Source organism: Calidris pugnax, unplaced genomic scaffold (genome assembly GCF_001431845.1).
Source record: "Calidris pugnax isolate Ruff unplaced genomic scaffold, ASM143184v1 scaffold132, whole genome shotgun sequence".
Taxonomy (NCBI): Eukaryota; Metazoa; Chordata; class Aves; order Charadriiformes; family Scolopacidae; genus Calidris; species Calidris pugnax.
The window spans coordinates 1,905,562-2,049,740 of NW_015090910.1; positions in this window are offsets into that span (position 1 = coordinate 1,905,562).

The window sequence follows — 144,179 nt, forward strand, 5'->3', positions numbered from 1 at the left end:
GAAAAAAAAATCCTGGCCTGGTATATTTTTTTGTTCCTATCAAAAGGGAATCAAATTCAGAAGATAAAAAGAGTGGCTTTGTTGGAGAGCTGGTCACGCAGCGGGTGGGGGACTTGGGCACAGCTACTCACGGCTCGGGACAAGGCTCTGCTTTGTCTGCTTGGGGGAAGGGTTTTTTTACTTGCCATGATTATATCGTCTTACTTTATTAAATAATGAAAGAACCCCTACCTGCCCCTTCAGTCTCCCATACTGTACTTGTTCTCAGATGGATGTTTTGACCAGATATTGTGTCCAGGGCCTGAAGACAGTGATTGCAACTGCGGTTGCTTTTGCCATCTCCACAGAGGCAAGTATAGCAGGAGTTCTGGTTTCTCTCAGTTCAGGGTCTCTGATACATCAAGTTTCATTTGAGAATTTCTGTTCCACTCCAGAAGTGGTGTAATATGCTCTTCCAGGTCTATTTCCACATCTTGTGACTATAGTGTAACACTAGAGTGTAATAGTCTGTTCTCATCCTTTGCTCAATAGTGAAAAGGTTTCCTTGCAGCTTAGATTAGTTGGGTAGGAAGGAGTGTCAGTCTCTGCCTCCACATCTTCCAAAGAAAATACAGTTTCTACAAGCTCTGAGTAACCAACTTTAAAAGTTTGCCTTCTGGAGAAGACATTAACTTCTGTGGAAATGTGATAACCAGCCTCTGAGGCTTGCGTGTCATGATTGCCGAGTTGTGTGCTTGTAACATGAGTGAAGAGAAATGATTCACGTGTCTGTGCTATAAAAGCACATAAGATCAATCAATCTTCTCAATTCATTGATTTTCGATATTAGTTTTCATGTTGCAATACTTAAGCTGGCTGATACTTTGATTTCTGAAAAAATAATTAAATGTCTGCCTCTTGTTAATCATGCTTAAATTCCTTCTGTGCTCAGTATGAAAAATATATTTTTATTTTGATCTTCGTTGTCTCACACCGGTTCAGAAACCTGTCCTCAATACAATGGTGACACATAGCCCTGTGTTGGTATTTCTATGGCCCCAAAGCACTTTGCAAACTATTGAGGTGCTGGATTGACTTAATTAGGATATAAAAGAGATATCATGAACACCACAGACGTAGATGGTGGCTGTAGTAATGGTTTACTCTTCGAAACAGGGAAGGAGCATCATGTGCAGCCATAACAAAAGCATCCTTCAGTACAAAGAAAGGTATCAACAACCACAACCAGGCAATCAGGGGTTTAGCTCACAGGAGAGCTGCTTGTTGGATCTGAAGCCAAAAAGATGACATTTTGCTACTGGAAATGTGAAAGAATTTGGGACCACCTGACAAGTTCCTTTTGTTGAACGTGCCCAGACCATAAATTCAGCACAGGGGTCTGCTGGCAGATGCTCCTCCCTTCTAGAGACATTTTACAAATAGTATTTTAATCCTTTCTTCAGCTTTTTTGCAGATTCCTTCCATGCCTGCCTATCTCAGTGAAACACGCCTTGGTTCCTTCTAGGCTGGCCTGCAGCGATGGGATGTATTTGGGCATGAAGCAGTCAGTATTTGGGAAACTCAGCCCAGGGACAAGGTCTTTTGGTAGGTCTCACCTGCAGATACACTGCAGCCATCTGCCATTTCCACCTGCAGCGGTCTCTTGGTTCCTAAATCAAATTCAAGATGAGCTGCATGTGTTGAACGACTCAGGGATTAATGGTAGGTTTAACATAGTATGAAAACTGAATGTAGTTTTCCTGACAGAGGGTAAAATAAAGCTAAGCCACTTAAGTACTTCTGATTTAATTAGGATCATCTTTCTATACGGTCACACAAAAGTGATAAAAGTTATGAAATATCATATGCTTGCACTGTGAAACCAAGAAGAAATAAACTTCACATTCTTATGAATGCTATACAATTATTCTAGCAAGTTGGCATGATCAGAATCCCAATAGCGAGGACAAAACAGGTGCTGAATATTTGAGATGTCTTCTTTTGAAAACAGTTAATTCTCTAACTAAAGCCTCAGACAGATTTATCTCCAAGCTATCTAATGCCTATATACCTTCTCTTCTAATGTTTTCACCCAAAATGTGGAAGAGTCTTCAGCGTCTCCTCAGGTAGCAGCTCTTTATCTCTAGATTACATACTAACATTGGCACAAACTAGGGTATAGATTTAAATACAAACTGAGATCAGAAGCTAATATAAAAAACAGAAAGTCTCTATACTTATGTCTATACTACTGTCTTTTCTCCCTGCTCTTCCTCTTTTTCTGTAGTGAAAAAAAAAAAGACTTTTTAATATGAGGCTCATGCAGTCAGCTAGTGTACTGTTAGTATAGCTTTACTGAAGCCAATGAAGCTAAATGGATCCAAACCAAATTATCTTCATTAATTTAATCTAGAAGAGGGTGTGAATCACCTGAAATTAAACATAGTTATGCATGACAAGGAGAAGCAATGAAAACTTATTTTAAAAGTTGTTTCTGTCTTTCTTTGGAAGAACAGTATTTTATGCATTATTCTTTGATCATAAATTTTATCAAAACAACGTCTCATTTGCTAAATGCCTGCTGTTCCAGCCTTGGTTATCCTCTTCACATAATTTTCAAAACATGTCAAACTGAAATTGTTTCTGATGGAGACAAATGTCCACTTGGGACAGCGATGAGATCACCGCAGTCATTTCTACTTGTGACCTAATCACAAAAACATATTAACTTGCCATTTTTATTACTGCAAGTTTCACTTCCTACCAGCAACATTTATATGGTCTTAGTGAGAGGGTATTAAAGTTTAGATGGAGTTAGGACCACAGCAATCCAATGTAAGTGACCTTCCACTCCCTATCAGCCAAAACAAGACCTTTTTGGAACAAAGCAGAAAAAAGTCAGAGACCATCAGTGTGTCCCGTGTAGAGTGCTTGTGGGCTTCGTGGTGGACACACCATGAATTCAATTTTATTTACAGTTATCATAGTTATGTTGTAAAATTTTGCACTTTTGTGTATTTTAGCATTTGTTCTTGATCTTAACTTTATCACAGAATCATACAATCACAGAATGAGATGGGGTTGGATGGAGATCATCTAGTCCAACCCCCAACCTCTTAACTTCTTAATCTTTTTTAATATCACAGCTATACAAAATATATGCCCAGTTCTGTGCTGTAGAAAACCTGAATTCTGTATGCCATAGAACTATCTTGTGTGCTTACTGTTCCCACATTCCCGTGGAGGAGCAAGTGTTCCTTCTGCCTGAAATACAGCTGAGAACAGTCAGAGATGTTCAGGACAACGTTTCATCAGTCACCAGAAACCAAACACTGTTCATTCGGGAAATAAATTAAATATAGCCATACCATGTCCATCTCACAAATCCCCTAATCCTGTGCACATCTGCACAAATCCACATCTACAAATTACCAATTCATGGCCACCGTGACCCCAGCGAGAGCCTCCAAAGTGGCTTTACTTCCGCGGTCTGGGCAGCACTCACATCTGAAATCCCCGTTCCTCTGCTCCGTTTCTCCTGCCCATTCACCTTTGAGAGTCTTCGTCTTTCAAGAGGTCCTCACTTAAAATGTCATTGGCTTGAATTTCCAGTCAAAGATCAAGGAAATTAAAGCATTTGGATGGTCAGTGAGGCACTGAATTGAACAGATTTCAACAATTAAGAGTTCATTTGGGCTACAGAGGGCAGAAAAGAAGAAAAAAAATGTAGTAACAGTTCATATGTGGTATATTACCATTAACCCCAACAAAGCTCTCTGGTAGTTGTCCAAAGCCAAGTCCTTCTCCGAAAGCTGTGTGACTGGGCAGCCGTTTGCTCCTGCCGTCCCCTCTGACAGTTCACCCACTGCTGGATGCCTTGAGGAAGGGAAGAGGCCGAGTTTTGGGGTCCCTCAGCAGCCTGGGATGGGGCTTTGGGGGCGTCAGGGAAGGGAGACCCTCACTGCATGGCTCCCAGGCGATAAACTATTCCCTGGTCCTGCTCAAAGCTGCTGCTGGTGGTTGTTCTCCTTTACCAATTCCCCACCAACCACTTCCAGCTGAGATCTCTGCTATTTCTGCAAAATGTATTTGCTTCTAATCATCCTCACTGGCCATGGGCTTTTTACAGTCATTTAAATTAGCCAGGTTCACCACATTAACCACTCTGGACTCTGCTGCTCCTGGGGCTTTGCTGAGCCATTTCTCTCACAGAAGCCTCTGGCACTATTTGAGCTCCTGAGAAAGGAGGCACCGATAGGCATGATCCATTCAGCATACACGCTGCAGCTGGACATGTTCAGTATGGAGTATTTTCTCTTTTTTTTTTTTTTTTTTTTTTTTTTTTTTTTTTTTTTTTTTTTTTTCGCAAAAAAATGAGTTCTCAGAATTCTTTGTGCTGTTTTCCTTCAGGCTGCAGCTGTGGATCACACTGCGCACCCTCACCCCAGGCTCCCTGGAAATTGTTTGCCTCTGCTTTTCACAACCTGACGCTGAATGACATCATATCATTCCCTCAACTTTATAACAAAATTGCTTTTAATAGAAGCATCACATGCCCTTGCCAAGCTGTGTGAAAGCTGGACTTGCTTCTGCCTGTGTGTTGGCCACCACCCGCCACTGGTTTTCACCATTGCACCCATGGGAAGGTTGTTTTTCTAGTCCTTGGGGAGCCACAGCTCTTCTAGCCTAGGCTTCAGTCCACCAGCCTGCAGAGTTACACAATATAACATCAGTAACTCCACTACTTTTGCTGCAATTAGTCCAGACTTTCACCAATGCATTAAAAAAAAATGAAAAAACTGGTCTGGAGAGAGTTGGAGACGCTGGGTTAGATGAGCATTGCCAGCCTAGGATAGAGCTGGAGGACAAAAAATTAAGACTGTGTCTGCTATGCTCCATTTTCAGAGTAGGAGAAAACCTGATCTAAGTTCTACTGCTGTTGTAAATCACACACAAGACCTTACTAACCCATGGATAGTGAATTTAATGGATTGCAGAACTGGTTCATAATGCCCGGTGTAGGCAATCTGTTATCCTGCTCCTGCTGTGAGTCAAAATGGTCAGAGAACTTCAGCAGCTTAAGGTTCAATTTCATAAAACCCACTCACCCACCCTTTACACTGCCCTCCCAGAAAAATCAGTTCGCCAATTTTCATTATTTCTAAGTTGTAAATATACAGAACATGCAGAAGGGAAAAAAAATGTCAGTGCCCTCTGCCTCTGTTTTTCTTCTGCCTTGTATTTGCAGGCATTTGTTCTTAAATTCCTTATATAGTAAAAGAAATGCCAAATAAGTTCCCAAACACACTACATGGAGCTGTTGAAACCTATATACATAAAAACAGTGATCTATGGTTTGACACTGTAGCAGACTTCTCTGAAAATGGTTTCTATTAAAAGAAAATTTGTGTTACCAAAAATAAGTCTCTTCTGAAATGAGTGAAGAAAAGGGTTGATGTGGGAGGGAAACCAAAAGCAAACAAAAGGAAATGAAAGCCTGGGAAAACAGAACAAATTAAACCAAAACAATCGGGTTCAAGTTTCCAGGGCTGCAGGCTGGATTATTGTTGTTATTGTTCTCGAATTTCGCTTTCAGGAATGTTTGACTGATTTAAGTGGTTCCTGCATTTCCCCTCATTGACTTGATTTTTAGAATGTCCATGAGAACATCTGTCTTCCTGCTCCATCCTGATTAGCTCCTGCTTCGTCTCTGTCCCAGACGTGATGTGCTAAACTACCTTTTGCTGGCCAAATAACAGCACCAAATTGAAAGTCCCAGCTCCAGGACAATGATCAATGTCTCAAATTATTTCACTATGGTATGAGTGTGAGGGTCTCTTCTGTATTTTTTGGCACTTCTCTTGTGTTGATTCCTCAATAACCCATTTCTAGAAGAAGAATAAATTTGTGTACATGGTATCTGAAACTGTGGGATGGAAAATTCTGGGTTTGTCTCCATTAGTCAGTTAACTTATCTCTACTAGGTATTCTGAAGCCATTTCACCAAAGGATAGAGCTCCTCACGTTGCAAATTCAGAAGGCAGAGCAGCCCTGTCCATCAGGTCTATCCCAAAACAAGTAAAACTAAACTCCAATATTGTGGCTTTTATTGTGGAATAATAGTAATATAAAATGAAATTGCGAGCCTCAGAGAATTTTAGTGTAGAATACTTATTGTTTTATAGGAATTACAGTTAAATTTTGAAGAAATAACTGATATTTTCTAAGGGAGATTTAAATAAGACAAGAGTGCTGTTTTCATTCTTACTTTTATACTCTCTCAGATGACTTTTATGCTCCTTTCACCAAGAAAAGTTCTTCCTTTATACTGAGATGAGAATTAACTCTGCCATGCGCATTCCTTCTCTTGGAATTTGCAAAAAAAAAAAAAAAAGAGAACATATTTACATTCCTCAGAGAGGTTACATTACACTATGATAGTGTCATGGCCACTCCATATATTTATACTCAGCTCCAATTTCTAGTGGCTTGGATGTTGCTGCTGCTGTTCTTTGTAGGCAAAATGAATGCATTCAGGGCTTGCATTACATGTCAGATGGATTTGTTCGCATTGGTCACAGAAACAAGAAATCAGGATTGGAGCAGAGGGAGATATTTAGGTAAAAAGGTGAAAAAGAGATGGGGAAAAGGAAAGTAACAGAAACTGTGTTGCAATACAGAATCACAGAATCACAGAGTTGTAGGGGTTCAAAGGGACCTCTGGAGATCATCTAGTCCAACCACCTGCCAAAGCAGGTTGCACTTCTCTTCAGGGACCTTCAACATTTTCTGAATCCATCGTTGGTAATGCTGCGTCTTTTAGGCCTGGGAAAACATGTGGAAAGCACTGAATAATAGTGATGAGACAGAAGACCGGACAGAAGACATCATTAGTGATGAGACAGACTTGTGCCCTCTCAAAAAAACCCAAAACAGACCAACAAAAAGCCAGAGTAGAAAAAAAACTGGGGGACAGGTAAAGAAACAGAAATGCAGTCAACATGAAACTGAAAGTCCCCTGTGAATCCTTTGCGGGGAAAAAGAGGCTTTTGTCAGCAAGAAAATAAGTTAAAAGGTTTCCACAGTGGTAGAGGTTAAGGCACCTTTCCAGCTGCCCCTCAGCAACTGTAGCAGCCAAAAAGAAGTGCTCAATAATACAAGAATGATAAGATGATTCTTTCTTTTCTTCTTCTTATGAAAAAGTTTTGAGAGTTAGAGTTTCAGCTCTTCCTTCCATGGAATGAGCTACAGGGGAAAAAGTATGGGTGAAAGTCTATTATACACCCAGGAAATGGTAGGCAAATAGAGATGATCTATTTTTAGTCAACACCTTTAAGAACAAGAAAGCATTGTACGTAAAATCTAGTTTCAATTTAATTTTGTTGAAAGATGCCACCTGAAAAATTTGAAATAGTAATTTGGAGAAAAATTCCGTTGAGAGGTTGAGGTTTTGAACTCAGACTTATCCAGATCATTTATCATCAAAGATTATTGCCTTAAAAGTATGAACTCTGCCTATTTCCACCTGGAGCCATCAGTTTGCAACATCCCCCTTGGTTGCCATGGAGCCATAGCAGGGAAAGAGATCTGAGCTTGTGATGGGCTCACTGGCAAGTTCCACCCTTCAGTTTGGATAAATATCAACATTCAGGTGTTAAATAATGCAAATTACTTCTCAAGTAACTAACTTTTTGGAAATTGCTGGCTCTCTCCCTTTGGACCTTCATTAATTTCTCCTTCCCCAAGGTCATTCATTCACTAAAGACCCCTGAGTGCAATGATTGCAAAAGAGCGTCTATGTCATTAAGAGGTCACTGCACTTCTAAGTCTATGATTCCAAAGAAAATGTGAACATTATGAGCCTGTTGTCTCTGAAAGGCTCAGTAGCCAAAGATATCGTTTTTAATATAATCCAAAATTGCTTTCTTACAAAAAGCCTCATGGTTTCAGGGTAATGTGCCCTGGTTATTTTTTTTTAGTCTCTGAGACTACTATTGTCAGATTTGTATCAGAAAGAGGTTAGTAGCAGCACCTCAACTTACATTTGATATCTCCAAGAATGTTACAAGAGAGGAAAATGCAGCCAACAGGAACACACCCAAAGTGAGCAGAGGACTGTCGTGGAATCAATCGTGAATCTGTGTGGTCTACCAGAAATTCAGAGAAAGGAAAGAGTTAAACAAAATTGGACTTTGTTGGAACCAGAAAAAGCAAGGAGCAGAAAGAGTCTGCTTCCACAAAGACTCATCGGATGTTTAATTCAGAGCTAAATTATGCTGAAGGTTTTATGTAAAGATGGATGACACCAACAGATGGATGCTGAAAACAATAAAGACCACATGAGCAGGTTCAAGTGGATGTTTGGCAGAAATTGTACAGAAATATTACCACAATATGCAGCAGCCTTAGGGACAACGGAGATCAATATAAATGGAAAGGAAAGAAAGAGTCGTAAATGTCAGTGCATTTCAGTGCCTCCAAACTCCCTACAGCCCCCTGTGGTTTTTTTCATGGATTTGGGTTTTTTTTCTTATTTCTTTTCTTAAAACCATCCTTCAACATTATAAAACTTCTGAAATAAAGCTTCAGTAAATGCTCCATAACAGATAATACAGAAATGAACCAGATGTTCCTTAGACACATGTTTTGCACTTTCAAAAAGTGTTACTATAATGCTTGTGTCAACAACCGAAGAACAGCATTATGGATAAAAGAAATGGCTTATAATATTTGCTTGCTGACTTTCATATGTATCTGATACACATCAAGGCAAAATAACTCTATGAAATATTTGGTGTTTTTTTTCTTTTCTTAATCCAGTCAAGATATATCTTCTCATTGAGTTTGCAACGTATGGGTGCTGTTCCAACACGTTTAGAGATACATTAATTATAAATCTTGCCCTCTGCCAATGGCAGTAAGACCAAGATAGACCTAAAGGACATGGGTAAAGAAAGTGGGTAAACCAAGAACTGTAAACATAAGGCTGTAACACATTCTGCTTAGCCCAAGCCAGAAATCTCAACCTTTTTTTCATCTTTTCAGGCAAACTATTATTCTCTTTAAAGAAAATTGACCAGAGTTCAACTCTGTACTCCACGTGGTGGATAATTGTGTCACTATAAGACAAGAATTTGGTTTCAAGACAATTATTTCCAGGACCTGGAATTATTCCCTGCAGTACTTTTTGAGATAAGATAATGTACAGAACAAGTCACAGTCATGAACAGCAGTTTGTTTCTTATTAAAATGACTTGGACTTAATTCCTCTGACTTTTTGTTTTCACTAGTATCTTTCACCAGATGAATGTTTTCCCAGCTTTTCATCCCCAGTGCTGACATCCGTCACATCTCTGAGGAGTCATTTTTGACCCATCTTCACTTCTTCTCATATATTACACTCATATTTTCCCAAAAGCTAGCTTGTGTCTGAATCGTGGTTTCTTTCCAAATAACTTGGCTTGCTTTTATACTTATAGATTCTATTCTTTTACTATTTTGGACCATACTTGTTACACTGAGAAAGGACAAATAAATGTATCTGCAGGTACAGAAGAATGACTTCAGTGAAATTCAGAGCTATTTTAAAATTTTTAATGAAATATGGGGAATACACACTTCTGCAGTTTCTTTAAAACTGGTTGTTAGATTTGGACTGTATCATCAAAGTCTCACGGTGTAGAATGAACTGCTCCAGGTCTGTCCATTACCATGTTATCCTAGGACATCTCTGAAAGGGTGTCCCTTCTTCTGAGATCTTAATTTGGATGACCCCTCCAAATCCCCCTGAAGGCTCCTGTGATGGCCCTGGGAGCAGCTCAGCAGGCTGTCGTTGCCTTTCTGTGCTCTTTAGTAGGTATGAAAAAGAGCTTTTATCACAAAACCTAAGAGTCTGTACTTCTCATGGTCTTTGAAGAGCACTACAGTTTGGAATTTGACTTTTGAACACCTCCCTGTTGCATCTCTGATGACAAAATAACAAAAGCAACTTGTTTGGTGTTAAAAAGTGAAGAGGAATTGAACTGAAAATTGGATTGGAAGAGATGTGAGCATGTTTTAATGTACTTTTTTATTTTTTCACCCAGCTTTTATTCCAGATTACAGTAACCAAAGCATTTCAGTATTTCTGGAATACTGTGTTAAATATACTGTCTAAACCCAGTGAAATCAACAGGTTGGCTATTATTTGGTCTTGTGGGTTTAGAGAGGAAAAAAAAAAAAAAGGCAATATCCAGAGGGCATTTTATAATTCAAGTAATGAAAAAAAATTGTTGTACTCCATTTTTTAAAAATAATATTTGCAGTGCCAACATACAACTGTTAAACTCTTGTGATGTGGAGTAAACTTTGGGTTTTCAACATAAATGTATATACACAGGATTTAGAACAGGGATTTCCAAAAGGGTTCCTAAAATGATAAAGGGCTAGTGTATACCAATAGATGACTTCTTTTTCCCTTCTCCTTCTCCATTCCTTAGTGTTTATCCTGATCATGTTTATAAAACCTAGCCTCTCAACCCTTATTTTGACCTGTTAAAGAACCCCAAATTATTTTCCTCAACTTGCTCTGTACTCTGCATTTGTTAAATCAACTCAGAATCCACTCTACAAACATGCAGTTTTTAGGCTAAATGTGTTTTCTGTATGTGTGAGGTCAGAATGGTTCATAATTTTGCAGTGTACAGGAATGCCAGGTATATGTAACATGATAATTTATGGAAATTAATTTGCTTTTGTTATCCTTACATCACATACTCAAAACTATTCAGTTCCTCCTGTATTTATTGTGTTCTCTCTCTTGCTGATAATATCTACCAATAGTTTATAATCAACTTTCTTTTTTTGCTAAGGTCATTTATGACAACATTAAATTAAAATCCACTCCAAACCTTCCTCCAGAACAGTACATCTTACCATCAAATCCACTATTATCTTCTGATTTCTTGTCCATATTAAATCAAATAATTATTTGTTTGTGTGAGTGCATTATGTCTTTGCTCATAGTTATCTTTTAAACTATGAATTTTATTTATCTTTTAAACTACAAGAATGTAAGTCTTATGCTTATGTCAAGTTATAACTCAATGTTTGAATGTTCTTAATTGTAGAAGTATGTACAACTTCAGGCTTGCTTGTAAAGCATTTTAAAAATCTTTTTAGTCTTTACAGTTGTTTCAGGGTTAATATAAATTTGTTGTTTCTTCAGGAGTGGTAGATGTCAGTATGCAAATATGGGATGAGAAAACTAACTGAAAGTGATCAAATTGATTTAGAGAAGGGTGACTACAAATTAAAAAAAGTTGATTGAAAGGGAAACACGAGACACAAAATGGTAGTGCAGTGGAACATGAAAGAATAATCAGAAATATTGAAGGTATCCATGGGTGACTGAGAGAAAAACAGAAATTTCACAAAGAATACATAAAAAAGTGCCTGCAAACCACAGGCAAAGAATTCTGACTGGATCCTTCCACCACATTAAATTTTTTGCAGACTAGTTGTCCTGGAATTCTAGAATGGAAATTAGCTTAAAAAAAAAAAAAAAAAAAAGAAGAAGAAAAAAATCTGCTGTCCCCAATTCCCCTTATACTTCCTTGGCATGGTTTGCTCTCTTCAGCCCATATCCATATTCTGTATTCCTTGGTGGCCTGTTTGCTCACTGGCAACTGGCAACTGCTTTGTTTATGCTCTTACCAAGAGCTATATCGCTTTGAAAACCTCAGCCCTGCTGGAGCAGTTGAACCCCAAAGTGGACCTTGCAAATTTTGAAGAAAAAACGTCAAGCAAGAGGGAAACCAAGCAGAAAATGTCAGCGTAATGGACAGAGAATGGTTAAGAGTAAGAAGGCCATCAGCTATGGATGGACTAAGTAGAATTTCAGGCAACCAGAGATGGTTTCTTCTCTACTTCTCTGGTTAGTATGGATCAAACAGACTTAAAATGCCCTCTTTATTACACAATTATGCAAGAGCAACCTGCACTTTCTGACCCTGCTTTGAGGAAGACATTAGACAAGGTGACCTCCAGAGGTCCCTTCCACTCTCAGATACTCTGTGATGCTGAGCCTGGCTCTGTCTTCTTTGCCTTCCCCCATCAGCTATTTATAAACATTGATGAATTCCCCCTGCCCCGAGCCTTCTCTTCAATCCTTCTCTCTCTCTCTCTGTGGGTAACAGAGAATTTGAAATGGAAATTCCTGCTGTGCTGGAGTTGTGAGTGATTTGTGAAACAGGCAAAATCAGCTGTTTCTGCTTCTTGTAAAATGTGCAACTTTACTTCTCACTTTTAGTATATTAATTTTTAAATTATATTGAAATATATTTAATTATATATACTATATAATATATATTTTATATATTATATTAAATTATATATAAATTATATAAAAATTATATTAAATTATACCTGCTGATTTCTGCCTATATGGCATACTCACAGAATAATATTGTCAGCTGAGTTGTGACCTCAACAATTTAGATGTCACTAATTTGTTTCATTGGAATGAAGGTCTTTGTTCCTACCTTTGTTTCCTCCTTTGTTGTGTGTTATTTAAACACACAACAGTGAGAAGGTTTCTGTCTCGGGAGACCTGCTGCTTCTCAAACAATATATGTCTCCTGGGGGACTTGTTCGTGTTTTTTATGTGCGTGTAACCTGTAACCTTTATAAAAAACACTGAAATGGAATAAAAAAAAAAATAATTAAAACCCCCACATTTTTGGAAATGTGGTATCCTCCAGGAGAATAGAAAGGATGCCAAGTCTGAGGAGCAGGAGAAGAGAGAGGAGCACTTTGTGAACCAAATGGGACTGGCTCGATCCTGGAAAAGTGGTGGGAGCAATGAGGACCAGGGCAAGAGGACCAGGACAAGGTATTCAAGAACCAGCTGGGATTTCAACATCCATTTTGAAAAATTGAAGCAAACTCTGTTGAGCACAGCCTGGGTCAAAAAAACCCCCACCTGTGGACAGGGTTTTTACCAGGCTAGTTCCCTTTTCCAATGAACCTTGTCATACCAAGCAGGAGGGCTTGGAAACCAGTGAAATCCTGTGTATTCTGGAGATTCTGTAAGAATAAATCACAGTACAAAGGCTGCAGTTCAGTTTAATTTCCAGTATCACCTTTAGCACACTGATTTTTAACAGATCTGCAGCTTTAAGTGAATCCTGGACAAAATTACAATTGTAAAATATTAAGCTAACATAATACACAAAACAAAACAAAAACGAATAAACAAACAAAAAAAAAACCAGCCAAAAATGCATTGAATCACAAAAATTAAACCCAACTTGAATAGATACCTCTGCTGTTAGCCAAAAATACATTGAATCACAAAAATGAAACCCAACTTGAATAGATACCTCTGCTGTTATTTCCATTCCAAGTTTTTTTTTGTTTTTTTATATAAAAAACTATTGAAGTACTTAGACTAGCACAGCTTCTATTTGGTTCAGAAGTAAATTTTTTCCTTTTCTTTCTGAAAATCTTCTGTCCACTCAATGTAAGTCAGGCACTGATTCCTGTTCTAGTACTTTTCAGTCATGTCTATTTGCAATGGCAAAGAACCAGACACTGGAACTCAACCAACTACGCTCTTAAAGTGCAATAATCTGTTGGATGACTTTTATTTTATTTTTTTATTTTATTTTTTTGCCAGGGACATATAATAACAATTCCCTAACACAGATCAGGAGTTACAATGGGCCACAGGCCATTCCCAAAAGGTAACTCAGGCATGATTTGGAAACCAAGGGGGTTTCATAGTATGGTCAAACTCTGCCAATTGGCCTTAATGCCAGAAGATGGGCCCTGGCACAGGTAAGCTAATTAGCAAGGAGACTGAACTAAGTGACAATAAAATACACAGGAGTGCATATAAAAACAATATTTCAAGATGCTAAATAGAGGAAAGCTCTCCGGCTGAATTTTTAATAGTAAGCAATTACCTTAAATGTTATTGTTCAAAAAAAGTGGTCTAACAGATCAGTTGGATGGAAGGATTGACTTTAGGAAGACCAAATGACTGAAGATATTGCAGTTTAAACACTGCCTTCTCTAGAATGCAGCCAGTCCTCTCATTGATGCCTAATGCAATACAGAGCCTTGGCACACCCTCATTGTTTCAACTGTGTGCTTGTTTTATTTTTGGTTGGGTTTGACTTGGGAAGATTTTTTTTATTATTATTTATTTTGTAATAAATTACTGAAGCCCACTTTGGGCAATATATCCTTTGTGTTCCATCTCTCCACTAACCCAAAATCAGGATGCCAATCTTGACCTAAGCCGGCTGCATCCTGAATGAAAATAGAAGTTTAATTCACTGGATATCACATTTTGTCCTCCAGCCTGACAACTTCAAATCTAATTCTTGAGTTATTTATCTTAGTACATCCAAATATATTTAAACGTGTGAATTCTGAGCCAAGAAAAGGTCTCCTTATGCTTCTTTTTAAGACTTCTTCCTTATACTTCAAGGAGACTTGTGCAATATAAATAAATTTTAGGCAATAAGTCTGCATAAATCAGATATAATCAGAATGCAAGTGGGGAATTCCACTGTTTAGGACCAAATTCAGTTATGTGGGGTGGTTTCAATTTGAAAAGACTTACTGCCTACATTCAGAAAAGAAGGAGGGTTTCAACAGCGCAGTGCATCCCTGTAGCACGTACATATCTAACTGCTGGCAATGAGGTGGGGTAGGAGGAGAAGAAATGTCTGTATCTGCCTGTGAATGTCTGTAGGTACCTCTGAAGCCTCAGATTTTATGGTATAAAATAGGATTATGAGATAAGGACCTTGGACTTGAAGGATGAGAGCAAGCTTTTAGAATGCAGCGTCTAAAGAAGAATTCATGGAGAAGACTCTACACTGGGGAAGCAGAGGGAACACGGAAAAGACAGGAGGAGGAGAGGCCTAAAGGCATGTCATGAAGCTTCAAGGAGACAAGAAAATGAGAAAAGGAAGGAGAAGCAAGTTGAATAAAGGTCTGCCAGAAAAATCCATGCCATTCACATCTTCATGTATTTATCAGGAAAAGCAATGTGTGAACAGCCCATACAAATTCTGTTTTCTCTTTCCCTTTTTAAAATTTGATTTTCTTTCTCCACCTTTAACTGGTGTTAGAATGATGTCATCTTTCTTCTTGCTTTCCAGCTTTCAGGCATTTCTCCCTCTGTAGATTTATCTGGGGGTTGCTTGTTCTGTGAATGTCAGTTAGAATTCCCTGTCCCTGAATCCTCCCACACAGCACCTTTATATCTATATGCCCTTTATATCTATATCTACATCTATCACGTTATGTCTATGGTCAGCAGGAACAGCCTCGAGGAGCAGCCCGTGCCTCTCCTCTGGCAACAGGCTTGGCACAAAGCTGCCAAAGAAGTCCCCTTATTCCAGAGCAGAACTATTTATCCCCATTCTGAGAGCTACTGGGTCATGTGTGACTCATAAAAAATTAGGAGTCTGACACGAGTTGGGAAACAGCTTATAAACATGTGTTTTTACTAACTGTATTTGAGCAAGTACCTGAGAACACGGTTATTTATTGCCTTAGCTCTAAGGTACTTTCTACTAAATAAAAATTTGAAAGTATTAGAGGGGAAAAAAATGACAGCCTATGGCATCTAATGCTTTTTCAATTAGATCACTGGACAATGGAAAATGAAAGCTGATTAAGCAATTGTTATTAGCTGCCAAACACACCATTACCGGTAACTGGCTTTCCAAACAGTTTTGACAGTTAATATGGGGTTGAGAAATGTCTGATCTGAAATGGACACGGTGCATTTAACCCAAGTAGCCAATGACTCATGGAATGTATCTTGGATGAACGAATATGAGCTTAGAGTAATTGGAGTAGGCTGTGCTTCAAATTTTACTAAAGATGTCCTAATTGGTGAAAACATAGGAGGAAAGTTATAATCTCGGGATCTCACAAACCTAAATGAAGATCTTTATATCTTTCCACAACTCAATCTTGTTTCAAGTTCAGGTTAGATGGATCCTATTATTACTAGTCTATACACAACCTTAAATTAAAGGATTAACTTAACTAGGCATTCATCTTTATTCAGCCTTCACTAAAACAACATTAGTTTCATCTTGGATCAGTTTCCTCAGCTTTCCGCACTCTTTAGTATGTACATAAACAGCTCAGTTTCCTCAGATTTCCGCACTCTTTAGTATGTACATAAACAGTTCTTTGCAGGAATAAACACGCCCAGGGGGAGAAATCATTCTCCCCCATGCACATACTTAGAAATATGTGTAATACAGTGGCCCATATAATGGGCTTCTACATAACCACATACTTGTATACATTTTTCACAAGTGAAAAAGACTGATAGGAAAACAATAAAAACCAGAATCCAATGGAGCGGGGAAATTGAGTGAAGTGTAGATTACAGTAATACTGTGAGTGATGTCAAGTACAGTAAACATCCAAAAAATATAATCGATTTTTAGTCAAAGTCAGAAAAATTAATGTGGAAGAGTGAACAGGAAACTCTTATAAAGACAAATTAATTTCCCAAAGTTCTTTTTTTAGTAGCAGGTTTTTTGCTAGTGAGTTTTTTATTATTTCACCTGACTTTTTCATTAAAAGAAAACAAAAACAAAACACAAACTGAAACCACTCTGTTGCCTCTTCTATTTTGTCAATTCCTTAGGCAATACACAGAATGCTCCAGGGTATTTCCTGATGAATCTGTGCTATAGTAGTAATACTATAACCAGTAACTGAAATGAAAACACAATACTATGAGAAGTGAGCAAAGTTCTTCCAATTACTATGAAAGTGTGACTAAAATAATTTTCTTGGGAAAATGACAATTTTTTTCTCTATACGTTTACCCTGGAATATTAAATATTTAATAAATAGCTATATTATTCAACTTCTTCTGTGACTCTGAATTAGGCTATGTCAAGAAATAATCCTAGAGTTCAGAAATTCTCCCCCAGCTTTCCAAAATCCTAATGCTGTTCTGAATTAAAATAGGTCAAAAAACATATGGTGTCACAGTATACATCTCAACCAAATATAAGCAGCTAAACACTACGAAGGGTCCAGATTATTTATTACCTCAAAACCAGAAGGACTTGCTATAAAATGAAGAGAAACCTATTCTTGACTTTTTTCCTGATCATCAGCATGTTCTTCTGTACCCTTTGCATGTACAGCCCATCAAGTTACACTCAGGCCGTTACGCTGGCTTTCAGGGAGCCTCTTATATCCTATACATACCCTGCCTGAATTTGGCTTACGCTCTCCTTAGCAAGCTACAGAACGAGGATGGAGAATGCCAAAATCAATATAGTTTTTTTCGGCACTAGTAGACAAGAATGAAGGAATAAATTAAATTCAATAAAGAATAGAAAGTCACTTCTGCCTAATAAGCACTAATAAATAAATAAATAAATAAATAAATATCACCTTTTATAAATGGATTTTTCTTTAAAACTAAGTTTCATCTTTTTCTCAGCCTGTTAGTGCAGGAACCGTTCCTAGAGTGATAGAGAAGGGGTGCCAATTCTTTCAGCAAACATGAACAATTTCTCTGTTTCAAAATTCATATCCAATTTTGGCAAGTGAATCAGAATGTTCTTTTAAAAGATATTTGGATAAAGATTAAGCTACCATACTCACTATGGAAAGAAAAAATATTAGGTGTAGATTTGGAAATCCAACTATATAATATGGAACACCTGTAAAACCTCTCGCTTCATAAATTGTATTAACAGAAATTCTTCATCTCTGTATCCCTTTTCTGTAGAAACCCTTCTTGATACAATCATTTGTCTTCCTAGATGGCCTTGGGAGGAACACAATTATTAGTAGCAATGGAACAAAGAATATAAAAATGACTGGATGTGCATTTGAATGACCATACTTGCTTTCTATAAGGCCTAATACACCTGTGTTTTCTGTATCTGTAGGAGAAGATGTTGGGCCCTAATTGCTGTAGTTTCTACCCCTTATTTTTAAGAGACTTTTAACTAGAAGAACTTTTCAAAATGAATTTTACTAGCAAAGTTCATGGAAGAACTTCTAAGGGTTTTTTTTTCCTAGCAAAGTTTTCCCTCTTAAGCCCTTGGTTCTTCTGGCCAAACTCATGATAGTACCACAGGGACCACAGAGAGTATTTTTGAGGGAAGTGCAGCAGCTCTAAAATACCTGCTTCATCACGCATGGGCCAAGGAAAGACCATCTTGCTGGCAGCCCTGGAGGCACCGAGCAGATTCCCAAGGGAGAAGAGCTGGGTCAAGTCTCCCATCCTTAAGCTGGGATCTACAAATGTTCCCTCAACATGCTGTACTGAGCTCCTTTGGGGTGCTCTCATTATCTCCCAATAAAGACAATTCAATTGCAAGATCATTTGCTGTCTTGAGAAGAAACATCACTGAAAAACACCTGAGGGCAGAGCTGAACAGTTTAACAACTGATTTCCCTAAAGGCAAACGTTTGTTTCGGGGTTTGGGTTTTTCCTTCCTCATAGATTTATCCTAACTTATTAATATTCTCTTTTTACCTCACTGTCAATTTTTGGTAAGACAGCAGTGTAACATTCCAAAGAAAAAGGAGCTGTGTAAAAAAACCTCTCTTTTCAGTGTTTCTGTGCTGCTTCAGAGTGGTTTTCTCTGAATCCCATGGACACAGAATTGGCTGCTTAGCCATTAAAATTAATTAACAACAAATTTAAATGTACAATAAAGAGCTTCAGGTGCTCAGGTCCGATGGAGAGATAAGCCAGTACCTCATTTTTGCACAATCCCCACCTTTTTATGAATGATCTATAACATCGATCGTACTCCAGAAGCATATGGGCGGGAAGCAGCCTTTACAACTGACACCAGTGGAATTGAAGCCATTTGGAGAAGAGTAATTTTATATTAATATTGATATTTCTGAATATTTATCGTGTATATTTCAGTCTCTAACATGAAACGGTAGTAGGTTTTGCTCTGTATTCTGCAACACAACAATATTTGGAGTAATTTAGGGGCCAGATGCAGAGAAAAAAAATATGTTTGGGTGCTATGCCAGGCCTCAACACCACGAGGAGTCAGCGCATGCAGGGTAAATTGTCATCACATATTTCACTGAAGTGGACTTCCTAGAAGCAGCTTTTCCATAGCTCTTTAAGGTCACATTTACTTTGATGATATTTTTTTTTCATGGAGCTTAATATCTATGCTCTTTTCATGTCCAAAATAGACAGGAAAAATTTCTAAAAAAAAAAAGCAGCAAGTTAAGTGCAGTATGATTATGAGGTGGAAGTATAGAGACACTATTTAAAATATCTCAGAAATAATTAACTAGAAGAAGGTTCAGTCCATTACACAACTGTATTAGTAGCATTTATATATTGTAAATGTTAATAACTAAGACTGAACTTGGCCTCTTCAAAAACATGTGTGATGACCGAGTTCTTCCCCTGGATGATGACAAGGTAACATTTTTTGTTCTGGAACCACTTTCCATCAAGTTTCGTAGGTGAGTAGTTCTGGTTTCAAATCTGCCCCTCCAGAGGTACCTCTTTATAGGGCTGCGTTCTGTAGTTTTGACTCGTGGAAGTCACGCACAAATTTATGAGAATCCCATTTGTACCTTTGGTCCTCATGTATACGTCAGTATAAATCAGAAACAACTCCAAGGAGCTCAACAGGGAAAAGCAACGTGAGAGAGAAGAGCCAGCCCCAGCTTGGTTCACTTTTGAGAGGAAAGGTTGCTAAATATTGTTCTGTTGGGAATATTAGAGAGGCACTGCTCCTCTGCTGAAGGCCAGAGGAATGCAGCAGGCTCCAACCTTTTCCTTGCCCAAAATACCTTCTGTGAGAGCAGTGAAGCACCACTGGCATAACAATGGCTTTCCTCTGGCTTAGGATTCCTTCACACTTGGGATCACCTCAATTTCTTCCCTCCTTCCCAGCTGGCTAAAGATTTCTTAATAATATTGGAATAAAGGGACAAGGGCAGTGCAGCTGTCCTGGGAAATCAATACCTCATTTTTCTTGCTTAATGATGCAAAAACTAAGCTGGCTTCGCATCACCGAAAATTTACAGTCAGCGCCTTTTTTATGTCTCTGTCATCTTTGTTAAAGACATAAAGCTCTGTTGAGGAAAACTGTTTTGCTCAGATGACAGCCCTACCAAGTATAGCCAGTACTATTCACAAAAACAGAACAACAAATAAGAATAAATACATTTCAAGTGAATCAGTGGATTTCTACTGTAGCATTATAGGGACTGAGGCCCAACAACACTTCATATAGCAAATGCTATACAGCATTTCCACAATTACACAGAATTATCGTATTAAATATTTGTCAATAAAGCTCTGTCAGTAACATTAAGACCAGAGGAGAGGAAAATAGAGAAGACAACACATCAGGCACAGACAGTGATTTGCCCAGGAGCTCAGGTACACGTTTATGAAGCAGTAAGTACAGATTTTGCAAAGTAAAAAAAAAAAAAGGTTATCATTTTAATAGATCCAAGTACAAAGTTCTAAATCAAGAAACCAGAAAAACAGAGCAAATGCATAGAATGGAGACAGAGGTGACTCCCAAAAGGATGGCAAAGTTAGACAAAATTAATCCACAGCTCCCAATTTGACACTGTGTCAGGAAGAGCTAATTGGCTTCCTGCTTATTTCATGTGAAAGGTGGAACTACTGTGTTCTTTAAGGGAAATAACCAAACACTATATGTCTTTTTAATCTAACAGAGAGAGGTAAAAAGGTGATGGAAGAGCTCTGATCTCAGATACTTCAGCTAAAAACACCAAACATTTTAGCAGTGAGGCTCACTGGATATTTCTAGTACCCTAAGAGAGGTCTGATGGGTTTCCCATCTTTTGTCTTCTCCAAATCAAGACAGGATGTCTTTCCTAAAGATTTTTTTCTCATAAAACAGAAGTTATTTGGCTCAAGCATGAGAGTGGCTGGAAGAAATTTAATAACTGGTTGTATGTTTAAACATAGCATGAAGGAAGGGATAGTCGGAATCCTAATCTCCCACTACAGTAAGGGGAGACAGAAAAAAATTCAGAAAGCTTAAAATTTGCCTCTGCCCTGAATTTTCATCCAGAGAAGAAAGAGAAGTTGCATTCCCAGGCAAAATTTAACATCTGTGATGCCTTCAGCTGGCAGGTGGCTCACAGAGCGTGCTACCAACTTCATTGAGCTTGGCATAACTCCCCAGTTACACTACAAGCCCCCGTGTCTCTGCTCTGATGAATTTGGTCTTGGAAAAACACTTCCAAACCCATTACCTCAGAGCATCACCCAGGGAAAAGGCAGTGTATTTTAGTGAAGAGTCACAGGAAGATTAGCAGTGAATGTCTCTTACCTACACTGTGCTGTTTACATTTCAGCTCTGTTTTATTAATTGCCAGGAGTCTGGGACCATTTTTGTGACTCCCACTCACTTTCTACAGACTTCTCCAAGCTTTAGAAACAATTTCATCACAACGATTAACCGAGGCAAAGAAAACCTTGTGCCCTTGATGGCTGTCACAGCTGTGGACGCTCGGCTATGTAAGGAACCCTGTCTACAAACCGCTGGTATAAACTCAGTGGCCTGTGTTGTTTGCACAGCATTTTTAGGAAGTCATTTCACTCAGAAAACAAGTGTCTACTCAAACAAATGCTGCAGCTGTGGGATGTTTCAGACCTTTCAGAGTCTTCCTGGAAAATCTTCCTGCTGAAGTGTTCCTGGATTCATTCTCACGACGGCGGTGTCAGAGCAGACTCTTTTCCACGCCTGGAACTGTTCCTCCGCAGCCAACACAGGGCAGTGCTTGTTCTAGGCTTTTATCACTCATTTTCTCCCTCGTGCACTATGTGCAAGGATGTAAACTGGTGGGATGTGTGTGTTTTCCCGTCAGTGTACAGCTGCATGTACTGAAATGCATTTCCCAAATAGCTTCCAAAGGCCTTTACTACAAATGCCGTGGAGCCATTCTACTTATTTCTTTTGGCCGTGCTCCTGTGTTCCTAAATCCATACAAATTATTAATTGTCCAAAAGGCTCTATGTACATGCACATCAATAGACTGCAAGTCCTAGAGCAGACCACTGCTCTAGCAATCACTGCAGAGTGACAAAGAGTCATGAATAATTATCAGTGGTCACACAGGTAACCGGGGGGAAGCTCCATCTTCAGCACAGTAGGATGTTGGTCTTTTGTGAATCCTAAAGAGACTCTGACACAATGATTCTGTAGAAACCTGGGGCTTGACACAAAAACCTACCTCTTAAACAGACCTTTGTAACAACCCACAACCAATTATCATTTTTGCAGATCACTTCCAGGAGGAATACATTTTATATTTCTTACATCAGGCTTTTTACCTTCAGAGAAGTAAATCCCTAATTAAGCTGATTGCAAGAAAAGTGAGGCCCCCTCCAAATTGTTGCTATGGGGATGAAACTAAAATCTTTAGCTCAGTCTTTAGGAATTCTTAGCAACCCAGAAGCTTACCACCACTTATTTTCTAAACTTTCTTTTGTAAATAATAGAAGTGCCCTCAGAAGGAAAATATTTGTGTGTTGCACACCATAAGCCTAGCATCTGTTAACTGTTTTTTTGTTTGGCTCATTTTTCTAGTTTTACTCTGTTTGCAAAATACATGAATCATGAAAAGGGTATTTTTTTCTAGTATTTCAGGCAATAAATCTGGATGTGACAGAATTTTGGATCTCCAGTTTGTTAAGGTGCCATAAGGAACTCTAACCAACTTCTAATTAGGAAATAGTTGTACTTTTTACACATATTTTGAAAAAAAAATATGAAAATAACCCCAACCTAATATAATCAAAGAAATTTGCAAGATGTCCTTGTTTATTGTGCACAAGAGAAGAAAGGCTGAAGTTTACCTGTGGTTAGGAGAGCTGGCAGAGGACATGCAGTTAAAATGACGTTACAGTGACACTGTTTCTTCTTGCAGCAATGGAAGGAGTAGATGGTATATGAGGAGAAACAGCACCATGATCTGTCAACCTGACTGCACATCACTCATGCAGGAACACGACAGAGATGTTGCTCTGGGAGGCTTGTGGCTTTACAATCTGACCATGAGGCTACTGGAGAGTCACCTTTCAGGAAGGGAGCGCAATGTTATGGAGCACGTGAAATCCATAGAATCGTAGAGTTGTTGAGGTTGGAAAGGGCCTTTCAGATCATCGAGTCCAACCATCAACTCAACAATGCCAAAACCATCCCAAAATCGTGTCACTCAGCACCACGTCTGCCTGGCTTTTAAGCCTTTCAGATCACCAACTCAATAATGCCAAAACCATGCCAAAATCGTGTCACTCAGCACCGCGTCTGCCTGGCTTTTAAATACCTCCAGGGATGGTGACTCTACCACTGCCCTGGGCAGCCTCTTCCAAGGCTTGATAACACTTTCAGTATAAAAATTTTTCCTAATATCCATCCCAAGCCTCCTCTGGCTGTTTGAGGAGCAACTTGAGGCCAACCTAGTGAGGAGGATTTAAAACTAGGTGCGAGGAGCAACTTGAGGCTAACCTAGTGAGGAGGATTTAAAACTAGGTGCATCGAGGACGGTGCCCAAAGTGAAGCGGGTGAAGGGAAAATAGAAACACTCAAAGGACAGGGCCATCAGTCTCACCCCACTTCATGAGATGGTGCAGCTGGAGCCTGTCTCAAGCGTTTGCACACAAATACATGCACATGAGAAATAAGTAGGAGGAATTAGACTCCAAGCACAGTCAGACGTCTGTGACATCACTGGAAATACTGAGACGTGGTGGCACTGCAGAATCCATGGGAATGCAGCATCAGTCACTGCTAAGGAAGATAACAACAAGGGGACAATTAAACTCTTTGGACATGAACAAGTCCACAGGATGAGACAAGAGGCATCCCTGTGGGTTCTTGTCGATAGCATCACAGAGCCACTCTCAATAGTCTTTGAAAGGTGATAGCAATCACAGACATTTCCTGACAACCATAAAGGAGGCAAATATCATACCCATCTTCAGGAAGGGCAATCAGGAGGATAGAGGCTTACTCAGCCTAACCCCATGAAGGCTGTGGACTGTGTCCTCTGGGAAGCCATTTTCAAACACATGTTTGGGAAGACTGAGCATGACTTTACCTGGGATAAATCAAGCCAGACTAATCTGGTAGGTTTTTATGATGACATGACTCATGCTTTAATAGACACTTTCACAGCATTTTTAACTTGCACAGAGGTAAGGGAGTCAGAATCTTTCAGTCACAAGGGGTTAATATCCTATATTCTGCTATATATTTGTAAGACAGGGGGTTTCTGTAATTATGAAAAGTTACTGAAGTGAATCTTAAACAAAAATATTAAAATAAAATCCCAAGACTGTGATACAACAAAAAATGGATCTTAGTCTAGAACTTCATTTGAGTCTTCTTCGAGTTTGGCTCCCATGACTTTGGGATCAGCTCACTGTTCAGAGGTGAATGTTGGAAATACCAATGTCTGTAGTTTAAAATTCAGTTCTCTCCTATACCCTGGTTCTGAATTTACATGTTTCTTCATGTCTTCAGAATTGCAGAACCTCAGGCACCCATCAAGTATCTGTCACAGCTCTCGAAGCCAGGCATAGTTTAACTATAACCCTGCACTGTCTTGAGTTTTACAGCAACATGCAAGTTTTTTGTTCAAGAACTTAGAAGCGTTTTTAAAAATCTATAAATGCAGGGGAAGAAATACATGGTTGAAAATCATAAACAGTTCACTGACAGACTGTGAAATAACCCAGAAACATCCTTGAAGTTTCTGCAATTATCTTACTAGCACTGATGCCTGAAAATAGAGCCATACTGGTTTAAGGACCCTCTGTCATCTCTTCCTGAAATAGTCCAGATGTACAAAGTCATTCTCCATTTAACACATTTTTTCTGGATTTCAACACTGCTCTCTTAGCATGTTATATGGACTCTTAGGCTATCTACGATGTGTCAGCAGGAGCTACACATGTTAATTCGCATATCACCAGGCATAGATATATTCCTGCCAGGAGCAGGACCACAGAGAAAAGCCATCTTCAAGACTCCTTCATACATAATGGGAATCTCTGAAGAGGTTTTCTTTCAGGAATTACTCATCTTGAATATTGTCCATTATTCTATTTCATCTAATTTTTACTTTGTTAGCTACACTTTCATGAAGGAAGACGCAGTCAGTTCTTGCTGTTTTTTTGCCCCACCCATAAAAAAAGAACTCTGAGACCCACTTCTCCAACACATGTCTTTGGATGTCTCCTAAGCCAGCGTGACCTGGACAGGCTGGAGAGCTGGGCAGAGAAGAAACTAATGAGGTTCAACAAGGGCAAATGTAAGGTCCTGCACCTGGGGAGGAAGAACCCCAGGCACCAGTATCAGTTAGGGGTGGATCTTCTGGGAAGTACTACTGAGGAAAAGGATCTGGGAGTCCTGGTGGATGGCAGGATCTCCATGAGCGAGCAATGTGTCCTTGTCACCAAAAGGGCCAATGGAATCCTGGGCTGCAAAGGGAGAAGTGTGGCCAGCAGGTCAAGAGAGGTCATTCTCCCCCTCTGCTCTGCACTGGTGAGGCCACAACTGGAATACTGCGTCCAGTTCTGGACTCCCCAGTTCAAGAGAGACAGGGAACTACTGGAGAGAGTCCAACATAGGGCAAACAAGATCATTAAGGGATTAAAGCACCTCCCTTAAGAGGAAAGGCTCAAAGAGCTGGGGCTCTTTAGCCTTGAGAAGAGAAGACTGAGGGGAGACCTCATCTATGTTCACAAGTTCCTAAAGGGTGGGTTGAAGGATGATGGAGCTGGACTCTTTTCAGTGGGTTCCAGCGATGGGACAAGGGGCAATGGGCATAAGCTGGAACATAGGAAGTGCCTCTCAAAAATGAGGAAGAACTTCTTTATGGTGAGGGTGGTGGAGCACTGGAACAGGCTGCCCAGGGAGGTCGTGGAGTCCTCTTCTCTGGAGATTTTAAAGACCCACCTGGATGCAGTCCTGAGTAATGTGCTCTGGGCAATCCTGCTTAGCAGGGGAGTTGGACTGGATGATCTCTAGAGGTCCCTTCCAACTCTGTCAAATCCATGAATATATATACCAAAACTATTGAACAGCAAATGCATTAAGTAAACAACATACTAACCCATGAGTGTCCCGTGGTTGGACACTTTCATCACTTTCTCTTCAGTTGAGCTTTTGTGGAATATAAAACATACTTCAGAACTTGTTCCTTTGGCCCAGTGTTCTCTTGGTTGAAAATCATCCCTTGTTACTGCCAAATGGGGACATTTCAAGTGTTATTTGTAGTTTAACTGAAATGGGTTTAACACCTGCAACGGTTGATTTTCAGTTAAACAGTTAATATACTGTATTTGGCAATCAATCCTGGCTGCTTATAATGCAGCCATAAATTTAAGAGGTTTTTTATGATGTAATGTTATCTACTTATTGACAGTTTATCTTGTTAAAAGTATTATTGCGAAGCAGGAATCCGACATCGCTGCTAGTATAATATTTTTTCCCCTTTTTGAAGTGCCACTGGATCTGGAATCCTTTGCTGATGACCACAATCAGGTGATTTTCCATGTGAGCATCTACATATTCCTCACCTGTGGACCATGAGTGATACTCAGTGCTGACTGGAAGATGGATTGCTGGTCATGATTTTGAACCGCTGGCCAGCTGTGCTACTCCTTAATATCAAAGATCCACTTGACTCGTATATTTTTTTTCCTAGAGGTAATTTCTTGAAATTGTCACAACAAAGGGCAGGGATCCAGGACGAATGTTTGACTCATCTGGGTCTTTGGTTTGAAGGTAAACCTGACTTGGAAATGCAGGTCAGAGTAGACAATTAGGAAAACAGGGGGAGGGTGTTTTCTGGTACTGAGCCCAAAAGAGACACTTTTGCTCCACAGAAGAACAGGCTTTAACTTCAAACCTCCTGAGACAGGAAAGTAATAAGGCCTCAGCAGAGACCAGATCAGGATAACAGGGACTGGAAAGAACCTACTTTAAAAAATCACACAGTTTATTACCAGGTGATGTTTCCAGAAGAAATGAACTTAATGAAACTACATCCCTTTCTTTTCTTCTTTTTCTTGCTGAGGTCAAGCACTTGTTGCAGTTATTTTCTATGAAGACCAGTAGGTAAATTTACTTTATGAGGAGAAAACGCAATTGAAATACTGTCTTCTCTTCTCACATGAGTGCTGAAAATAAAACATTGATTGCCACATTCGTGCAACAGTCAGACTGCAGTGTTCCAAAGGGAAGATGTTGACAGCGAACCAAGTTGTAAAGCACACTCAAACGTTAGGTCCTATCTGAGGTACACCATGCCAGAAGGCCCTAGATTGCTTTTCTGTATTTAGATAGAAGCGTAGTAGCTCTCCAGCTAATCTCTTCCCCAGTCATTGGCACAAAGCAGGTATGATCACCACCAGCCCTGGAACCTCGTCTACACCCTCCTGCTCGGCTCTAAATTGGCCACACTTGCCAGGATTTACTTCATGTATTTTAGGAGCAACTCTTTAAACTCACTGGACAGACAAGTCTTTGGGTTGGGAATACTATATCCAAATATCATCAGACAAAAGCCAAGAGATATTTTTTTCTTGTGGAAATCTTCACTGAGACAAGTATTGCTTTTCCTACAGTGCCTGTTCACAGATTTAGCAAATGGAGATGAGAAGCCAAAGCAGCCAACACAAAGATGTAGGATTTCCCTGAATCACGGTGAGGTGATTGTGAGTGGTTACCTCTCTTCTTCTGTTCACCATCACAGCACAAGTTACCAGAACAGTTTGTGTGAAAAGGGGAGACGATGTGCCCTGGTGTGCCAGCAAGTTTGATTTTCTCTATAAGGAGAAAAGCATGAGAAGCAGCAACATGTAAATAATGCAAACAACAAGAAATATTTCTGAAAGGAAGAAAAATGAGTTATCGTACTACTTGAAACAAAAGCACACCATACATTTTATCAGCGCAATCCTCCACACCTAATGTGATGCTTTCTTCTGCACCTGTCCATGTGTTTATTTTTCAATGGCTATTATTAAAAAGTCAATCCACTGGAGCTATTTGATGGATCTGCCTTTTGCAAAGCCACATGAATATTTCCTGCAAAGTCTGATTCTCTGGCCTGCATTCTTTTATATATGTCATCCAATTTAAGGGTTTAATTTCTGTGATTTTAAAATCCATGCATTATCCCAGTAGAATCCAACGGTACCTCCCAACAAATGCCTTTTTCACAGCATGCTCTTTTGTAACAAGCAAAGGCACACATTTTGTTATGTATCTTATATTGTATCCTTTTATAAATTAAGGGATTTTTTTTTCTATATGACTCATGGTATGGTATGAAGTCATCACAGTTGGAAAATGACTTTAGAGAAACCCTCCTCCTCCTTTCTTCTTCCCAGGTGCCCTGTTTTTTTAATGCAGATTTCACAAACAGCAATGCTTTCATAGCGGTGCTGCTGAGACAGATGTGCTCGTCAATAAGTCTGGTAAAAAGATCAGTCAGAAGAATATGTGGTACTTGTCTCAAAGCATCACTGCTTTCACAAAAATTATGTACAAAGAATACAGCAGCATTATAAATATAAAAACATAAGAACAAAAAAAGACCTCAATTTTTTTCTTATTTTTAGATCCTTATCCTATTTACTTTATAAAAAACAGCAATCTGAATCATTATCACCAAAGACTGGTTTAGCTTTGCTGACAGCAGCAGTTTGTTGTTGATTTACCTCAGATGGGGATGTGACACAGAAATGAAAATCAGAGATTACGTGCTTTATTTGAGCTTGCCTGTCTAAATAAGAGTAAAAATGGCAATTCAGTAAATGGATTGAGGGGAATGGAAGAAAGTGAAAATTGGAGAGAGGAGATACATTTCTTCTCTTCAGGGACAAGTTAGTGAGGCAACCTCAATCGAGGGCTGGCATTCTCATAATCAGCTGAAGAGCAGTCGTTTCCCCCTTGAGCTGCAGGTTATATTTCATACACTCTCCTGGGCAAAATGAGAGCAAAGCAAAGCAATTACGGCAGTGAAAGAGTTATGGTGGCTGGCAGAGTAATGGAAGGGAAAAAGTTCCAGGTTACACTTTAGCTTCTAGAGACTATGATTCTGTTTTGTTCAGTAAAGCATAAGTTTCCTTCCTGGCAAAGAGGTGTTTTGAAATATCACACTTGACTTCTGACCTAGCAAATAATGAAAGAAAGAGAAAAAGAGAGAAAGAGAAAGAAAGAAGGAGACACAATGAGAGAGAGAGAGAAAGAGACAAAGGACGGAAGGAAGGACGGAAGGAAGGAAGGACGGAAGGAAGGAAGGAAGGAAGGAAGGACGGAAGGAAGGAAGGAAGGAAGGAAGGAAAGGAAGAAAGGCGGAAAGGAAGGAAGAAAGGAAGAAAGAAAGTTATTTCTATTTCTGCACTGAGTAAAGTTCTGAATTTCAAAAAAAAACCTCAATGTATGGAACAGAAGCAATCAAGACTTGGTTGGGTTTGCAGAGAAAATAGTGGGTTTTGTGATGTATAAATAACATTTTGTTGACAGTCTTATAAGATCTTTCTTAGTTTAAGGAAGACCAGTTGTGAGGAATTTGTATTGATGAAAGGATGGATGACACATACTATTTGTCATTTTCCACATTTCCAAGGCTCTCACCATACAGAAATTCCCCTTGTCTCACCATTAATAAAAATTCCAACCCAAAGGGCTTCCAGTTCTACAAAAAATGAGCAGAGGTAGAGAAAAGGAATACAACTAAACAGAGCGATAGATGCAGACAAACAGGTCTTGTCCAACAGAAGTCCACCAGAAGCAAATCATGCTTCCTCTTGCTCTCTCGTTTTGCATTCATGCTTCTTGTGTTCTGGCCGCAGGGGTAAAAATATGCTCATTTTATTGTTTGGAAAGCAGCTATCACATATGGATCACATATTGTTTACCTTTTTTTTTCTATTAATTACCATCTGACATGAAAAATATCTTTGTCCAGTCATACAACATCTACTACTAATGCACTTCATAGTTGTCTTTATTTTAAGCTATCATTTGCTGTGACTGCATGTGCACTAAGAATGCCGTTCAACCATCAATTTCTTAAGCACAGTTATTATGAAGAAGAATTATGTTGGATTAAGTGCGTTTTTTGTAGTCCATCTACTTCTCTCCATAATTAGGGCTACAGCTTTTACAATATAAGAAGTCAGCAGTTGGGACTTGGAAATAGAAATACAGAAGCCTTGGGGACAACGGTACCGTGCAAATAGGGGAGGTCAGGCTGCTTTCTTGATTAATGGCTCATTTGTTCCAAGGACTGATGCAACAGCTACACTTCAGTGTTTGTTGCCCTGTAAATAAATATTCCAGCTAACAAGCAGTTTGTAACCCTGTAAATAAATATTCCAGCTAACAAGCACAGTACTCTCTAGTAACCCAGCATATTTGCAGGGATACTCAAAGGGATTACAAGGAAATAATCTAGGAATTACAGATGGAATTATATATCTATGCAATGTATATGGAAGCCATGTGTACCATTTGTTTTATGTAAGAGAAAGACAAAGAGCTGGTGATAAAGGAACAGGATGGAAAATGAACCGAAAAATGATTTGCATTTCCTTCTTCTCTTGAGAGCTGAAAAGTAGATTAGAAAGAAAAAATACAACAAAATGGAAGGAAAAACAACTACATAGTCTAAACAGTTGCAGAGCCCATCCTTTGACCACAGGGCACAAGCTGGCCACATCTACATGGTCGAACATCCTCCAAAGCACTGGGACGGTGCCCAAACTGCTGGTTGGGAAGAGCCCCAGCCTGTGCCAGCTCCCAGACCAGGGAATGGGTTGGGAGAGAGACACCTGCCACACTAGGCATCTGCTCCCAAGGTACATCTGGTTGAGCCTAAAAGACCAGGGTTGTCTCCCTTGCTTCTCTCTGTCCCGTGACAGTGGCAGCACCGGTGGGCTCAGACTGCACCCAGTGTCTCCAGTGGCAGCTATTTCAGTAGAAGTATTTATAACTTCTGTAACGATGAAAGAGACTCTTATTCCTTTTTGAAATGGAATTGTTTCCTGCCTACGACACTGGCACCAGCTATTCAGACTGGTTTGTGGGGTTACAGCTCACTGCCCACGTGAAGACACGGACAAGCACGTGCTGGTTTTTAAGCAGAGCTGAGCCCAGCTGCACGGAACAGCTCATTGGACAGGGGCATATTTCAATTTCCACGCTGATGGGAGAGGAAAAGGTCATTTGAATAGGATTAATAACATGCCAGTTAAAAACAAATGGTATTGCGTGAAGGAGAGTGAGAAATAGAGGGAACTGCGGGGTGGTTAAATGAAATGTGCTGTTTGCAGGGGGTGCAGGTTCCTGTCAGTAGCAAACACAGCAGGATGGAAACACACAGTGAACAGCGGAGGATGAGACATTTCCAACATTAGCACTATGGAGACAATAATGGTGTGGCCTGGGGCTCAAACCATTCCTTAGCCTCACTGTTCCAGCAGAAAAGAGGACAGTGTCCCAAGGAAAAGAGACCTGCTTCCATTTGCAAGAAGAAGAAAAGGCATATTTAGTGGCTTTTGTCAGTGGGTAAGAAAAGAGAAAAGAGCAGAATTAGAACTACGGAAAGCCAACAAAAGCCTAGAGCAATAATTTTGAAAGAGGTTCTGTACAGAAGATGATGGCACAGGATTAGGAACATATTTTTTCTAGTGGTTTATCATGAATAAAGGGCGTTTACAATTAGGGCAGAGACAGGAATACAAACTGTTTCCAAGTAGCAGTTTTCATGTGTTGGTAAGCTATGTGTTAAATAAGGTAGTTGAGTGGTAGCTGAAGCTATATACAGACAGGAAATTTCTGTAGGAGTGTCACTGGTATTTATTTCTAAGAGGGGCATGGAGGAGTCCCATCGATCCTACAGGCATATGCATGAAGTCCTACATACCTGCAGAGTCACAGACTTTCCTGTCTTCTGCACCCTGACAGAAAGACAGAGTATTAAGACACACGGAGAACAATGGTAAGATTTTCAAGAGAATGCGAGCACAACCGAGGCTGCCAAAAAGCTGTTTTCCAAAACTGAAATTTGGTGAATTGGAAATAGCCAGAATTTTAGGCAGAAACTTTAATAGGAACTCAGCAGAGAGCAGGAGAATATTTAAAAGGGCAGACAATGGAGAGAGGGGCTTCTCCTTTGGCAGGCCACTGAAGTCCAGTGTTTTCTCCAAACACACATCATGCAGACGCAGAGATCTTTGGAGCCACCCAGGTTTAAAAGGAACTTCTTTCAGTGTAGAGCTGATGGCAGAATATGGGCTTCAGGTTCAAAAAAACCTCAGTTAGTGCCACCTATTATTTCCTGGAGTGAAAGCACATCTACCTACTCTTTTGCCAGGTCACCTGGACAGTGTGTCCAGCACGTGGAGCCACTGCAGACCAGTAACTCCAAAGCTCCAGCCTGGCCAGGTCTGGGGCTGAGCCATCATTCCTACATGACGTCTGGCTACTATTCTCCTGAACCAGCTCACATCTGCCTAAAGCACACCACAGATGCATACCTGTGGTTTCATCTCTGACCTCAACTCTTCTGTGGTATTTTCTTATGCGAAAGAATTGAGGCTGACTGTCATATTGCTTTGCAGAAATATGCTTTTCTGCAAGTGTTGCTGTTTTCTTCTTATTGTCCCCATATATGGCTGATAAAGGCCCCCCAGACTTGACACTGCACCACAGCACAGAAGCCTGTTGTGCAAACAAAGCTGTTCCAGGGGCACAGCATCTCCCTTCCCTTGAATCTCAGCATTAGTCACAAAACTTCATTAAAGAAAGTTTTCCTTCATTGTCGATCAGGTCTTTCCAAAGACAAATTACTGTTTGCTTGCTTTAGCAATGTGTTAAAAGCAAACTAATGGGTGATTTCATGGATAAACAGAGAAAAACACAGAATCAATTTGGGCTCCTTGCAAATATAATTTTCTCCTTAAGCGGTTAATTCAAATCTTCTCTTTGCTTCCCTTCCCATTGGTAACACTTAACATAAATGAGAGAAAGCAAATGCCCCTGGGAGCAAAGCAGGGTGTATAGCAAAGGAAACACCCATGTGGCTGCCTCAGCAGCAAGAGACTGGCTCAGACACTAAGAGTTTCCAGAAGCTGCAGATGGAAATCACCCCTGTCCCACAAGGGGTGATATCTGCCCCCTCTCCTTGCCTTTGACTCCTTTTCCTCCTCCTCCTCCTCCTCCTCACCACCTGCAGCCTAGCAGCCAGAAGCTCCTCCTGGTCTTCCTGCCCAGAAGGGCACCTGGGAAATGGAAAATAATGCAAAAGAAGAGGAAGAAGCATCCCTTAGGTCAAGCTGTGCTGCGGGGGAGTCCTTTAACTAGAATTTAAACGGCTGCAGTGCAAGAAGTTGCACACTTTGAAAATATAAGTAGGATAAAAAGGAAAAACTTAAGACAGGTTTCTCTAATTATACAGCACTGCCTGTGATAAGCAGAACTGCAGTTCTTTCTCTCAGAAAAAGGAAGTCTGAGTCTCATATTTACCCTTTTTGCTGTTGCAGGCATCGTTCCAGCAGGGTGTTTGTCAGGCCCTGCAGAAGGAGGCTCCGTGGAGGTTGGAAGGGCATTTAATTCAGTGCCAGCACATCAGTATACGCAGATCTCCACAGCACAAAGAAAATGCCCTAGCCCCCGCCAGGGACACCGCAAGCGTAGTGTCTCCAGGCACCAGCACAAGGAGGCTCCAGACGTGTAGGACAGTCCAGTATCACAGACCTTTATTCATACATATTCAAATTTATTGTAAAACTTCAGCTTGTGTAAGGACTCCCAGGACTGTTTCTCAGGGAACCCTACATAATGCAAGATACTTGAAACAGATATTCAGAACGTTAAGAATTAACACCATCCTCATCTCCTCTCTGCTTTGCCTCCTCACCGGTTGTAGAAAGAACTCTTGGAAACAAACAGGAGGAGGATGCCTGTTTTTTGCCTGGCGTTTGGGTGTGATGTGCTCCTGAATATCCTAATTGCCACTTTATCCCGAAAGAGTCATTCCCTTCTGCCTACCAACAGCAGCCAAAATCATCCAATTTTATTTCTTCTCCAGCAGGGTCACACAAAAAGCAAACCACGAAGCTACATGTGTCATGAAAAATCACTTGCATAACTCAGAAATTCATAAAACTGGGGAACAGCTGTCTCTCATTTCCCAAGGCTCCGTCCTGTCCTCCCAACCTGTGCAGCCTCACGGTGCACATCAGCGGGGACACGGGCTGAGAAACAAAGTCCTCTGCATAGCATTAAATAGTATTAGCCATATTTAGAATGGGCATGTACAAAGCACAACACTTGGCATTGTGAAAAAAACAAGTAATCTTGATTCAGGTAAGATAGTGGCACTAGTGCCATTCTTAAACTTATACTTTAGAACAACAGAAATATAGACTCATATGAGCCACTGGTAAAGGCTCCAGTATATAGCATGGACATTTTAGCAGAATACACTGTACAATAAACCTAATCTCTGACTCGAATCAAGTGCTGAGATTTTGTTAGTTCAATGCACACGCTTTCTCATAAAATATCCTGCCTAACCTAAGTAGAGCTGGGTCAACATTTAGTGAAGCACAAAGGAATTCTAAATGTGGAGAAACTGAGAAATTCTGTTGGGAATACTGGCTCGCTGAGGACTATAAATGCTATATATAAGCTTTCACCAGAATCTGTTCACAATAGTTCTTTGGAGTAATATAGTGGTCACTGAAACATGCTATGTCTGAGAAGCTGAGGACAATGTTAGGCTTCAATAAAATCCAAGAATGCGCTACCCCACTGAGCCCTCTATAAAATCTAATATTGCATATTTCAGTAAAATTTCACGGCACAGTTATTCTATGTCATTGTATATTACACACACACATAACAAAAAAAATCAAAAACATACGCAGCTCTAGCTGTTTCTTTTTGGTGCTTGACACGTTCTGGTAATGGCTTTCAATCAACCAAAGTTGCCCTTGTTTGTATGACCCGATTACAACAATAAACACGAATTACCATGTGTCAGTATGTGTATTTTATAAAGCTTAAGAGGGAATTATGATTCATTAGAAGCAGCAGGAGGAGCTGCGTGCAGGAGGAAGTCATCTGCAGCCGTGAGGGACTTTCACCCCAGAGTCAATCACTGCTGTCCATGGACTCAGCTCCACACTTACACACCTTCACGTGGGGAATGGTTAAGCCACACTCTTAACATCAAAGTGCCCGGCCCTTTCTCAACCCTTTTCCATCAAGTTTGTTTCTAACCAGAACTAGTCAGCAGGTCTAACCACTTAGTTTTGATCAAAACAAGCAGTGGCATCAAAGCCAAGGTGTCTTGCAGAAAAGTATTGATTCTGACAATGTTTCCAGTGGGAGATTGCAAGCATTCTGGGTAGATTTTTGGATTGAATCCAGGGGCAAGAGACATGAATTTAAAAAATTGACCTTTCTAATCAGAAAACAGATGTTTCGCCACAATTTCCTTTCCTGAAAATATTTGAAAAATTTTGTGTTTGCTCTGATTCAGAAGAAAACCAAAATTTCAACAGTTGTCTCAAACAGGATTTTTCATTCCAGTCCAAATCTTCATCTTGTGAAAGTATTCTTGAAATGCAAACTTTCTGCTGGGGATGGGCTGCTGCCACAGTGGCCATTCTTTCTGGCCATGTTTCTGTTCATCTCAGGGTTGGAGCCTTTGACAGCTAATAATTAAGGGCAGGATATTCTTGAAGGTTATTTAAGCCTTGAATATTTTTCTAGATCTTGTTATAATATTACAGCCCTTACCCTATGTCACCTTTAGTGACAGAAAAAGGGCAAAACCGGAGACCCTTACCCTTATGTTGTCTTTAGTGACAGAAAAAGGGCAAAACCGGAGTCACTATTCGTATTTTTATAAATAATCATTTACAGGATCAGTCTCTCCTTTTGAAATAGTGGACTTAAATTGATATATTGTGTGTTTGCCTTTCCATGGAACAGGAACTACAAAGGAAGGTGCGTGACACCCTGTGAGGAGGGTGGCCTGAGTGGACATCATATTTTAAAACAAAAGACAAATACCGAACGCTGACCATAATGTAGAGATTTCAGAATTATCCAAAGGCTTCTGTTACAGTTCCTTATTAAAGCAAAGAAAAACTACACAAAAATTGCCTTGAACAATCAGCTTCTTTTAAGCAATCAAATTAGAATTTTATTGGGTTTGATTAGTTATAAGATTTTTTAGTGCTGTTTATAGTAAAACAACTGTTTTTAACAAACTAAATAAGATTCTTAAAGAACTTCACATTTTAGGCTTGGGTTTTTACCCCAGTTTCCTATAAAATTCACTTTGGTTACAACATAGTTTGGTTTTTATTGCTCTAGAAGACAAACCTCTAAACCAGGGCACAAGGAACATCTCCTACAAGGGTCTCCAAAGTTAACATTTGTTATGTGTCTGTTTTGCTTATCAAGAGCAGATACTACACTATTATACTATATTATTCTACTTTACAAGACCAAATACTTTAACTACAGTATGATCTTTGGGGGACCACATGCTAATGAATTTAAGAGGCTAAAATGAACAATTCTGCATGACACATGAAATTTAATCAATACAGCCCAAGACATTAAAGCTGAATTTAAAATTACATAAATATTCTCTGCATGAAAATCCTCACAGAGCACAAAACCAAGTGAAACTGTGTCCTAAAGGGATGATAAGGCTTTGGTGCACGTGTCTGGAGATGCTGCTGTAGAAACTTGAGATAACTTTCAGCATTTCATTTAATCCTAAACGTTTGCTAAATATCCTTAGTTTAGTGCAATAAATCATGTTTTCAGCATCCTCATATTTCGGGTAAACCTTGCCAAGCTTTGGAAGCATGAGCTACATAAAACAGAGAAACATTGGTGGGTGCTTCTTTGTAAGTCAAAGAACTATGTTTTCAGATCCATCACATGATAGTTACTGTCTATAACCTTCCACAGACCTTTTTGCCCACAAATAACCTCCCAAAGGTTCTCATCAGCAACACTAACAGGACTTTCCAGTCACAGCTTGTCCACAATATCTCAGTCTTCAGAAGCTATGAAACACCCCCCTCTTTCCAATTACAGACTGGAAATTACTCAGAAGGCATATTCCTCCCTCTGGTACTAAAACATTCTTTTTTACTTCTTTTTCCCAAAGTCTTCACCTGCTATTCCCAGTCTGTCTGTGAGTTGTGTAGAGCAGTTACAGCTGGTGTTTCAAGCTCAATGATGACCTTTTGCTAATGAGCTGTCAGACTGAATGAGCTCCATCAGACAAACCAAAGGGTTTACCTCCAGCTCCTCTTGCCAAGCCTTTCAAAGAATTTTGCTTGCTTTCAAGTAGAATCCTGTAGTAGAGGAATGCAGAGGTGGGTAGAAGAGCTCCTGACTGAGGTGGCCAGTAAGAATTTCAGAGAAAATGGCAGATCACAGTTTTCTGTCTCAAGCAGAGGAAAAAACCGTCTTGTCTTTATGGAAATATTCATTAGCAAATATTTGCTCACACAAGGACAGCAGGGCTTACAGTGGTCTTATATCAACAACTTCTCCATATGATCCCATTCCAGGGCATCTTCTCATGGTCCTTGAACAGTATGTTTTGGGACTTGCCAAATTTCCTCAGCTTCCTGTCCCTTCACCCAGGATTGTACCCCCAAATAGCCTTATTTTCCATAAGAGTCCTTAATAATTCACCACCTGACTTCATATTTCCATCGATGAGCTCCTTATGTCTCACCTCATGATTTATCATCTCAATTTTTTTTCAGTAACTTCTGCTACCGTGCACTCACTCTTACTGCCCTCTTTGTCTGTTATCATTTCTTCATGGGCTCACATGGACAGCTTACCTTGGATGAAGAACTATCTCCACTCTTGCTTTCCCCTCTCTCCCCTCATTTCTGGGAAATAAGCTCTGCCCCCTTCCTAAATTCCTTTTTCAAAGCCAGTATTAAGTCTTTCAGGTGTTTAAAAATAATAAACAAATATTCTCCAGCAGCCTTTTCCCAAGCTAAATTTTTCTGTCAATCAGATGAAGAAGATTCTTTTGAAGGGACACAGCAAGAGACACTCATATATAAAGGAAATTTTCATAATTTAATGAAGAATTACTAGCTCCTTGTAGGTTTTTCTGTAAGCAGGAACACAGAAAAAGAAAACTCCGATGCCCAGTATTTGAAAACACATTCATACTGCCCAAGATATGTAACTTCTTCTTCCCTGTCTACTTTTTGATTTTTTACCCTTTTGAGGTTGCAAGTACGTGAAATTTTCTACTTTTTGTTATATAAGAGTCTTACACAATCTTTCTTACTTTTAGAAGTAGCTACTTCTCCTGCTTACATCAAGGCAGTTTTGGATGCTCTGCTACCCTCTGGCAAGAACTAACAGGATACAATTTTAGGATTAACATCACCAATAACGAGGCAGATGGAAGGGAGTAGTTTGGAGAAAGTAATTCATGCATTAAATAGCTGATGTGTATTACTGGTATATTTTAGAGGATTACTATGAGAAGCTGATGATGTGTCACAGTCTGTGGCATAATCGAGCAGCTGTATAATTAATATCTTTCCCCCTGCATATTTTTCAAGGTCTTACCGAGCTGCAGGGAAACTGTACACACTGGACATCACATTGTTTGGGAAGGGAGGAGTTGGCTAGTGCTCTAATTCAATTGACTTCCTAAGCAAGAATGTAAAACAGATGAACAATTTTTGTTCCAAAAAGCTTTTTGCATATCGTAGGAAAACAATTAATCAAACTAAAAAGGTGTTTTATGAACCTTCTCATAAATATGACTCAATAATCAAAGTTACCTGACAATATGATTCCCTAAATCATAATATAAGGGGAAACACGGCTCCTGGGGTACACTGACATTCCAACAGTAATGAAATAATTATTAGACATGAAAAGGAGACAAAAGTTCAGAGTTAGGGCACTTCATGCTGAAAAATACCTCTCAAGAACAGAGTGATCCTTGCTCCATGATGACCAAGCCATACCTTGGAAAAATCCTAAGTGAAGGAGAAGTGTTGCAAGTATATTATTACCCACCATGATAATGATCTTGTTCCTGCGTTTTTCTGTAACTTTCCCCCCAGTTTTGCAATAGAAAACAAAGCCTTTGCTTGTTAACTCTTCATGATTTTTTTTTTTTCTGCTAAAAGCCAAACTGCAAAGTTTTACAAGTAAAGGGCAGCCTGTTTCTCCAGAAATTCCATGTTCAAAGAAGGCTTTATGTACACACAAGTGTCTGAAATGTGGACCACGTTTACGCTTCACAGAAGGTCATGTGTCTTTCCCACCAAATTTCTAGGCTCATTTTGAGCACCAGTAGGTGACAGGATTCAGGGAAAAATTCTTCCCGCAGGGGCAAAGGCTAGTGCTCGACTGGCAAGAAAGAATGAGTCATGAGACAATTTAGCATAACCCCATGTTGGCAGAGAAGGCATCTTTAAATTATTCATGTGCCACTGCCACAAGTGTACCAACCCTTTGGGAATGTAATTCTGATGTTCTTCATGCAGAGACAGCCTGTGACTGACACAGAGAAGATACACAGAAGAAAGTAGCAGATGCGTCAAAACCAGCCAAAATCTTTGCCTGAATTATTCCTATACATAAAAATAAAACCAGACCCCAAAAAAACCCGCACCTTGAACAAAATTTCAGCCTTACAGAGGTCTAAAACTAGCAGGATGCAAGGGCACATATGGGGAAAACATGATGTGTTTGGGAGGATAGTGTTTCAGTAATGTACATTTCCACCAACTGCAAGCAGAAAGGTTGAACGTATATTTATACAGCAGTAGTTAAAAACTGAATGATTTAGCAGAAAGTGAAAATGAAATACAAGAAGTAGGCCAAGAAAATAGAAGGAACAGTAGTTAGAAATTCTACACTGAACGCTACAGAGAGGAAAATGTTAATGAAAGAGGAAATGCCTGGGCTCTAGTCAAGCATTGCTGACTTTAAAGCAAACATTTCAATGGGATAAGTTTTTGTGAACTTTGGGAATTTTTTATGCTTAATTTAAGTTAAATAATTTGCTAAATACATTCTATTGGCTGTGAATTTCCTGAAATCCTAGGTAGGCACAAGTATATATGAGTGCTTGGATCTACAAAAAAAAGAATTAGAAAATCTCATTTTTTAAAGTTCAGTTTCAGAAGTTAATTCTATTTAAAGAGGTAGCATATGAAATTTTCTGGTTTGACACATGAGGTGAAGTTTCTTTATTGTATTTTATTTTCTGATCTGTGATCTGAGGATACTTTCCTGCTGTGGGCTTGACCATATATATTTTATATTGTCTAATACTTTAAAAAAATAAATCCATCTGGATTATATCAGATTATATCACAGATGTTGAAATCCAGCCTTGTTTCAGTTTAGCTACTTACAGAGCTCCTGTAAGAACTGGATTTTTGTAAAGAACCAAACTGTGTCGCTTTGCATTTGTGCCCAACTATTGCTCCTTGGCTTCTTTATAAACGTTTGCAACCAACATTGTGACAGGAGCACACGGCTGGGCACACATTTCAATTTGCCTTATTCAGTTGAAATATTAGCCTGACTTAAAACCTGCAACAGAAGCAATGTCTGTGAGGACTATGTTAATTTATTTTATTAGTTGGATATCAAAGACTGTCCACTGAAATAGCCCACCCCAGTAAAAAGACAGAGAGCAATCTTAATCTGTGTAATGACAATTTCTGCTTTTCCCTTCTGCCAGAAAAGACACAGAAGCTTTGTACTCTACAGGCATCTTTTGGATTGTTAGTTGATTATATGGTCTGCACAACACTCGTGTTTCTCTGTGCAATTACATCAACTAATTGTTTTAGGAGTGACTGGATTGTTGGTGTGTTTGTGTGTGTCTTTCCAGATTTTGGAAATCAGCTTTTAATTTTGTTTTATTTAAGGTTGTTAACCTAAACTCAGAATCAAGAGTGGAATTACCTGGCATTTCTAATATCTTTACTTATTCTACTCTTTCCTTAGATTTCCACTTTTCTTACTGCTGTCGAGATGCTTTTAGCTGAGACAGATGATCTTGGTTGATAGTCACATGTTATTGGCTTCCTTTACTGCACTAATATTAGGGATTTCTGTTACTCTCTGTATTTGCCAAGGTTTTTATTTTGGGTTTAAAACCTTGTTACAGTTAACTGATAAATGCACACCTCACCTATCAAAGTGTGCCTTTAAAAGTTTATGTTTGATATCCCTTGGAAGCTACACACTTGTTTATTCAGCATTCACCCTCATCTGCAAGGTATTGCTCTGAGATTTGGGGAGTACAATTTTTTAATTGCATGCTGGCTGCCATTTAAAGAATTACTATCAATCCAAAACTGGGATGAAACTTGTATTTCTCAGAAATTTCTTATTATCAGTGGAGCTGACTAAATATTTTGCCATAGGAAAATGGTAGTTTATTGAAAACGTATTGCAAGGAAAAGAGCATTTCATCTAGGAAAAAAAAAACATTTTCGCAAAAATGTTGTTCTATCACCCTCCTGGAATGGTATACTTCTCGTATTTGAGTTTAGTGCTATGTAAAATAAATAGTCAGCTTTATTTAAAAAAAAAAATAAAAAATCAGAATTTCTGGTTAATGTTGGAGTTTCCTAGTGGATGGAAATTCTGAATCGTGAGCAGGTGCCTTTAGGAGCCATCTTCATAACAGACACCCGGTGAGAGCCCCTTGGAGAGGCTGCAGATGTGTGCTCTTGTTCAACTGGAGAAAAGTAAGTGTCCAGGAGCAGAGATTGACCTGGCAGACTGCGAGCGGTGGATTTATCATTACTCAGACAAGTGGTTACATTCAATGCTTTCACTTTGCACAATAAGTCTAAAGTGGGTGTGAAATCCATTTATTTTCTCTTAAAAGGCATTTCCTACAGACTTGCTCAGTTCCTACTCTAACACCATTCTCCTTCAGCAGAGCAGAGAATTTTGAGTGTTCGCTTTGACAAATGGCTTTTGAAGTGTTATAAATCTTGTTCCAGATTTTACAGGCACCTCCAGTCTTGTAAGTAACTGCTAAGAATTCAAGACAATGGAAATACAGTTCTGCTGAATATGAAACAGCAATAAATCCCAATTCTCTTTGGTTTCATTAACACTGGAAGGTATGTAGCTAAGTTAAAAGCAAAGCATAGCTAAGAGGAGGACAAAGCATTATTATAGCAATGGTGGAATTTGGAATTCAACATTGGAATTGTATTGGAATTGAAATTGGAAATCGACACTCCAGGCAGTCGATGAGGATAGCACCAAATAAGAAGTCATGCAAAAACCAGACATATTTCTTGGAAGGATTTTTTTTAAAGGAACTCTCCAGTGCTAGACGTGTTTCTAGGTGTCTATCCCTGTGAGCACAGGCACCGAGGACATCAAAAAGTGCCCAGGAAGGGAAGAAGGAAATAGCGTGAGCCCTGTAGTGCAGATGAGGAGAACATATTTTTTTTTAAGAACAACAATGAGAATTTGTGTTTCAGGAACTGAAGCATTCAGGAGAAAATCTGAGGGGTATTTAGAACAGAAGGAGAAAAATCTGGCACAAGTTTACCCATATTATGTCTAACAAATTGAACAGATAAATGGCGAATTGTAGAGATACAGATCCTTTGGGCTGAGCTCTGTTCAGAGAGACATGATTAAAAAATGGGAACTGACAAAACACATATGTATTTATATTATATGAATATTAATGAACTAGTACCAAAAAACTGCCTTTTAATAATTTAGGGAACTAATCTCTACAGGTGAGAGAGGAAATAACACATGGACTTGCATGATATCAGTCTTCTCTTTAACTCCACATGTCCCGAGACAGGGAATTCATCTAGGGTCTATCCAGCTTTTATGCCTAACTCTAAACTAAACCAGGTGTAACTACAGCAAATGAAATAATGTTTTGATAATGACAGACACCGGCCCCTGAAGGTCCCAACTTATCTCATAAGCAATATAGCTTTTCATACTTTATGCTGTCTACCCTAGCTATAATTAGCCCATGGCTAGTATTTGCAGCTATTAAGACCACACAGTCTGAGCAGTATCTTCAAGCTTTCAGTTATCCAGTCTAAACCTAGTCTTGCCCTGGCTGTGAGCATTAACTGTAGACCAAAACATACAAACCCCAATCAAGCAAGCCACCTTCTGAATCCGAACTTCCCAAATCCTCCAGAAATAAAATGACATATGCAACGTGTAAATTCTCAAACGATACCAAACTTCAACCTGAGCCCAATCCAAGCCAGAAACTGAATATTCACCCTGAGCTACCCTTTCCTGAACCCAACTTACAATTGTTGCCCAGGAATGAAACCCAACAAGAAAAGACAGAAGAAAGACTGAAAAAAAAAAAAAAGATTAAAAAAAAGACAATAATATTATTCCCTGTAATACAATTCCCTATCATAATGCAGAAGAGCAGGCAGCTTCAAGCATTAAAAGGAGCTCCTCACTTTCCAACTCTTAAACCCTGAGCCCAGCTCTAATTCTAAACCCAGTAGAGGTCAGGGATTGCAACTCTCCCACAAACAGGACACAGAGCATCAGCTGTCCTTAACATCCTTCTTCTTAATCTTGAGATGTGTGGCATCCAGCATTTAACCACCTTCTGCAGTCTGTAGATTCCCAAACACGAGCCTAAACATAAGAGATGAACTTAACCAAGGTCATGGAAAAAATTATAAGAAAAAAAAGAGCACAAAGTATTGGCCTAAAACAACCCTTTTTTCCTTATTCTGAGGGCAAGGCACCAGATGTTGAAATGGGTTCTTCAGTCATTACATTCCCCTAAATAACCTTACCCTTAAAAATAACTCTAGCCAAGGGAACCACCCATCCAGTGAGGGGAACTTTAGCTGTTGACCACAATTGACTCCAGACGTCTCTGAAGTCTTCTCTCCAAAGGCTGCTCAGTCCCAAGGACAAACTTAGACTCCAATTTTAGATTTGCAAGCCCCCAACGTAAGAGTAATTATGACAAGAAGAAGATACACAAAGTCAAAAAAAAAAAAAAGAAAAAAAAATGTGTTGACAACAGACTTCTCCAAACTCTTGCTGGCACAAAAGAATTAACTGACTTTTCCAAGTTTTTATATTACCAAAATGTAATCCAAACCCAATTCTAATGCTAATGATTGCCACAGGACCCATCCTTCCAGTAAGAAAACATAAATTCCTCATCACAGTCAACACCAGCACAAGTTTAGGGTAAGGCTTATTTTTTGGAAATAAATTGTCTTACGCTGGAGAGACAGGTCAGCTGGACATACTTGAGCTAAAGTCCCGAGTTGGATTAGAACTCTAAACAGTTTTGCATGAAGGTGCTGTAAACAGAGATTCCTGAAATTGTATTGAATTACGCCTTAAACACCAAATGAATTTACAGAATCAGCGGGAGGCACTGTTACTCATACAGTAAGAAGGCCCTGAAGACCACTTGGAGTACTTAGTTTAAAAGTAAGGAGCTGAGAAAAAGTTGACCTAACCTTGCAATAAACAAAGCAGTCGCTTCCCAGGGGAACCTGGGCTGTAGTGTAGCGACAAATGATCTATTCAAGTCTCCCTTAACTGTAGCTTTGGTTATTTGCAGGAGATGAAACATTACTTTGATGCATCTTGTACCTATTGAACTATGTGGCACGGTGTGCAGTTCCGTGCTTGGAAGTGTCGTGATGTGATTGAACAGCTATTTGTCCTCACTGCAGGGAATTCAATTCCACCTCCTCTGGGAATCAAATAATAAGTTGGCTGAAAATATTTCCTCAACTGGCTCCCCTGCAAGGCAGGTGGTGATGATCCTCAACTGCTGGGCAGCTGCACCAGTTTCAGGCTGGCATTGTTGGGGAGATAGCTGTGTCACTGCTGGTCATCCCTTGGTGGGAAGAGCGTAGAGTTGGGATTACCACTAGGATGGTTTTGGAAAAGGAGATAGGACAGAGTCACTCATATGCAGTGTTTGCTGAGCCTTCTGCCAAGTCCAGGTGAGGGGTGTGAGGGATAAGGACCATCAGTAAAGGAATCTGTGTCCCCAGCCAAGGACAACAGAAGTCCACCCTTGAGTAATAATTCTTAATGGTTAAAGATCTGTGCAGTCTCAAAGGTTCTGGTGATTAAGGACCTATCACAGACACTTCACATGCACCTTTGACTTCTGCTCCTGGTGACGGCTTTTATTTTCTTTTCCAGGAACAACATGCTTTTGCAGCAAATTCAGCATGGATGTTGAGAGGTGGACATGGATATGGGTAGGGGTCCTTATTGAGAACATACTGGGAAATCCCAGGTGTATGGGGTATGTGTGAGTAAAGTGAGGTGATGATGTTAGAGGAACGGTGCGAAAGAAGGAGAGTGGACCCAACATGTGCCACGGGAATACTGAGACCTTGTGCAGGGAGCCACATCTGGTGCCCTCAGACAAGAGCTCAGACATGGTTAATTGTAGATGTTGCCTGTTATTATAAAAAGCTCTGATTCTCCACTATTGTTTTTCTGAGGAAACTTAAGGAGTAGTTTTTAACCTCACCTACCTTGGTGTAAATGTATTAGTGAGGTGTCATTTTACTAACAAAAAAGCTTAAATGACAGAATGAACAATGCCCTTGAATGAACCCTTAATAACTAGAATTATCTGTTAATTGGTGAGTTATGTACAAAGGGATAATTTGAAAATATCACTTAAGAGAATGAACATGGTAACATCACACCAGTGGAAATAACCATTCATTTGGGGGAAAATCTGATGGAATGTGGCTGAAATTAAGGTGTGAATTGTTCTCAGTGGGAAATAACGTAATGAAAAACATAAGACTGTATTTCTAGAGAGCTGTGGTTTCGTGTAAAAATACCATCATTAAAAGTTCATCATTCATTTTTCTCTTTTAGGCAGCCATATAGGAATCACGATTCAGCATTTCCAAAACCAAGTTGTTGTCCCATATAAATAATTTTGGCAAAGGAAAAATGTCCTGTACAGTAAAACTATAAGCTATGGGTGGAAAAAAATCACAGAATAAATATGCATTAAGTATTGTCTCTGTGTCATTGATGCTTCTTTAGAGAAAAGGAAAGAAAAAACCTATTCGAGACTTTTTAAAGAAATCTGTGAATGCAATAAAATTTATCCCAAACGAGTGATTCGTACTGAGCGGTGACCCCTAAGAGTTGCTGTGCCACCTTCTGCCTCCTGAGCACATGTAGTCTCTAGAAAGTGCTGTGGTAAAAACATTGCTATCACACGTTTGCAAAAGGATTGCACCAGAGACTGACTTTTTGGGGAGAAAAGACAAATTAGTGATAGCAAAAAAAAATATCCGAAAGATCACTTCCTTTATGAAAAATAAATAAACAAGTTAATAGATCTTTCTTTCCTCCTCAGTGTGCTGGTTTGGCTGGAATAAAGTTAATTTTCATTATAGTAGCTGGTATGGTCCTGGTCCTGGATTTATGCTGAAAATGGTGTTGATTAGACAGGGATGTTTTAGTTATTGCAGGGAAAAGTCTGTGGCACAGGGTCAAGTAGTGAGATGGAAACATCCATACTCTTTCATGACTAGCAATTTCTCTATGGAAATGGAATTATCACAGCTGAGGACCTGGACTAGAATTTTAATTAGCTTTTTCCACTGTTTATTAAGGATCTAGTTGTCAGATAAATTAGAACCCCTTGACAGACCTTTGGCCATGTGAAAACATCTCGATCTTCACCTTTTAGCTCATTTACAGTGCCAGAGAAATGTGCAGGGGCCTCCCCGCCAGGCAAAACTCTGATGTGGGGGGTGGAATCTCGGCTCCGTAAAAGTCAGGGGCATACATGAGTGTATTGGACCTGCAATTTTCCCCAGAGTAGTAGAACAAAACTCTGTGAACAAAATATGTGTTCCTAAATGTAGTTTATGAACAATGACAGTGCAGACAGGCACCTTTTTCTGGTTAGCTGTGGAGAAAAAAAAAAGCAAAGACTTTTACCTCTTAGAAAGTCTGGGAAAATCTGCTGATTATGTCACTTTCCTGACATAAACCCATCCTGAAACAAAGCCTTCAGTGGTAGCTAAAGGACTTCATAGGGAACCTCCAAGGGAATTGTGCTTTCCAGCAATGTTTTTTACATTACTATTCCTAGTCTGAGTATAAAAGCAAATTTGCTTGATAGAGTACATGTATTTACATTGGATTATTTTTTTGGCTGTGTGATCTCCCAGCTTTCTTCATAATCTGCAGGTTTACGAGGAAAAACCACATCTTAGAACAATTATGAGAGTTACTACAACACGGTTGAGACCAAGAAATTATTTCTTCTCATTTTTGGCTTTTCCCCAGCTAATGTCAATGACAATGGCTGGGCTCCTTCTGGAGAGAAAGTGTTTTGAAGGAAAAAGACAGTGCAGCTGAGAAAAGGAGGGGAAAAAAGTAAAAGAGAGTAACTTTGCTCTGTGTCGCAGCCATATGCCATCCAGTCAGGTCATAAACTCACTTTGGAAAAACACAGATGCAGAAAAAGCAGCTTCAAGGGCATCTAAACAAGAAGTCCACCGCCTTATTAATTAATTTGCGGAATTTTTCTTGTCTTTCTTTTTTTTATTTATTATTAAACAACAAAACGAGTTAATAGCAAAACCAGGCAGATCTTCCATTATTTTTCACTGCCTTCCCCAGTGGTTTGGGGATTTATGTGCTATTTCCTATACATAGATCACTAAGCTTTATGAAATACTGAAAATAATAAGTTGAACCAATTATGGAAAACAGGATTTTGATACTCCTGGAGAATCACTGAAGACCTGGTTTCAAGCCCTCCAAAGCCAATCAAAATATTGGTGTATATTAAGGATGTGATGAAAGTATGTACTTTAATGCTGAAAGTACAATGCCTTTATATTAATTGATATTACTATTTATTTGGGCATTCTGACTTGACTTTGATTCCTAATGTCAGAAGGATGTAAAAAAATTAGAGGAGGTTCACTGGTGATCATCAAAGAAAATTCATGAAGTTGAATATTGACAATAATAAATTCCTCTTTTTGGTCTAAAGGGGACAGAACCATAAAAACATAAATCAAATTTTCATTTTAAAAACAAAGAAGTAATCACAAAGTTATTAATATACAAAGAAAATACATTTGCAAATCATTAAAAGAAATACTTTGAAAGTTGTAACTGATTACAGAATTCATTAGTGAAAGTCAAGAATTTAATGAGATCCAAAAAACTGCTTTAAATACAGGTGTAGCAGGGTCCTTATTCAGGCCATAGCAGGATTTTATTTCACCAAGGACTTCCTTAGAGGATCCACAGCTCAAACAATGGGATTCACTCACAGGCACTGGCAACCTCGGACTCTTCATATAGTTTTGTCACTAGAAAACATCAGAAAAGCTGAAGATAAAATTTTAATCCTGGAAAAAAACTGGGAAAAGTGTTTTATTGAGTTCTGGGGTGTCACAGAAAAGTTCAAATGGCAGGACATACCACTGCCTAATCTTTTCCAGAAGGTGAACTGAGGCAATTTAATCCAAATTTTAACTTCCAACAAGGTGGAAGATCCTAAGTGGGGTATTCATGGGAGCAAGACTCTGTTTGTGAACACCCTCTCAATATTGTATCAAAGTGGGTGTTTTTAATATATTCCAGCACAATAAAACTACAAATCAAGGTAAAATTGAGATTCAACATCCTATTTATTGAAAAAACTTATAGAATGACTTAATTCTGATGTGAAGGAATATGCTGCTCTTGGCAGTTAAGAGAATCTTCTTTCCAAAATCTTTACCTAGCCCTCAAGAACAAAAAAGCTCTGCAAGGAGTGAGAAAATCACAGCAACTTTGCTTAATATGTTATATTAAATCAATGTCAATCCAGAGCAACAGCATACACTTTATTACAGCTGGTTTAAATGCTTGTGCACCACTGAGGATGAAGTAACTCCTTGCAGGTGGTGCAGGAATTGCCTCACATTCGAGGAGACTGAATAAGCCCGTGGACTTCCAGAGAGACTCTCAGAGCTGTCTGGGTAAAACAGAAAAGGGGATCTGGCAGAATCCAGCACAAGGCTGGACACTTAAATGTGAAATTTGCTATGTTTGTATTTTTGAAATAGTCTTAAAATCACAATGAAAACATATTTCTTATTTCCTAGGAGTACCAAGATTGGAGGCCTGGACAACATAAGAGCTAGGGGAGATTAATCTACAGCTTCAGTGAATGGCAGCTCAGGGATTTTCTCAATAGCATGTCTTCAAGCATGGGAAATGCTTGAGAGAGACATATCTGAGCTCTGGAATAGCTGCTCAGTGAGTTTATTTCAGTTTCCAAAGCAAAGTTGAGAAATTATATGATTAGTATAATCAAAATCACCTGAATGATGAAAATATTTCTGCACAGAAGAGCGTAGGATTGCATAATACATTATGTCACACAAAACTTTAGGTAAGATGATTCAATGGCCAAGAAAGGAGCACTGTGGTCACTGAAAATCAGTTACCAAATACAGATATCATCAGTCTGTGTGGAAACACCACCTCTTTTGTTTGCCAGGGAGGAGATTTCTCAGTCTGCCATAGATGTTACAGCAATGAAAGTGGCTTCTCGGGTCTGTTTTCTTGGACAAGGAGAAATCTATTAGTTACCATCACCAAAGCTCACCTGAATTTAGGAGACATCCCCCCTGCAACACAGTGGATATCACAATAGAATCCTGGGCTTATGAAATCACCAGGCAATGAATGAGTGCAAGAATGAAAAATATAGGTAGATGACTTTTGTGTGGAAAAGATCTTCATCTCATTATAATGTGGTATAAATATGATAATCTTAAACCAACAGCAGTGAGAATAGAATCTTTTTTTTAGTTTTCTGGTATCAACTGCATAAGTACAACCACCTTCTTTCCAGAGTAGCCGTGTAGTACAAGTTATAATGCACTGCTTAATGACGTGGGGTAACCTGTTTCATACGCTTTTTTTCAATACAAAACTATCATCACCTTTTTAACTAATCATATATTTTGCCTCCTGAAAACATGAGGATCATCTGCAAGGATGCTTAAAGCTGTGTATAGTATGTGCTTCCCTGTCCCTGGGGCTGGGTCACCACCACACCCATGGAAAATATTGCATTCTAATGATTCCAGTGTTTAGTTTTACTCTGATGGGACTTTGAAAGCCACGTTAAACTGACCAGCTGTGATTTACAGTTACTTTGTCTTCTGCCTGGAAAATGTACAAGTGAACTATTTGAAACGGTAGCTGTTTTCCTCAGTCATCTGTTTTGGATCACACTAATCCTAGGTTTGGATGAACGATAAGAAGTTAATGTTTATGATGTTCCCAAGTATTTATTAAGTATTACACAACAGTGGTGCCACAATGTCACAAAACATTCTGCCCACTAACAGGACTTGTCTTTACTGCATTCTGAATAGTAAATCACAAGAACACATTTTAAAATTTCTGTGTAGTGAGAGCCACTGCTTCAGAGACTTTTGATTCATTAGAGACATGATTAATTAACCTTCAGAAAGGAATAGATACAATACTTTCCAAATTACCATTTCAAAAGCAGCTTCAAGCTGGCTTGTATGTCTGTTTGTCTTTCTCCAGGATTTCCATGGAAAAGACAATAAGAAAAAGCTTTTTTGGTGTTTCCATGACTATTGTTTTACTGCAACCAGAGTAGAACTCATGAAAGCATTATGAAAAAATAATGCTGTGCTAGATAGTAAAACTGCAAAATATTTGAAGGCCCAGATCCAGTGTGGATGTGTGGGGAAACCAGCTTTCATCTGACTCTCCTTTGAAGCTCCTTTGCTCAAGCTGTGTTATACCAGAGTTAATTCTTTTTCCCTTACATGTTTACCAAGACGATAACCCCTGTGCTCTCACTAGGATATCCAGAAATTTCCTAGATCCTCCAAGCATTTCCCTACTTTTATCCAGTAACCGTTCTGAGTGGAAGTACAGTCCTTACACCCAAGGGCCTGTCTTCACTTCTCTGAGACTGAGGTGGCCTGTGTGTCTTCTCAGAAAAGAATTTTTGATTTTATGAAGAGAGGAGGTTGTTGGGATGAAAAATGTTGACATTATGCAAAATACAAACTGTGCTTTAAACTCTTAGGGCCTTTAGAGCATCAGCAATTGGCATTTGGTTATTTGTGCTCTGCTACCTAGAGATGTCTGAAACCAGTAAATCAGGATTTCACAGGTATTTTTCTGATCTCCTGCCTACTACTTTTCCTGAGGGAGTTATACTGAGAGTCAGGCAAGGTTTGGGATTGCAGCTAATTCAAAAGTAGGTTCAATATCAACAAGATTAGCTTCTTGCAAGACTCTACCCTAAGTAGTGAATACCAGGCACAGTCCTTGCACAGATGGAACCACCTTAGCTCAGAATTTGGGAATACAAATTCCCACACCTGAAGCAGAGCCAATGAATCTTATCTTTTGATCATCAGTCAGATTCCCAAATTCCAATGCTCAGCCAGACGTCGTATGATGTAAACTAAAGACTTTCTTTTTGTTGTTCTTATTCTCAAAAATTATCACAATCTATGGATTTCACAATCCCTAGAGAAAAGCATGTAGAAATCATTCTGGTGCGTTACTCACAAATGAAAAAATGTATGCATCCTTTTATGTGTATTCCTGATATTAAATGTAAATCAAAATAGATGACATTTAATTCAAACAGCTTTGAGACAATATAAAACTAGCACGTCCTTTTCTTACAAATTAATCATCTGGAACTAATTAACTACTTAAAAGGAGTAAAGCCATATATTCTTTAAAGTTCTTTGGGGTACTTGAATGAAGAAAAACTGGCTGTAGAACAGCTGAAATAAATGAACTCATTAAAATGTACATTTGCATCCAGTATAACACGCAGTCTGTGATACAAGCAGATGTCGTATCTAGGGAGGGTAGTGACATGGTTATATACATCCTGGAAAATGTTTAGAAATACATTTCCAAAAATACAGTGGTAAATTTCAGAAAGCTGAAGGATCTAAATTTTCATTTCTAAAAAAGACAGGTTCTAATCAAAGCCAAAATCAAAATGCTGCTGAGGATTTGTCTGACATCATTAAATTCATTCCTCACTGACTTAAGTACCCACATACTATCAAATTGAAGGAAGCTGCTTCTAGCACTCCCAAATGATGAAGTTCTGCTGCACACAAAGAGGGGTTCAGTGTTATAAAACAGTGTTGATTTGTCCATGTTGATTGGTAGGAGTTGGGGTTTTTTATCTTGCTGGGAGGACTAATTGTTGGAAAGGCACAGAAATGCCTTTCTTTTCACAAATCCCTGTTAGGACTCTGTCAAGGAAAATCCCCTAAAGGCAAACAGAGATGAGGAGTGTTGTAACTAGATTTTCTTCTTTGAGCACATACATTTTGATCATCACTAACCTGTTGCTTCCCACTTTTCACATTTGATGAAAAACTCCAGTTTTTGAGGCCACAGCCACTTGATAGCACGAGCTCTAGCAGAGACCTTAATGCATAATCCTCTTTGACAGACACTCATTTGTCAATGATAAATATTAAAGAAATTAAGTCTTTCTGAAATTATAGGGAAAGTAGAATAGAACCAATAATTCTTCTACAGTGGAAAGCAAAGTGCCACCTACAGGAGCTACATCAATATTAAAATATGAACTCAACTGGTTCGGACCTAATGAAAAAAATATTACAAAGGCTCTCCTCTCCAGAGCAGGTAATGAATAACTTCTCAATTCATTTGATAAATTATCAGAATTATAGTGAATAACATAATACCCTGCATGATAAGCATAATATTTTACAACTAAATCTGAAGCCACAGTAAATCATGGTCATGCACAATGACTGCAGCTTTACCAGCTCCTGTGCCTTTAGGCTTAATGTATCCCAGATTTAGTTGTTTTTATTGGCTCTTGCTGTCCAAGTATGTAACCAGCTCTGAACTTGAATGTCAAAATACAAAGAAAAGTGTATGGAGTCCCTTTACAATAATCTGGCACTGAAAGTATAGGAAAAAACCTCAAAAATCAATATTTTCCTTCTGTAAGGTCTCCTTAGAGTTATATTGAACTGAATAATAGCAGGGGTTTGCCATATGCACTAGGTGACTCCTTTCTTCATTGGGGTGAAACTTGATAAACATGGGGTAAAGTAAGATGGCAATCAATAATTAAGATTAAAAACCAATATACAGTGACCAAACATTGTCTGTTCTGTAGACAATTTTTGATCTTAAAAGGCAAAGTATATCTAAAATAAATTACTTTTAATACCGGTAATTTTTCAGCTGTCATTCTAAGTAGGCAGTATCTGAATCCTATGTTATACTAAAAGCTTTTTCTCATTAACTTTTGCCTGTTGTCTATCCTAAGCTCAATAGTATCTCACCTATGTGTGTCTCTCTGCTACTTCTCTTGGATGGTAGGAACAATCGTTGAAGACATTGTGGATCTACAATTTTTCCAGAGCTGATGTCACCTAAACACCACAAGTTTACAGCATTTTCAATAAAAAGCAAAACATATACATATAAGTTTAGATATAAAAATATATACACATTTATGTATACTTATTTGCATAAAGTATACATTTATAAATATATATATCCTCCATGATTGTCTTCCTGACTGTGTAAACATTGTTATCTTCTGTCATGTCTAGAGACTATCTAGTTTCAGCTTTTGACAAACACTAGTGTGTGCTAAATTTTGAAAATGGTAATAATTTTGTTTTCTGCAGGTGAAAGTTTGTTTAAATTGATATTATCTGCTGTGGCGTTTACTAACACTTGCTTACACAACAGCGCCAGTACAGCTTGGCTTTCCTTTTTCTCTCAGGTTCACGAGTCATGTATCATTTTTGCAAGAGATTCCTGCTGAACTTTTCACCGTTGCCCTGGATAAACTAAATATGTTGAATTTTTCTGCTCAGCCACTTTTTCAGTCAGGCTTTCAAAAACCTCTAAGACTTTTCTAAAAGTTGTCGATCTTAATAGACTTTTTTTGACAAAAGTGATTAAAGAATCTCAGTTTTCTCACTTACATCCAGAGATGAAAAAAACTCATATTGCTTCCCTATATCCCCCTGAATTTACGCCCAAGTTTTCTGGTCACTCTCATCTGTAACACTGAAATGCTTATTTCTGTGCAACATTAAGAATGAGTAGGTTTGGCACACTTCTTTTATCTTGTTGTAGACTGATGAGCAGGTTTGAAATTGCATGAGGGTCCCTGCTGAGGGTGAGGGCTGGGATCTCTCAGGTTCTCTAAGTTCCCGTAGACCTCAGAAGAAAATAACCAACAATGATCTTGTACATTCAGGCCCTTGAAACCTTAACGATCTGAATCAGTCTTGAGCAATTTCATAAACAAAGCAATAAAATGCTGGGCATAGTCATCTCCCCCTCCCTGCTGGCTCTCTCCATGGCATTTAATGAAAGAAGGAAAAGATCCAGTCCCAAATGACATTAGGAGAGGCACCAGATAAGATGTTTGACGATGAAAACAAAATTCATGGTTTCAGTCAGCCATCCAAGGCCAACAAGGTCAGCTTCTGCCCTTGGCTTTTAAAACAAAAGCTCGAGCATACAAATCCCCAGGTCAACGGAAATGATTACCATAACCAGACCTGGACAAACCTCCTCCTGCCCTTCGGAAGCCGCTGCAAATGGAACTTTTCATCGTCTGGGTCCCACTAACCCACACAAAAATATGCACGTTGTAAAACAGGTATAAACCATGACGCTTCTTCGATTATCCAATCAAAAGAGAATTAATATTTTTGTGAAAAACAAAATGCAAATTTCAGTCCTGCTTTCCATTTCGGTGGGGGGGAGGGGGGAGGAAGAAAGAAGGCAGAGTTATCTCTGAAAAATGCCTGCAGATTTTAAGGGGAGGGGAGTACAGTCCCCCAGTGGCAGAATGCTCCTTTTTAAAGGGTTGATGGACAACCTGGGCCGGTCTCCAAGCCTGTGTGACAGACCCCAACTCTTATGTGATGTTCTTGTCCCCTGGGCAGAGCAGCAGCAGCCTCTGATCCCCTGCCACCATCACAGCCCGGGGGGCTCCTCTCCACACCAGCGGCACCCACGTTTCACTGGCAGCACATCCCTCCCCAGCCCTGCACTGACAGTGCCTGGCACAGGTCCCTGCTTCTCCTTCCCTGGATTTTTTCCAGCAGTGCTTTTCCTGGTCATATTAGAGCTCTCCAGCAGATCCCCATTAGCAATACATTTTTTTACTTCCAAGATTTTTATTATTTTTTTTTTAACTTAACTTGTACATTTGCTGCCTCCTGCCTTATCACTGGACTAACTACAGACAAGACACTTTCTTTGAATCAAAATCCCATAGAAGTTAAATATGGAATGAACAAGACTAAAGACTCTAGTGGAAAAAAGACAAATAGTATTAAATAAAGAATGATCTTTAATCACACCGTTAGACACCTGTAGCTAAGATAAAATTTTAATGGGTAGTTCCAAGAAAAAAAGAAGTTTTTTTTCTAATAAATTGCCTATAGCTTTCCTCTAAGTACTTTCTGAGGAGTTCCTAATGCTCCTAGGTAGAACAGATTCAGTGGAATCAAAACTCTCTATTCCCGGAAAAAAGACAAATAATATTTAATAAAGAATGATCTTTAAACACACCGTTAGACACCTGTAGCTAAGATAAAATTTTAACGGGTAGTTCCAAGAAAAAAAGAAGGTTTATTTCTAATAAACTGTCTATAACTTTCCTCTAAGTACTTTCTGAGGAATTCCTAATGCTCCTAGGTAGAACAGATTCAGTGGAATCAAAACTCTCTATTCCCATGGGGGTTCAGAATCAAGGGCTTTATGAAGCCAGCAGAAGCTGAATTGCTCAGTATGCTTCTGCACCAATTCTGCTTTAATTTCCAGATCCTGGGAATTATTGACAATTAGGTCTTTTAGCGTCTTTAGAGCTATTTCCCTGCAAATATTGCATTACAGTCCTCATTTTAAATCACTTAAACACATGTGTGTGTTTTTAAGTCCCTTGGCAGAGGCTTTCAAAGCTCCCTGCTGCCTGTCTTCGGTGAGGAAGGGGGTGCCTCCTGAAGCCCCCATGGCTGTGTGACAGCCCGTGCCCACTGTCGGAGAAAAGCTCTCCCAAACCAAAGCCACGCTTCAGCCAGGGACTGAACATCACACTTCTAGGCGGTAGTTAGAAGTATTTACTTTTTTTTCCAATTATTTAACTGGGGAAAACCACAGCTCAGAGATGAGTATTCTCTCTGATACACCCCACAGCCCAAAGGGAGAGCGGTGGGTGCAGCAGTGCTCCATAAACACCCGCCTGGCAGCTGGAGAGCAGCCCTCCGTCCCCACTGCCATCACCCAGAGCACTCAGGCTCTTCCTTGAAGGCAGATGGAGACTCTGTGCCCTGGTTTGAGATTTCTCTTACTGCGAAAGCAACAGATCCCAATTGTTCAAAAAAAAATAAAAAAATCAACCTCATAAAAATGAGCATCCAAAAGTCAGCAGAAATCTTTCCAAAGGGGAGTTTTTGAACAGGGCCAAGGTGTGTGGTAGGATTGAAAGCCTTTTTCCACTTTTCAGCCGTGAATTCTCCCTTTTTTTATTGCCTGTTGTTTGCTCACCACATTCTGCTGTCTTTTGTGTGGTGCTGAGAGATGCATTTCTCATCACCTTCATTTGCCCCCTCTCTCTGAGTTTTGGATGCAGACAAATGCAACTTCTAGTGCTTTTCAGCACAGACCCCCCTCCACAGATAGATAGATATAGATAGATATAGACATAGATATATAGATATAGATGATATAGATAGATATTGATATAGAAGATATAGATATATGATATAGATTATATAGATATAGGTATAGATATAGATAGATACAGATTAGACTAGATTAGATTAGATATATAAATGATAGATATAGATATAGATATAGATATAGATATAGATAGATAGATATAGATTAGATATAGACTTAGATAGATATAAATATATATTGGCAGTCTCACCTACTCTCAGTTCAGATGAATAATCTTTCTGTCAATGTGCAGAATCACCTAAAAATATTAAAGAAACTCTCAGTCATCATTTGTGTGTTAAAAATAGCAGTTCTCCAAAAGCTGTTTTTCTTTGACAGTGTGAGTCTGAGGATGACACCCCTATTCAGTGGGGACACCCCAATTCACCAGCACAGGGACTTTGGCCTATCTTGGTATACAAAGATTGTAAATTCGAAATTAAAAAAAACCCCACTTTTATATGACCCATCTGTCCCATTAAAAAGTCAACTGAGATTTCAGCACATCTAGAAAAGGTGACAGATGCTGTAATTTTCTCAGCTTTCATTTTTGGTTCCTGAGGGTACGTTTAACCTGTTCCAGACAGATATCATATGTGCCGCCATCTTTAAAACTGAGGTGCTTTGTAAATACTCTGGTCTCTGGAAATTCACTTTGAAGACTTTGAAAACTATATGAAAAACTTTTGCTTTGAGGAGTAAAACTGGAGGTGGCTGAGAGAAGCATTTCTGCAGACAGCGTGGGCCATACTGTCTTTGGATGCAGGGGTAGAGACTGTTCGAAAATCTTTTTTTAATTAGGACAGAGCATGGACTGAAGGGCTGTGAGTTCAAGATGCCAATTAACCACAGGACAGGCGGGGTCCAAATTGTTTTTGCTAGCTGCCGTGTGAAACACAAGGACACTGCAAGATGCGCCTCTCTAATGAGCCATTTCACCATCCAACAGTCTTCATCAGTCATCATATTTTAGCATTTGCACTATGTGACACTAAAGACTCCGTCCAGAACTCATACACCACTGTGCTAAGATCTTTGCAAATATGTGAAATATCTTTCTTTTTCTTTCTTTGTTTTCCCCAAGTAGCACCAAATTAGCTGTTCCTATGCTGGAATGATTTTCTTCTGAGCACATTTCTCTCCAGACTTGTAAATAAAACTAGGAAGAATTCAATGAAGAAACATATTTGATTGAGAGAAGTGACAGATTTTTTTCTATGTAGGGAAAAATGTGTCCTAGTTAAATGTATCAATCTATACATGCATACATATTCCTTTTGTTGTTGTTGTTTGTCAATTCTTTCCAGTCATTGCTGGGTTATCACAAAATGGTTAGCTGTTTAGAAGCTAATTACTGAAATCCACCAGAAAAATCAACTGGGTGTAATAGAAATACTTGTAAGAATGAAGATTAGAGATCTGTATGCTGTATATTGAGTCCTGTATTTATAATGTGGACTTTTTATTCCTTTAACATACTGTCTAATGAAATAACAGCTAAAGTGTACAAACATCATTTCCTAAAGTTAAGCACCAAAAATTGCTTGATCTTCAAATATGCTAAATATCTATCACTTTTATAATTGTAAGTCAAAACTAAATAGTGATATAAGTATTGATGTTGTGGACTGCTCCCAAGATGTCTGCTCACTCAACACAATATGGGATATCGGTTTTAAACAAAACAAAACACAACAAGAGGGTTTTAGAATGCCAGAACACTCTGAATTAGCTGAAGTGTTGAGCAATGCACAGTACATACAAGAATGTTATACTCTATTTGAGCAGACTCAGCATCTTTTAGCAATATCTGCAGAAACATGTGGAATTGTTAAAGTTTGTTTCCCCCAACAGATTTTAATATTTTGCCTGAGTTTTATTTACTTATTTCTTCAAATAAAGAAAATCCTTTCAAATAAACCAGAACTTTGTTTTTATTAAAAAGTAAGGTAAAACATGTCTGAATTATTATTATTTTTTTCTATTCATTCAGGATTTGGTCTTAAACCCACACTGTTGGAGCAACCGATTGTCCCTCGGAGGCAGCTGGGACTGCTCCCTCTCCCAAATTTCCATCTGCTCTGGGTGCTCTTGGCTCTGGGTCTCCTTGGGAGGAATTCCCACCTCCGGGGCAGATGCATCAGACTCATCAGAGCATCAGAGCAGGGTCACCCAGAGCAGGTCCCACAGGAACGTGTCCAGGAGGGTTTGAATGTCTCCAGAGGAGACTCCACCACCTCTCTGGGCAGCCTCTTCCAGGGCTCTGCCACCCTCACAGGAAACAAGTTCCTCCTCATGTTTAGGTGGAACTTCCCATGTTCAAGTTTGTGCCTGTTGCCTCTTCTCCTGTCCCTGGGCACCACTGAAAAAAGACTGGCCCCACCCTCCTGACACCCACCCTTTAAACGTTTATAGGCATAAATGCACTGCTACAATGTTTATTATTATAATTTTATTTTTAGTGGGATATCTTTCTGCAGTGTTTGATCATTCCCCTGTACACACCTGTGGCGTAGATGAATCAATTTATTGATCTCAAAGTAGGAAACCTCTAGAAGAATACAGAGACGTTAATCTTAACCATTAAAACCCTGCAAGAATGCCTGTGTGCCAAAGCCCAAGGCTGCATTGCTTAGAGGATCCATCCTCATCTTGCATTTTCTTTTACAAGCTCACCCACGTAATTTGGTCTGTGAGGGAAAAGGCAGAAATAGGTTCAAGCACCGACACCTTCAGCAGAGAGGGGGAATGTACAAAGCAGAAATCTGTGAAAAAGACCCTGATAACCCCCCTGGTGTCAATAAATCCCTGCCTCTGGCCCTGCTGATGTTCCTCTCATGTGGATCTTTCCGGAATATATTTCTTTCTTCCCCGTAACTGGCTCCCTGGAACACTTTCCTTCCCCCCACACTCTGAATTTGGACACCACATGGACCCTAAAGCACTAAGGAATGACACTCCTCTCCATCTCTTTAACAAGTAGTTGCCAAAGTTCTGTGCAAACAGCTATGCCGTTAGTATATAAGTATTTACACGGTCATCGTTTTTATACAATGCTTTTCATCTCCGGCTTTTGATTTTTATATTTTAAGATCCAGCTTCATCCATCATCCTACTGCTGACAAATGGTATTAACATTTTTTCTGCAGAAGTACAAACTGTACAGAGCACAATGGTTATCATTTAACCTGACCTAAATACGGTATAGGTCTTTCTGCAAAAGAAACATTCCATTCATTTCTAGGTATAAGGGAAGGAAAGTTTCAGCTGAAAATGTGAACCCATCTGCTGAAGTGATGTTTCCTGTTGTTTCCTTCACCTGGCAGCTCTCGTCTCCATTTCTTAAATTTTCTTCATTTTTTGTAATGTGAAAAATAATTTAGAGAAGTAAGACACGGAAGAACATTTAAAGTCATGTCATTTGCTGATTCTCATTTTTTGCTATATCAGTGTTGCTACAGAATTCAAACCAGCCTTTTATTTAGCACTTTTTTTTCTCTGTCATGAGATATACCATGTGATATACCATTGTTTCTACATCAGGGTTTATTTTTTTAAAAACCTGTTAGCTCCTTGCAGCCCATGCTATTTTTTTCTTGTCATTTCTGCTTGACTAAGGCTGGGTTTTCGGTGTGCAAAATGCATTATATATTGATTATATCCGTGGTGTGTGGAATTCATACAGCGTTGTTTCCTTGTGCGTGTCTGACATCAACACCCCACTCCACATCAGAACTTGGAAAGGATTCAAAAATCCTGCAATCTTACAATGATGGTGTAAGGTTTGAAATTCCAGGGAGAGATTCATCACGCTTTCTGCACTTTCTTGAACCTGGTGAGGTCTCCCAGGCATGGAACAGGTGATTTTGGCTGGCACCAGTTAGTGAGCAGATCTGAGGAAAGATGTCACAGCATTTTCTGCTGACACTTGAGCATCCAGGCTTTTAAACCTGTGCACGTCGGGTTCACTGGGATGATGTGCTGGGAGAAATCTGTGCGAGCCCCTTTCTGGGTTGCCTTCTGGCCCCAAAGTTCATTATGCAAATGCAAAGCAGGCCAGCTGGAGGCTTTGGCAACGCTGTGCAAGCAAGGGATGCACATGGTGACCATGCCGTCAGCATCTGTCTTTGCAGGGAATGTCTAACCCTTTGCAATGTTTGGTAAAAAAAAAAAAAATAAATTACTACCATCTGCTGCAGAAGAAACTTCCTCAAACACACAGGGCAGCTCCAATCCAAACCAGATTCCCTTCAGACAAGTGTGTGGAGCAGGGAACCAGTTGTGCCAAGCAGCAAAACCTGCGGCCACAGACGACTGCAGGTTCTTTCTCTGTGAAGGTTCCTGGCGTGGTTGTTGTTCCAGCCAGAGGACTTGCTGTACCAACACCGGGCCCCTGGGAAGACTGTTTTGTGGTTCTCAAAACAACCAGAACCATTTCTGGCCACCTCATCCATCCCACCTGTGAGAAACTCGCACTGGAGACCGGGCAACCTTGACCCCTGTGTCCAGGGAGTGAGGGAACATCTCCTCAAGGTCCTGGCACGTATGGCCTTGTCTCCAACAGACCCTGTCTCCTTTTCACCCTAAACTCTCAAAAACTGTGAGAACTGTGAGACAATAGCCGTTTCTACCTTGTACATTTGGTTACTGGAATGCTTGATGACTTAGTATCTCCAAAGGACATGGAAAAAGTGAGTAGATATATTGCATTACAGAGTCGGAAGATGAATCAGTGCTTTGGCAGTCATTAAGAAGTTCCTCAACAACACAAACACAACCTTCAATTCAAACTATAATTTTCAGCATATTATATATGGGATAACTGAGACTTTATTGCTTACCTTATATCTATCTGCCATTCATTATCCTTTATTGCCTCTATGAACTGGGGCTTGAGGACACAAGTCTTCTAGCAACAGCCCGTCATCTATTCATTTTATCTCAGAGAGTAGTTAAAATTATGCCTTTAGTATGTTTTACTGATACATTTTGAATACTGTCACTAAATGTTTATTAGCGATACTTTGAAAAGTGGAATCTTGGAAGAACATTTGAGTCGAATGATTATAATGCTTTGAGAAGTGACATCTCCTCTTTGGATCGCTCTCACCTGTTTTATCTGGCCATGCTGGTACAGTTAGCGCCAGAGAATTTCCACAGATAGCTTAAAATCAGCCAATTACAAATAAAAAATGGAAGGAAAAATTTAGCTAATTACATTGCAGAACTAGAGATATTAGATGTTACTTTTCTTATTTTTTTTACTGTATGAGATTATAAAAATGTTTCAACCTGGGAATTTAGGAGGAAATATACTGCACTACTGAGACATACCAGCAAGACTTTCTATAAATATTGCTTCATAACTCCTCAGTATTCAACAAAAGATAAAATGCATTTTTACGATCTTATCCCACTTGACCTTGCAACCCATTTCTAAATCAAAGTTCATTCCTATGTGAGTCCTAATCTTTGTGATTTAGAGTCACAGATCCTTCCTGAATTTTCTGACACAAATCAGGTTATAAAAAATGTAGACCTATTCTAACTCTGTCTGTGGGAGCAGAAATTCCTAGTTTCTCCTCATATTATTGAAACAAGGGATAAATTCAAGCTAAAATACCCTAATGCTTTAGAGTGATCAGATTTATTGCTTTAAAATATGAACATTCTGTTCCATAAAATATTAATAGCTATTCTCAGATACTTGTACCTGACAAAATATAAGTAGACCAAGATTGACATGTAAAAAGATACCGTGTACAGTTTGCTTTCAATTTTATACAGGATTTCAAATTAGTTATGGTGTCAGGGTTACCTTTGAAAGAAAATGAATTTTTATTCCAGAAGCAACTGCATAAAGAAACCAATCAGGTGTTACGTCCACCCTGCCGTGATTTACAAACCCAAGCCCTGGGCCACAGGGAGCTGTGGAAAATCATCTAATGTCCCTGGTATGGATGATAAGGGGATCAATGGTCTGAGGAGCACTATGGAATGAAGCTGCTTCACAATTCAGGTATCACATAAGAGACCAAGCAAATGGGGAAAAAAAAGAGACAAGAGAAAAAAAGGTTAAATATCCTGTATTCCATAAGGAACACCTCACAAACAGTTGCATAAATGCACACTTAACCATTCGTTTCCACATCAAATCAGAACACTTCAGTTTGCCTAAATTTAGATACTTTTACATTGAGCCTCTCCACCTGCAAATACCTGGCAAATAAGTCTGATAAACTTCCTTTAAAGTCACTCTCAAAGTTCAGATGTGGTCAGTTAATGTTAAGAATAACTCATATTTACACAGCAGCTGTAGCAGGTGCAGGTAAATACTAATTAATCTTTGGTGTCAAACATCCTCCCCTATCCAACTATCTCAGCACTCCTGTTTATCCCAAGACATACCATAATCAATCAGTAAGCCAGAAGATACCCACAAGGAGAGCAATAACTAAATTAGCAAAGATGCGTATTGGTCCAAGAATGACACTGGATATCACAGTGTGAATATCATATATTTTGCCCCACCTCACACTCCTTGAGAACTCATTTTATCAATCTCCAAGTCAGGCAACAACTGAAGAACCTTCTTTACAAGAGCAGCATGAAGAAGCATGATCATGAACCACGGTGCCAGAAGAGCCACTGACCTGCCTGAAGGATAATTCTGGCTGACTTTGATCCCCCAGGGTCTGTAGAGTTCCCAGAAGGAAAAGGGCTATAGTATGTGCTGTAGATTATATACTTAAAGGTAGAGAGCTTTTGTCTTCTAAACTTTGATAAAACATTTCCCTCTTTTGATATCCTTACATGTTTGCTGCACGTTTACTGTGGACTTCGGCCAGGCTCAGTTCTCATTTTGTTCTCCTGGTCCCTATTCTATGCTCTCGACTTAGGCATCATCCAGAGAAGCATTAATGTAAAAATTTAGGAAAGAACAGCTGATCTCTCTTTCCGGACAGCTAATCACAGCTTTAAGTAGCTAGCCCTAGGTTAAAATAAAAGGAACCACAACTGAGACATCTTACTTTCCTGAACAATGCTAAGATGTCCTTTCCAGAGACAAGTAAAAGTGTCATGAAGTCAGAAGGACAAAAAGGAAAGTTTTGTTATCCACTTAATCTTTCTGCAATTAAGAGGTTTGTTTTCTACAGTTAGTAATTGTTTGTTGTTTTAAGTGTACTAGACTGTCCCCATATGGTTTCCATGCACCAATTATATCTTATTCTTGAAATAATTTTTCTCCAAACAGCCCAAATTTTTCTTTCCTGTTGTTGTTCATGGCCACACATAACTGAAGAAAACATCCTTAAACACTTTTCAGTTTGCATGTCTGTCTCAATTGTCTGTGCTTTAACGGAGTTATGTTTTATCCGGCTCTTTTAAACTTTTCTTCCTGAATCCAGTATTATTTTTGTGATCCTTCCTTGAATGGCATCCAGTTTGCTGATGTGTTGCCAGTAGTGAGATGCTGGGAGCTGGGGAGCATTCCAGCTGCGACCTTGGTGCTCTATGAAGTTGCATTTCCACCTCTCTGCTCTATGACATGATTTTTTTAAGTTCTTAGGCCAAAATGTTGCTGGCCTTGTTTGCTGCCACCTTCCATGGTCAGCTAGCCCTTGGAGGTAGCCACTCATGCTGCCATTGCTTTCTGGCACCTATATGTAACAGTCATTGGCCATCCATGTCTTCTGTTAGTTCCACCAAATCTCTTACTTGTGTGCTCCCAAGTGGAATGAGCACTCTTCTGCTCATTATTTTAACCTCTTGGTCATAATGTTAGATATTGTCTGTGTCCAACTGTTTTGGGCTTCTCTCCACTTACAGCTGTCTGTGAAATTTAAACAGAACCAAAGGGAACGCTACTCAACTGTGAAGTACTTAAAGAAATGCAAACATGTCACTGAATTCCCTTTCTCCATCGTTGCAAGCTTGATGTCACTAGGCCTTTTTTCTTGTCCCGATTGATCCTGATTAGAAATTAAGATACCTCTGAAGGATTATTTTCCCAATTAACTTATTTCTTGATCTTTATTAGCTTATGTTTCATTTTTATTTTTGATTTTCCCAGAGTTGTACATTTTTTCTATTCAGTATTTACACATTTCTAAGCCGGTTCCATTAAAACATAACTTATTTACACAGCAAAGCAATAGAATTGTCTGCATTATTCAATTTTGCGTGGAATTTCAAAGGTATATATAAATCAGGCTGTATTTGATGTCACCCTTCAGTGTTTTCCCACCATGGGTATTTTATTCTGTATCTACTATTTCAAAGGAGGCACGTCTGGCAATCATAATCTCCCAGTTTAGTAGGCCAAGTGTAGAAAACACGTGCCTCAAGAAAATATGTTTCCTCTTGGTTTCTATATCTTTTATTCTGGAGAAATCCTACGCCTTCCATGCAGAGAGAAAAAAAGTCAACAACATCTGTTTCTGCTAATGTCTGTTTTAGATAACTATCACATAGAACAAGGTTTCAGAGCACTGGAGACCAAATCTTCTAAAATTATTAAAGTACACTGTTAGTACTCTTTTAGCCCGGTTTTGAATGAAGCACAAATCTGCTTTAATACCTTTAATGTGATTTTTTTCTTTTAATAAAGGTGACATTTGGAAAATAAAATGTTATTTCTTTATGTAAATAGAAGGGAAGGAATATAGTTCATCTGGAGCTAGCCCTTGGAGGTAGCCACTCATGCTGCCATTGCTTTCTGGCACCTATATGTAACAGTCATTGGCCATCCATGTCTTCTGTTAGTTCCACCAAATCTCTTACTTGTGTGCTCCCAAGTGGAATGAGCACTCTTCTGCTCATTATTTTAACCTCTTGGTCATAATGTTAGATATTGTCTGTGTCCAACTGTTTTGGGCTTCTCTCCACTTACAGCTGTCTGTGAAATTTAAACAGAACCAAAGGGAACGCTACTCAACTGTGAAGTACTTAAAGAAATGCAAACATGTCACTGAATTCCCTTTCTCCATCGTTGCAAGCTTGATGTCACTAGGCCTTTTTTCTTGTCCCGATTGATCCTGATTAGAAATTAAGATACCTCTGAAGGATTATTTTCCCAATTAACTTATTTCTTGATCTTTATTAGCTTATGTTTCATTTTTATTTTTGATTTTCCCAGAGTTGTACATTTTTTCTATTCAGTATTTACACATTTCTAAGCCGGTTCCATTAAAACATAACTTATTTACACAGCAAAGCAATAGAATTGTCTGCATTATTCAATTTTGCGTGGAATTTCAAAGGTATATATAAATCAGGCTGTATTTGATGTCACCCTTCAGTGTTTTCCCACCATGGGTATTTTATTCTGTATCTACTATTTCAAAGGAGGCACGTCTGGCAATCATAATCTCCCAGTTTAGTAGGCCAAGTGTAGAAAACACGTGCCTCAAGAAAATATGTTTCCTCTTGGTTTCTATATCTTTTATTCTGGAGAAATCCTACGCCTTCCATGCAGAGAGAAAAAAAGTCAACAACATCTGTTTCTGCTAATGTCTGTTTTAGATAACTATCACATAGAACAAGGTTTCAGAGCACTGGAGACCAAATCTTCTAAAATTATTAAAGTACACTGTTAGTACTCTTTTAGCCCGGTTTTGAATGAAGCACAAATCTGCTTTAATACCTTTAATGTGATTTTTTTCTTTTAATAAAGGTGACATTTGGAAAATAAAATGTTATTTCTTTATGTAAATAGAAGGGAAGGAATATAGTTCATCTGGGCTTATTTACCCTTATTCCCTTCCTCCATCTGGAATGATGTGCACCATCTGGACACGCTCGATGCCTACCTGTCCATTCGAAAGTTGTTACTTACATCCAAATAGCTAAATTTAAGCTATATACCAGCTCATTTATCTGTCAGAAAATAAAACATTACACAGATAAAACATATTTACCTCTTAAAAGAATATGAGGTCTGTCAATAATGTTTAGGGAAGGCATTTGTCCATGAGTATCAGAATAATAAAGGTCTAAGAAAGGAAATGAAAGGAAGAGACGCACAAATCTTACAGCTTTGGGTGCTACCTCCGGAAATGACTGGTCTTTTTGGCCACACCTTTCTGCTGGCTCTCCTCCAATAACTTCCTACAAGTTTACTTTTGGTCCTAATTCTTTCACTGCTAAGAACACTGCCATCATTTGTTGGAACTGTTCAGATTCATTCACTACTGCTTAACTGCAGTCATTTCAGGAAGGCAGATATTTAGATTGGATGTTTAAAAATGCCAAAGTCTTTCATACTCTTTCAGAGTTTTGAATCCAAATATGGGAAATTCTCATAAAATTAGCTGTTCTCATAAGAACCACACTTTTTAAAATTTTTTTTGGGTCCTAATCTCATGAAACCATGCATGAAACTGGTTATGTTTAAATTTCCAGAAGGCTCCCATCCAATTGCACCTCTGCCTCAAATCAGAAGAGATGTATTACTTCTAATGGAGATTTTAACATCTGCACAGCTCAGTCATGCTCATACAGGAAAGGAGTTGGATGCAAATTGTCCAGTTGGCCTAGTTCTAATCAGCATTTTCCTTACACCTGGTTTACATATTCTTATCTCTCTGGACTTTAATTCTGGGTAATGAATTATCAGGACAATCATTTTCAAGGTGTATTTCGACCTGTTTTCTCATTTGAAAAGCCACAGACTGGTTTATGTTGACTCAGCTGGAATCCTTTCCACAAAACTTACAAATATGGGCCAAGTCTCACGTTCATAACAAAATGTGCTTACATCTGAACTTCATCTATATCCACATTTCATTGGAAACACTTCAGATGCGTTTTCTCACAATATGTAATGGAAATTTGATTTGTTATTTTAAATTAATCATTTTATGCTTCTTGAATTCTGCCTGAAAGTTTCATGTTCTGCTCTCATGAAATCTCTTGACTTCAATCAGATATTTCATGTTTAGGACTAGTAAAAAAACAATCACCTCAGAAAAATTAACTTTTGTGTTCTTGTTGTATAGAACTGTGTGTCTGTGTTGCGCTGTTCTCAAAGGAGAATTGAATACTCTGAGTGTATCTTAATCAGGTGTAAAGTCATGGACTGGGTGTAGCTGGAACAATTTATACATCTCGAAGATTTGTCTATGTATGTCTTAATGAATGCCTTTATAAATGTACATTTCATATTGGTTATGCATAAAGAGATGTATTTGGTAAAATAAACAGAAGAGCAGCTGTCTTGGCTCACACTGAAGGCTTGGCCAGGCACGTTGCCTGCAATGGGCAGCAGGAGCCAAACAAAAGCTAAAGAAGGTGCTATATTTCCAAATTTATTTTGGAAATCCCCATAATATAAACTCTCAGTTTGTCACTTTCATTCTTTGTATTTACAAAATAATGACAGAAAGCAACTTTCTGAGCTTCTAGAGGCTCAGATGAAATATACTTAGAAGTAGCATGTACAAATAATATAATAATGAAGACATAATAACAAAGGCTAATCTGCAACAAAACCGTTGCAAGTTTACCTGTTGTATCTTCAGCTTGAACAATATTCGTGTGCTCATAAGCAAGTCATATATCCTGAATTTCAGCATATTTGAACTATTTCTTACTTGGGCAATTTATATTATAAAGTTACATTACACATACACATATAATTTATATTACAAAGTTACTCACAAGATTTCTTATAAAAAATATGTGTGTGTGATCTATCTACCTTCACTATCGATTCTCCTTTGCATATTCTTTCATTATACAGTTTTACAGAAGAAAGTTGTGAAGTTCACTGATTTGACATGAGAGTATTTTAACGTAACCTGGGTTTTATTTTCCAGCCTTCTGGGGCAAAAACTTTGCTGCTTAGAGTAAATCTATGTTGCATTTCATATTGTTTTATATAAAGCACACTTTTCATTATTGTCTAAAATGGATTTCCGAAGTTTCAAGATAAGAATGTAAAAACTGAGTAAAAGTGAAAAAAGAGAGCGTATCTTTATCACTTTACACTGTTAGCTACATAAACAAAAATTCTGAGAATTGGGCAGTTACCAGCTCCTCAGATTCCTAGTCACAGGAGACAATTATAATTGATAAATTTTTAAAGTAGCTGAGCAAATTTTACCCTATTCATCACTGATTCTTACTTCATTCAGCAAGTATTCAGCTGATTTTCACATTTTGGTTTATCCCAGGTATCCTCAAACACATCTGTGGAGCTTTTCCATCTCACTTGAGCAAAGCTCTCTTCTCACGTAGAAACCTTATACTTTTGACATAGATTGATTACATCAAATCACAGGAAAAATATTGGAAATTTTCTTCATTTATAGTCCAGGTTTTTAATCCTTTGAGCACTTACTAGTATCTTTGTTTTAATTAATGAAGAGCTCTTACAAACATAGGTTTTTCCCATTCTTTATCAATGCTTACACTAGCATTTGGGCTTTCTGTTTGATTTTGTGGCTTCTGTCTGGCATGGCAGAAAGAAAGACAGCAAGAGCACGCATGTTTCTAATATTAAAAACCAAAGTGTTTCTAGGCAACATTCAAAATCAACTCAAGGATAGAGAAGATTGAAAATATGGAAAAAAAAAAACCATGGAATGCATCTGAAAGCAGAGCAGATGTTTGTTTTGTTAGCTGGTGGTAGCCTTACTATCAATACAGGGCTGGTATTAATAGCCATTAAAATTATAAGTTATTGTTTTCTGTTCTGGGTTAGTGCCTACATAAGCTCCATGCCTCAAAAGAGTCAATTTTTAGTCAATTTTTAGAATGTTAATATTCATATTCAACAGTAGAAGGAAAAAAAACCCAACCCAACTGACCAGTGTAGGTATCATTCACTAGTTCTGCAAAGAACCTATGAGAAACTTTGAGGCAATCAAAGAGTATCCCTGAGAATCATTATTCCACTAGAAAAAGGATTGGGAGTTAATGAAAAAGAAGAAAGCACTGGAAATTTAATGAAGGCCACGCAGTCATAAAAATGTGAAGATACTGTAAAGGTTTTCTTTCTTTTATTATGTTTTCAGTCGTCATTGTACAAATTCAGAAATCATGGATTTGCCTCGGTTGGAAGGGACCTTTCAGATCATCAATTCCAACCATCAATGTATTGTGTAACCTTGGATGGTCCAAACTTTATTCCTTTGTCCAAAATATATAGCAAGGAGGTTTTACTATATTACTTCTTAATGTAATATTTCCCTGTCCAATTCAACAGTAAAAAGTAAACTAAAATTTTCAGGCAGCTTTAAAGAAAATACATAACCTTCTTCAGAAGAATGTATTGATTTTAATGAAACTCACTTCAGTTAAGACCTCACTGGCACTGATGGGAACTGTAATCCTCCTTCTTCTCTCTTTCTCCTGTTCAATACCCCTTATTTTTGAGAATTTTCCTTGATGAACATTATATTCACACTCTCTTTTTTTTTTTTTAATATACTCACTTAAAAGGAAACCTCTTCTGGTTGTTTAGATTTAGAGTATAATAGTGACATGTTCTTTTACCTTGCAAGAGTGCCAGAATTCTAACAGAATGGCAAGTACAATGATATGTAACTTTTTAAATTTTTATTTCCCTAATGGTTGTGAAACTACTGTGTGAGAATGCTAACGCTACCCGAAATGTAATCCTGGGAACTTCTGAACTTTGTTTGCAAAGAAAGTCTTTGAATGGAATTATAAAAACAAAAAATGTAACATATTTTATAAATATTAAATGAATCCTTTCAACTGACTGAGCGTTGGATATTATAGTAAAATGCATGTTTTAATGGAAAGGAGGGAAAATCAGGGATCAACCAAACCATGCCGTCTTTGATAGACTTTATTCCTTGTGAGCAGAGCTGCAGAGAAAAGGTGCTGCCAGATCTCATCACCTCGTCACAAGTTTTAGATTTATTTGTTTAAGTTTCAGACTCAGCAGTGCACCATTTAAATCTAATGACTAAGGTCAGCTTTCATTAAAAGAAAATACACTAAAATTTGAAAGTGGCAGCAAAGTGAACACTGGAGTCTTATTAAGAAAGACATAAAACTCTGTAAGTAGTTCAGTATTTTAATTTAGTGTCATCCAAAAATTAGTTTAATATGCAGATGGCATTTGGTTGTCTTTCTGGATATATTCCTCTCCAACCATCTGTCTGCCCCTCACTTTTGGTAATTTTGGAACTCCTTGGTCAGTTTTACCCAGGTGAAAGAAATAAATTGAAGCCTCAGCAGATAATCCCATAAGTGTCGTGAAAATCAGTTTAGTTTAGAAGTTCCTGAAGTGTGCAGAAAAGGGAAGCAAAACCAAGCATTTATACATTATGAATTTTTGCAGCTTCCTGCTGGCCAAACAGCGTGTCTTTGCTGGCCTGACAGCTCAGCAGGAATACAGCTCCAAACTAGGAATAATGCTTACCCCGGGGCCACTGCAGGAAAAACGGGATTACTGAAATGTGTGGAACTGCAGAGAGGGGAATAAATCTCTAGGAAATCAGACATCATTGATTTCATTGCTCAGAAAAAAGTTTACCTTAAATCTCATCATTTCAAGTGATGACAGATGGGTATGGCAGTTTAATTGCTTTGTTTTCAGGTCACTGCATACTGTAATTCTGGTAAAGAGTCTGGGAGGAGGATGACCACGTGCTGCTTTCTGGCTGCTGCCCTCTGGATCAGCTTAACTTCTCAGGAGCAGGGGGAGATTCCTCCTCTTTCAACAGAAAAATGAAGATCTGCAGCCAGGGACCTCCAGCTGCAAGAGGAGGCCAATGAAGAGCCATGCACAGAGCAACCAAGAAGTCAAAAGGCACCATAGGACTCCTAGAGAAGGCTTTCCTGGAGACCTCAGAGGAGACCTGTGCGTGATTCCTGGTTGCTGGACCAAAAGGAAAGCCAAAAGGAAAAGTCCTGTCCTGCCAGGATGCAAGTGAGAGCAGGAAGAGTTGTTCTCAGGACAGGTTTTTCACTGATCTCACCCAACAATCCTGAATTTTCTTTCTGGAAAGAATCACCATGTTCCAGCTTACTATTTTTGGATTTTATTGAAGTATACCTCTGGAGATTGGAAGCCTTCAGTGTCTTTTGGCGTGCTTAGTTTCTACAGAACTGCTCGGTTTTAGTGGTGGAGCGATTCCAACTCAAGCCACTGGCTTGACTGGGGATCCCATCACACAAGGCCCTTTCATGTCTCCAGGTCATGACTCACCATTTTTAAAATGCAAGGTTGGCAAGGCTGCAGCTTTCACACTATGGCACATACATCCAAGACCTCAAAGTCAAACCTTCTGCAGGATGCAACAGCCAGAGCCATGTGGGCACCTCACAGTCCTAACAATCACTTCCATAGAGACAGGTTACAACAATTTATTGCTTGTAAACCCTGTGGTGTTTGGGTGTATTTCAATTCTCCACACAGTTTATCCACCCAGATTTTAGAAGCAGATGCAATCTCCTTCTGCTCACATTCCATCTAAATGTGTCCAGCATCATTTGGAAGGTACAGGGCTGTGTTAGCACTGGGTTAAACTTAAACTAGAATTTCCTGTCTCTCAAAGGCAGTGATTTTTATTTGGGATAGAGGTTTTTAGGGCACAGTACTAGGACGACTGCAGAAATGTATTTTCCAATGTGTTCAGTATGGGAAGTGTGAAATACTTGTGAAAGACAATGTATACTAATAATTAATAAAAATAAAATTTTTAAGTTAAGAAAAAAAGTCTGTGCCAATGCTGTAAAAGCATCAGGTTAAAAAAAAAAAAAAAAAAAGGGGGAAACAAAAAAAAAAATTTTTAAGTTAAGAAAAAAAGTCTGTGCCAATGCTGTAAAAGCATCAGGTTAAAAAAAAAAAAAAAAAAAGGGTGCAACCAAAATAAAAATATTTCAGTTCTATATGTCTTGGAAGTTATAGTTCAGCTATCCTATGTTGCTTTTCTTTTCTGAAGCTTCTAAGATGCAGGAGTTTCATTACACCAAGAGAAGAGACTGTGATGTACTTGCCAGGGAAACTGCACCTACAGAAAAGCCCAGAAAACCACATCTCCCAGGAGGAACTGAGAAGTGACACTTCAACACAGAACTTCATTGTTCATGATATATTTCAGCTCCTGATCTTTTGTTGTACTTAAGGCACTTTGCTTTATGAAGAATTTGGACAGACTGTGGAAAGTCCAGGGAATATTTACAAATGATCATCAATCATCAACCTACAAAATATAATGCACAATAACAGACTGAATTAAGGAAGGTTAACCCACAGAGAATAGGAAGAGTCCACAGCAATTCAGGAATCTGGGAATAGCTGCTGGATTGAGAACAAACCTACAGAAACTCGGTGGGGAGCATAAGACCACAGAGGGAGATAATTTTTTTTCATTTCTCTCTAATTTCTGTCCTTTCTCATTAAGATTTTCCCTCTTTTAGAAAAGTTCTGTGTTCATGATTCAGGGATTTTTATTTTTTTTTATGATACTCATGGAAATATCATCCATTAAGGGAGTTATACCCTGCAGTTTTGGCCACCCAGAGGCTTTCAGACTGTATTTCATGTTTCAAAGATGAAAAGCACTATTTTAGAACGTTTTGAAACAGGCTTTCCGTATCATCAACATCCTGATGTTGCAAATCCTAAAGTCTCATATGTCTCTTCCCAGGCTTTTTTGGGGTCTCCCTCACAACTTCCTTCCCCCTGCAATATCAGTTACTGGTTAAGCCATTCAAAACTCAAGTCACACTCTTGCTCAGAAGAAGACATAGTTTGCATGTTAAAAAGAATTGTTCAGAAGTCAAACATAAGTTTAGCATTTGTAGATTTGCTAGGGCTGACTGGTTTGATAAAGGTTGTAAGAACTGGTTTGGGATACTTACTTTTATTTTCTTCTGTGTAGCAGTTGTCCTGATTATTTTGCTAAATGCTTATTTGTAATAATTTTTTATAGGATTAACTTTGAATTGGTGATGCTATCAGTTTTGTGCATAGCACTCCCTGCTGTCATTTTTGTGATTTTGAAATGCGGAAAAGCAATTTTAAAATAGAACTTTGTAAAATTAATTATATCAACGGTTGAGCTACGTGTATGGCATATACTTGTGTACCTTTAATTTTTGGTTACTGATTTATTTTATGTAATTTATGAATTATCAACTCTAATACACTCTACTTGAAAAACTTAAAAAAAAATTGCCATTTTTCAAATAGAAGTGAAACAATCTAACGTGGGGCTATGCTCAGACCTGGTTCATGCACTATTGAGTCAACAGGTAGATGTGGCCAACATGGTCCCAGTTCTGGGCCCCAGTTTTGACTTGAGATGGTTCTTGTGAGACATGAACCTCTTTAACCTAACAAAAATGATGGCAGAACATTTAGCTCCTGTCAGGGCCATGGGGCAAGGAGAAGGTGGAAGGCAGCAGGAGGTCAGTGAGGCCCAGGATCACTTTCATGCTTTGGTAAGGAACTGTAGCAAATCATCCTTCTCCAAGGGCAAGACCCAAGGAGAAATTGTGATCAGAAGTCCAGTTCTACCCAAGTTTTCTCCCTGAGTAAGCCAACTGTCTCTTCACCAGATGGTTTTGAGCAGAATTTCAGTGCAACACTCAGATACAACTCACTGTGATTAAAGACCGAGGCACCAGGCCCAGCCAAAAGCATTTTTAAATAACATTCCTCCAAACTGCACCGTCTGTTCATTCTTCTAAAGAACACTTAAGACTTCGTACTTTTAAACAAATGGATTGTCCAGGGCAACTCTGCAAAAGTAATTCAGGCTGAGCTGAAAATGTGCACCACAGACAGGGCACAAGCCATCCAGCCTGAGAGATGGAGCTACAAATTTTTCTCCCTGACAGTATGAAGTCTCTCTTTCTTTTTTTCTTTTTTATTTTTGCCTTTTTTTTTTTCTTTTTACACTGTCTGGCATAATTAGTTTGGACTTTTTGCTGGAAGCTAGCAGTACTGTACTCCTTTGCCTTCCATAACCTCTGCTGTGTTCAAACCACAAGTGCAAATTTGCCAGGGGCTGGTTCCTTGGGGGTGTCAGGACAGAGGGGTTTTGCTGTATCCTTCTCTTGCTCTGACCTGTGTTCCTCTGAGACATCCTTGCCTTTAAGACAAGAATTTCTTTTTTAAAAGTTTACCTCCCTGGGATTTTGGTGAAGAATTCTGCTTGAAACGTTTCTAAAGACATTTAATAAGGACATTTAATTATTTCTTGTTTTCACAGCACCACAACGCTGATTCCAGAGGGCAAAAATAACAGTTTCACAAAGTGAACTAATTTTAAAAATAATAATAATAATGTGTTGAATAAATTCAGAACTTAATTGTCTTAAGAGCTACAAGTGCCTATTCACAACTTTTTTACTTAGAAATGAATGTTAATGTTACCATTTGATTTTGGGATAGAACAAGAGAGAAAGTGCCTGGTTTTCTGTGTTCTGTATCACATTACAGAAAATGTCCTGCTAACACTGAAGTCTTTTTTTCCTATTCTCAAATCTCATTTCTTAGTTTCTTCTCAAAATATTTAAATTGAATTGTGTTTCCCCACGGTGTGCTTGCTCCCAGAGTCACATAACTCCATCTCAAGGATATTATATCACAGAAATCTGGCTATTATTATAAAGTATTTGGTTTCCAGTTCTATTTGTAAATGTCTTTTAAAATTGTATGTTGAATCATAGAGCCATCTTGTTATTTATTTTTATACAAGAAATACATGCTAAACATGTTTTGGTATCAATTTTAATAATTCTCTTTTTCCTGACTTTTCATTCCTATTTAATTTTTAAGAATATAAAACAGACCCAGCAATATTATCCACAGTTTATTTAAAGAAAAACTGGCTTAGCTTCTCTTTTTTCTTTTTTTTTTTTTATTAATAATGTTATTGTTTTGCCAACTTGTCAATTTGTCAGCAGTCTACAAATTAGCAGCGTCCTAAATCTGCCATCAGATCATCTGGGCAAACACAACCTTCTTCTTGTGTGATAAATTAAATGTGATGATATACCTGACAGTCTCTGTTTAACATTCGGTTTCTACAAAAGAAGCCTCATTTTCCCTTGAGCTGTAAGGAGCGAAGAAGAAAACATATCGCACATTAACTGAAGTCATCAGCAGCGGTGGAATCCAGTCATAAAAGGGAACAAAAACAACAAAATTGATAGAAGGAGCATTTAACACCATCTTCCCTTTGTCACAGAGAAATATGTTTATGTTTTCTCCTAATTTTAAACCAATGTTTATTATCAATATTAAACTTAGTAAGTAACACCGGATTGTATCATCATTTTAAATATTATCTTAGCACACACAGCTAAAGAATGAAGACTCTTTCACACTTGTGATTTACTCAGAACACAATAGTTGTGACTAATTTAATCTGTCTTGTTTTGCTTAGCTGTCATCATCGTCATCATCAGCAGTGCTGGGGTCACCTGTGACCAGCTGTTATGACACACTCTCAGCTTCCTAAAATACATAACACAAAGCTACACATTTAACACTGATACTGAAAATGATTTTTTTTCTTTTTTATGCAGCTGCATTTGTCCGAGGCAGTTACAGACAGGAGGTTCCAAGTCTGTTCAGGTGTTTATGTCTGAACCTCACAGACGCTGGTGCTGATGCATCTGCCAGTAGACGTGGTTCGAGTTTGCTTGGATAATGCTGCCCCATGCTGGTTTGCAGGGAAAAGTCCCTGCTGACTTTGTCTTTTACCAAAATCTAAAAAAAAAAGGCAGGTGCTCTGCAGTTTTAACTTGCACCTTGGGTTCCTTGGGGTGATAATTGTCTTCTCTTTCAATTGTTTTTTCCGAAGTGTCACACAAAATACCTCACTTGGCTGTTCCTGAAAACAAAACACAGAGGAGGAAACGTGACTTTCTAAAAGGCACTGGAAGAGAAGACTCATTAATTGGCACTGAGGACAGAGAGTGCCCAGGAGATCATCGCTCAGAGCTCGTGAGAATGGGATTTCCACCGACATTAATGGGAGCTCTGTGAGGTCAGAAGGCTGGGGAACCGTGATAGACCCTGAGAGCATTGTTAGTCCCTCTTAGTTCAACTGACAAGGAAAAAAAGTGCCTCCCTCAGCATAAAAACACCAAACAACCAACCGAAAACATCTATAAACATTAATAGTAATTCTTCCAATGCTTTGGGTACCTACTTTATTAAGAATAAATATTGTATACCTGTGTATTACTATACCATATAAATAAATACAGATATATACAATGAAATACATACTGTTCTGTAAGGGTAAATGTTTCTGGTAATATCTGTACCTCCCAACCTAAATTTGGTGAAATCAGCACTGGATATCAGGTGTGAGGAAGGAGAAAAATCCAACTATGAAGGAACTAGCTGTCAACTAGTCCGTGAATAAATATAATTCCCATGCTCTGCCTGTACAAAGAAGAAAATAAATAAATAAATAAAAACCAACAAACAGCTGAGTCGGTACGGCAGAAATAGGGAAGAAAGTCCTAATCAAACTGGAAATGCTGAGCCACCCAAACATTTATGGCTGACCATGAAACGGAAACAGATGAACCATCGTAAAACATTCCGTATTTTACCAGCACACACCACTGCAAAAAATTAAATACAAGATTGCCAGGTTCAAAGGGAGGGTTGAAGGAAATAAAATCTATTTGGAAGAAAGTACACTTTGGTTCAGATGCAACACCCTTAATTTTAGACAACTTTTGCTCCAGAATTTCATCCCTTCATTGTCTCAGCCACTGGAATTTTCAGTACAAATCTCTGATTCATGTGCTACCTCAACACGGCCCCTAAATAGAGCAGAAATGGGACATGGTCAGTACTTGAGATATGGTCACAGTAGGATGTTAGACCACTAACTGCTTCCGAATGTTTAACTGTTAAACCTGGCAAGATTAAATACGTGTGACGGTATCACCTTTAAGAAGTGCTTTTAAAGATTTTGAAAGATGTTAAAGATCAGGAATCCTACTTGTATTTCTGCGAATATTTTTGGTTGTTGGTTTAGTGGTTTTTTTCACAGTTGGTTTACTTTTTTCCTTGTTAGCTACAAAATTTTAATATTGCGAAGTACTATAATAACTGTAGGCAGCAAAGACAATTTCATTCCAGATCATCTGCTGGACCCCATGTCCCCATGGTCCTTCAGCTCATGAGGCGATGCATGAAAACAGTGCTGAGACTGCCCAACGGGCTCTGGGGAGGCCTTTGGGGCCTGGTCAGCGAAGGGTCAGGGTGTGAACAGATCTTATTGCAATATTTGTTTGGAAATAAGGTTCTTTTCCCCAACCTAAACACTTCTTACAAAGGTTTTCTTCCCTAATGAAGTGCAGATGTCTACCCGGCTCGTCAGGACTGGATATTTTGCTTACCCCTGTAAGTATATATCCCTTCTTTTCCTAGGGAAGAACAATAATCTTTTCTTCCCTTCTTGGGATAAGAGTAAGCCCCATAAGAATCACTAGATGCTGGGTTTAGTGTATTAGAAATGATTAAGTCAAGAATGATTATTAATGATTGCAACATAAAAATAATGTTTTTGGTGTTCTCAATTTGACTTAATTAATGCAAAAGAGTAAAAGCCCCAAACATAGATATTTGACATACAGTTTTTCTCCACTGACATTTTATGGGTAGTTTCCCACCTTGAGATTTCCCTCCTTTCATTTGCAGATACTCCCAAATGCTAGAGGCAAATTCAGCAAATATTTTGATAAAATCTAATGAATAAGAGAAAACTGAAGTGACATCTAGTCTTAAGCATTACTTTTTCCTATGCCATATTTCTACTCTCCCAGTAAAGATAAAGATTTGCAATGACATTTTAAAAAAAGTAATATATTCATATTCCATTATAAACCTTGAAATTTATTTTCTTCTTCCATGCTATCATCCTGTAAATATGACCTCATCTTTTTTGGACTGACAATGATAACTGCTATCTGAGACAAATTTTTCAACCAAATCTGTACTCACCTTCCAGTCACTAGAACTGTATCATATTTCCATAGGTTAAGAGAATGTCATGGAGAAAAACATGAAAAGCCCTATTAAGCTCAGAATATATCACATTGTCCATGTATCTTTCCATTTAGCCACTAATCCTGTCAAAGGAGAAAATTAGATTTAGTCATAAAAGAAAATTAAATTTATTTGGTGTAACCTGTCCTTGACAAATCTATACCAGCGAGTTTTTACCTTGTGGAAATAACCTTCTGGCTATTTACATTCTGGTTGATTTATCTTTTGTGGACACAGCTTTATAATTTCTTGAGTCATTGTTTCTGGGGCCAAATTAGATTAACCGATGTGTAATTCCTTAGTGCTGCTTTTTTGGTGAAGTTAGGACTATGTTTGACCTTCTCTTGTACTGCATCCACTTTTGCCGTCATCGCTGATTCTTTATGGAAATCGATAGCCATAAGCCATGAAGTGCTAGCCAAGGGAGGAAGGCAGGGAGGTGGGGAGCAAGGAGAAAAGGAGAAGTTTCTTCATTTCTAGACAAGAGTGGGGCAGTCACTTATTTCAGAAGCCAAGCCAATTTAAAAAATGCAGACATTCAGTGCAAAGCTTCAGGTGACAATGTAGAGAAAACTGAAGAGGCTGAGCAAGAAATTGCCAGTAAATCATTTCAAGGGCTGACTTAGTGATGGAGACATCAGTAATTTAATAGATTTATAAATTCACCAAAAAGACTTGCAATCACCTTTTCTAAAGTTTAGGCATCCTTTCCTGGAAAGGAAATATATGGTACTAAAGAATTAACTGTTTCAGAGAGAAAGGAATAGCAAGGACCATCTACTAGAAGGTAATGGCAGGCAAAAGTCTCTACTTGGGGAATTTTTTCTTATTCTTTTGCCAGTTAACACAAACTTCTACTAGCTGATTTGTGTATTAAGAATAAACCCCACAACCTCTCTGGCCACTCTGGTCCAGTCAAAGCAAGACCAGTTCCTCATACTGAGTGTACTCCAGGCTCCTAACCATTTTTACCAGCGTCTTTCAAACTGGGAAAACTTAAAATCAAACCAGTACTTCAGATGCATCCTTACAAGTGCCAAATAGAGGAAAATAACCCTTTCTCTCCACTCCCTGGCAATGCTCTTTTTTAGGCATTCTTAATTTGTTTAGTTTTTTTTCACTGATACCATATGCTATGGGGACATAGGATGCCAAATTTAGTTTTTACATTCTATTTTGAGCTACTTAATCTACTCAAATAAATAATGCAACATAAAGATAAACCCAAATCTTCCCTTTCAACAACAAGTTGTTATATTCAAAAGAACAAGAGTTCAGCTCAGTTCTTGTAACTGAGTAGTGAAATATAATTGCTGTCAGCTGAAGGAATTGGTTAGTTACCCATTAGTTAAAGGAAAATAATTCCAGCCTTCATAATTTCAGATTAAATGAAAAGAACAGGAGTCATCAGCTGTTCCTCAGCGGTAGAAAACCACATGTAATTTATGCACCATCTTCGTAAACAGACTGACTTCTCTTGTAGGAGCTCAGTGTCTGCACGTAGATGTATATGGAAAGAAGATCCCTACCTTAGCATTTTTTCAGCACCTGGGGGGGTTATCAGCAAAGCTGGCTGGACTCAGTAGACCCCTTCACCACGTGTATTAACAGAATCAATGCCACCACAGCCTTTTAAAGATGTTTACTGGTACCAGAGCACAGCAAAGCCTCCAGATCGCTCAGTGTATAAGGCCGTGTATCCCCATGGGGAAAAGCATTCTGCCCACCCCCTCTGAAATCAACAGGAATATGTTCTGCACCATTTTTAGGAGCATTTTACCTGTTTCAGGTGATTTCAATTCCTTTCAGTTTAGGTTTTGAAGAATAGCAACAAAATATTGCAGGATCTAATAAAGGAAGTAAGGGTTCCTGGCAGCACGAACATTTTTGCCTGTGGCAGAAACAGCCCTGTTAACACAGGCAGCAAAAATAACACTTCCATTGAATATCAGAGAAATAGGTCTGCAGACATGCAGCAGGCAAACATGGGCACATAGCTGTAATAATCATGTCTCAAGCAAAAAATGTTGCTTATAAACCACAGCACTCAATTCTCCTGAAAATTCCATCCTCCTTGTAACAAAGGAATATTTTTTTCTGAAAGGAAAAACTCATCAAAGAAGAATGTATCGCTCTTTCATGGATTTTTAAAGTTATCTATTATCTTGGTCTTGGCAACAGAGAAATACAAATGATAGAAATTTGGCAAATAATGGGAAATTGGAGGAGGTTCCCATAAAAAAAAAAAAAAAAAGCAGCAGTTGAAGAATACTGACGTTGGATCTTCATCTCACTATCTGGAAAATATTTTATTTTGCTGTAGGATCTGTGGCTGAGAAAAAGCAATATGATCTTATTTTTAATGATATAACTAAACACTTCCTATAGTCATTGTTTCCTATGGAAAAAAGATCTTTCACTTACCTCAGACAAGTTCAATTATATGTTATGTTCTACGATGAATAAATATCCCACCACTCCATGTTTTACTTGGAAACAAGAGCATACGTCAGTATGCACAGCTGGGATTTTCTCCTAAGAATTTGCCTTCCTGCAAGTAAACACATTTTTCTGTAAGCAACAGAGGCAAAATGGCCAAAAAGCTCCAGGGGCTTTTTTTTGCGGAAGGTGAGTGGCCGAGGGAGATGAGGGACAACCTTTCTGGGATGGGGAGCTGTTCAGGGAGGTAAGAAACGAGCCACCCAAAGACTATTTTCCAGACAGAAAGCTGTTTGAGCTGAGCTGTGACCACACACTGGAGAAATTCTAGTTTATAATCAGCTTTCCAGCGTGTTGCTGGATTGCACTGCTGGGACCGGTTACTGCGGAACAGTCATATAGAAAAAATATGTGAGTGACACTGCACCCAGGTTCTTTCCTTTTCCAGCCTACACACTACTTGAGCTCAGTAATTTGTGTTTAAGATCTGCCCAGCATCACATTTTTCCAAATGCCTGGGAGACATTATGACTATTGATGAAGAATTGTTTCCTTTTTCCTCCAAGCAACTTGAGCTTTGAGGGGCCCAAATTAATCCTCATCAAGCGAAAAATAATCCTCTTTGAAGTAATCGTGCCTGACAACCTTGTATCCTAGCAGCAAACTGGGCCTTCAAAGAAGAATAAGGCAGCAATTTATTGTAAAGAACATAAGAGGAACTTATTAATGACAAAAAGATCTAACTTTTACCTGAAAAACATGTGAAAAGCTCTACAACTCCTAGAATTCAGCCCACACCACTCCCTAATAATTGAAACTGAACAGGGAGAGAGCTCTGTTCTAATGACTATTAGTCCTTCTTAGGTCTAGACTTTAATAAATTCTGATTTCAATATTTTACCTCTAAAATGTTTATTTCCTTTATCAGTGATAAACAGACAGCTCCAGTGACATTGCCGTATCATTTACAAAACATTCAAGGTCTGTTCTTAAATAGTTCAACTAACATCTAAGAGAGATTTGAGCAATAAACTGGTCAGCTAATATAATCTAAAGCACGCTCTATTTGTTCACACTGGTTTCAGTCACCAGGGAATTTCAATGGCCCAAGAGAAGGCCTACAGCTTTGCACCACCCTGACTGCTGAAAATATTGCCTGTACTGGTCTCCAGGACGTTTCCTTCAGCACTGTCACAGCTCTACTTCTTCACCAAGAAATCGAAGAATGCTGCAAAATGGCTTGCTGGGTTTGGATAATGGCTTTATACTAGGACCAAGATGAGTAGATGACAAACTTAGATATATCCCACCTGGCCAAGGAGGGATGGATTACTACAGATTGCAAACTGGATAGTGGCTCCCAAGGTCAAGCTGTCTTGGGACAAGACAGCTTTTCTCCAAGCTGGATAAAAACAATCATGGAATCATAGAACAGAGTCACAGAACCATAGAGTTGCCCAGGTTGGAAGGGACTTTTAAGATCATCAAGTCCATCCATCAACTTAACACTGACAAAAACCATCACTAAACCTTATCTCTAAGCACTATGTCTACCCGTCTTTTCAATCCCTCCAGGGATGGTGACTCCAGCACTGCCCTGGGAAGCCCATTCCAAGGCTTAATAACCCTTTCCATGAAGAAATTTTTCCTAATATCCAACCTGAACGTCCCCTGGTGCAACTTGAGGTCGTTTCCTCTTGTCCCATCCCCTGTTCCTTGGGAGAAGAGACCGACCCCCCCGGCTACACCCTCCTTTCAGGGAGGTGTAGAGAGTGAGGAGGTCTCCCCTCAGCCTCCTTTTCTCCAGGCTGAACACCCCCAGCTCCCTCAGCCGCTCCTCAGGAGACTTGTGCTCCAGACCCCTCACCAGCTCCTCTCTGGACCCCTTCTCTGGACCCACTCCAGCCCCTCAGTGTCTTTTTGTGGTGAGGGGCCCAAAACTGGACACAATAACTGTCATTATCTGGATCCAAAAAGAATGAACGGAACCTAAGGATGTGCGAAGAATAATTTTTAAATCCAGTGCCTTGGCTGGAGTTCTCTGCAGAGAACATGAAATCAAGTCTGTGGACACCAAAACCGCAACCAAGCAATGACAAAGTAGAAGAGGGCAGCAGGAATACACAGAGTTACAGTAAAGAGGACTTATTCAGAAACATTAAAAAATGAAATGATCGGTGTTAAAAGAATGAGAGAGCAAAAGGAGTGCCATGAAAAGTTTCTGCCAAAGAAGGGGCACTGCCTCTCCTCAAGTCAGTCATGAGCACCACAAGAATCTAATGTGCTTAACGTTTAAAAGAGGCGTACCATGTTAGACATTATGAAAAAGATTTCTAATGCAAGGGAAGTTGCTAAATGGCAGCTTATCCACTGAAACAACAAAGAGATAACTTGGCTATGATGCCAGAAGAAATGTGGAGAAAAACAAATGAGAAACTTGACCTGTTAGAACACATTTGCTTCCCCCAGTTCAGAGAGCAAAACCGATGGCATGTCATTTTTCAGTAACAATCTACTTTCATAATTCACAGAGAGTGAACAAAAGCTCACAAAGACTTAATATGAGCTGCAGGCATCATGTCTACAACTTGGGAAGCTCTCAAGAAGCCTTCATGAATTGGACCTTAGAGTTACATGGCACAACCCCCATAATTAAAAAGAAATGAGGTCTGCTGGGGTGAGATAACTCTCAATAGCGTGTAGCAACTGCTCATAAGCAATACAGAGTTGAGTAATTTCTAAATCAAATTAATTTCTGATGCAATTTCAGTGACAGATGATTTTTATCAGCAATGATTTTATCTCTTTCTGATGTTGATTGAAAAAAGATTGATTTTGTCTTTCGGTGTAGCTTAAATTTTGAAGTTGCATGTAGAGATTCAGCTGCAGGGATGATTGAGAAATTATTGTCCACATCACCTTTTTCTGGACCTTTTGGTGGAAAAGTTACAGGACAACTGGCAGAGCATTCTTTAGGGGGTTTCCTTAACAAGTGACTTAAGTGTGCTTGGAAATATATTATTGTAAATAACTATAAATGTGAAACATTAAACACATAACACTAAATTAGGCATTATTCAACTTTTTACCTGTTCACATTTTAATTTGATAAAAAGCATAGATGGAGATTCCATCAGCTCTGTTCTCAATCAGTCTGTGAGTCATTTCTAGCGCAGTCTATGATGAGTCATTTAATTATGTTTTGTCTCAATTTATTGATCTATAAAATGAATGTGATGTTAACCTCCTTGTAAGATTCTATTAGTAAACCCAGTTTCTTTTTTAAAAATGGTGTGAAATAGCAGATACAATCAAGAGTACACAGAGTTCTTTCTTCCACACAGAAATATAATTTCTGTGGGATTTGCTTTCCCTTCCTCACCCCCTCCCCAGAACAGATTTAATATGTCAAGGAATCTGACACTAGAATAAGTCAACATTCAGTATGTATAACAGTCAGCCATAAGTTTGCCTTTGCACTCACATTTCTAAGGTCAGTCTTCTAACGCCGTCAGCAGCTTTTCTAAAACAACGTGAACCCCAGTTTCTCCCAGCACGGTTCCCTGTGGGGGTCTGGTGCTATGGCACCTAACACAGTGTGAAGATACAGTTTTCTGACTGGTGCAAAACCCTCATCTTCCTCACATTCACCTCACAAAATATTTAAATTCAGCAAGTATCTTCCAGACGGAAAAGAGTTCAGTTCTGTACTGTTGCTCTCCCAAGCTACATATTACATTCTACCAGCATTAAATACTGCAATAATAAATGTACTTCAATGTTGCGTGTGAAAACATGCCGTGCTGTGTCAGCAAAAGAGCCAGGAGATCTACAAGTAGAGAGGAAAAACGTAAGAAAAGTAAATCCTCATCTTTCTTTTGAAAAATGGGGGAAACTGTTCTTATAGACTCAATTCACACATTGAGATTCAAAAAACTCAGAAATCTTCTCCTTCAGTTTTATTTGGTCGCTGATAAAAGGGTCAGTGTCTCTGATCCTGTGGAATAGCAGATATATTTTCAAAAAGCAGGCTGCGGCTGTTATCTCTAGCTCTGTTCCACCTCAAATATAAAAAGTGCAAAACATTTCCCTAATTATGAGTGTTGATAGTGCTTATCTAATAACAGCTGTGTGCTGAAACATCAGCTCTACCACACTTGAACCATAAGCTGTGGTTGGATCTGACTGAGCCCAACACAGCCCGAGGCAAGTGCCTGAAACATCAGTAGCCGATGCAGCTGTGGGGTTTGTTATTCCTCGTTTGGGGGTCTTCTGAAATGATCACCTGCCTTTGGATGAAATCCTGATCACACCAAAGTCCTAATAGCCTGAGCTATCCCAGGATTCCATGATTGCTGTTGACCTGGCCCCTCTGGCTCCCTGCATAGGCATTTTGGCAATCCTTAGAGAAGAGAGTCCAGTAAATTAAATTCCTTCAGGAAAGAGTTCTGCCTTTCATTTTGCCGAATTGCCTATACCTAGTTTTTACTATGCTTTGCCCAAGTGTTTTCTTTTGTCACTGGTAGGATAAAAATTTGCTCTAAATTTCTAATTTCCTAACAACTTGTCTCTTAATATTACGGGTTTTGTGAAATATAAACTTTGTTTGTTAACCATGTTATATGAAGTTAAATCCTAGAAATTCTATAATCTGACATAACTCAGCACAGCCCAAGCTGACATTTAAAGAAATACCACTTTAAAAAAAAAAACACAACTGTGAGAGGATGTGGCAATTATCCAGGAAAATAGTGTACATTCCCTTGGCTGGAAGCTAACAGTAGTTATTCTAAATGCTTCAGCCAGCTCTATTTTTCTAATAAACTCATTCATAAGTTGTGAAAATATTATAGCCAGTGTTAATTTTTTCCCTTTTTTTTTTTTTTTTTTATTTTCTCATTTTAATACAATCTTCATATAACATTTCAGAATCCTTCATGCCAGACTGGATGCCCCAGTAAGTGCTACCAAATACGTGCAGTCAAGCAACAATAATATGTTGTAAACTTTGTAGCTTTTGCCTTTTATGCTAAAAGTTGACCAAGTTGTACCATACTGGTATTTACTGATGAAAGGCAATCATGAAGAGAAATCATCAGCTGGTTTATTTCAACATATCTGCTCTGGAGACAGTTCCCAGCAGCTGAACCATGAGTCCAGTGCCCTGTGTTGGGTTCACAAACGCAGGATGCACGGACGCTGGGAGAAACACTCTGAAAAGGCTGATGAGTACACCACAGGCAATGGGTAGCCATTCAGTTTTTAATCTCCAGGGAGTTATGTTGGAATGAAGGGTCACAGGCAATAGTCTGGAAGATTGGAAACTGCCTGAGCAAGCCAAAAATGTAAATCTGAAATTTAGCTAATGGATGATGTTATACGCCTGTCTCTCTAGGGAAGACAACAACATGTAGCAACTCCTTTTTTAATGAGGGTTGACCCACAAACCAGTTTCTCACAGACTAAGAAATGCACAGAAAATTTATCTTTTGTTGGTCTGAACTTGGTCTGGGAGAGTTTCTTCACCTAGATTTTTAGATTGCTTCCAAACATTAACAATTCGTGCAAACTCTGAGAATGAAATTCAGTCCAATTTACTGAGTTGCAGTCATTAAGTGTCTTCTGTACAGCTGATATTTCATGGTGTTTGATGGATGCTGGCAGACCAGCCATTACCCAACTCAAAATCCACTCTTCATTCTCACGAATTCTGCACTCAGAAACTCTGGGTGGACATGGTATAAAAGGAGTGATGGTCCCAGCTTCTCCATCCTGTGCCAGCTGGAGTGGGACGGATGGGCTGAGTGAGGGAGGAAGAGAGTTGGGATGGAGATGCCCCAAGGGGGTGGATGGAGAGCTGTGGGCTGGGCTGTTGGGGTTCTGTGCTGGTGGAGCTGTGCTTGTACATCCCTGAAATCTAAACCATACCTTTCCTTCCTTTTCAGCCCTTGCCCAGAGGCTTCTCCCTCACAGGAAGACCAACAGCTTTCCTCCTTCTCTGCTCAGAGACCTTTCCAGTTCCTGCACATCTTCCACCCCCTTGAGAAGTGGAAATCTTTAGAAGGTTAGTACTTGATGGTTTGTGCTACAAATTAAATCTACCTGTGCAGGAAACAAACACTTGCCTGGTAAAGGCTTATTGGCAGAACAAGGTAAGTATAATATAACGAGCAAGACCAATGATCCAAAACCTCTAATACAATTGCTGAATGACAGATGCTTTGGGATACCTGAGCCAGCACAGAATAGGACAAGCCATCCCATAAAACAGGGAATGGTACTGAATTATGGTGTTGGACCCATCTGTCCAGTGATGGATTGCTCAACAGTTGCTTGGAAGCATTGTTCTAGGTAAGGAATGTGCTAGCAAATTGCCTTCATCATTTTTATTGCTAAAGTGCTGGTCAAAAGGCAGGGCTCTGAATAAAGTTACACAGTAAATAGAATATATTCCAGTAACACTCTACAGTAGGAAACACTACTTATTGGATTTTTGGGTTTTTCTCTGGCTCAGAATTCCTGGTGGTTTTACATTTCGAGCTGATTCCCATAAGCAGCTCTCTACATATGTTTCTTGAAGTGTTGCCATGTACGAAAAAAATGAAAATGGTTTAATTCTCCATTGTGATGTGTCAGAAGGAGTGAGCGGCTGCATCGATGCTCAAGAGCAGCACGTTGTTGCCTGGGGTGGTGCAAGTTACAGAGAACATCTGTGGAACCCTGAGCTTCTCAGGAGCCTGGAAACACTGTGACTGGGCTGCAGGAAAACCAAAGAGAAAAGAGAATTGCCCTCAGCACATCTCCTCACACGTTACCACACAAGGATACTACCAGCGGCAGCTTCCATTCAAATTTAGCTTTCAAAATACATATCCTAATAAATATGCACAAGACCCTATTTAGCAACGTTATCAGCTGATCTCCAGAAAACAGGTTATGGAGAAATACATTTTCTAGTGCTTCAGGCACTAGACTGAGAAGCAGAAGATCTGGGCAGTCTGACCTACACTTAATCTTTGACAAATAACCCTATTACCTCACTCCTTATCTGTAAACTCAGGATAATCTTTGCTTCACTGCAGTTTGCTTATCTTCTTTGGAAGATTCAGAGAATTGGAGTGAATAAAAGATATTCAGTGGTAATCTTCTAATATTCTCCTCTGCAGAAGTGAGGTTATTCAGTCAGGAAACTTGGAATCATACTGTGTCATCAGCTGTGTTCAAATGTCTGGTCAAACTTTTCAAAAAATAAATTGGGGGTTTATTTAATTTTATTTCTGAGAGAACATGATGTCAGCTCATGAGCTCAAGAAATCTTCCACATCCATGAGAGGTGGGAACATTTTGTGAGTAGAAGCTGAGTTTTTGTAGTGACTTCTCTTAGCAGGAGAGATTCAAAGAACAACTATTTTGAGACTTGTCATAAAACTCTGACCACTTGAAATATGACATATGAATAAAATATCTGCGTCCATATTTACTAGGGGCTATTTGCTTATAACCTACAGCCTTAGAAGTGGCCATAAGAACTATGAGATAACTAATAATTAATTTTTATGTGCACTGGGAAGTTATTTTTCTTAGCAAACCTATAACATTCCAATCATTTTGAAGGAAAAATAGAAGAACTCAGGAATAATATTTGCATTTGGAAAGAACAATGTTAAATCAAACATATCATTAGCCAGCCAATAAAAGTAGAAAAGTGCAGGATTTAACAAACTTCAAATGCCCTCATGGAATATAATGGAGAAATGGAGAATCACTTCTATATTTATTTTAAAGAATAAATATTTGTGTTGAAATAAAAAAAACAACTATCCCCTAAAAGCCTGTTTCTCTATACATATAATTATGCATGAATATATGAATTCATATTCACACTAGTCTTGGTTTACAAAACACATAATAGTGATGGCCTCTATTTGACCACTAATTGCCCTTTTCCACATCTAAATGGAAGCCACATTTCTGACTGAAAATACTCAATCTGCTCTCTAACCAGAAGAGCTCCTGACACAGATGTGCATCAGGGTTCTGCTACAGGAACGTCATAATTGTGGTACTGCTCAAGTCTCCATAATCTGTAATTAGAGAAGGTTGCAGTTTTCTTCCATTTGCTTTAGTTCTTCAACCTTTTTTCCTAATTAGACATTTCTTGGACATGTGGACACACACCAATAGCTGAGATCTTGTCCCAAAGCTCCTTATTACTCAAAAGTAATATTTCCATTGACTTGACTGGATTTTGAATCAACACCTACGTTCCCCGTTTCAGTCAAAGCCTGAGGTGTCCCACATGGAATAACCAAGCTGTTGTCTCAGTCCCTGCACGAGTAATCTTTCTACCAATTGGTTATTTTCCTTAATACAGCTTTTGCTGCTTTTTCTTGAAGAGTTTTGTTAATTATTTAGCTTGTTATTTCTATCATCCTCAGCTCCCTCGAGCTGCTTTTCATTCAAACTCTTTATGATTTTCTTATATAGTTTTCTTCAAATAAGTTTTTTAATTTGTAGCACTAAATCCATCTATTACTCTATTGCCTCTGCTTCTCTCCCTTGGTTTATTCCTTTTTCTTCTGTGGTACAGTCATTGTAGTTTCTATTATCTTGATATCATTAACGTATTTAATGCTACGTAATTTTTTCCTCCTATGAAGTAATTCGGAAAAACTTTTAATAAAACTCGTCCCAGCTCCACCCACTCATCACTTAATTCCAGGCCAATTTTTTTTTTTTTTCATTTACTACTAACATTTACCTCCCTCTGTACTATCAGGTTCTACCTATGCTATCATGCAGAGAAATAGCCTCAAATACTGATTTGTCAGTTTGCCTGTCAACTCTGTCAATCTGAGTCAAAAGACTACTTAACAGGTAGATTAATTTAACTATTAACCAGGTTTTGTTAATTTTCTCCTTCACCCCATGAAAGACATCTTCCATGCTTGCACCAATCAGCAGTTTAAGTTAATATTAACTATAGAGGTTTTACCAGGACCAGAAAATGCTCTTCAAGCTTCCACTTAGCACATAAGCACAAGGTTAGCCCTGAAGTATACCGAATGCAATGATGATTTTGAGAAAAGACAACTATTTTCTGTATAATTGGCTTAATCTTTGGCCATGTCTATCTATAGCCATGCCAGATGTGAATCTAGGGCCATGGTTTATCCAGGTGGTCCCATCGGGAGCAAAAGGAGCTGGGGCCAGAGGCAGGACTGGACATTGTTGGGGGAGAGGGTCCATCTAGGAGACCAACTACCTCCAGGGATGGAGGCAGAGATGGAGGCTGGCATTGCTGCAGGCAATGCTGGGGACAGGGGCTGGCAGCTCTGGGCTGGGTAGAAACAGGGTCCTGGGCCATGGACAGTGGTGGAGGACAGTCCCAAATGAGACCTTCTGGTGCCCTCAGGACCTTGACAAATTGTTTCTCTGGCTTTATGCTACCTTTTGCCTTTGGTACATGTGGTTGTGATCAACTAAGACTCTAGGTTCCATATTTTCTGTGAGTCCTTAAGAGGGACTCCTCAAATAGATTGAATAGATGTCTAACAATAAATTGAATAATTGATTATTCCTTATTTGAAAGACCAGTAATTGCTTCGAATTTTGGTGTGAGAGCATCCAGCATTCTGTATTCCTCCCCAAGGCAAGGCGCTTCTATTGGAAGATAAATTAAGTTGTTGATGCATTATCTTATTTCCTGTGGCAGATCCTGCTCCTGGCTCTGGAAGCAGACAAGCCCTCACAGTCAGCTCTTAACTCCTTGCAGAATCTTGGCAGTGGATTGCAGGGACTTTGCTGCAGTTTTCTCTCATACAGAACATTTCTAGGACATAAGTAAATGTTTTATGAGGATTTAAGGACTAGGGAGCTGGCTGGATTAACACAGAGGGTGAAAGAATGGCACATCCTGATTCTACAGCCTAAAGATGGAGAGAAGCTTCAACAGACCAGAGCTGGTAGAATCAGGCTCCTTCTGTCCACATGATGGTGGATGTTACTTATTTCCAAACTGAACTGGATAGTTCACCAGGACACAGATGAACAGCACAGCATTTATATTAGTCAGTGATAATCCTGGGGTGGTGCTTAGAAAAGCATTGGTGTTGCTTTGGCAAAAATACCATCCCGCTTGCCAGGACTATTTGAAGTGGTAAGGTTGAATTTTCCACTCCTCCAAAGAATATTCTCCTTGCTTTTAGAATATTAAGCTTCCAAAAATATCCTCATGTCTACTCAGGTGAAAGGGCCATATGTTTGCAAGTTGCCATGCTCAAGATGAATCAGACTTTGTGCAGAATTTGTGCCAGTGTCAGAAAAGATATATCACATAATCTTGTTTCATTTCCTGACTGGATAAGGTGTATTTTGTGCAACGAGTGCTAACCAAAATATTTTCTGTAATGCAGCAGATCCAGGAGCTGTGTACACACCTTTTCAGGAGGTTTAAGTGTTCCATGCCATTCTTAAGCAAACCACCATCTGACTTACAAAATTAGCAAAATGTTTCCTTCTTATCATCTCACAGAGGTTTATTTAAAGCCATGCCCCCAAATCATAATCATATTTCTGATTTTCTATTGAGCGTATTATTCAAGGAGTTTTCTGCTTCAGGCTAATTAGGCAACCATGACTTTAAATTCACCACACAGTATCTAAATAGCTTTCTTTTAACTGGCAGCTATACTACTTACAAGGAAAAAATCTTCCAAATCCTTTCATTGTAGAAGAGATGTTAAGTGTAAAATTTACTTCATTACAGTGTCCTCAACATCCTGTTTAATATTACTCTTTTAAAAGTGAGTTAGCTGTTTGGAATTACTCTGCACTTTAGGTTGAGCATTACACTTTTCTATTTAGCTACTCTGTAGGTCTTGTTCAACTCAAATCACTTAAAAAACCCAACATCCCATGGAGACAGACAAGAGGAGTATAAGCAACAACAGACAGGAAAAAAAAGTTGAAGATCATATTTTTTCAATGCTACTGGGAACTCATGTCAAATTCAGACCTGAAAAGCAAAACTTGTGCATTCCCAGTCTAAAAAAGAATATAGTTCCTTCTTTTCTTTTCTATCCCTCCCTTTTCCATCCTTTTCTATTGAAAAACATGTGCTCCGGCACATTTTTTGTTATTTCTGTTTTGCTTTTCTTCAGATGTTGAGCTGACTCAGAAGCCTCTGTTACCTCTTTGGACCACAAGGGAGAGAGTTATGGGTCAATATTTGACTTTTGGAAGGATGGAATTTAGGCACTAAGAAGCATCAGAAACTGGGTACAAACCAGTAGCACAAATCCCAGCAGTCTGGCATACTGTAGTTCATCTCGATTTAAACTTTCTTCATATATTATTTGGCCTCTGTTTGACAAAGCAAAGTAAAATGTGGTCTAGAGTTTTATATTCCAGTTGAAAGCAATGTTATCCTAACTTCAATTATAGATTAATATATACAGACAATTCAAAATTATTTCTGACCAATCATATGGACTTTACTGTATTTTACTCTTATTTTAATGTCCTCTAAGGAGATGATATAACGCTACAACCATCAAACTATCAGTAAAAGCAGAACAGAACAACCACTAAAGGAGTGATAGTGGCACTGAAATGTCTCCTGGGAGGCTGGGTCTCAAGGCTGAGATCTGAACGTAGATTTTGTGTGATCACAACAGCCTCATCATCCCTGTGTGAGCCGTTACCACAAACGAGCCCGATACATGGTGAACTCTATTTGCAAGGGAATACTTCCACACTTAATTGCCCAGTGATTAGGAAGTACAGAAAACTGAAAGAAATGTAAAAAGAAGACAAAACAATTCTGGAAAAGCAGGTTAACAGCTGTTAATGCTAGAGCTTGAGTTTTCTCTAATTAGTGACAAAATACTAAAGTGTTCCAGAGTAGAGGATTTCTCAGATTATTTTAAAGATCATCAGATTATTTTCTCAGATTAATTTGAAGTTTCTTATTAGAGGAATCTCAAATTAGAGGATTTAGATTTTAAAATTATATACGCTCTTTGGAATCCAGATGCCCATTATTCTCTCAAGTTCTTCCAGACAACATCTGTTTTACCTTTCATTTAAATTTAAATCCTCAGGTGAGTGGCAAATTCTGACTGTTTTCTCCGAGACCCCCTCCAGCAAATCTAGTGGCAGAATCTCTTTCTCACATTAAAAGAAAAGTGAAACAGAGAGTGGTTTTATTAGCTGGCAAAGAGTTTAAGAAGGCCACTGGTAAAATGTCTTGGCTGAACCCAGCTGCAGGACGCCCCAAATACCCCTGAGCCACGAGCTCTTTCTTCAGGAGTGGGTACTTTGAAGGTAAAAGAGTCATTTGAGGAAAAATTAGGAGTGAACTTATAAATTATCAAAATATGTCAGCTGAAAACTCTTACATGCTTATTAATTGGTGATGCCTTGGTTTAGACACACAGAGCATCCTTATACGTCGATGTGAGAAGTTTACTAATTTTTGAAAGGGCTGATATTTTATACTTTCTGATATTTCAGGTTGCAGCCACTATTTGAGCTCAGCTGGAACACTGAGGCAGTTTCTCCCTGTGAGGACAAACCACTAAGAAAGGATGAAGGGCACATTATGCAATAGACTTCACAGTGATTTACTAAACAACAAAGGAATGCTGAGGCTTAGGGATCTTACAGCCATGTCAGTGTTTTGGAGAAAGTTCACCCTTGTGGCTAGAAACATGAGTTCAGTATAATTATCCCTTCCAGTGTATTCATCTACTTCGTGCTGTACCTTTGCACATGCTTAATATAAGCTTCATTTTCCATTCCGTAATGCATTTCTCTTTCCACAGTAGATGCCAAAGATCGCCCAGTCCTTATTAGCACACCATCCAAAGGTTGACTTTCCCTGAAAATTGTGCAATTTACATGCGTGGTTCCATTCCCACTAAATAGTAATTAAATTTTGACATTGTTAAACATTTCTGAATGTTCAATAAAGCTTACTTTTAATGAGACACAGCCAGAAGGCAGTTAGATTGAGTCAATTTTTATTTGGATGTGGAAAAAAATTCTTCTGGCATTTAGGTATTGTCTCATCGTTTCCATCACCATCGCATATTGAGGAGGAAGGAGGGAATGACGCCCAGTGTGGATGGGGAAGCTGGCCGGCCGCCTCACACTGGGGACAGTCTCTCAGCAACGAGGCACTCGGGTTCCTTTGGAGTGAAAACTCCAGGGGAAGGTCCCTCCCACAGGTTCCCACAGCCTCAAATTTCCCCCCAGCCTCATTAAGCCCTTTTGGGAACTCACCCTTTTATGGCAATATCCCTCTTTGCATTTCTAGGGACACAGTGCCCTGGTAGCCCAGCAGGAGATGATGGGGACTGGTGTCTCTTCAGGGCTCCACACAGATCTGTGCACCCACAGCCATTAAATGTTTGCATACGCCTCCTTTAATGATAACTACCCAAAATATGTCATTATAATTTGTCACAATTAACCATAATATTAGAATTGCGGGTTCAGGGAAGTACTGAGGCTGGCATGGACCTCTGGAACTCACCTGGTCCAACCCCTGCTCCAATCAGGGGCTTTGCAGAAGCGAGTTGCTCAGGACGTTGTCCAGTCAGGGATGATCATCATAACCAGGCAATGCTTTTTAAAAAACTCACCAGAAATCACTGGTTTCTGGGATCATGGGGCATACCACTCTCACAAAGGAAACATTTATTTGGAGCCCACATTTGTGAGCAAATTGTTTCTTTGTAAATGCTTTGAAAATATTGAGTCTCAAGTAACTTCTTCACTCAGTAGTCAAGGTCTTCATTGCCCAGATGTTGATTAGATGCAGTGATAAGCTAATTTAATCCCACTGCAGCATATGATGCCTGCAGAGCAGAGCTGCTAAACAGTGCCAGCAATGCCAAATCTGTCCATATTTGGGTCCACTGTCATTGGAACAAGTATAAATTTAGTAAAAAAGTGTCAATAGTTTCACTGAGTTTTGTTCAGTCAGAACTTACATCACCTACTGATGGTTAGAAATCTCCCTGGTGCCAGATCCATGGATCTTGGTTATGGCATACACAACAGCAGATCAGCACTCAAAAAGGAACCCTCCCCCAGTCTACTGTGGCAGAAAACAGGATATTTTTCTATTTATATTTTTGCTTTTTCTTTTATGGGCAGCAGGGTTCATTCTTCACCAGGTCCTGGGCAGGCGCACTGATGCCTCTCCCTGTGCAGGGTTGTGGTAACGTCACTTGAAAGCCATTATTGGCTGAGCATGTGTTTTCTGGCATTTTGCAAGCACATTCTGTTTTGCTGTGGGATAGGAGGGGCAGACAAAGCCTGGGGAAGAGGGGGTGGTATCTAGACTAAGCATCGTGGCTGCTTACAGGTGGAAGACAATGAACTTGGAGCTTAGAGACATGATTTAGAAATGGTTTTTACCAGAATTAGGTTGATGATTAGACTTGATGATCTTACAGGTCCCTTCCAACCTAGACAATTCTATGATTCTATGACAAAGTCCTCTCCTGTCCCATACTGCATCCTGGATCATCACTAGCTAAGAACTCCCACATCCTAAAGCCACTTCATTTGACTGAGTGGCCAACCCACCTGGAAGCCCGGACATGGCTGCATTTGCCAGGTCTTCACAGAAAAATCATTGGGAGGTTCCAAAATTTCTGCTAGAGCCCGTGTGCCCCTGAGCAGTATAACACAGCTATGGCAAAGGAAATGAGCCAAAAACTGCAGTTCAGTGTTTTCTGTGTTTTCTATCCAGCACTCCTCTGCTACATACCAAAAAGACAATTGAGAAGAACTTCCAAGAAATCAGCTTATTTGCATTCGCGGTCAGGGTCACAGTAAGATCAAAATCTGCCTCCTTTCTAGATTATGGATTAAGTTTGGCTGGAAATAGACATGCATAAATGATTTACCTCTCCCATTCCAGTTTTTTTATGTTATAAGAGTTCCAGGCATAGACATATTAACTGGCACAGCAATCAGATAAAACCACTTAAACTGATTAATGAATTATAAAATCTTTTTTATAACTATTTAATATCTGCTGTGCCCATTTATTTTATCTTCTTGGGTTGTTTTTAATGAGGCAGCTTGACCTCTCTCTTTTTTTTTTCTTTTTATTTTTTTGGAAAACCACCTTAAAAACAAAATGATTAATATATGCACATAAAAAAGGAAATGGGTGACATCATTACCAGGGATAACATGCATTTTGCATCTGACAATTCTTGGCTGCCACTTGTGAGGGAGAGTTATACAGTCAATGCTTTTAAAAACTTAAAAACACAAATTCATATTATTTTGCATTGAATTCTGTTTACCAGTTTGGGTGATTCCGACCCTCATGTTTGTGAAAACTTATCAAAAGTGATGTGTTCAGCAATGATTGCAATTAGAAATATTTTATAAATGACTGGTTTATATTTTGTTATGCTCTAAAAGGACAATAAGCTGTATTCTGTCTTCATTCTAGATTTGGAATTTCCATTGACGTCAATAGAACAGTTGAGTAAAATTAGAGAGAATAGTCTAAGGACTAGGTAACTAATTAAGCTTTTTTTTCAGTGGGAAGAGCATCAATCTTACTTTATTTTTTCTGTCCTTATTCTCTCCATTACAATAAATATAAGCAGGGAAACAAAACCAAAAATATTCAATGATAAATAATGTTTTCTCCCTGCAGCAGCTTATCCTTAAGGAATGAACTCCCCAGTTAGAATCTCAGAGAACTCCTTGGATGACTGATGCTTATAAATTAAGATATTGTTTACTCAGATTATTTCTTCTTGGAGTCTTTAAATCCATCTAATCAACGTATTATGTCAGACTTTTCAAAAAACATGTCTATAGGATGAGACGTAGTTCCAGATGGAGTTAAGCACAACGGTTATCCCTGGCATCCTTCTTTGTATTTCAGATTAACAGCCTATTTCTAACTCTGGAGATATCTGGAGAAAAAATAAAATTGTTTTACTCTTTTTTCGCCCTGTCTCACTACAGCTTTTCATGCTTTTACTACACAATTTTTAGAAGATTAATGTAAAAAAAAAAAAAAAAATTAAATCATGACCTTTTAGGATCTTTATTTTTTTGTTTTACTGGCAGAGGGAGCCTGATTCTCAGAACAGCCTCATTTCTATTGTTAGTTTTACCATTTTTGGTCCTGGAAAAAATTGTAAGTTCATTGGGATTTACAGTGTCAAAACAATTTACTCCAAAAAGTGTGTTCAGAATTATGAGATTTATCACTTTATGACAAAGTCTGGTGGAGGGTGTTGCCATGGACCTGCAGAGCTACGTACGAAAAATAGTATATATTCGCCTTTTTGGCCACTGTTATCCTTCAGAAATTTTGTACCTCAATTCAATTGAGCATCGTTCCCCCTAACTATATTTTCTTTGCAGTTCTTTCCATTTTATGTTGTTGGGTTTTTTTCACTTGTTCACTCATGCAGGTTTCAGCCTCATGGTTTTCTCTTTCTCCCTCTTAACGAGCACCTTCCCACATATTATTGTTACTCCATTTCATCTCTCCTCCACCATGTTTACTTTCTTGCTTTTTCCTTCTCTCTTTCTTGTCTTCTTTGTAGCCAAGAACTGAAATTGCCCCCAACAATTCTGGAAAGCCTGGGATGGTCTTCGGGCACAGATACTGGTTGTTGTGTGAGTGTGTCCTCCAAACACTGGTGGATGTGGGTCAGTAATGTTGATTATGTGTGGTTTTCTATGCAGAAATACACGCAATACATAATTTAATACAAAGGCCACTATACACAGTATAGGTGTATGGTGTGTATGAGATTGGGACTCCTAATCAGCTCTTCAAAAGTGCTCTAGTGTCTTCAAATCATGCAATGTCTTCAACAGCATCTGGAGGTGCTGACGGCTCATGGTGGCCCGTGGATTGACACAGATTCCTGTGCAGAAACATTTGTCTTTTACTTCTTGAAGCTGTATCTTTTGCATCATGTTCATCCATAGCTTCTGTGAACAAAAAGAAGAGTCACAAAAAACCTTCTGTGTAGTCCTTAATCTGGACACTTTTCTCCTGTTTTAGAGAAAGCTTATGATACTTCCTTTTTAGAGCATGTTGAACATCTCTTAGGGAAATGTTTTATAAAGAATGAGAGGGATTACATTAACAAATCTGCTCATAACAGAGCTCTACTGCCCATCCAGAGACCAGCTCCTGGGGCCATTGGGTGCTGTGCTGGGGGCTGTCAGAACAGATAAATATAGGTCCTGCTCATTGGTGAGTGGAGGGTATCCAAGGGGAAAAGTACCGACGTAGTCCCACAGTTCTTTCCACCAGTAATGAACTAGTTCACCATTATGATATTATTTGTAGCCATACTCTTCGCATCATTTATACTTAGGAACACAAACAAAGGAAGTCACAATAGGAATGAGCTAATGCTGTCATCTGGGATTTAGTATAGTGAGAGCGTTTCCAAATATCTTTGTTATTTTAGATGCTCAAGGGGATGAAGCAATAGCTCTTGTCTTTCTTTATGTTTGGAAAATTCCTGAGTAGTTTATGCATCAAGTTATAAATAAAAAACAATGAAGGAAGAAAAAATAGTCTGACTGGGATCTTAATTTGTTACTGAGTGACAAATGGCTTTTATAAGAGGCAGTGAAAGCGTTCTCTGCAGAGGCTCTGAAAAGCATAATGTCCGGGAAAGCAGCGCCTACATGTTAACATTTACCTTAGTGTGCACTTGTATTAACAATCTCATTTTACACCTGCATCTATGTATATCTCTTCGTTCACCAATGCAAATCATCCTTGAGGTACTCGCAGCACTTTTTTGCATAGAAGAGGAATATAATACACTTGCTGTATAACAACACAATATAACCTTTACATTCCCTTCCAGCTGGACCACAAAATGCTTAGGTCTAGGGAAAATAATATGATGATGATGGACAGATTTTTGGTGCTGTCGAGTCAGATGCTGCTCTCCTCTTCAGGTGTATTCCTCTATAATACCAATAACGCTCTCATTTGGAAGCTGGCTTTCATTCCCAGCTGCAGTTCTCTGCTTTCCCAGCTCAGCTGATCTTAGGCACCAGCAAACTACGAAGGTGTTATAAACCTCATGAAGGCTTCCTTCAATGACGGTTCTCATCAGCACACATTAGCTATTTTTTATTGCATTTCTCTCAAACTGAAGCGGAGCAGTATGTCAGCTGTGGTATGCAGAAGGGATTGCTATCACTGGATCATGGACAGGAAGATAAAGTAGGGAAAACCTAAAGAGAAGAGATTTACGGAGTTCCCTAGGAAAAGCCATAGTTAGTTACGTGGAGCAATTATATATTTAGAAAGTTATTTGGGGTTTTTTTGTGGTTTTTTTTTTTTTTTTTCCCAGAGACTATATTCAGTAGACAGTTTCAGAAGTTCTACCTAATAGCTTTTTCTTATTGTTATTCTACCTGAAGTGGATAGAGGAATTGTACCTCTGTATTAGTCATGCTTAGAGCCCCAATATCTTCTTTATTAGGAGTCACAGAATCACAGAATGATACGGGGTTGGAAGGGACCTCTGGAGATCATCTAGTCTAATCCCCCGAGTCCAAGCTATATAAATTACAGACTTCTTCATTTCTGCTCTGAGGACCAGCTTCTTGATTCAGAACTAGCAAAGCATTCTCTGTCTAATTTTGTATTTACATTAACGTGTCAGATGTTCTGCATCCACAACAGAAAATTCTGAATCTTGCTTCCTTCTTGTATTACCGTCCAGGTCTACTTTTCACGTGGCCAGAATTATTAGAAAAGTTGTGGATACAAAACACTAAAATGCTCACATACTTCACTAAATAGGAATGGGCTTAGATGTCTGGGTAAATATTCTGATGAATTATAGCCTTAAAATATTTCTCTGATTTTATCAACTGTTTCTCATGGTAGTGAACAAGACGAATTTTTCAGTGAACTCAGAAAATATTTTCCATCACTAAATTTATCCACTGTGCCTTTTAACAGCCTCTGTTCAAAAGAAAGTCACAACTTTGACTCCGAACTCGCTGTTAGTGGTGTGTGATCAGTCTGGTCCACCACAGAGATCCTCCTGCCTGCAGTCCTCACTTAGCCCCCTGCTTTGCAGTAAGAAACAGGATTTTGCCTCTCTGGAGTGCATTCTGTTTTCTCATCCTCTCCAGAAGGAACAGTGTCCTGGTTTGGTTTAAGCTTTAGGATTACAAAAACTATTATGTGTTTACGTTAGAGAAGGCAAAGTGGAAGAGGAGCTGAGGAAGAGAAATTAGTGGTGTTTTTTTGCAGGGGCTCTAGGACTCAGTTTGAGCCATAAGAAAACTTTGAGATTTCAGGCCCATTGACCTTCCTCTCTCCTATTGCCTGGACCAACCAGTAGCCCTCCTGTGTCATGTTTTCCAGCACCCCAACCATCTTGGTGGCCCTCTGAGTTTGCTTCGTCTTCCCGGTAACTCTCCTGTACTGGGGGAACCACTACGGCTGCAGTTGTCCATTTTTTAAAGACCTTAAGCACGTTTCTTCTGCCCTTCAAGATTCAACTGTAATCTCTTGGCCTGTGATATTTTGCACCATGATTCCATCACTTCAGGAATGCAAGGAAAAAATAAAAGCTTCAAAGCTTTGGGGAAAAAAAAAGAAAAGTGTTTTTTTTTCCAAATGATAAGTTTAAGTGAGGTTAGTTAAAAAGTATAATTCACAAATTAGCCTGCCGTTAGACAGAAATGTGCATCTCCACATCTGTTACAGTTTGCTTTATTTTGCCCACTCTAATGTTAATAATAAGCCTGGTGAAATAGTAGGAAAAACAGCACACCTAGCCCATGTAGGTGTTTTCAGAGACCCACAGAACTTGTTACAGAGCACAGAGGGGCTTTTTAAAGCAATGTGAAATTAGCAGGAGTCAGTGGAATTGAGATCTCCCACCTCGCAGTGAGAGCAAAAGGCTAAACTTTCACCCAAGCCTGGATTTCCCATGGTCTGCCACAATTATCTTTTCTGTGACGTTTCTCCTTGTCACTGTTTTTCCTCTAAAAAATAACCATTTGTAATAACAAATGGACCAGGAATTCATCAATGCATTCAGGTTCAAGGTGGATCTTATTTCCACAGAGCTAAAACAAAGAATCTAAACCAGCTGGAAAAGCAAGTCAAGAAAATATTTTTAACAGCAATTAGAGGTGATCCAGTGCTTCCATTGTTCTACCCTGGAATTATTGGACCTGCTTCTAACCATGTCTTCTCGCTGAGAATGGAGACAGAGCTGTTCCACATTGTCCGTTGGCGTGCAGTGGGGATTAACAGGAAGAACAAGAATCCTGTACTGAAATTACCATGAGGCCATAATGAAGAAACGCTGGGAGGTCACATATAGTATTTATTAAAGATATATTCTGGGTTTTATAGCATTCTTCCTGGAAGTTTTGCAGTGAGTTTCCCTACACAGGAACAAGCCCTGATAAAATAACTAAAAGAGGAGGTCGCTGGGAGTTAGTTTTTAACTTCATCTTGGAAAGGCTAGGAATTCCAAAAAAGAAAGGGAAGACCCATGAAAAAAAATTATCTTAGGGATGTATAAAACAAATTCTTTCCAATTTTCTCCACATCCTTGTTTTTTGCACAGGCACTGGAAATGGAAGAAAGTGTCTGACAAACATTTTTTCCTTAATATCATTCCTAGAAATACTTTCTAATGAAAGTTACAATACAGGGGATTTGCATATATCCACCAATGTATACACCAGCAGTTCATCTGTTCACGGGCAGTTTAATATCTGCATTGAATGGATCTTGATAAATCAGATGGAAATTTTACTTTAAAATATATTAGACTGTGAATCTTTGCTGTGATAGAGAATATTTGTATGATTATGAAACTTCTTTTCCACTAACCTCATCCACATCAAGGCCCGGTCGCGGCCTTTGACGTATTTCAGAACTCTATCCAGATGAAAGTTGAAATACTTGCTCTCCTTGTTCAGGAAATACCACAAAAGGAATGAACTTAACACAAGAAGGATGAGAGCTTCGTTCAATTCAGCAGTAAGTTTTGAAACACCTTGGAAAAGAGTTTTCATTCTTCACCGAATAAAAAAATAAAAATCAGTTATTTCTCCATACCAGCAAGGATGTGTGGCCTCAAGTCTTCTGTACAGAGAGCCCACACTTCATCGTTAACCCTCTGGAAGCTTTATGGGAGCTGGAGTTATTTTGCTGTTGCAGTAAGTAAGTTTGCCACTTTGGTCGCTTTCTTACTGGTGATCTCTTTACGTAGCAAACATTTTCTGGCAGCACACTTTGGCCACTTTCTTACTGGTGATCTCTTTACGTAGCAAACATTTTCTGGCAGCACGCTCAAAAAGGAAGAGCTTTTTGTGTTCACTGCCAAAGCATCTTCATTCTCTGCCACACATCCCATACTCGGTCATTCTGTAAGACTTCTATTTCCATTTATGCTATTGGGAAATTAACTTAACGTTCCTGTAGGTCTAGTTTTGTAAGTCAGTATAGTTATAGTGTAATTATTAGCTCAGTATGACTGAATTCTTATGGCCGATATAATTTAAAATTCGTCTCAGCTGTTATTTCAAACCTAACTGGTCACATTGCGCTCTGTTATAAAAAAAAATCACAGTTCCAAAAAGGGTTGTTCAGTTATACTCAACAATACTCAACAAAAATGTTGACTCAACCGTAATTTTGAGCCAGTAATAATATTGCAATCATCCAGATGAAGAATCCATCATACTCTTCTGAGATGTGGGCACTCCCAGCCAATCTCTTTTTTAAGGCATTTATAGCAAAGGTAATAGCACAATGTGCCAGGCCCATGTTCAGGACCCCTTTTGTCAGATCCTGTCCTAGAGATTGACCCTGCTTATTGTGTCTGAGTTCAAAAGAATGTTCAGTGACGGTTTCCACCCAGAGCCTGGCTTCCTGCACGCTCAGGAAAAAGAAAGAATTCATAACCCTTTCACCTCAGAGGTAGAGGTGAGGTAGAACCAGAGGTAGAACATCTATGTGTGCACTGACAGGTGGGCTGTAACCTTTAAAAAACAGACAGGTATACACTTAAGGCCCATACACTTTAATTTAAAACCTTATGGTCCATATATAAAAGTACCTGAGCCCTCTGGGTATCCTGACCTCAACATGCTTAAATCAGAATTTTGGATGACGACAAAGAATTAAATTCCAGGATCTGATGCTACGAATAAGACAAATGTCTCAAGACATCTGAAAATACAAATGCATTCTGGAAAACAGCCCTTAATCCAAGGTGCTTAATGTGTACTAAGGTCCTTAGTATGCAATAAAGAGTGGGGAAAAAAAGCTGTACATAGCCTGAAATAAAGGGGTTCAGGGAGTCAGTTCAGCCACGTATAAGGTACTGAAAGAGCTGGTGAGCAGGAAGGTGGAGGGTCTCTGTAGTTCAGTGAAGTGTAGTAAAGAAGCTGCAAACTGGGAGTTAATAGAACAAAAAGATACCAGATGTAGTTCACAAAAGAGTGCAAACTGTTAAAATTATTTAAAATTATTAGTTTACTACCATCACATGAGTCTAAATATTTTTCCTTGTATAATCAGGGTTATTTGTTTCTAGCCTTTAGGGCAAATACCTTAATTAAAATTTGTCTTCAGTTTCGGAGGAGTGTTATTTTTCCCCATTTGCAAAAAGCCTGTTATTGTGGTTTTTCTCCATGATTTTCCTATTATTTACCATGACAAACAATTACCTTCATCCATGAAGACCACTTATTTGCAAACTATGCTTCGGATTATTCTAGCCTTTGGGGCAAATACCTTAATTAAAATTTGTCTTCAGTTTCGGAGGAGTGTTATTTTTCCCCATTTGCAAAAAGCCTGTTATTGTGGTTTTTCTCCATGATTTTCCTATTATTTACCATGACAAACAATTACCTTCATCCATGAAGACCACTTATTTGCAAACTATGCTTCCAAGAAAAAAAGTCACAGTGGAATAAGACAAATCATAGGAAAACCAGACTGTAGTTTGGGTTATGACAGACCGTGCTATGCTTAAAAAATGGACCATTAATGTGAAAAAGGTTCATTTTTGTTTAAAAAAAAAAAAAAAACAAGTCTTTAAGTGGCTTTGGACAATGTCTTCCAAGAGGAAGGAGCAGATGTGAGGAAATGCTGTTCCGAATGGCTGGCATGAGCTCGTGGACAGGAACACTGCAGGAACTGCCCATCCCTCTGGTTCAGACCTGAAGCACAGAGCTTTGTCTGAAAGGCAATTCGGTTTTCCCACAGCCAGATTTTCAACCAGTTTGCTTGGGTTTTAACACAGGTTTTTAAAAACCAGCACATGGGAAGGCGTGGCTGACTGACAGCGCTATAGATATGTGCCAACACCGAGGCGATGAATTGCAAGGGAAAAGAATGATGTAAAGAAGTTGAATACTACCATTTCAAATGTGTTTTACATTTAACACACACAAAAACCTGCATTTTTAGAAACTGAACATTATCCTAGATTTACTAAGTATTTCAAACAATAGTGCTATTTTTACACATGATTATTTGGCTAAATAAGATTAAATTTTTGGAAAAAAAAGCTTTTGAAAAAGTCACACAGCTCACCATTTCTCACTGCTACAGATGAGTAGCAGCTCATGGACCTGTTCTCCCGCTCAAGTCACCACGGGAGCTTAAGCTGATGACAAAGCAAATAGACCAAAGCAATTTTCTTGCAGGGGCTGCAGCAAGCTTAGCAATTCATCAATATCAAATGGCTGAAATATGGACATTTGCGCACCCATTTTACATGAAGCTATATTTTTGGGGCAATATTTAAAAATACTCATAAACACCAATAACTCTGTCTTCTAGTTTGATCTATTCTGCTAGTCTAACATGCGTATTAATGAGACAGCTACTGCTGCCACACCTAAGCAATGAACTTTAAAAGATTTATGATACAATTTTCAATGATATCAGATGGAAGCTAACGAGAAACAGGAGAAACAGAACTCTACCGGGTGCCACTCACACACTCAGGTTTCTGCTCATTTCCTAATTAGACCTAAGACACCCTCATTCTCATGGCATCTCGGCAGAAAACCACAGCTGGTTACAGCTCCAGCTCTAGGCACAACTCACACATTGGGGATTTCATGGTAGAGTAAAAAAAAACCTGAAAATACACTGTTTGCCGAGGCATATTTGACTCATACGTTTAAACTGTATTTTTCATAAGAACACTGTTGGAAAAGCTGCCCTCTTTTATGAACCCATTCTTCTAGGCTTTATTGCTTAATAGATTAATAAAATGGCTAAAAAATTACACAACACAAGCCTGTTTTCAGACTCCGAAAAAAAGAAATTACTGCAACTTTGTTTCCATTGCTGCAATTAAAAAAGTCTGAAATGAGAGCAGAAGTTCTAGAGAGAAGAACTAGCTTGACAAGAACAGGAAAGGATTAGCAAGCATTTAGGAACAACAGGCATGTGCGAGGACCCACAGACACACATGTACACATCACATTTGAACTTTTTTTGCACTTTTGGTATCATCTGGTGATGATCTGCTACCCCAAGGGAAAGGCAAAGCAAATAGTTTCAGTTTCAGTTTCATTGAGATCCAGTTTGGTACTGAAAAATAAGTATTAACTAAATAAAGAGATAAAATAGTAAAATCTTACTCCTTTCATTTCTTTTCAAATAATTGAGAGATTAGGGTTTTTTTCCCATTTATAGATCCTGTTATGACCAATCAGACTCTTTTCTCATAATGTCACCTTCACCACATTGCACGACTGCAGCCATGTGTGACAACTTTATAAAAACTAAGTGAGAAAAATAAAACTATTACAGAAATTGTTCATTCTTATCCCTGTTGCTGATGTTGCAATATGCAAGTGACTAAATCACTATATGTAGCTTGGAAAACACTGGTGGGAGAGGAAGTTCTACCCTGATTAATATATTTTTCTAGAATCAGAAAGCCTTGAAATTGTACACTAAAATAAAGCACAAACAGTCAGGAAAGATGGAAAGAGATGAATCATAGAATCATAGAATAATCTAGGTTGGAAAGGACCTTTAAGATCATTTAGTCCAACCATCAACCTGAATCTGATTTAAAAAAAAAAATACAAAAAAAAACAAAACAAAACAAAACAAACAAAAAAAAAAAAACCAAAACAAAACAAAAAAAACACCCCCACCTCCCCCCTCAAAAAAAAAACATGTAAAAGAACTCTCCACATTACTAAACTATGTCTTTAATGAAGAGGTGCAACACAGCAATATTTATACTTTCATTCTTCTTCCTTTTGATTTATCTCACCTGCTGTAGACAGCTATTCTTGAGCTAAAATCCTAAGTCATGAAGTGTTTGGTTGTGGGCACTCTTCAGGATAAATCATTTCATGCTAAAGCAGACATGTCAAATTGTCACACCTTAATAGTGTCAGCTTCTCTTGACAGATAATAAAACAGCCAATGCAATGGGTCACAGCATGTGAAGTTCTCTTTTAATTGTGCCTCATTTTCCACTTGAGATTTTCTCAAAAGTAAGCATTAAGTTAACACTAAGCATCTCTTACTACTAGTACCCTTTTACATACCATTAAATGTCATACACTTACAAATAACTGTGCATTTATTATGCCCATGCAGATATTTTTAAAAAATAAATAAATAAAAATTCCAAAATTTCACAAAATTTTCAGAATTATTTTTATTTCTGGATCAAAGTATTAATTTAAACTATTATTTCCTGGGGAAAAAGTTGCTTTTAATGGAATTATATTTCCTGACCAAAAGCTTTTCCTTTTTCATACTTCTGGGATGTTGTAATTGAGAAATGTCTTACTTCAAGTAACTCAGATGCATATCAACAAAGGACTTGTGACAGAAGAGATCTCCTGAAAGGTTTCAGCAGGTTTCAGGCAAAAGTGAGCATTAATCATCAGAACAATAGAATTGTTTGTTTTTCTTCAAATTGAATTATTTTTCTGGGCAGGGAAGTCTGTGACGTGGTTCAGAGGATGAGCTGTTTCAGATCGAACTTCAAAGACGGTTTTGGAAATACTAGTGAAAAATGAAGCTGAGGTGTTTTTTAGCTGGCAGAGTAGGCAGAGAGCTTAACCGCTTGCATGTGTGCAGGAGGTACTCATTGGGAAGAGATGTTGTTTTATCACTGTAATCTTGTTTGCTTTAGAATTTATTGTAACAAAGTCATGGCAAGAATTAGGCCTGAGTCATGAATTAAAGTAAATGTATTTTCTGAAAGACATTCATCCCACTTTTATTTTTCACTCTGTTTCTCAGCTGTTACAACATTTGTGTTTGTATTCTTTTTTATAAATAAATAAATCCCACATTAATATGAAAGTGATGAGGTAATTTAATAGCATAATCTGTTTGTATTTAGGGAAGTAAGCGATACCGAAGTCAGTGTCTTTTTCAAGATGTGATGGGTAAAATCCTCACAAAGAGGTCAATGAGAGTTGGGCCAGGATCTCATCCAGTTACTACTTAACTCATTCATGAATTTTCTACCCGATAGCAGGCTGGTTAATACAGATTGTTTAGAAGCTAGTGAAGGGTCAAGACAAGTGACTGTATCATGGAAAGCACAAGATGCCTACGGCAAGAAAATAAGGTAATTAGTGCTGCCCAGTTCCCCTGCCCAGTGTCTGTATGTCCGGCACTTCTCACACCTGATGTCTGCAGCCTTGCTTCTCCAGCTCTTTGTGGTTCCTCAGACCAGGTCAAGAGGTACCAAAGCAGGACAGTGTCCCAGGCAGCTCACAAGGTGCTTTGGAAGCTACTTTTTACTGCTCCAATCCTTCTGCCAGCTCCTGTTTATTCAGATAAGGGTGAGGCAGGCTATGAAGGTGCAGGGGAGCTAAGTGGCTTTGCATTTGGAAGTTTAGAAGAATTTTAAAGTGTCATGCATTTTATTAAGTATTTATCTCCTCAACCTTTGATGCTTCTCTTAAGAAACAGAATTGTGAGAGGAAAAGCTTGGGTTTTGGAGCAGTGGGAAGGTCCTTGAGACGGTTTTGCATCACCTTGTTTTCTGGTTTGCTTTTGTGGAAGCTCGTTAATTTGTTTGATGGATAGACGGCACTGTTAACCAATCTGGCAAATGACTCGCCACTCGACCTCTTCAGAAACCATGCTGTATTTATGGATGTTCCATTCCTTCAGCTGAAATCAGGCAACGTGTGTACTTCTTTCCAAATATTGACTGGGCTCTGACTGTACTGGGGCCAGCTGGCAGCACTTCCCACCACGTGCTCAGGCCAGCAGTTTGGAGCAATCCCGGAGGAAAACGTGGGGAGCAAAATGCTGGATAGGAATCCGGTCGTAAATATTTTTTTTGCCAGCAGTGTGCCCAGGTGGCCAAGAAGGCCAACAGCATCCTGGCCTGTATCAGGAACAGCGTGGCCAGCAGGAGCAGGGCAGTGATGGTGCCTCTGTACCGGGCACTGGTGAGGCCTCACCTCAGTTCTGGGCCTCTCACCACAGGAAGGACATTGAGCTGCTGGAGCATGTCCAGAGAAGAGCCACCAAGCTGGTGAGGGGTCTGGAGAACAAGTCCTACAAGGAGAGGCTGAGGGAATGGGGCATGTTTAGTATGGAGAAGAGGAGGCTGAGGGGAGACCTCGTTGCCCTCTACAGCTCCCTGAAAGGAGGGTGTAGAGAGGTGGGTGTTGGCCTCTTCTCCCAAGGGAATAATGACAGGAGCAGAGGAAAGGGTCTGAAGCTGGGGCAGGGGAGGTTTAGATTAGATATTAGGAAGAAGTACTTTACTGAGAGGGTGGTCAGGCCCTGGAACAGCCTGCCCAGGGAGGTGGTGGAGTCACCATCCCTGAAGGAATTTAGAAAGGTGTAGACGTGGCACTTCAGGGCATCCTCTGGTGGCCAAGATTGTTGGGTTGTGTCTGTTTGTGGTTGGGTTTTTTTTTTGTTTGCCTTTTTTTTGTGTGTGTGGTTGGACTCGATAATGTCAAAGGTCCCTTCCAACCAGGAAGATTCTGTGATACTGTGATTCTGTGAAATTAATCAGTGCTGCCACAATCTGACCCCCCCTGTGGCTGCCAGCGAGTTGTGGCAGGGATTTTGGCCACTCGCTGGCAGGTAAGGGGCTGTGACTCACACCACCACATTGTCTGCTGTGGTAAATCCTGGGTGACACCCTGGGTGGTTTTGCTTAACCAGTTACCGCTGCCTGGATGTGGCAGGACTTGTCACAAGTGGGCAGAATAGCTGCAAAATCAATGAGGTATCCAGAAGGCTTGAAATGGAAAAGTTAGTAGAAGAAATGCAAGTTTCAGAAAAGACTCAAAAAATTGATAGCAGTTATGCAAGACCTATCAATCTGTGCTATATAATAACTTGTAGTGGGGTATTCAATGTGTTATGGCATTTCTATATTGACCTACCCTATGTACACAGAATCATAGAATGGTTTTGGGTGGGAAGGGACCTTAAAGATCATCCAGTTCCACCCCCTGCCCTGGGCAGGGACACCTCCCACCAGACCAGGTTGCTCCAAGCCCTCTCCAACCTGGCCTTGAACCCCTCCAGGGATGGGGCAGCCACAGCTTCTCTGGGCAACCTGGGCCAGGCTCTCACCGCCCTCACAGCAAAGAAGTTCTTCCTCAGATCTCATCTCAATCTCCCCTCTTCTTCAAGAATAAGTTTGATATCAGAAACCAGGACAGACCATCAAGCAATCTGGGACTGTTCAGATCTCTATAGAAATGCAGCTGAAGATCTGAAGCTGCAGCATAGTCCAGTGTTGTTGTGTTGTATCTGGAAAGCTGTGAAATTTGCCTACTAGTTCTAATGAGAGCCATTTAGAAATGTTTGTTTAGTCACATAAGGAAGAGGTGGAAACATTTTCCCTCTGTTAACTGCAGTAGATTTGGAAACCTGGAATATACAGTGCATCTGCTCTGCAAACACAGCACTTGCTATTTTGGACTGGATGGCAGTCATTGCCCACGGCCCCCTCCAGAGCTGCATCTTGTACAAACTGGGGAAGGAGACAGCTCCTGCTGTGGAGGATTTACCAAGTGAAAATCCAAACAAATGAGGTTAAAGAACTGACCAACCTTCTTAGTTATGTGTGTCACAAGATTTGTTTCTTTTCTTTGTTTTGCCTTGACTGTTTAGTAGACAGATGAGAGGAATGAGTATACATTGGCCAGTAAAGAAGAGAAGCAGCAAGAAAGAAGAAAAGCCTCCTGCCAGCCTGGTGGGGACTGTCAGCCCAGGCTTTGCTGGTGTAATGAGGGAACTCTGCCCGAAAGGCTTATTTGAAAGAGGACAAAGAGTCAGTCTCACAGCTTTTTCCATGCTCCCAGGGCATCCAAAGCATTGCATGTCAGACCACGGATTTCAACACCCTGGCTGATGTCAGTGGTGCAGGGTGAAAAGATAACAAATTCAGACTTTCAAATTTAGAGTGTTTTTCAGCAGTGAGACATCATAAGCGCTCCTGCTGTGTCATTGGTCGAGATGCCATAAGTACTGTACCAACTCAGCAGTGACATAACTTTTTCTGTAGCAATAGATCTACACTTTAAGGTTTATTAATTGCCTGACCATTTATATAATCCTGTAGATTCAGGGGGGTTGTCTGTCTCTCTAGAGCATGAAAAACCTTGTGAAAACAACAGGAAAATAAATCAAGTATAGTCTTGTTTCATTACTGAATTTCCAAAATGCCTTATACTAAGACTCTTAAAATTAAAAGGAGCTGGCTAGACAGTCTTCTAAGGACACAGGTTCACCATATATAAACTTCATTTTCCCTTCTTGCATGTCACTTTCTAAACAAAAAGATTTGGTATAATTTGTGGGGTTTTGCCGTAATATCAGCTTGCCAATACTATTTGTACAAGTGGAACCTGTGACAAAGAAATATTTATCCTATCCATACTGTACCCTATTTTGTGCTTTCAGAACAAGGAGAAGAAGTTGGTCTCCTTTTTAATGCAAACTCTGTCAGGCTCATGAGACAAAGCTTTAATTGGAGACTGAATTTTGGAGAAGGCCATCAGGTCTTACAGGTTAAGAAGTAGTATTTTAAGTGCAAGTTGAATATATGCCCCCTTTTTTCTGATGCTGTGTTCCTCTATGTAACTGGTCAATAATCAGCCAGCAATCATGATGATATTTAGTGGCAATTATAGCCTGATTTCATTAGTCTTTAACTGAATATAGACATTCTGCGACTTGTACTGCAAGCAACGCTACTAATTGCTCCACTAACTTCTACCCCATGCAGTGTTTAATATCTGTATTGATAGAAAAAACATTGACTAAACACATAGCCAGTAAGCAAGAAAGCAGTAGAATTACCTGAGCTTCAGTCTAAACGCACAGAACAATATTTGAGTTTGAAGATTATGGAGAAAAAGCAAATTATTGTTTTCCCATGTAGACTTAAGACTCCTTCGCCATTGCAATGTCTCAGATTTCTTAGCACACAGTCCTACAGCTGTCAATCAGCAGCCATAAAACCTTTCAGTCTTGTGTCATTATTAATAAAATAATACTTCTTCTAATAAAAGCTTTGCTAACCCATAGCAATATTTCTGCCTTACCACTAGTAGAATATAGTGGCCACTGGTAAAAATTCTTAATGTCCAAAAAAACCATTGAGAATATAAAAACAAAATAGTAATGTCTGGGTAGTATGTGGATCTACTCTGTGAAAGACCCAAAAAAATCAGACAGACACATTGAGCTCATTTGTATTCCCGGTTTCACTCGTGTCACATTTTGATCACCCAGGAAGTTGTATGTATTTTACTGTAACTGTGCAGTGCTGGTGGTTCATTAAATACAGTAATTAAATATGTCCAACAACCCCATGTGGGAAAGTCCCAACAAGTATAAACATAATCCAGAATAGTAATGGACTTTCATGTAAATAACTCTCAAAAAAAGTCATATAAAGCAGATGTGCCATCTGTGTGACTGAACATACTCCTCATTAGAAAGCAGACATCACTAAATATATCTCTAATGACATCAATAAAAGCCCTGTTCATTATTCCCAATGAGACGTGCTTAGGCACTTCTTTTCCAATGCTGGGACATGGTTCTCTGCCTCAAAAGAACCCCTGCAAGTGAAGTCAGTCTATTGGTTTATCTCAATCTCTCGTGCATTGAGAGAATAATGGAAAATGAAGGCTGAAAGAAGGAACCAAGCAATCAAACAACTGAAGATATATTTTGTTGGCCCGGAGTAAACTAGGTTAGAATATGTCTGAAAGCATTATCTAGTTATTTTAGCTTCATAAGTGGTTTAACTGATTTCATAAAGCTATTCACATCCTGCAATTATTATGCAAATAGTAAGTGCTTTACTGGACTGGAACATCACTTGGTTTCAACTGTTAAGTATTCAGAAATGGGAGAAAAGCCAGAGACATTGTGTCTCATGAATGTTCAAAAGTGTTCGGGTTTTCTCATATCATCCCTTCAAAAGCATCATCTCATTGTGTTTAAGGGATTGTGTGATTAAGACATTACATTTTAAGTAAGCTGGCAGCAGCTTCCAGTGAAGGATAGGGATAATCAAAGTGAATAAAGAACAAAATATGCTGCTTGATGACACTTTTATTGATTCTTTTCAGTCCCTAGGAAAAATCAAAGCACACGAACATGCTTGCCCAATTAAAGCCAGTGGCAGAAGCACAGCGTGGTCCCAAACCATGGTCTAGTTAGTCTGTGACTGTCGCTTCTTTTTTTTTTCTTGTTTCTTTTCTCTTTTTATCTTTTAAGTTTAGAGGTATGGATTAGCTGGGATGTTGTTTTTTCCAGCTCTCGTGATGGGACTTCCAATGCAGCCTGAGGCAGCCGGGCACTCAAGTGACAACGAATGTCCATGAGATTGAAAACTCCTTGGAAAATCCCACTGCAACTTTCTTTTCCATCTTCCCATTTGTTTTTAATACTCTGTGACTTTCATTTCAATTAGCCAGGTCACAGAGGGATCCACTCCCTCTCAGTCTTTACCAAACAATAGGAAAAGCACTACAAATCTAACGGCTTTGATGCCTGTTAGAAACTTTCCCATCTGTGTGTCATTTTAAAGCACTGTATCTCTGGATTTATCATGCCAAGAAGGATGGCTCAGGAAGCCTCTGCATTATAGCAAGTAAACAACTGGAAAGTCCGAGCAGGATATGGCATATTATCTGAAAGAAAAAGAATATTTAAACTTTGGAGGCTAGAACTGGCTTTAGGACTGTAAGACTTCCCATACGTGTTCTCACAAAAGAGAAGATCCATCAAAACGGCACGTGAGGCTTATGGCTTTACTGTGTTTCTGGCATTTTCAACTGCAAACCAGTTATTTTCAATAAAACAAGTCTGGGCTAGAAAGAATAATGCTGCAGTTCAAACGCTGATAATGCCTGTGTTTATAGTGATTTATTCCATAGCTGGCATTTCTGTAAAGGCATTATAATAATGAAGCTTCTTCAGTTCCTCCAACTCTACATGGCCTTTCTTCTGAACAACTACTGTATAAACTATTTCTGTGTGTTATAGCCACAAACTACAATAAATAAGTAAGTAAAACATGACAATATTGTCTGAATGTCCTCTGATGAGGCAGGAGAGGCCCATACAAGAGACCTTTATGAGCAGTGCAAGCTTAGATTGCTGCTCCTCTTACAGATCCTCTCTACCAGGTTGCTCAGAGATGTTCTTGTGTAAGCCGGATGATGTTCCCCAGTCTTAAATCCCACATCCAGAAGTTGAGTGTAGAAGCAGTGTGAGAATACTCCTGTGATGGCTTGCACGTCTATCAGGATTGCAGTTTTCACTACCACCAGAAGGACAAGATACAGAGCCAAGTTCTATTCTCAGTCACTGGTGTAAATCCAAAGTATCCTCATCAAAACCAGTGAACTTCTTCCAGATCTACACTCCTGGGCATAAAGCAGAGTTCAAGCTGTCTTGCTTTAATATTCTTCAGTTAAGAAGAATGTCTGCCTTTCCAGAACACAAAAACTGTGAGTCTGTGTACTGCCAGCTTAGCAATAAAAAATCAGATTCTTTTGTGTTCTTCTGAACACAGATAGAGTGAAATGACATTGGTTTCAGCCCCCATGCTCCCGTTGCCAGAAAACAGGAGTGTGTTAACAACTGTCTTTTTGCCCAAATACATCCACTTCTATGTATCAACTCCCTAAGCAATTCATAGAGTTCTTTTTGTACTCTGAGGTTGACTCTCATGAAGAAGTTGAAGGCTGGTTCCTCTGACTCTTTCTTCCTTATTCTACCAAAATAATGATTTTGGTGTGTCTTAAATTCCATAGCGTTATGGTTGTGCTTCCTTGTTCCAAGTGTGCAGTATGTCCATAGGTAGTGCCAAAGGGCCAGGATGTGTTTCTTTCCCTTGTATGATCAGAATATCCAGGGAAAATGCTCACATTAGGAAGTAAACTTAGAAAGAATATTTAATAAGGGCTTCCTACTAGACAGAAGAATCAGGGATTAGAGAGGAGGTAGAATTTCTCTCTGCATTTTTTTTTATATACCAAAATACCTGTATAGAAATGAGAACCTGGAAAAGCTTGCAGAGATTTAGAAAATCATCTCAGGCATCCAGCCACAAAAAAAGTCTGAGAGTGTAGGACATGATGGTACTGGAACAAAACTACCTCATCGCTAATGCTGGTCAAAGAGTGACTGGAACACAACGGTGAATCACAAACCTGCAACGTTCAGCAAAGCCATCAGCCCAGACAGCATAAGAACATTGCTTATGATCATAAATTACTTAGTGATGGCTTTTGTCAGCATTGGGTTGATGGTTGGACTTAATGATCTGAAAGGTCCCTTCCAACCTGGGCAGTTCTATGACAGGTAGGAGCAGCCAACAAGGAGAGGTGCCCTGCTGGACCTTGTTCTCACCAACAAAGAGGGGCTGGTGGCGAATGGCACACTCAGCCTTGGCTGCAGTGACCATGGAATGGTGGAGTTCAAGATCCTTAAGGCAGTGAGGAGGGCACACAGCAAGCTCACTACCCTGGACTTCAAGAGTATAGACTCTGACCTCTCCAGGGATCTTCTTACTTGGGTACCAAGCCCTGGAGGGAAGAGGAACCCAAGAAAGCTGGTTGATATTCAAGGATCACCTCGTTCAAGTTCAGGAATGATGCATCCCCACAGAGGAGGCCAGGAGGCCTGCATGGATGAACAAGGAGCTCCTGGACAAACTCAGACACAAAAGGAAGCCTATAGAGGGTGGAAGCAAGGACAGGTAGCCTGGGGGGACTACAGAAAAATCGTCTGAGCAGGGATCAGGTTGGAAAAGCTGAAGCCCAGATAGAATTAAATCTGTCCAGCAGCATCAAAGGCAACGAGAAAAACTTCTACAAGAAAAGCTTCATCACTTCAGTGATGAAAGGAAGACTAGGGAAAACGTGGGCCCTCTCCAGACAGAAATAGGGGACCTGGTTACCTATAGAGAAGGCTGAGGTACTCAATGACTATTTTGCCTCAGTCTTCACCAGCAAGCACTCTAACCACACCAACTAAGTTGCAGAAGACAGAGGCAAGGACTGGGAAAATAAAAACTTCCCACTGTAGGAGAAGACCAGGTTTGAGATCATCTAAGGAACCTGAAGGTGCACAAATCCATGGGACCTGACAAGATACACTCAGGAGTCCTGAGGGAACTGGCAGATGAAGTTGCTAAGCCACTGTTAATCATATTTGAGATGTTGTGGTGGCACTGTGGTGAAGTTCCCACTGACTGGAAAAGGGGAAACATAACCCCTGAATTTAAAAAGGGAAAAAAGGAAGATCTGGGGAACTACAATTTCTGAGTGGTCAGAGGCTAGCACTGACCTATCTGATGGATCCTGGAGGTTTTGCTGCATGCTCCAGGCCCCAACTCATTTTACATCTTTACATAAACCCCAAGAAGCTTCAGCAATGTCACCTCCAGGGGCATTTCCAGCACTGACTGATAGTCCAACATGGTCACAGCAGCTGGGAGAACAAAAGGACCAGGCATCTGGCTTCATACATAGCCTTGTAGGGTCAGGAGCAGAGGAGAGAGGGAATGAGGAAGCCTTTAGGTGTTGGAGAGCCGTTGGCTTTTATTATGGTCTTCCCAGCTATCACATAGCTCCTCAGAATAAACACCGGGATGCACATTAATTAAATGCTGCCAAGCAGTGGTTACATGCTACATCTGAATATTATGGAATTCCAACATTAAAGTTAATGACAGAAGGATTCATCATCAGATACAACAGACATGGGAGCTCAAGGAAAGGAAAAAGGCATATTTTCTTTTTACAGCAGAAAGACCCAAAGGTTAGAAGACTGGTCTTTCTGATAGTGTCCAGAACCTCTTCCCAAGCCAGAGATGTCCAGGGGAAGGGTCATGTGGAACATGGTGGATTTGGGATCCACATCTCAATAAGTTTACTGACGTGGCAGCTTCTTCTGCTTTCTGTAAAAGAGAGATAGGGGTTGGAGGTGACGAAAGAAATCCAGATAGGGCATGGGAAACAGTAGGAAAAAAGTTTATGAGCAACCTTCAGGACACCAGTGGAAAGAGAAGAGCTAGCGGTGAGTTCAGGGAAGTGACAGACGGCTCTGGCCTGTCATGGCAACATCCCTGGTGCCTTCTCCCATTGTTGGCCATGGGCTGTATCTCAGGAACTGCGTCCCACATTTTGTGAGTCAGCAGTGTAACCCCTCTGCCGAATATCACCCGCAGGAACGCAAAGCGGGGAGCGTGCCAGCAGCACAACTGCTCTCCAGCAAGAGGGCAAAGGTCCTCTGAAAATGCGAATTTGTTTACAGAACAACAAGTAGCTGCTGCCAAAAGAGCATATTGACTTGAGTGTAGCTGAGCTCGTTACTTGGTACAGCAAGAGTATTTTTCACAGAAGCTTATACTATTTTCCTGCGCTAGCTCCATAGATCTTTACTTCTAAATAACGACAGTTTGAAATAATTAAAAGTAGAAATGAATCAAATAAATAACCCAAAAAATATTGCTCTTTCACTAAACCAGAAGACATTATTTAGAAATAATATTATGTATATTAATAATCTAAATGATAAATATTAATTATGTAGAAATAATAATGTGAGGTAAGGATGGACTGTTCCTGTCTCCTTTACAATCACTAACCTCATCAAAGCTGAATTTTCTTTCGTGATGGCCCTGAATCTCTAGTAATTCAAAGCCAGAGTGTCTCTTTAAAACCCAGGTCTCATTTTTTTTCCTAAAATCATTTATTACAATAGTTTTATACTTAGTCGTTCTCCTCCTATGGTGCACAAAGACTAGAAAACTTTTTCAAACATTTTCAATTAACTGTTTTTTTATAATGAAGTCATAATTTTTATGACTTTGTAAACTGGGTACTAGCGGTACCACTTGTCATATGTGATTGGCTGAGTATAATAATGCTTTTTCCTGTGTTGTGACTCTATTTTTCATAAATGAAAGGAGTCACTTTTTCCTGCCCATAAAATCTCCATGTCTCGGTGAAGATTTTAATAAATTTGTACATTCTTTATAGACGTTCTGCAATATTAATAAAAAAAACTTTTAAAAATGGTCATAAGACCATTTTTATTACAAATACAAAGAGTTATTTTTCACTAACAGCCAAGACATTTTGATTTCTTAGACATGTTGCTGTAAATAACTCTCATCAAAAAGAGGGAGAATTAAGAGGCCCCAAATGTGGCAGAAGTAGGTGTCTGAAATCTAATGACAAGAGTGCTCAGGTGTTTATCAGGGCTATATGCTCAGAGACCTAACAACCTGGATTTTATTCATGAGGCCCATATCTGTATCTATGTTTTGTTTTACGCTATAGTTGCCCAAGCAGCCTACTCTGGTACAAGGTAACACTATTTTTGCTAAAAGGGATGATTTCTCTCTTCCTGTCCTCAACAACCATTCATCCCTGTTACGTGGGCACTGGTGAGACCCCACCTCGAGGGCTGTGTCCAGTTTTGGGCCCCTCACCACAAAAAAGACACTGAGGGGCTGGAGCGGGTCCAGAGAAGGGCAACGGAGCTGGTGAAGGGTCTGGAGCACAAGTCTTGTGAGGAGCATCTGAGGGAGCTGGGGGTGTTCAGCCTGGAGAAAAGGAGGCTGAGGGGAGACCTTCTGGCTTTCTCCAACTCCCTGAAAGGAGGGTGTAGCCAGGGGGATTGGTCTCTTCTCCCAAGGAACAGGCCATGGGACAAGAGGAAATGGCCTCAAGTTGCACCAGGGGAGGTTCAGGTTGGATATTAGGAACAATTTTTACACAGAAAGGATTACTAAGCCTTGGAATGGGCTACCCAGGGAGGTGGTTGAGGCACCATCCCTGGAGGTACTTAAAAGCCGGGTGACATAGTGCTTAGAGACATGGCTTAGTGATGGTTTTTATCGGAGTTAGGTTGATGGTTGGACTCGATGATCCTAAAGGTCCCTTCCAACCCAGAGAATTCTATGATTTTTATCTTTTCCTCTTATCTAGTGCAAACAGCTGGACACAAAGTCACTCAAACAACTCACACAGATTCCTTTGAAACACATCACTTTGGGCATCCCATGGTCAGCCATAAAACACTGACAAACAAAAATGGAAATGAGGTAGACCACAATAGGTTCAGCTGGAGACACCAGGCAAAATTAATCTCATTAATTGTCCAGCTCCAAGTCTTTGCTATAAACCCTTCTCTCTCCATTGGAATTGTGTGATGCTGCACTGATGTTTACAAGCACTTCAGAGTGGAGACAAAACCCAAATAAAGGCAGAGCAGGAGGGCCAATCACAGCCTGTAGGAGTGGTGATAATCTGTGGAATTCAATGCCTAGAGTTGTTAGAAGTTCTGAATCTGTTTCTCGTTTGAAGTTTTATTTGAAGTTTAATGTTTTGGATATGTCTTTTTCTAAATATATGTGTGTTTGTACTTGCTTCCAAGGTTACCTGTATTTTATTTTTAAAAATAGATTAGCATTAAATACTTGCAGACTGATCTAAAAGTCACTGAAATTAATGGAAAGCCTCCCAATGACTTCATTGGACTTTGGATCACATCTTTAAGGAACTCTCTTCTTACAAACTGAGATTATCAGGCCCTTGTAGAGTATAAGTCAGTATTGACATCAGGGCAGTCAGAGTGATTTATAACAGCTGAATATCTGATTCTACCTCCGGTGAGCCCAGTTTTCCAAAACCTGAATCACTGTAATTGCCTTGTGAGTGTTTCAGCCATACGTTATTTTGCAACGGACCACAAGAGAGCTTTGAGCAACAGCTCAGTTGGGTGAGACCTGCCAAAGAGCACGCTCCAAACCCTAAGGGAGCCTTGTGGACACCCTGCTCAGCTGCTGTGTCCCATTCCTGCCCTTCAACGGCGCTCTCCTCTCTCTTCTGGAATTGAGTAAAGCAAGTGCTCTGTCCCCGTCACAAATGCAGACAAACCTTCTGTTGCTGCCTCTGTTGGCTTTGATTTACCCAGAAATGCTCCTTTGGAATGACTCTCACAGCACATGTATCCGTGCCGCAGAATGAAGAAAAGCAAAAGATATGCATTTTATATCTAGTTTTAACATTTTGAAAATCTACATTAAAATTTAATCCCTTTTAAAATTGCGCTGTTACTGCTTTGGGTTTTTTTAAAGACAGAAACCTGGAACTTTGCAGTGCAGCTTGAGTCTTCATAAAACCGAAAAAGAATGACAAAAAGAGGGATGGCATGCACTATTTAATTTCAGAAATGAAAGCATTTCAGATGAACTTACACTGATTCAGGTCTTTTTTGTGTTCATATATGGCAATTCCTAAAAGAAGCACTTAAAATAACAACAAATAAACTGAATTTTTGTGTCAATAACCCTTTCCATTTTTATGTTTATAAAACACAGCAATAATTTTGAATAATAATTGAAATCATAGCTGTAATGTAGAGAAAACATCCATCCAGTGAAATATTATAGTGTACCATACATACATTAGCTCTTTTCTTGCCAACAGTTTTGAGTGTATGTACTGTTCACCTAAATATAAAACAGTAAAAAATGGATCACTGAGCCAGAGAAATAATGTTATGTGTTTTACGTGAGGTTCTTTAAAATAGTTGTACTTTTGCTCAGCACCAAAAAAAAAAAAATCTTTGAACACTGTTCAAGCTTTGAGTTATGTTGAAATATGGCTAACAATGGGGAACTGCTATAATGGCAAAAATATTTTATTTCTGCTTTAGGCTAATTAATATGGAAAATGTCTCATTTTAACAGCCCATATATTAAACTTTTGACAGTTATGAAAGTGAAGTAATTTTCTGAAAAAAAAAAAAAGAAAAACTGTGGATTATGCAAGATGATAACCTCTTGAAAGGGCAGACCTTCAGTTCCCCAGCAGAAATTATTGTGGCCTTCCAGTCCCTCAAGGGGCTCCAGGAGAGCTGGGGAGGGACTCTTGATCAGGGAGGGGAGCCCTAGGAGGAGGGAGAAGGGTTTGACACTGAAAGAGGGGAGATTGAGATGAGATGTGGGGAAGAACTTCTTTGCTGTGAGGGTGGTGAGACCCTGTCTCAAATATTAATTTAATAGGGCACTTTTTTATAAGAAATATTGTATTCACCTTCACCTTGTGGGTTTTTTTTAAAAAAGTCAGCAGTTCCCACTTTCCTAGACTATTCAGCTCATGAATGTACAAAATAATTACTTTTTGAAGAACATACATTATCCATACCTGGACTTTCTTTGACAGAAAGATTCATATTCCACTTAAAACTTAATTTTTATGTGATACCACAGGTCATTAAACTGGGAGAGAAGATTGCAATTGCTGGACAGCCAGGAAAAGGTGAGTTTAACAGAAACAAAGAACAGAGGGTCTATCAAGAGGAACAACTTAATGGAGGAGAAAATTTTAATTAAATTGCCTAAAGACCATTTTGGTTCACTTTTTGAAACACATATTTAACAGTTAGAAGCTTGACAGTTGGAAGGCAGCAGGCCTTTGTTGAAGATTTAATATTTCTGCCACTTCTGCATCCTTCCTGAGCAGCCTTATATACACTATGTCCTGTAGTTTAGGGACTTACATGGTGCACTAATCCTCCTTTTGCTCCTTTTTAAACACATTTCATTGATTTTTGGTCTTGCTTCCCCATTAGTGCCCTTTTTCATTTCAAGGTGAGCACCATCAAAGCCTTTCATGGTGAGGTCAATCATGAGAGACCTCATGAGGTCTCGTGAGAGACCTTCCCAATTGGATCCTCTTCTTGGCAGACATCCCTGACCCGAACACTGCTCAGGCCCTGATCCAGAGTTGTGTCTTTTCCACAGAAAAATGGCAGAGCTGGTGCAATATGCTGTCAGGAACTGGAAGGCTTAGTTGCTTCCCTTCACTACAGGGAGCTTCCCAGGAGTCACAGGACAAGGAGAGATGGTTTTAAACTGAAAGAGAGGAGATTGAGATAAGATCTGGGGAAGAACTTCTTTGCTGTGAGGGTGGTGAGAGCCTGGCCCAGGTTGCCCAGAGAAGCTGTGGCTGCCCCATCCCTGGAGGGGTTCAAGGCCAGGTTGGAGGGGGCTTGGAGCAACCTGGTCTGGTGGGAGGTGTCCCTAGACAGACACATTGAGCTCATTTGTATTCCCGGTTTCACTCGTGTCACATTTTGATCACCCAGGAAGTTGTATGTATTTTACTGTAACTGTGCAGTGCTGGTGGTTCATTAAATACAGTAATTAAATATGTCCAACAACCCCATGTGGGAAAGTCCCAACAAGTATAAACATAATCCAGAATAGTAATGGACTTTCATGTAAATAACTCTCAAAAAAAGTCATATAAAGCAGATGTGCCATCTGTGTGACTGAACATACTCCTCATTAGAAAGCAGACATCACTAAATATATCTCTAATGACATCAATAAAAGCCCTGTTCATTATTCCCAATGAGACGTGCTTAGGCACTTCTTTTCCAATGCTGGGACATGGTTCTCTGCCTCAAAAGAACCCCTGCAAGTGAAGTCAGTCTATTGGTTTATCTCAATCTCTCGTGCATTGAGAGAATAATGGAAAATGAAGGCTGAAAGAAGGAACCAAGCAATCAAACAACTGAAGATATATTTTGTTGGCCCGGAGTAAACTAGGTTAGAATATGTCTGAAAGCATTATCTAGTTATTTTAGCTTCATAAGTGGTTTAACTGATTTCATAAAGCTATTCACATCCTGCAATTATTATGCAAATAGTAAGTGCTTTACTGGACTGGAACATCACTTGGTTTCAACTGTTAAGTATTCAGAAATGGGAGAAAAGCCAGAGACATTGTGTCTCATGAATGTTCAAAAGTGTTCGGGTTTTCTCATATCATCCCTTCAAAAGCATCATCTCATTGTGTTTAAGGGATTGTGTGATTAAGACATTACATTTTAAGTAAGCTGGCAGCAGCTTCCAGTGAAGGATAGGGATAATCAAAGTGAATAAAGAACAAAATATGCTGCTTGATGACACTTTTATTGATTCTTTTCAGTCCCTAGGAAAAATCAAAGCACACGAACATGCTTGCCCAATTAAAGCCAGTGGCAGAAGCACAGCGTGGTCCCAAACCATGGTCTAGTTAGTCTGTGACTGTCACTTCTTTTTTTTTTCTTGTTTCTTTTCTCTTTTTATCTTTTAAGTTTAGAGGTATGGATTAGCTGGGATGTTGTTTTTTCCAGCTCTCGTGATGGGACTTCCAATGCAGCCTGAGGCAGCCGGGCACTCAAGTGACAACGAATGTCCATGAGATTGAAAACTCCTTGGAAAATCCCACTGCAACTTTCTTTTCCATCTTCCCATTTGTTTTTAATACTCTGTGACTTTCATTTCAATTAGCCAGGTCACAGAGGGATCCACTCCCTCTCAGTCTTTACCAAACAATAGGAAAAGCACTACAAATCTAACGGCTTTGATGCCTGTTAGAAACTTTCCCATCTGTGTGTCATTTTAAAGCACTGTATCTCTGGATTTATCATGCCAAGAAGGATGGCTCAGGAAGCCTCTGCATTATAGCAAGTAAACAACTGGAAAGTCCGAGCAGGATATGGCATATTATCTGAAAGAAAAAGAATATTTAAACTTTGGAGGCTAGAACTGGCTTTAGGACTGTAAGACTTCCCATACGTGTTCTCACAAAAGAGAAGATCCATCAAAACGGCACGTGAGGCTTATGGCTTTACTGTGTTTCTGGCATTTTCAACTGCAAACCAGTTATTTTCAATAAAACAAGTCTGGGCTAGAAAGAATAATGCTGCAGTTCAAACGCTGATAATGCCTGTGTTTATAGTGATTTATTCCATAGCTGGCATTTCTGTAAAGGCATTATAATAATGAAGCTTCTTCAGTTCCTCCAACTCTACATGGCCTTTCTTCTGAACAACTACTGTATAAACTATTTCTGTGTGTTATAGCCACAAACTACAATAAATAAGTAAGTAAAACATGACAATATTGTCTGAATGTCCTCTGATGAGGCAGGAGAGGCCCATACAAGAGACCTTTATGAGCAGTGCAAGCTTAGATTGCTGCTCCTCTTACAGATCCTCTCTACCAGGTTGCTCAGAGATGTTCTTGTGTAAGCCGGATGATGTTCCCCAGTCTTAAATCCCACATCCAGAAGTTGAGTGTAGAAGCAGTGTGAGAATACTCCTGTGATGGCTTGCACGTCTATCAGGATTGCAGTTTTCACTACCACCAGAAGGACAAGATACAGAGCCAAGTTCTATTCTCAGTCACTGGTGTAAATCCAAAGTATCCTCATCAAAACCAGTGAACTTCTTCCAGATCTACACTCCTGGGCATAAAGCAGAGTTCAAGCTGTCTTGCTTTAATATTCTTCAGTTAAGAAGAATGTCTGGCTTTCCAGAACACAAAAACTGTGAGTCTGTGTACTGCCAGCTTAGCAATAAAAACTCAGATTCTTTTGTGTTCTTCTGAACAGATAGAGTGAAATGACATTGGTTTCAGCCCCCATGCTCCCGTTGCCAGAAAACAGGAGTGTGTTAACAACTGTCTTTTTGCCCAAATACATCCATTTCTATGTATCAACTCCCTAAGCAATTCATAGAGTTCTTTTTGTACTCTGAGGTTGACTCTCGTGAAGAAGTTGAAGGCTGGTTCCTCTGACTCTTTCTTCCTTATTCTACCAAAATAATGATTTTGGTGTGTCTTAAATTCCATAGCGTTATGGTTGTGCTTCCTTGTTCCAAGTGTGCAGTATGTCCATAGGTAGTGCCAAAGGGCCAGGATGTGTTTCTTTCCCTTGTATGATCAGAATATCCAGGGAAAATGCTCACATTAGGAAGTAAACTTAGAAAGAATATTTAATAAGGGCTTCCTACTAGACAGAAGAATCAGGGATTAGAGAGGAGGTAGAATTTCTCTCTGCATTTTTTTTTATATACCAAAATACCTGTATAGAAATGAGAACCTGGAAAAGCTTGCAGAGATTTAGAAAATCATCTCAGGCATCCAGCCACAAAAAAAGTCTGAGAGTGTAGGACATGATGGTACTGGAACAAAACTACCTCATCGCTAATGCTGGTCAAAGAGTGACTGGAACACAACGGTGAATCACAAACCTGCAACGTTCAGCAAAGCCATCAGCCCAGACAGCATAAGAACATTGCTTATGATCATAAATTACTTAGTGATGGCTTTTGTCAGCATTGGGTTGATGGTTGGACTTAATGATCTGAAAGGTCCCTTCCAACCTGGGCAGTTCTATGACAGGTAGGAGCAGCCAACAAGGAGAGGTGCCCTGCTGGACCTTGTTCTCACCAACAAAGAGGGGCTGGTGGCGAATGGCACACTCAGCCTTGGCTGCAGTGACCATGGAATGGTGGAGTTCAAGATCCTTAAGGCAGTGAGGAGGGCACACAGCAAGCTCACTACCCTGGACTTCAAGAGTATAGACTCTGACCTCTCCAGGGATCTTCTTACTTGGGTACCAAGCCCTGGAGGGAAGAGGAACCCAAGAAAGCTGGTTGATATTCAAGGATCACCTCGTTCAAGTTCAGGAATGATGCATCCCCACAGAGGAGGCCAGGAGGCCTGCATGGATGAACAAGGAGCTCCTGGACAAACTCAGACACAAAAGGAAGCCTATAGAGGGTGGAAGCAAGGACAGGTAGCCTGGGGGGACTACAGAAAAATCGTCTGAGCAGGGATCAGGTTGGAAAAGCTGAAGCCCAGATAGAATTAAATCTGTCCAGCAGCATCAAAGGCAACGAGAAAAACTTCTACAAGAAAAGCTTCATCACTTCAGTGATGAAAGGAAGACTAGGGAAAACGTGGGCCCTCTCCAGACAGAAATAGGGGACCTGGTTACCTATAGAGAAGGCTGAGGTACTCAATGACTATTTTGCCTCAGTCTTCACCAGCAAGCACTCTAACCACACCAACTAAGTTGCAGAAGACAGAGGCAAGGACTGGGAAAATAAAAACTTCCCACTGTAGGAGAAGACCAGGTTTGAGATCATCTAAGGAACCTGAAGGTGCACAAATCCATGGGACCTGACAAGATACACTCAGGAGTCCTGAGGGAACTGGCAGATGAAGTTGCTAAGCCACTGTTAATCATATTTGAGATGTTGTGGTGGCACTGTGGTGAAGTTCCCACTGACTGGAAAAGGGGAAACATAACCCCTGAATTTAAAAAGGGAAAAAAGGAAGATCTGGGGAACTACAATTTCTGAGTGGTCAGAGGCTAGCACTGACCTATCTGATGGATCCTGGAGGTTTTGCTGCATGCTCCAGGCCCCAACTCATTTTACATCTTTACATAAACCCCAAGAAGCTTCAGCAATGTCACCTCCAGGGGCATTTCCAGCACTGACTGATAGTCCAACATGGTCACAGCAGCTGGGAGAACAAAAGGACCAGGCATCTGGCTTCATACATAGCCTTGTAGGGTCAGGAGCAGAGGAGAGAGGGAATGAGGAAGCCTTTAGGTGTTGGAGAGCCGTTGGCTTTTATTATGGTCTTCCCAGCTATCACATAGCCTTCCAGAAAGAAGATTTTGGGAACCCCTATTTTAATATGTTTTGCTCCTTCCAGAGGAAAACACTCCCCAGTTCAGGAAGCAACCTTCAGGGGGGTGTTTCCTGCCAGAGGGGAGTGAAGAGGAGCCAGCAGTGGGTGAGGAGCAGCCTCTGCCTGAAATCAGTGCATGTTTCCAAGCTCGTGCTCGCGTCCCGGTGCCAGGGACTCTGCTGGCTGGGGCTACTGCACCGGGAAGGAGAGGTCACACAGCACACAGCCAGCCAAATGGGTTTCACAGCCCTCAAACCCAGCCATTATTCAAGATCTGCTGCCAGGAGCCACCTTGTCTGTGCTGACATCATCTGCTCAGGTTTTCTACCCTCTCTAACAGAAACTATGACACACTCCGGCAAGAATAGGCACTTAACGCCAAGAAACAGCCAGTTATAACTCAGGCCCCCACATAGGTCTGAATAATTTATTTCTAATTCAGCTCCATTTTTACAACTTTTGGAAGAATGTTTTTGAGACCAGAACTTCCATACATAGATTTTGCTTTTCACAGAGCACTGCAACTTTTGAAAACATATTCAATAATTGCAAGCTGAAAAATGAAATATTTCAGAAAATGTTTCCCTGATAATACCATTTATGTGTCCACTTGATCATGACCAAATTTCCTGTGCTGAGTATCCTATTCAAACATGACCCTAAGTCATATTTTTATGACAGCACCTTTGGAATACAGTAAGAACCACATCAGAAGGGTCGGTAACAGGTGATATCAATGCCACTCATATGCTGGTAAAGAAGAGATTTGTTTCAGCCATTTTCTGTGACACTGTTGGTTATTAAATCAAGGACAACAGCTTGACAGCAGAAGCCAGTGGGGAGTATAGCTTATTTTGTCTAAAGCTATATTTAATTTTACCAATATCTCAGAGGCATCTGGAACCTGGCAAAAACAGCGTAACAAAATCAGAGCTGAGCTGATTATTTTCACTTTCCAAACAGGACAGCAAAGGTCCATTGTTGCTGGGCACCGTTCCACCTCCTTCCTCAGAATAAACACCGGGATGCACATTAATTAAATGCTGCCAAGCAGTGGTTACATGCTACATCTGAATATTATGGAATTCCAACATTAAAGTTAATGACAGAAGGATTCATCATCAGATACAACAGACATGGGAGCTCAAGGAAAGGAAAAAGGCATATTTTCTTTTTACAGCAGAAAGACCCAAAGGTTAGAAGACTGGTCTTTCTGATAGTGTCCAGAACCTCTTCCCAAGCCAGAGATGTCCAGGGGAAGAGTCATGTGGAACATGGTGGATTTGGGATCCACATCTCAATAAGTTTACTGACGTGGCAGCTTCTTCTGCTTTCTGTAAAAGAGAGATAGGGGTTGGAGGTGACGAAAGAAATCCAGATAGGGCATGGGAAACAGTAGGAAAAAAGTTTATGAGCAACCTTCAGGACACCAGTGGAAAGAGAAGAGCTAGCGGTGAGTTCAGGGAAGTGACAGAGGGCTCTGGCCTGTCATGGCAACATCCCTGGTGCCTTCTCCCATTGTTGGCCATGGGCTGTATCTCAGGAACTGCGTCCCACATTTTGTGAGTCAGCAGTGTAACCCCTCTGCCGAATATCACCCGCAGGAACGCAAAGCGGGGAGCGTGCCAGCAGCACAACTGCTCTCCAGCAAGAGGGCAAAGGTCCTCTGAAAATGCGAATTTGTTTACAGAACAACAAGTAGCTGCTGCCAAAAGAGCATATTGACTTGAGTGTAGCTGAGCTCGTTACTTGGTACAGCAAGAGTATTTTTCACAGAAGCTTATACTATTTTCCTGCGCTAGCTCCATAGATCTTTACTTCTAAATAACGACAGTTTGAAATAATTAAAAGTAGAAATGAATCAAATAAATAACCCAAAAAATATTGCTCTTTCACTAAACCAGAAGACATTATTTAGAAATAATATTATGTATATTAATAATCTAAATGATAAATATTTATTATGTAGAAATAATAATGTGAGGTAAGGATGGACTGTTCCTGTCTCCTTTACAATCACTAACCTCATCAAAGCTGAATTTTCTTTCGTGATGGCCCTGAATCTCTAGTAATTCAAAGCCAGAGTGTCTCTTTAAAACCCAGGTCTCATTTTTTTTCCTAAAATCATTTATTACAATAGTTTTATACTTAGTCGTTCTCCTCCTATGGTGCACAAAGACTAGAAAACTTTTTCAAACATTTTCAATTAACTGTTTTTTTATAATGAAGTCATAATTTTTATGACTTTGTAAACTGGGTACTAGCGGTACCACTTGTCATATGTGATTGGCTGAGTATAATAATGCTTTTTCCTGTGTTGTGACTCTATTTTTCATAAATGAAAGGAGTCACTTTTTCCTGCCCATAAAATCTCCATGTCTCGGTGAAGATTTTAATAAATTTGTACATTCTTTATAGACGTTCTGCAATATTAATAAAAAAAACTTTTAAAAATGGTCATAAGACCATTTTTATTACAAATACAAAGAGTTATTTTTCACTAACAGCCAAGACATTTTGATTTCTTAGACATGTTGCTGTAAATAACTCTCATCAAAAAGAGGGAGAATTAAGAGGCCCCAAATGTGGCAGAAGTAGGTGTCTGAAATCTAATGACAAGAGTGCTCAGGTGTTTATCAGGGCTATATGCTCAGAGACCTAACAACCTGGATTTTATTCATGAGGCCCATATCTGTATCTATGTTTTGTTTTACGCTATAGTTGCCCAAGCAGCCTACTCTGGTACAAGGTAACACTATTTTTGCTAAAAGGGATGATTTCTCTCTTCCTGTCCTCAACAACCATTCATCCCTGTTACGTGGGCACTGGTGAGACCCCACCTCGAGGGCTGTGTCCAGTTTTGGGCCCCTCACCACAAAAAAGACACTGAGGGGCTGGAGCGGGTCCAGAGAAGGGCAACGGAGCTGGTGAAGGGTCTGGAGCACAAGTCTTGTGAGGAGCATCTGAGGGCCCTCAGAATAAACACAGGGATGCACGTCAATTAAACACTGCCAAGCACTGGTTACATGCTACATCTGAATCATATGGAATTCCTGCATTTAAGTTAACGACAGAAGGATTCATCATCAGAGACAACAGACATGGGAGCTCAAGGAAAGGAAAAAGGCATATTTTCTTTTTACAGCAGAAAGACCCAAAGGTTAGAAGACTGGTCTTTCTGATAGTGTCCAGAACCTCTTCCCAAGCCAGAGATGTCCAGGGGAAGAGTCATGTGGAACATGGTGGATTTGGGATCCACATCTCAATAAGTTTACTGACGTGGCAGCTTCTTCTGCTTTCTGTAAAAGAGAGATAGGGGTTGGAGGTGACGAAAGAAATCCAGATAGGGCATGGGAAACAGTAGGAAAAAAGTTTATGAGCAACCTTCAGGACACCAGTGGAAAGAGAAGAGCTAGCGGTGAGTTCAGGGAAGTGACAGAGGGCTCTGGCCTGTCATGGCAACATCCCTGGTGCCTTCTCCCATTGTTGGCCATGGGCCGTATCTCAGGAACTGCGTCCCACATTTTGTGAGTCAGCAGTGTAACCCCTCTGCCGAATATCACCCGCAGGAACGCAAAGCGGGGAGCGTGCCAGCAGCACAACTGCTCTCCAGCAAGAGGGCAAAGGTCCTCTGAAAATGCGAATTTGTTTACAGAACAACAAGTAGCTGCTGCCAAAAGAGCATATTGACTTGAGTGTAGCTGAGCTCGTTACTTGGTACAGCAAGAGTATTTTTCACAGAAGCTTATACTATTTTCCTGCGCTAGCTCCATAGATCTTTACTTCTAAATAACGACAGTTTGAAATAATTAAAAGTAGAAATGAATCAAATAAATAACCCAAAAAATATTGCTCTTTCACTAAACCAGAAGACATTATTTAGAAATAATATTATGTATATTAATAATCTAAATGATAAATATTTATTATGTAGAAATAATAATGTGAGGTAAGGATGGACTGTTCCTGTCTCCTTTACAATCACTAACCTCATCAAAGCTGAATTTTCTTTCGTGATGTCCCTGAATCTCTAGTAATTCAAAGCCAGAGTGTCTCTTTAAAACCCAGGTCTCATTTTTTTTCCTAAAATCATTTATTACAATAGTTTTATACTTAGTCGTTCTCCTCCTATGGTGCACAAAGAAAACTTTTTCAAACATTTTCAATTAACTGTTTTTTTATAATGAAGTCATAATTTTTATGACTTTGTAAACTGGGTACTAGCGGTACCACTTGTCATATGTGATTGGCTGAGTATAATAATGCTTTTTCCTGTGTTGTGACTCTATTTTTCATAAATGAAAGGAGTCACTTTTTCCTGCCCATAAAATCTCCATGTCTCGGTGAAGATTTTAATAAATTTGTACATTCTTTATAGACGTTCTGCAATATTAATAAAAAAAACTTTTAAAAATGGTCATAAGACCATTTTTATTACAAATACAAAGAGTTATTTTTCACTAACAGCCAAGACATTTTGATTTCTTAGACATGTTGCTGTAAATAACTCTCATCAAAAAGAGGGAGAATTAAGAGGCCCCAAATGTGGCAGAAGTAGGTGTCTGAAATCTAATGACAAGAGTGCTCAGGTGTTTATCAGGGCTATATGCTCAGAGACCTAACAACCTGGATTTTATTCATGAGGCCCATATCTGTATCTATGTTTTGTTTTACGCTATAGTTGCCCAAGCAGCCTACTCTGGTACAAGGTAACACTATTTTTGCTAAAAGGGATGATTTCTCTCTTCCTGTCCTCAACAACCATTCATCCCTGTTACGTGGGCACTGGTGAGACCCCACCTCGAGGGCTGTGTCCAGTTTTGGGCCCCTCACCACAAAAAAGACACTGAGGGGCTGGAGCGGGTCCAGAGAAGGGCAACGGAGCTGGTGAAGGGTCTGGAGCACAAGTCTTGTGAGGAGCATCTGAGGGAGCTGGGGGTGTTCAGCCTGGAGAAAAGGAGGCTGAGGGGAGACCTTCTGGCTTTCTCCAACTCCCTGAAAGGAGGGTGTAGCCAGGGGGATTGGTCTCTTCTCCCAAGGAACAGGCCATGGGACAAGAGGAAATGGCCTCAAGTTGCACCAGGGGAGGTTCAGGTTGGATATTAGGAACAATTTTTACACAGAAAGGATTACTAAGCCTTGGAATGGGCTACCCAGGGAGGTGGTTGAGGCACCATCCCTGGAGGTACTTAAAAGCCGGGTGACATAGTGCTTAGAGACATGGCTTAGTGATGGTTTTTATCGGAGTTAGGTTGATGGTTGGACTCGATGATCCTAAAGGTCCCTTCCAACCCAGAGAATTCTATGATTTTTATCTTTTCCTCTTATCTAGTGCAAACAGCTGGACACAAAGTCACTCAAACAACTCACACAGATTCCTTTGAAACACATCACTTTGGGCATCCCATGGTCAGCCATAAAACACTGACAAACAAAAATGGAAATGAGGTAGACCACAATAGGTTCAGCTGGAGACACCAGGCAAAATTAATCTCATTAATTGTCCAGCTCCAAGTCTTTGCTATAAACCCTTCTCTCTCCATTGGAATTGTGTGATGCTGCACTGATGTTTACAAGCACTTCAGAGTGGAGACAAAACCCAAATAAAGGCAGAGCAGGAGGGCCAATCACAGCCTGTAGGAGTGGTGATAATCTGTGGAATTCAATGCCTAGAGTTGTTAGAAGTTCTGAATCTGTTTCTCGTTTGAAGTTTTATTTGAAGTTTAATGTTTTGGATATGTCTTTTTCTAAATATATGTGTGTTTGTACTTGCTTCCAAGGTTACCTGTATTTTATTTTTAAAAATAGATTAGCATTAAATACTTGCAGACTGATCTAAAAGTCACTGAAATTAATGGAAAGCCTCCCAATGACTTCATTGGACTTTGGATCACATCTTTAAGGAACTCTCTTCTTACAAACTGAGATTATCAGGCCCTTGTAGAGTATAAGTCAGTATTGACATCAGGGCAGTCAGAGTGATTTATAACAGCTGAATATCTGATTCTACCTCCGGTGAGCCCAGTTTTCCAAAACCTGAATCACTGTAATTGCCTTGTGAGTGTTTCAGCCATACGTTATTTTGCAACGGACCACAAGAGAGCTTTGAGCAACAGCTCAGTTGGGTGAGACCTGCCAAAGAGCACGCTCCAAACCCTGAGGGAGCCTTGTGGACACCCTGCTCAGCTGCTGTGTCCCATTCCTGCCCTTCAACGGCGCTCTCCTCTCTCTTCTGGAATTGAGTAAAGCAAGTGCTCTGTCCCCGTCACAAATGCAGACAAACCTTCTGTTGCTGCCTCTGTTGGCTTTGATTTACCCAGAAATGCTCCTTTGGAATGACTCTCACAGCACATGTATCCGTGCCGCAGAATGAAGAAAAGCAAAAGATATGCATTTTATATCTAGTTTTAACATTTTGAAAATCTACATTAAAATTTAATCCCTTTTAAAATTGCGCTGTTACTGCTTTGGGTTTTTTTAAAGACAGAAACCTGGAACTTTGCAGTGCAGCTTGAGTCTTCATAAAACCGAAAAAGAATGACAAAAAGAGGGATGGCATGCACTATTTAATTTCAGAAATGAAAGCATTTCAGATGAACTTACACTGATTCAGGTCTTTTTTGTGTTTATATATGGCAATTCCTAAAAGAAGCACTTAAAATAACAACAAATAAACTGAATTTTTGTGTCAATAACCCTTTCCATTTTTATGTTTATAAAACACAGCAATAATTTTGAATAATAATTGAAATCATAGCTGTAATGTAGAGAAAACATCCATCCAGTGAAATATTATAGTGTACCATACATACATTAGCTCTTTTCTTGCCAACAGTTTTGAGTGTATGTACTGTTCACCTAAATATAAAACAGTAAAAAATGGATCACTGAGCCAGAGAAATAATGTTATGTGTTTTACGTGAGGTTCTTTAAAATAGTTGTACTTTTGCTCAGCACCAAAAAAAAAAAAATCTTTGAACACTGTTCAAGCTTTGAGTTATGTTGAAATATGGCTAACAATGGGGAACTGCTATAATGGCAAAAATATTTTATTTCTGCTTTAGGCTAATTAATATGGAAAATGTCTCATTTTAACAGCCCATATATTAAACTTTTGACAGTTATGAAAGTGAAGTAATTTTCTGAAAAAAAAAAAAGAAAAACTGTGGATTATGCAAGATGATAACCTCTTGAAAGGGCAGACCTTCAGTTCCCCAGCAGAAATTATTGTGGCCTTCCAGTCCCTCAAGGGGCTCCAGGAGAGCTGGGGAGGGACTCTTGATCAGGGAGGGGAGCCCTAGGAGGAGGGAGAAGGGTTTGACACTGAAAGAGGGGAGATTGAGATGAGATGTGGGGAAGAACTTCTTTGCTGTGAGGGTGGTGAGACCCTGTCTCAAATATTAATTTAATAGGGCACTTTTTTATAAGAAATATTGTATTCACCTTCACCTTGTGGGTTTTTTTTAAAAAAGTCAGCAGTTCCCACTTTCCTAGACTATTCAGCTCATGAATGTACAAAATAATTACTTTTTGAAGAACATACATTATCCATACCTGGACTTTCTTTGACAGAAAGATTCATATTCCACTTAAAACTTAATTTTTATGTGATACCACAGGTCATTAAACTGGGAGAGAAGATTGCAATTGCTGGACAGCCAGGAAAAGGTGAGTTTAACAGAAACAAAGAACAGAGGGTCTATCAAGAGGAACAACTTAATGGAGGAGAAAATTTTAATTAAATTGCCTAAAGACCATTTTGGTTCACTTTTTGAAACACATATTTAACAGTTAGAAGCTTGACAGTTGGAAGGCAGCAGGCCTTTGTTGAAGATTTAATATTTCTGCCACTTCTGCATCCTTCCTGAGCAGCCTTATATACACTATGTCCTGTAGTTTAGGGACTTACATGGTGCACTAATCCTCCTTTTGCTCCTTTTTAAACACATTTCATTGATTTTTGGTCTTGCTTCCCCATTAGTGCCCTTTTTCATTTCAAGGTGAGCACCATCAAAGCCTTTCATGGTGAGGTCAATCATGAGAGACCTCATGAGGTCTCGTGAGAGACCTTCCCAATTGGATCCTCTTCTTGGCAGACATCCCTGACCCGAACACTGCTCAGGCCCTGATCCAGAGTTGTGTCTTTTCCACAGAAAAATGGCAGAGCTGGTGCAATATGCTGTCAGGAACTGGAAGGCTTAGTTGCTTCCCTTCACTACAGGGAGCTTCCCAGGAGTCACAGGACAAGGAGAGATGGTTTTAAACTGAAAGAGAGGAGATTGAGATAAGATCTGGGGAAGAACTTCTTTGCTGTGAGGGTGGTGAGAGCCTGGCCCAGGTTGCCCAGAGAAGCTGTGGCTGCCCCATCCCTGGAGGGGTTCAAGGCCAGGTTGGAGGGGGCTTGGAGCAACCTGGTCTGGTGGGAGGTGTCCCCGCCCAGGGCAGGGGGTGGCACTGGATGGTCTTTAAGGTACCTTCCAACCCAAACCATTCTGTGTTTCCATGAAATCTGCCGTATTTTTCCTAGTCCTGCCACTGGTTCTTCTTTCTCAGGGAGTTTCCAGCTCATTGTCACTCCAGAGATACCTGCTCTCTCAGTCCACGCGTGTCAGAACTGCTCGTTTTGAGGGAATAACAGGAAGCCCTTCGGGGACAAACCCAGGCGTCACGCCTGCCGGGCTCTGTCTGTTGGTGCAGATCCACGCCGAGGTCAGGAATTAACAGCCACAAGCACAATTGTGCCAGTCTCACCCTTCCCAGAAGCTGCTGCCTGGAGCTAGAGATGTCACAATCTTCTTAGAAAAGGGAGATGGCAGAACGTAAAATCATTAGACTGAAAGTATTTTGTGGCAGGTTTCTCAAGTCTGAACAATATGTCAAATTTCCCAGGAGTCTACCTCTTTTATTTTTATTTTTTTTAATACTTTCCCCTACACTTATTTTATCTCAATCTTTGACTCAAGAACTCAATGCAATGAAGGAAGCAATTTGAGGGTAGTGACTAATTGCTATAGTATTTCTTGTATCAGATATTAAAGCAATATTAAAATCACTCAGAAGAGCATGATTTCATGTTCTAACAATATGCAGAATTAACATTGCTTAATGGCTGAAAGAGCAAAAGTTAAATCACACCCCATTCACTTCTCATTGAGCAGAAAATATTTAGCAGACTTTTTTCAGTTCCTACAGGAAGATCAACAAAAATAGTCTTCAGGGAAAGGGGTGGATTTGCACATACAAATGCATGTACATGTGTTCTGGTCTCACCTGAGTCTGATTATTTACATGGGAGATAAATACATAAACTGAAAAAGGTAAAGTTGCGAATAGCTGGACTTGTTTAAACTGCACGGGGTTGTATCAAAGGCATCTTAAAACTAGTGTGTATTGGGAAATGTCAGAAAATTTTAAGGAATACCACTGTTATTTTCCATAAGATTGGGGAAGTCAATGTCTTCCATTTGGCTTCATGATTCATTCCAATTTCCCACTAAAATTAAGAAATATTGACCTATATTCACTCTCAGCATTCCCTCTTCCTTCAAAGAAAATGAGTATTTAAAGAAAATTGTTCTCTTGGACATTAGAATCTTCATTGCAATAGGAAGAAGCTAACTTCACAGCTCATCCCAGTTAAACCAAGGAGAAAAATACATTTTAAATTAAATATGAAGCCTGTCTTTCAAAAAGAAAATATTTCTCTTACAGTTTAGAATAGAGTAATCTATTTAAAAAAAATCTAGAAAGGAACTGTTGGATTCTAGTTTTGAACTTCACATGAGTAATAACATCAGAAAAAGCCACCGCATTTGACCTATATAAAAACCCTCTGCATTAGCCAATGGGCATATATAGAACAAGATTTTGGTCATTATACACAAGTAATATTAGCTGGATCCTGTGTTACAGTTTGGAAAACCATGTTTTGGGAAACTTCATCCAACTTTGCTTCCACGTGGAAGTAATGAGAACCAGCCAGACTGTGCTGCACACACTGGTAACGTTCATCAGCTCCAAGAGATGCGCCAGGTCTACTACTGCGATGACAAAAGATATTACATGTATAGAGCAGAGTGGCACCTTCTTTTTTCAACTCCTTCTTTTTTCAAGCTTTAAGGATTTATGGCCCGAAGCTTAATCACAAAACATTCACATTCTTTCCAAAAATGCCATGCTCTGCTCAACTCTCCCAGATTCATTTGCAGAAGACTTACATATGTCAGTTGTTTACAACTCCAAAGGTATTTTAAGAATTAGTAGCTTAAGAATAGCCTAGTTGCTTTCCTTGCAAGATGTTTCATTAAAGCGGAAGGTAAGCATTTACCTACAGAAAAAGAAGATGAAGAATCACATCGTCCCCTTCTGCTGTCACTCACACAGATACACAAATAAGGTCAGACCCTTGACCTCTGCTGGAGCCCCTTCGCATTAAGAATGCAAACATGAATCATTAACAGGCATAAAGCCAGAATTAATTAGTGTATCCCCCAGGCTGCTGGAAGACACACCAGGAGTAGGTTGGGCTTTCAGCTCTGGGAGCAGAGCACTAACATCAAGCCCCTTTTCTCACCTCCTCCCCTCACCATGTCTGGTGAAGGACTCGTCCTTCCCTGCAGCTCCTTGCTCTTCCAGAGAGTAACTTCTGAAGTACACAATAGGAAAGTGGGAACACAATTCTCACATCTTCACTGATGTTGTAAGATTAAAAATCTTCATCTAAGAGGCACAGAACTGCCAGTTCAAGGACAGCCATATACTTTGAAATCAATCATACACTTTTAAAACGCTACATATTTCCTAAGGGACTAAAATAGAATTACAATGCAACTCCAACGCTGTACAGTGGCTCAGGGCCAGATTCTCAGCCAAAGTACAACAGCACAGACAAAATTTCAAGAACATATATATTTGCTTTAGATGTCTTGTACGCCTTTTCAGAGCTTGTCCTGTTCTGTCAGCAGGGAGGATCAGTCAGGATTATGGTACAAAATCAGGAATGGAGTCCAAAGGAAAAAAAAGCAAAAAAAACACTAAGAAATGATTACTTTTAGAGAACATATCCAAAAAATATTGAACTGTCGAGAAATTAAACAAATACTGAGCCACCACCTCATTTTCAGCTGCACAGCAGTACAGGGAAACCAAATAGGACAATCCTGTTCAGTCAGAGGCTCAAACACTGCGTGAAAAGGCTGTGAAGCTGGAGATATTGCAAATACAAAAAATACAGTGGCATGCTTTTACTTTAAACCACGGTCTTCAATTTATCACTGACTTGTCTGGCAGGCCTGAAAGGCCAGATTATTGAGAAATGGTCATAAAATGTGCACCGAGGCATCACCATGCAGGGTATATTCATAGCAAGTTGTCCCTTGAAAGGTCAGATTCTTTGCACTTTCAGTGTGATTTTTCTTGTCATTGCCTGGTATTTCTTTAAAGCGGGTTTGCAGGGCTTCTGAATGCACTTATTGCCCACAATCAACCATTATTATTTTGTGAGATTATTCATTAGATTAGATTATTTATTAGAGATTCACGAAGCTAATTTCTTCTTAGCATTCTCTCTTTTCAATTTACCCTAGATTGCGCCAATAATTTTGTGTGCTATGATTTTACTGAAGACAGTGAAGACATCTGAGAAATGGAAGAGGACATGACAGTATCCAACTTTTTTAAAAACAGGAAAAAGGAATAGCCAGAGGAACTGCAGCCTAACTTCAGAAAGAATCCAGAGTTTTTTTAAAATAGAACAAACAATTTGCAAATCCCTCAAAAATAATAATAAAAAATTAGGTAAAATCAATTGCTCCACAAGATGTCTTGCTAAATTAGTGTAATCTCTTTCTTTGACAGGGTGGGTGAGTAGGGGAAGGCAGTAGATCTCAACATTCATAAGACCTCTGCTACTGTCCTGCATGACTATCTTATAGGACGGCTAAAGCAATATGATCTAGCTAGAATAACTTAGAAATGGATATAAAACCATGGGAAAATTACCTCCAAAATAGTCTTCAAATAGAAGAACATTTTCTTTAAGGCCTGTCACAGATTTGCTCGCACCCAATCCAGTCCCACTGCCACCTTTCCCCCAGTGACTGCCAATTTTTGTTGATTTATGCCTTACCCAGCAGCTGGCTGTTTTCACCCAGTTTTGGTGCTTCCTGTGGTGGGATATTCCTTATTACCAGCCTCCTATGCCTTACCCAACAGCTGGCTGGTTTTCACCCAGTTTTGGTGCTTCCTGTGGTGGGATATTCCTTATTACCAGCCTCCTGTCCCTCTCCAAGGGTACATTCATTTACTCTTCATACCAAGAGTCTGGTTTCACTGGGACTTGTGACCTTTTTACTGACCTTTATTCTTATCTATTTAGAGATTCTACCTTCTAAAATATATTTTATGCTTTTAATAGTACATTCTACCTTCTAAAAGTGCATCACGCAGTTGGGCAGGCAGCGTGGTGTCACAATTCATTTCCTATGACAACACTTTGCGTGCCGGGTGTACCAACCGCATCTGCTGCATCGCCATAGCTGCGTATAGACAGCAGTTATAACAATCTGTGCCTGTTACCTTCACAAATAAATAAACTGTATGTATCAGAAATTTTATATCTTTATAAATCACCATCATCTAAATATTTTTTTTTTTTTTTAAAAATTTTATATCTTTATAAATCCCAATCATCTAAATATTAATTATTTTTTTTTTTAATCTAGTTTAGGAAGGATAACTTTTACCATCCTGGTGGCCCTATTTACCAGTGCAATCAAGTCAGACCTCACGGCTACATTTCTACAACTGAAACGAGCGGTGCCAGGGAATGTTTCCAGACACAAAAACTCAATCTTCTCTGAGGTTCCCAGCAGTGTTTTGGCCAGACAGCCACAGCTTTCACCGAGCAGGACCGGGCACAGCCAGAGAGCTGGCTCAGGCCAGGGCTCGTTCTCAGCAAACACCTGGTGCAGCCACCCTCTTCGTAGGGAAAGAGCCATGAGGAGAAGGGAGATGACCAGGCCATGCCAAACACCCTTGTGGCAGCTGGCTGGCCTTGGCGGGAGGATAATTTTTACCATCCTGGTGGCCTTATTTACCAGTGCGATCAAGTCAGACCTCACGGCTACATTTCTACAACTGAAACGAGCGGTGCCAGGGAATGTTTCCAGACACAAAAACTCAATCTTCTCTGAGGTTCCCAGCAGTGTTTTGGCCAGACAGCCACAGCTTTCACCGAGCAGGACCGGGCACAGCCAGAGAGCTGGCTCAGGCCAGGGCTCGTTCTCAGCAAACACCTGGTGCAGCCACCCTCTTCGTAGGGAAAGAGCCATGAGGAGAAGGGAGATGACCAGGCCATGCCAAACACCCTTGTGGCAGCTGGCTGGCCTTGGCGAGCACTTACTGGTATAAATTTAGCCAATACTCCTTGAAAGTCATGAATAGTTAACCTATACAGCAAAATCACTTTAATAGAAGTGTTGGCTTTCTGTCAGGAAACAAAGAAATTATAAGGAGCCTACGTCAGACTTTGCGGGCGACTTTCCTAACATAGAAGTGTCCATATACGACGTGATGAAGAAGGAATTTAGACAGACAAATTATCACAGAGGAAAGAAAACAAGGTCTGAAAAGAAGGGCAACCAATCTTACTTCACAATACGGTCAAATAAAGTGTTTCTTTCTTTGTCTCACATCAAGAATATTATTTTGCATATACATTTCTCTAATATTTATCCTTATATATGGATAAATATGTGCATACATAAACCACAAAAAATTAATATTGGAGGGATTAAGTTTAAGATAGTCTTTCCTGTAGATGGAATTTCACAAACCCTAATGTAGTTAAAATAAATCAGAAGACGTTTAATGCCTCACAGTAGACTTGCAAACATCTGCCCTTTCCTCTTACCATGATGATATGACTTCACTCTCCTCCAGGACTAAGGGAAAATCACCTTCTCTACAAGACCAGAGCTGAGCTACTGCTTGTCATTCTACTATGACAGTGTGGGGAAAGAAATAAGAAAATTATTTAATGATAAAATCAGCCAAATTGGCCAAGATTGTGCTTTTAATATATGGAGGAATAATTCTGTGCTGCTTCTAGAAGACATACCACAAACATCCACAATTATTTAATCAGATGTTGCAGATGTTACAAGAACTGTTTTCAGTGTGCTGTCTGATTTATTACCAGGGTTCATTTGATCATTATCTGTTTAAAAAGTTAAAAATAAATGTGTAATTCCATTCCACTTCAGAGCAGTTTAATTTTCTTCAGAAATGTTCATATAAGGTATCTCAAAACACTTTGCAAACAAAAATAAGATTTTGTGGTAACCAAGCTTTTGCAACAAATTCTGTATAATTCATGAATGTGAAATACAGTGTGAACATTAATGTTCAGCTCTTCATGTGTATTTGTATGAACTCCAGTTTATTTGCAGAGATATTTTGGCAGCATTACTGTGGAGCACTTATTCCTTTATTTTCCAAAAATTGTCCCTGTATTGCCCTTCAAATCAACGAAAGGAAGATTGTACTCAAGTACAGGAAACCTACTCTTAAGGAAATGTTTTTCCATTGTCTCTGAGTGTGCCAAGTTCAATATATCTTTGCCTTTCACTGATTTAAAAACAAGTCCTTTAAGTATAAGGCCCTGCAGGGACTAACCCGGTGGTCTCATTTTTTAGTGATTTCCATTGTTCTTTTGATGGGAGGAAAAGAGAGAGAGATTAATTTTCTAAATAGCTCCCTAAGTGAGATGGATTTGGGAGTGTCACAGAAAGGAAATAGAGGAGTGAGTGTGAGGCAACTGTCTCTGGACAAGGAGAGCACTTCCCTTTAGCAAAAAGAACTCATGAAAATGCGTAGCCAAAATAGTAGTCACAGGAAAGTGCTTTCCAGGGACAAAATTCACAGAAATATTTAAGTATAATCTGATGAATACCACTATATTGATATAACACCACTAACGATTTAAAAAAGGTCATGCAAAGATCACTTTAAGCAGTGTTATTCACTGTCATTTTAGCAGATTATCTTGATAGATTGCTTGTATGAAAAATATGGCTTTTTTTTGTGTTTCAGATTGACTATATTTCTCCAAGTGACGCTGGGGATAGGAGAACATATACATAACATATATCTCTGCTTTAGTAAGAATTTTGACATTGCCTTCCTGAAGTGAAATAGTGGAATACTCTTGGAAATGCAATAGGGAAACGTGGTCCAGATGAAACCATCACAGGGTAGTGCAAAGCTTATTTGAAAACTGTATCCAGACAGAAGATTTAAAACATTCAGTATCAAAATGGAAGCCCGTATTCAGTGGGATTGTGTTATGCTTCCAGCCCTGGTCATTTTCTTCATCTTAACAACGGGAAAAGGGGTAAATAAGCACATCAAGAGCCAAGAGAGTATTGAGTGACAGGAAAAGAACTTAAAATTCCCTCGACACGTTGGAGAAGCGGCTTGAAAAAATGAAGACACAATTTAATAAAAAACAAGTGCAAGTTTCAACATTTTTGTAGCAATGAGCAACTGGGTGGGGGAAAACCAGCTTAACGGGAGTCTAAACAGGCACGATCTAAACATAACAGTGTTGTCATGCTGCTCCAAAAAGGGCAAACAATGTTATGGGATACTCGAGCAGCAGTCAAGGGTAAGGCATGTGAAGTAAACCACCTGCTCTGCTCACAACTGACAGGGTCCTCAACTGAATTACTGGGCGCTTTTTTTTTTTTCCCTTTCTCTGACCATAGACCAATTAGAATGACTTAAGAAAATAAATGCTGTGAGGAGAGCTGGAAAGAAATTGAGTTATTTAGCCTGAAGGAAAGAGGGTTGAAGGAAAACTTCCTAAAAGTCTTGAAATTTGCAAAATACTGTCACAAAGAAACAGGTCTCTTAGGATATTGGCATCAGATGAATCATCCTTTAAGAGCTGTCTGTTGGCAATAAAGGAAGTCTAATTTAAATTAAGAACTTAACTTTCCCGTGCATAAATTACACTAAGAAAAGCAAGGAGGCTTTCAGGTCCCACAGACCAAGATTCATCTAATGCACTTCTCTTCGTCAGTTGTAATTGATGTAATTACTCCTTTGCTTCAAGTGATGCTATTTATGACATTTTAAGACACAAGGGAATGCATAATGTGAAATGGATGAGCCCTTGGCTTTGGCAGTTTGTTAAATGCACATCACTTACTACTGGAAGCAGATTGAAAAGTCCTGATACCTTTACCTTATCCGATTTATGCATAAAATCAATGTGTGAGTCCAGCTTCATTGGTATCTCAGATGAGATCTCAGAAAGGTACATGTCTCAAAGCCACCACTGTATGAGGACAGAGTTCTCCCCTGTACAGCAATCCCTCCTCAAAAAAGGCCAGACAAATTTCACCAGCTTTCTCCAGAAAAGCTTGCCAGAAGCCACCATATATATATTTCTTGTCAAGGCTCCTGCCTCTGTCTATGTTAGGTTAGGAAACAAGCCTCTAGGCTGATTCTTACCACCTGTGTTTGTTCTTTCATGCCCTTAGATCCACAGGGTCAGGCCTGATGAAACACAGGTGTATAGAGTTGCAGCATTAGTTGCATTAACAACCATAAGGTGTGAAAAAATCAGGCCATACTTGGAAGTCTGGAGTTACAGGACTCTTCCAGTAATTCTTTGTTATGAATACATTACATGATATCTTAGTTATATATATTATGAATCCAATCATTAAGGCTTTTTATCATTTAACCAGTCTGTGGTATCAGATTTTAATCTAATTCACATATTGCATGGACCCTCTTTTTTAACATGTTCACCTTGAGTTGGTCCCTGTTGTCTCCTGGGTTGACAAATATCATCTAATCTCAGCTAAGAACTGCTGGAGTGCATGGGGTACATCCAACACATCAGAACACAAGACATAATCAGTTATTGGCAAATTACCTTTCACTCACCTCATGTAGTTCTCTCTTCCTCAGGAGGTCAAACAAAATTATCAGATCAGAAAAGGGCTTTCTCCCTCCTGTTGTACTCTAGGAGAGTACCCTTTAAATGGCATAGCTCAGCACACATGTTCAAAACACTGTAAACAGAGGCTTTTACAAAGTACAGTGCTGTGCCTTTGGATGACTAGTCATTTGGGAGTGTTGAAAGTTGCTATTAACACTTCATAAACCATCTTCTCAGTATACTTGACAGCTTTCATGAAAGATCCCACTCATGGGAGGATGGACTGGATGAAAGCCTACAGCAAAAGTCTAAACATCACTGAAGACTGTTTTCCAAAAAGACTTTGACTTACCAATGGGCATGGCGAGGGTGGAATTCATTCAGAGCCACATTATCAGAGCAGGGAGGGAAGTCTTGTTTTGAAATAGAAACTCTTGCAATGAAGAAGACATATTCCATTATTAAAAAAAAAAAAAAAAGGGTGCCCAGCCCTTAAATAAGCGATAACACTACTGAAAAATTCTTTGCTTGGGAACAAGCTGTAAGGAAACACACCTATCCTGCAAGGCAGAAGTAGTACAGTGGAAAACAGCAGCAATTGAATTACAGCGTTGCAGCTGGCGTTGCTGCCAGCTTTATCCCAAGTGCAGCATAGAGAGGAAATACAGCCTTTTCCTAGAATAAAATAACCCCTGTCGCTTTGTCACTTTAAGCCTGGCAACCTGGGGTGGGAAGGAAAGATGTGGGATCTTTAAATCCAAGATAGATCCATAGACTCTCCATCACTGTTGTTATGCAAGTGTGGG